Below are 142158 nucleotides of genomic sequence, written 5' to 3'. Positions count from 1 at the left end.
CCAAAGTGCCTTTAAGCATCATCTGCCTCAAACATTAACAAAGACAAGCAAATGAAGAGCTGACCCCCACAGATAGATACACAGCACTATGCAGGTTTCTTTGCATCACAAACATACTGCGGCATGTTGGGTTTTCAACTCTGAACCCTGAATTGAATCACCACTCAACTAATATTCAAGGCTTAAAGTAACACTCAAGCAAGATGTCACCTGTCACATTAAGTCAGCCAGAGGCATCCAGACTGGTGAAAGAGGCAGGGAACCTGCTGCCGGGAGATTTTCTCTGAATCTCGCCAGTAATTCCCCATGAGCTGAGGCGTTCCTGCCTCACTACCCAGTGACAGATTAACCCCCAACAACTGCGACGCTACCCCACCACTGGCACCAATGCTGCTCAGGGATTTGCCATGCTTGTTTAGTCTTTTGATGGTTGCACATTGTCTTCTCGATCCCTTCCGCGGTGTCACCTTGATTCAAAGCACCAGTGCTAGCTTATTAGCTAAAGGTTGCGTCCATAACATTGCAAAGGGTTGCCCGCAGTCCCGTATTAGGACATCATGTATATGTGGCTATACGCGTCCTCAATGTTGACTGTTAACTCTTGTAGGGCAGACAGCACTCCACATCTGGGGAAAAAGGAAGTTTGGTTAATGTGTAGTAAAGTAGAGTCAGTTTGGCAAAGGCAAACATGGATACACCTGCAAAAAGAAAAGACTGTGCAGTTCCAACAAACAATGGGAAGAAACATCGACATTGGTTAAGCCTGTCAATGGAGTCTCAGAAATTGATAAGATACACCTGCAACGCTACTCTGAGATGTGGCTGACACACAACACTAAACAAGTGCCATGGCAAAAAAAGCACTCACAGAAGTGTAGAAGAGAATAGAAAAATAAACAGGAATTGCTTCAGAGACTACAGCGGAGGCAGGATGCTCTTTCACAGTTTGTTGTCTGCCAGATACCTCCAAAGGTTGATACAGCATGTATTAATAATCATACTGAGCTTATTAAAGCTCAAATCTGGCTAGATCGGCAAGCAGTGACAGGGAAGGTGATCTGAAAACATAGTTTGGTTCATTCACGTCACATTCACTGCTCCCCACCCATAAACTGGGTGACTGATGTGATGTTATAATGTTTACAACTTTATTATCCACGGCTTGGATCTGAATATGTGCTAGGTAGCACAACATTATTGCACATTCACTCTAAATTATTTGCAAATGACTTTATTTGTTGCCGCGTGTAGACACTATAGGCCCCATTTGAGGATTAAGCTGCAAAACTGCTTACTTCTGAAATTCCAGAAGCCATTTTTAGACTGAATTTTCACCCCTCATGCACTATATAGATAAAGCAGATCACCGACTTGTTGTCCAAGGAAGTTTTGTTGGGTAGTATTACAGGAAAAATTAATCTTGGTGCTTCAAGTGCAAATGTGACTGCAGTTTTACATTAGTTGAAACTCTGAATGAGTTAATAATTAAAAGTGTCATATTATTGATAATCCAGTTTACACTACACATAGTTTATTTCAACCCACCCACCACCTTAACCTTATCAGTCTCTGTTTTGCTCTTTAACCTGAAGGAAGAGCTGCACTGCTGCGCTGGCACCTCTGGAAGCACTTGACCTCAGCCGGCTCTCAACCCTGTACCGAGCCAATCAGCATTCAGAACAATGCGTGGTGCCGGTCAGGCTCGCCATTTGGTGCTCAGTGTCTTTGCTTGCAGTGCACGCAACGTGTCAGCAAGGGTCTACCTCTGTGTGTCAGCGTTGTAGCCCAGCAGCTCAAATTACGGATTCTTTTTTCGAACCGTATGGGAAGTTTAATCCCAGTTTTATGGATTCTCTCTTCTCACAGTTAGGAAGTCTTTATTGATGCATTGTCTAACTCGACCTTTGTTGTGCGACACAGACTCGAGGGATTGTCCTCCTGTCCACCTCTTTGATTCAGGCTAGGCTCTACATTGTCTTCAGATGGTACTGATCCCCTGGCTGACTTTTCACCACCTGTTTTAAAATATGTACCATCCATCCCAGCATCCAAGTGTAAGGAATATTATTGTGAGGAAAGGATATTCCAAGAAACAGGTCAATTTGTGTAGCTAGCACTCATTTTTAAGTGCCAGTTAATGGAAATGATAGGATTTAGCTGAACCCATTGATGAACCCCTGCTTGTATGAGCATCCAAGACTAGCTTGTTTTAGTTGGGACCATTATCCAGGTAAAGCTCATGTACCAGTTAATAGGGCTCCTAATGCATTGTTCTATTCCTGCGGATGTCATAGGCATATCGATCTTTTCCTTTTTCCATGTTATATAGTAATTGCCCATCTGCAGTAGTTTTCCGAGGTCGACCATGGTGAATGATCACGCCATCGACCTTTGAAGTTGAAACTGCTACATTCTGACGTCTAATCAACCACAGATTTTGGCTGTTGGTAGACAGCAGTAGAAAGCAGTAGTGACCTGTGTGGACGTATTCATCCCGAGTGACGTCAACATCAAGAAGGTGCAGAAGCCATCCAGAAGCATCATTGCTTTGATTAGATGATTACCCGCCCACGAAGAAGTAGGCAAACATTCTGTGGATGAGCGACATGGAAAGGTTGGGGTCTAAAGTGCAATTTGATCAACACACACTGGGAACTCATCAGTATGCTGCATGCACCTACCACCCACTCCTGTGCCTCACACACTCACACACTCATGACACACAGATACCAGTTAGGTTGGACAAATGACGAGCTAATGAAATCACTCCGACCACCGAGAGATGCTCAGGTTTTATGCACTTGTGTAAATGTCTACATTTAGGTGGTTTTTAGGTTCTTAGTAGCAAATGTGATATCAGGGGATTCAAGGATGAGTCCAAGTCGCTGCGACGCGCCCCCTGTTGTGTCCTTGCAGAGTGCCCACTAGGACTCCTTTCCATGGGACTGGGTGCAGTAAAGCGTATTCTTCATGGAGCACACCCTGACCTTTAAACACCCTGCCCACTACTGTCTTCAGTCTTTTGTCACCGAAATACTGCGTTTTATTCCCAAAGCTCCGTATAGTCAGTGAATCGCACTCAGGGTTCTCTAACATCTCTGAGGATGGCACTAATTACCGCAAAAGCTTTGCATGCTTAATAATCCTTGCAAATAAGACATTTCAGACACATCGGAGGCTTACTTGTCTGTCATCTTTTACAAAGCTGCAGATCATCGTTTCAGATTACTGCAGACCACAACACTGTACTTTTTGGTTCCCACCGAGCTCAAATCCCATGGTGGAGTTTGGAAGCTGATAAACTTCTGTACAGCATAGAAGTCGGTTGTCAAAGAGCGGATCTGCTAATCTACTAAAGCACCGACTGGTTTAGAGATTACAACAGCTGATCGTTGGCCTCATTCGATGATGAAACCCAGTAGCGGCAAATGGTGATTAAGGGTTTTTGCTGAGTGTGAATAATGTTAGCACGTATTCCTGGGTTTATTTTTTCTGTTGTTATTGGAGTGTCTGTGAAAGGTTAACACGCATGAGCAAACAACATCCATTCTATTAAACTTCAAATTAGCATTCCGGTGCTGCTTACAGATTTATACAAAACGGGGATTGTTGTCAGTCGCTCTGCTGCATTCAGGGACCACTGTGTAAGGGGCTGATCAGCACTTTCAATCTCAAATTTATGCACACACCATTCCCCCGCTCCCCTCCACGCTCATATGTTTTCCTGCATAGGGCCATAACTTACCCGTCCTGCACTCTGTTCCTCGTTGTAATTTATTGTATTGTTTTTAATTAAGTGGATGGCAAAGTGCCCGGCGGCTCTAAGACGCGCGCCTCTTTATCTGAGTTTAAATTCAGCGCACACCTACTGTAAACTGGGACCATAAAGTGCAGTAGGTCCCAAACTGCTGTGACGCCATGCGAGCAGTTTGACAAATGTCACCTTTCCGAGGAGAAGAGTGGGGGATAATAAAGCAACGGAGCAACTTCCGAAGCACCAGGACGGTGCCGATTCACAGCTCCTGCAGCCTGGTTTGTGTATTCTCCAGCGAAGAGGATCAGAGAGGAAGCAGCCTTGGATTAGAGAGATGCTCGGCCGCGATAAGGCTGAAGTTTAAATTAAACGTAGCGGCAGGGTTCAGCACGCCGTGAACCAAGCCACAATTCTAATATCTTATGAAACAAGATTACACCACATTAAGGCTGAGTCATGCTCTCAAAATTGTTAAATAAAGAAAAAAAGATCACAACTAATTACTTTATTAATCTACCTGAGTATTTATTCCTACAGCACCAGAAAGCTTAGTAGGCAAAATCCAGTGCAGAGAGACGGACAGAATAAGTAAATTGGTTTAATTATCTGAAGTCCAAGCTGAGAGAAATAGTCAGAGGCTCCGCCATGAATTCTCTCTGATGATTAAATATGATTCCTCCATTCATCGGCTCACCGGAGATGTTGTCTCAAAGGGTATTTCCTGCATAGGTAACTGCTCTCAGGGCTGTTTCCATTCTGGTGGCGCTCTGCCATTCAACAAACACAGCTCGCCGACCTTCCTGACCCTTACAACATTAAATCCTCCGTATTGCAAATGCTTCGTTCAGCCAATCCCGTCTGCACTCACCACCTCTCCCCAAGGGTGCCCCTCGTCATCTTTTCACGGCAGATATTTCCCATCACGGTGACCTTTTGATGTCTCCAGATATTTAGTGTCAATCACATGGTAATTTAGCCTCACAGATGCACGTAGGGCTGTTCACCGCTGTCGTTTTCATGCTCAAATTTAGAGTGACAGTCTTTAGGCATGCTAACATGGATGCTATTGCTCTCGCTCTCTTAGCCTGAGAATTTTATTAAGTAAAAAGGCACCTTATTGTGATGCACTGACCCACACAATTCAGTTCTTAAGAACAAAAGAAACATCAGTGTGACGATGTATTCATTATACTTAAATCAAGACACGTAAGGTTCATGTAGAGTACGTAAATGTTGGCGGTGTAGACTGATGTGAAGCGCTGCTCCACGCTCTGACATGCGGGTTTGAGCTCACGCTGCGTGTGTGCAGGTGAACATGATGGACAGGATGGACGCAGCGGGACAATGTGTCGGTGATGCCTGCTCTCACCAGAGCTCTAACCTTTCCCTCAGCATCCGTCCTGCAGCGTGTGTGCGTGTTTCCTCTGGGCACCTTTTTATCTCACACTGTCCTATTGTTCATCTCTGTCCTCTTCTGCTGCTCATTATGAAGAACCTGTTTATGCGCAAATCTCCAGTGAGAAACACTGCGAGGCAGGGACAGAGAAAAGGAGGGGGGGCGGTGATGTAGAAGGCAGAGGAGAGAATGGAGGAAGAGGACTGAACAAGAGATTTTTATTTTCCCAGTTAGCATTATTACACTGGAAAATGAATGGCTCAATAAACAGTCATAAACAGTTTGCAGGGAAGTAATTACAGAATATTTTGAACTAAAAGTGATTGCCGGCGGGGCGGGGGGGGGAGTGTGAGGTCCACAATTACACATATATTTTTCTAAGTTTGATCGAAACCTGGTCTTAACCCACTTGAAACAGCTGAAAGATAAATGGCCAGATGTGACAATAACATTTCAATCATGTCGAAACCAGTTGAAAATGAGCTGCTGAGAATAATCAGTCTGAAAAATATTGGGCAGCGCCTTGGTCATGAGAAACATAACACCTGCACGTGTGTCAACATGTGGCAGTTATTGTTAGAGTAGATTTCCATCACTCTTGGTTTGAAAAAGTGGGTCGCTTGAGATGATGTGTGATCTGCATCTGAAAGACTGGAGCATCATCATCATCATCATCATCAGGGTAACATCCCATTCCATTTCTCCACTTATCTCTCCTCCCTCTTGACAAACATGATGGAATGATTTCTAACCTCCCGCCACCGGCATCACCTCCCCCCTTCCTTCGCCCTCCCGCTCTGGACACACTCCTCCTATTCATTTCACGCTCTTGCTCTGCTTAAGTTTTCTCGAGTTCCTTACTCATGCGGCTCACACAGGTACTGATGGCCTACATGGAAAAACTGCTCAGGTGCTGGGGGAAAATAGTAGCTAACAGTCTCAGCCGCTCTGCAGTGTCCTGTTTCCATTACCTGAACTCCCACGGAGAAGGTCCAGCTACAGCAGCTCTCCTTCACTCAACACTCGCAACACTTTCTGTCACTCATGCTGCTCGCCCACCGAGCACAGTACGCCACCTTCATCCGGGTTGGAGAGTTTGACCATCGAGGGACTAGATTCGACTCACTGATGGGTCTTGAGGCAAAGCTGTGGTGGGCGGGTACATCCAGTAAATGTTTTTCAAAGCTTCGGACATGTGGCCATACAGTACAGGTATAGTTTCAAACGCTTTTCTGTCAGGGTTTTACAGAACAAACACTTCCATTTGTTGGTAGAAAGGATACTCAAACTAACATCCTGTCTGGGTTCAAAGAGAGGCCATTTTGAAAACTAGGATATAGTTCCAGTGCTGGTGGAATGTTCATCTTCTGCAGTTGTCCTTTATTGGGAGGAGCTTTGTGCCATAACTGAGCATCAGCAGGCATTTTAGCATGTTCAGTTGTTTATAGGTGCCACAAATCTGTCTGGCAGCGTAAATTATGCTTTCACAAACAATCATTTGCTTGCATTTTTTATTCCAATTGGATCCATTAGTACCAAGAAAAAGAGCGGAAACGTGAAGGAAGAAATGCACAGCAGACGTCTCTGTGGTCTCAAGTGATGGATGTGCAAGCAAACTGTCGTGTGTAAGCTCATCTTCATCCTTCCTGGTACTGCATGTTTATGATGCCATATACAACTGAGGATAACAAATATATCAAATAAGCAAGCTTGTTTGTTCCCGTTTGAACAGACCAGGGTGTTTCCTGGAATAGTCCGCTCGTTTGGCCAGGGCTGAAAGGTCAACTGATCTCCGGTCTGCCTGAAAACACAGGCTATGGTTCACTTGCAAGCGAACCCTGGTGTGGTATGATTACGGTGTCAATGCAAATGGCCTGTCCAGTGAACCAGAGAGGCAGTGGTGTCGACCATGGTGCCATTGGGGGAAAAAACCCCAATGCAAAGCGGTCTAGCAGATATAGAAAGGCAGTGATGAGGTGCTGACGCTTTATATAGGTCCGAGGATGATGAATCCTGTTTGTTTTTACCCACAAGACAAATACATTTGGTGTTTTTCTTTTTTTTTAATCTTCTTCATGCTTGTTCCTCAGCAGTGAAACCATCCCGCAGAGTATTCTGGTGAGAAAGCACCCTGCCTGCGTGGTGACTGTCTAATAGAGCGCCAGACTAAATTTGCAGCTATGTAGAACACTGGAAGAAAGGTCCCAAGCATTTATGATGTCTGGAGAACCACTCCAGATTGTCCAGACAATGGTGAGGAATTTGCTGAAAAGTGGGCCCAGGCTGTGCATCTAACCACAGGGAGCCTCGGCAAGGAAATGGAACTGTTGGAGGGTGAAGAAACGCTTGAGAGGTGACCAGCAAGGCCTCAAGAAGCATGCCGCCGGGCTCTTTTCATTCCGTTGTGTATTTATTCCATCTGCTTCCCTTCCGACCACATTTTCATTTTCTCCGGTTCCTCTACCCTCCATTACCAGCTAAACTGCATGCTGCTGCTCGGGGATTGTCTTTCCCAGGGCTTGGTGCTGAGCCTGCTTGAGTCTCTCCACTCCTGCACCAAAGCCCCATTAGCCCAGACTTCCTGTAAATGAGCAGTGTGATGGAAGTTTTTACTCTAATATTTAACTTATAATGTTATGATGATGTAACATCTGATCAGCGAATCCAACTGTGTCTTGTTCATTCAAGATTAGGAGCAACCATAGCTATAATAGTACTAACATCTCTTTGTTGGTTTGACAACAATAATATGGTTTCACTCTATCAGTTAGGGATAGTGACCATTTTGCCCAACCCCCTTAAATGGGTACGTCAGCCCGTTTGTTAAGTTCAACTTACACATTCTTTAGAGGGGGAGATGGCAGATCCTGCACCGCAGTGCCCCTTCGCTGTCTGGGTGATGGAACAGAGAATTCTCATTCTCCTGCAGATTACTTGTAAATTAACTGTTTTCAGGAATTGCTCCACGCTGCCCAGATGACCTACCAAGTCTGGGAAACCCCCTTTCAGCATCAACAAATCACATTAGCCACTGATTTAATTCCCATCCTTCTCGGTCCAGATCAGACATCCGATGTCATTGATTGCAAGCTGCAAAGCTTCAGAACAGTCTCCTTTAATTTAGAGCCCGGACTGGTGCATTAAAGCACTGACTAGAGAGTAGGCAAATTTTGTTTCAGCTGGTAGAAAAGGGATGAAAAAGTTTCCACTAATGCAGCTCTGGTATTGCTTTGGCTTTGAGATGGCCAACATATGTGCATGGCAAAAGAAAAGAGCACATTTGTCCTTTTAGAAGTCATTTTATCTTCCAATCCATCTTCCAAACTTGGCAAAGAACCTTGAACACCTGTGTGTCACGGTGGACGGCAGCCTGGATGGGCAATAATTGTGAGCTACGCAAGAACATCTAAAGGAAAACTAATTTAACAAGCTGATTGCTGTTAATGCTACGGATGGCCCTCCTAAAATTAAAATTATAACCTCTCCTCTGAAGTATCAAGCCCTTAATTTAATGGAAGATGCATAAATTTGTGATTTGAAAAAGAAATCTGCTGCATTGTAGAGATGTGACTTGCCAAATCTTGTGCTGCAAACATTTCAGTTCTGCCAAGTTCCACTGACAATGTGGTTTGTCCATCAGTTTGCTATGAAAATGCGCTTGTTTTCTTGTGTAGTTCTGTCTCTCTCTCTCTCTGTCCCCGCACTGTTTCTATTGTTTCCCCACTCGCCCACGCCGACCGGCACATTTGACCTCTTCCACTCACGTTACCGCCTCCTCTGTCACATGCAGAGGTTGACCCCCGAGTCCCAGTCCTGTCTTTCCTTCAGTGAAGACATTCGGGGTTTTCATAGCATTGGGACTGAGGGAACTTCCTCCCAATGCTAATACAGCAATGCTGCAGAGATGAGAGGAGTTAATAATAGCTTCGTCACTCTTTGTGACCAATACCAGTGTGCAAAATCTCTGTAGCTGAATTCTACATGACCTTTTGCTTTTCTTAGCCCAAATGATCATGTTGTGTTTAATGGAACACCAGGCATCAGTGGGAGCCCTCTGGAGTCAGCGTTGCTGTCAGCCCAGCATTGCAACTGACAGAGATACAACGCAACACGCTGCTCTGGTTCTGTGGGTGAAACCTCCTGACATCAAAAATGACACACAAGGACGCTTGTTTCTTTTTACCGTTGCCTGCACCTGTCAAATGGTATGTTTTTGTTTCCTTTTTGGTTGCTTCACGTGCTCCTGTTGCGCACCTGCCCACCTGCTCTGCAGCGCCACAGAGCCCCCTGGTGGATCTTGAAAGCACAGCAAGGCATGTGTCCCCGACCCCATTATCGAGCTTTGGACAGATACAAAACCAGCCTTCAACTATGACCCTTTTTTTTTTTAACCAGTTAACATTTCTGTCATCATCTGAGATGGCACTAGAGGGGCAAATTAGAGCAGGCCTTAGTAAAAAATAAAAAATAAATCCTTATTATCTTTGAACCTGAAAGTACCCAATTATACGCCACAGTTATCTCCAATCTCACAGACTTCTGAGCCTTTGCCAAAGGCCCAATGAACGAGCAAGGAGTGCTAATGAAGTGCTGCAGAATCACCTTCTTTTTATTTTTTTTTGCCTTCCTGGACGGCACACAACCAGTGGAGCCCCCATGATCACGGGTTGCTTCTTTCCCCCATAAGAATCAGAGTCATTCTCGGGCTTTTGATGATATGGTTCTTTTATTTTCCCCCATGGTGAGCCTGTCCCAGCACAGGCCACACATTCGCAAGTGTGCCGTCGGCGGCAGAATGTGTGTGATAAGACTGAGATGTCTCTAATCCATGAGAAAGTAAGAAAACAGGGCTTAAAATGGATTTATCTGTCTCCAGTTAGAATGTGAGAAGAGCTCCTGCTGATACGAGGGTTTTTTTTTCCTGTTTTCTCTGCACTTTTTCCTGTTGATGGTTGGTTCTTATCAGCGCAGGCCTATTTGTGAATCAAACGGCCTTCTAGAAGAAAGACATGACCCCCAAATACAACACTGACATTTCATGTTGTGTTGTTGCTGTGAACATGTTTTTTCGCTCATTTTTTTTCCCCTCCCAGACATTTTGTTCAGTTTTTGAAAGTCAACCCAGTTGTCTAAGGTCAACAACTTGAAAACAGAGTTTTACTGGGAAAATTTTTGTGAGTTTAATTAGCAGTCTATAAAAGTAAATTCAACCATTAACAATGTGACCATGACTATAGACATTGAAAATAATTCTCAGAATAAAAGTATTGTGACCTGTACTATTGTTACAACGGAACCATCGTCAGCCGTATGATGATTGTCTGTTGGCAGAGGAGTTGATCTGTCCAGCTCCACATCCCATAATACTGTCAGAACCCTGCAGAAAGTCCAGCGAAACATCATCCCAGTCATTGTAACGCTCTCATTTTATGCACCCACTTTGCAAATGCTGTGGTATCTATCCAAATGTTTGGTTTTGGTTTAGTTTAAAGAGCACTTTTGCATATTTTGGTATTTCCGGAGACCAAAAGTGACCCAGAAGAAGGTTTCGCTAAAACACAGCCAACATTTTGCTCATTCCGTTGGCTCGCTGCCAACTGCAAAACTTCCAAGTGCTAATATTGTCAAATGGAAGGAACAGATTGCATTTTTCATGGTTTTCATCCACTTTAATTCTGTCAGTCAGACTGTCTCCTTACAGGTTCACTCTTAAAGCATCTTTGACAAACAAAATCTTATTTAAGTAATTTTAATAATTGCTGGTACATCCATTTAGTTCTTTAGCAGTGGTCTCTTCATCTGCAGTCCCACTTGTGTGTGTCCTTAAATCCTGAATGACTTTCAAATGCTTCACCTGACTGCACTTTTAGATGTTTTTACAGCATTTTCAGACAATTAAAGGACCCAAAATTGTTTATTCTGTGTACAGTAAAAGTAGTGTTTTTCCTCTTGTGAGAGCAGCATTCTGACATGAACATTGTTTCCTATTAAGACCTCTAATAGAGGAATTGTTGGGTTGGACTTGGCTCTAAAATTGGGTTCAAGGGAGAGATTGTTTGGAGAATGTACTGGTGGAGGATGAGAGACTGTTGAAGGAACTGATGGAATCAAGGAGGGTGTTCAGGAGAATTTGATGGCTTAAAAATGGCAAAAAAGAATAAGTGTACTGACTTAAAGCATAGTGATGAAGTGTTTGATGAGTATCCACTAGTGATGGGACGATGATACCTCAAGGAGTGTATTGACACACTACACAAACTGTGTCGGCACTGTATTGATACTGTGTTGGTCACCCACTAGTGACCCCTGCAGTAGTTATAAAATGATTGCAGGTAAAGGAATTCCTTGTTTGCTAAACTGAGTTGGTATGTAAAATATAGCAAATTTGAGTTACAATTCAGAGTTACAATTTTTTACTTATGTACACACATTCTTTGTTAACTTAACTGTTAAATCATATGAAATAATACAAAAAAGTGACTAGTTTATGAACTTTTATTGAGGAACAAAAGTTTTTGTAGTGTCTTTGCTCCAAGGCGATTTCTCCTCTTAGACACCAGCTCCCCAGCCTTAGAAAATACTCTTTCACACAGGTGCAGATGACGATGGTGAGCAGACAGTTTTAAGTGCAAGTTGATGCAGATGTTTTCTGGTTCTGTCACGAGTATCTGCCAATTCTTCATTGCCATGCCGAGCTCTATAATGCCTCAGCATTGATGAAGTGCTCTTATTGATGTAAGAGAGCTCTGTGGAGCAGAGCCGACACTTCACCTCCAATAACATAGAAAGTGACAAACAATTCAAACCTCTTACTAGAACAGAGTAAAAACTAAGGTGGCACATTGCATTCACTTGTTAAATAAAATAGACACCCTATAAAATGAATAAAGCAACTGTAAGGCTCTTGACTTGACTATCATATGTATCACAGGTCATTCACTTGATAAACTGATAATGCGCCACCGTTAAAAATTGTATACAACAGTAAACGATGCCCAAAGTAAAAAGATTTCCCTTGTTTGGAGTCACAAGATCAAAATTATTCCACACTGGGGAAAACTTCTTAGAACGATCCATAATTACGCAACTGCAAAACTCCATCCAACAAACCCACGACATGTCGATACAGTTTGTTTCCTTATAAACACACATCCAAACGATACAATTCCTGTATCGGTCACGTGATTCTTTCTTAAAGCGATACACGCACCGATACGGGGTTTCACTCTTGAGCTCTCGGCACAGTGTCGCTCGTCCCATCACTACTAATATGTTGTTCATTTTGATGGTGAAGTAGCTTGGCATGAAACTGACAACAAAAGAATATTTTTTTCCCCAAGTATTGATGCGTTCGTGGGTCAGAGGGCCCAGGAACGTTGGCTCATGGCTGACTCGTGTGATGTGTTCTTCAAATTTCATAATCACCAGAAATAAACACTGGATCCAGATGTCCTTAAGCATTTCTGCCAACATTCTACCTTGTCCTTAACGTCACATCCCTCTCATCAAATGTTAAAACAGCAGACGCCTCACATCTTGTCTCCTTGCCCCCCCCCGACAGGAAGTCCCGTCAACCTGACGTGCAGCGCCGCCTTCGGGTACAGTGGAGACGTCAGTCCGCTAATCTACTGGATGAAGGGCGACAAGTTCATCGAGGATTTGGACGAGGAGCGGGTTCAGGAGACTGAGATCAAGTAAGACTTCACATGTTGTGGGCCTCGCACATCTATTGGTGTCACATTTGAGGGTCTGGTGGTGCTGAAACAAACAAAATTGATGCCAGCGCTGTAATAGCTTATTATAACTAATTCATGAGGTGCTCAATAAAAAGGACCCTGAGATGAACAACTGAACAGCCATTTCAAGCCAATTACCACAACCGTGTGACTGCTCAACATCAACATGAAGAATAATAATGGGAGCCTTTTACTACCAAGCTACCATTTAAATGTAATCCATGCATGTTTTATGTAGTGGTTTAATAATGGAGAAAGTTATGCATTTTTTTATCATGAGTTATACCTGCACACCGTTCAGGCGTCGCTCCATCGGGGATCAATGATTTCTCTGCACAGGAATGAGCGCAGCTAATAATAGTCGTGGAATCAGAGCAAATGGAAACCACCAATTGCATGTTCATGTTAACCTCCATTTCCATTTGGATGACCTCCATTTTATATTTTGGCTCCCAGCACTCAGTGGGAAAAAGGCCTGTTTACATCCGCGGTTGACGGGCAGAGCAGTGCCAGCCGGTTAAAAACTGCTTTTTTCTGCTTTTGCAGCATGTTGGCATGTTTTACAGAGATGGTGGAACCTGCCACATTCGGAAAACCCTTTTTTCGTGTTCCTGCAAATTGTTTTACAGCTTCTCTTTCGGCTCAGAGTGTCGGGGATATTTGAGATTGGGTTCCTTTGTGATCATAATGGACGAAAAGTGAAGAAAACTAATGTGAAAACTCGCTGACCTTGTCTGGATCACCGGCAGTTCCTATATCCCCCACCGAACATTTACAATGCACAAAATTGGTGGGCGTGTTATGTAATATTTAACGTTCCAGCCTCGTCTACAGCCAACATCTAGACATCATTTTGCCATTGAAGCTTCCCACATGCGTCCTCTTGCTGGAGGAGGCCATTTTCTTAGATCTTTTTCTGCCTTTGTCCTATTCTTTATTATTATTGTCCTATTCTTTATTCTTTATTATTGATCATCCAAAAAAGAAAGAAAAACTCAAACACAATAATAGTGATCATTGAGAGTCGAAAAACACACCAGGCTGGCTATCGGGGGTCTGTAATTACATGCGCACATTCAGATGGAGATCCTCTGACAGTTCCCCGATGCAGCACCAGAAAAATCCCTGTCGTCGACAAATGCCGACTCTCCAAAGGTTAACCGTAAGCAGCGTGACAAGGCTGGGAGGGGGGTTAGCCGTACAGCCGGTGACCTGGCATTTGGAGATGTCTCCATTAGACTTCTACCACACTCAGGCCAGCTCTCAGCCCTGCTCCTCCATGTGAGGGACACCCGGCCAATTAGAGCCTACAGGAGGCTTTTTTATTTATTTCTGAAAAAGTAAATGGATGAATGAAGATAAGAAAACAGCGGAGTGTACGTGCATTTTGAGGTCCTGATGTCATATTGTAGTAGTTGTGGCATTAGTAGAGGCTTGTGAGCATGCAGGGATGCTCACCGTTGGTGTGGGCTCGACTTTCTTTTCCTGCTTTATAAAATGAATTTATTTACTTTTTTGGTTCCCATGTGAGTGCGGCCACTTCATTTCCCCATTGCCTGACATCATTTCATGTGCCTCATAGCTTTGAAATGGAAATTAATCACACAGGAGAATACCCCGAAGGGGCCTCCTGTTATACACAAAATGTAGCTTTTGGCACAGCGTTTCACCGCCAGGATACTGGGGAGATATCAAACTTTTACTGCTACAGAGCAAGACTGCACCTGTCTCTGGGGTACCGCCACAGTAAGACCGTGCTGCTGAGGTTCGGAATCAGAAGAAGTTTGGCTCCCTGGGGCACAGGCATGCAGCATCCTTTGAGCAACTGCTCAAGTGTTAAATTTCATTTCCTACCTCTAATTAACTCGGCTTCCAGTCATTTTCATGGGAAATCAGGGCATTTTCTGCAATGTTTCTACTGTGTTAACACTGCAACAAAACATGTCTTATTTTACAGCCTGACTCCGCAAAAACAAACACTCCAATCATATCAAGTTCAATCATTCGTGATTTACAGCTTTAACGAGCACATTTTGCATGACTGGAGGATGGCTGTGTCTCGCTAACTGTGCAGGTTTTGTTTCCATAAATAAGACGTTTTGGGAACGTGGCATATTTATTCTTACCCAGATGAGCAGATCAGTATTTAATGTCTGGGGAATGATATGAAGGTGCAGCACCTGGAGCATGCTAGCTTAGCATACAGATGGGAACCAGGAAACAGAACAGATTAAGCACATGTGCGTCTCAAACAGACGACAGCGGGTCTGCCAGTTGATTCTGGAGACAAACGAACAGCGCACCTTCGGGCAGGACCCAGCGTGGCGTTTCCCAGTCCTCACCAGGAGGAACTTCTACTGTTTTTCCCATTCCATGATAAGTGCATCTGCGCTGATGGAGTCTGGTGTCTGGTCTTTGTCTTACATCATTTTAGTCTTCCTTTACTTTAAGTGCTGCGCCTCACTGGCGTCACGTTCTCCAGACGATGAGGTGGTTTTAACCCCTCAGCCTGCTGATTTATCTTTTTCTCTTGTGTGACCTACTGGCTAACCTTTGGACGTGCACCTATGCACTGAATTCCCAGCGTAGCCTCTCTCCTGACGTTTTCATCTCGGTCACGGCCGGAGCAACAGTCAAATACAGTTCTTACTTTTTACTGAGAGTTATCTGGGCTCCAGAATTCTTACGTCCTTTGAGAAGTCAGAATGAGAAAATGTATATGAGAAAACAATTTCTGCAAAAATGAGCCGTTTTTTTTTTTCTTTCTTTTTTCAAAACACAAGTTTTGCACTTCCCAGAATGCACTGCACAAAAGAGCAGGCAGCAAGCTGCATTTTACCAAGTCAGGCGGTTTTTACAGCCTTTAGAAATAAAGCAAAGCATGACAACGTGGTGCAGTTCAAGAGTTCAGGTGTCACTTTGACGCCGTTTCGACAAACTAGATCACTGATGTCTAACTAAAGCTGCTTGTACCCCGAGGGGGCACATCTGATGTTGCTGCAGAGGATGTGGAGACGGGGAGAGCTCTGCTAACTTTGAAGAGATTATGTAAGAATGAATCATAACTGTACTTTTTAAAGTCATCAGTGATTCATCTTGGTTGGCAGCAGACTTGGACCAACCATCTATTAACAGTGGAAATGAACCTCCGCAAGGTCAGGAAGGGCCACCAAACCCAAAAATCACCAGCCCCCTCCTAAGAGGGTTTGTTTGTTTATCTGTTTTTTTGGTATAAGAATAGTGTGACTACCCTTGGCTTCCTAGAGAAAGTACTTGGTTTCTCCCAGGGACATTGAGCCGGATTAAACTGACCTCGGCAACACAGCTCCTGGGATCATCTGGTCCTTGCGCACCCCTCCAGCATAAGGTGGTGGCGGCTCACAGAATTACCAGTGATGGAGGGCTTTCCCTCATTCCAGATGCAAAGCCGAGCTTCGTCTCCCCTGTGAGAAGGCGGAAAACTTCAGGACGCTATTTTTTGTTGTCGGATTATCCCGTGGCGTGGGCAGGCGTGATTCCTGAAGCGTCTCCCTGAGTCACTTTCTTTCGGCACCAGTTCGCCGCTAGCCCGTCTTCTCCGCGCTTCACCTGCCGTTGTTTGCGTAGGTGAAGGTTGCGCTTATCTCAGGAACACGCGCTCTCTCCACCCCCTGTTGTCTCCCGCACACGTGAACCCTCTGTTAGGAGCGGCGATCCGAGAAGTTTGATGGATGCGAGTCTCTTCAGACGCATATTGATTTATTTTTTTCTTCACAAACACCCACAGTTTATGTTGAGTCACACATGGGTGCCACCTCTTTAAAAAGCCATCAACATGGATCCATACCGTAACCTCGGGCTCCGGGTCTCCGCATCCCTGCAATGGAGAAGGATGACTGTTAAAAATGCTCACGGGAATTAGGAGAAAAGGAAATTAAATATCTCTTCTGCACCCACTTTTACAGAAGGTAACGTCTGAGGTTTTCCCGTAGGCCAGCTTATTTTTTTCCCAAGCAGCCAGTGGGTGAAGCTGCTGCACAACCTGATTACCTCTAACAAGCTTTCCGGGTGAATGGTCAGTAGAAGAACTATCACGGCAGTACGGAGGAAACAGACACTTCTAAATGTTAATGTGTTGCCATCACAGTGTCGTGGTCGACCCCTTCCCCCGTCTCTTGATCTGATTTATGTCTATTTATCAGCTCGTACCTTTTCACACATGAGCTAACTTAGCGTCTCTCCCTGAATGATGCATTTAAGGTGTGTGTGTGTGGGGGGGGGGGGACCTGCTTTGGCTCACATAAAAGCTAATTTCAATCAATCAATCAATCTTTATTTATATAGCGTCTTATACAATCAAAATTGTTTCAAGGCGCTTTCCAGAATCCCAGAGCCTGACCCCAGACAAGCAACAGTGGCAAGGAAAAACTCCCCTTTAACAGGAAGAAACCTTGAGCAGGACCAGGCTCATGTAGGGGGACCCTCCTGCTGATGGCCGGCTGGGTAAAGAGAGAGGAGAGGTGGGAGGACAGGTAGAGGATAGGATAGGTAGGAGAGGAGAGGGGTAGAGGAGAGGAGAGGTAGAGTGAAGGGGAGGTAGAGGAGAGGAGAGGAGAAGGAGAAGGAGGGGAAAGAGGAGAGGAAAGAAGAGGAGAGGGAGAGGAAAAGGAGAAGGAGAGGAGAGGAGAGGAGAGGAGAGGAGAGGAGAGGAGAGGAGAGGAGAGGAGAGGAGAGGGAGAGGAGAGGCACAGAGCACAGAAACACAAACAAAAAATATGCACAATCACTTCAACGGGGCCGGCGGTCATTATGCAGCTCCGATGGCAGTGATACCTGCAAATAAATAGAGGGGGGGGGGGGGGAAGCAGAAAAACTACACAAGAATCAGCATAACTAGTCTGCTTGATGAGGAGAGGAAAGGAGAGGAAAGGAGAGGAAACCATGACCCAGTGGAGTGACAGAGGCCTGTCAGGTGATCATGTTTCCGGACCCCGGCAGCCTCGGCCTATAACAGCATAACTAAGATGTGACCTAACGATTAGACGACCCCCTAGGTATGATAATTTGTCTGTCTATGATAGTAGCTGGAACTACTGAATTAGTAACAGTAAGCTTTTTCAAAGAGGTAGGTTTTGAGTCTGATCTTAAAAGTAGCGATGGAGTCAGCTTCCCGTACCTGGACAGGGAGCTGGTTCCAAAGCAGGGGGGCCTGGTAGCTAAATGCTCGGCCCCCCATTCTACTCCTAGAAACTCTGGGAACCACAAGTAGACCAGCATTCTGAGAGCGGAGCGGTCTGTTGGGCTGATAGGGTATCACTAGCTCCTCCAGGTAGGATGGAGCTAGGCCTCTGAGGACCTTGTAGGTCAGAAGAAGGGTTTTAAAAGTTATTCTAAATTTAACGGGCAGCCAATGAGGCGACACCAGTACAGGAGTAATGTGATCTCTTTTGTCAATACCTGTCAGAACTCTGGCTGCAGCATTTTGGATCAACTGGAGGCTTCTTAAAGAGTTGTTTGGACACCCTGATAATAAGGAGTTACAGTAGTCCAGCCTGGAAGTAACAAATGCATGGACTAACTTTTCAGCGTCAGGCTGCATCAGTAGCTTCCTGATCTTTGAGATGTTCCTCAAGTGAAAAAAGGCACTTCTAGAGACTAATTTAATGTGTGAGTTGAAGGAGAGATTTTGATCAAAAGTTACTCCTAGATTCCTCACAGAGAGACTAGATGTTAATGAGATACCATCTAGAGTGATCATGTGATCTAATCTATCCCTGAGAGGTTCAGGACCAAACACCATGACCTCAGTTTTTCCTGGGTTAAGGAGGAGGAAATTTGAAGACATCCAGGACTTTATGTCTTTAAGACAGGTCTGGAGCTTCGCTAGCTTCTCTGTCTCCTCTGGTTTCATGGATAAATAAAGCTGAGTGTCATCAGCATAACAATGAAAATTTATCCCATGCTGCCGAATAATGTTCCCTAAGGGAAGCATGTACAATGTGAAGAGGATTGGTCCGAGTACGGAACCTTGAGGAACTCCATGGCTAACCCTACTGTATGAGGAGGGAACGCCGTGGACATGGGCAAACTGGTATCTATCAGATAAGTATGATCTAAACCAGTCTAGTGCTGTCCCTTTAATCCCAATCACATGTTCCAGTCTCTGTAACAGGATGCTATGATCAACTGTATCAAAAGCAGCACTGAGGTCCAGCAGAACCAGCATAGAAACCAGTCCATGATCGGAAGCTATGAGAAGATCATTAGTGACTTTAAGAAGTGCTGTTTCTGTGCTGTGGTGAGCTCTAAAGCCTGACTGAAACATCTCAAACAGGCTGTTCCTCTGCAGGTGCTCCAGTAACTGAGTCACCACCACCTTCTCTAGAACTTTAGAGATAAAAGGAAGGTTGGATATTGGCCTATAATTTGCCAAGACATCAGGATCCAGTGATGGTTTTTTAAGCAACGGCTTAATCACTGCCACCTTGTAGGACCGGGGTACATAACCTGACACTAAAGAACCATTGATCTGGTCCAGGATAGAACTGCCTATCAGTGGTAGAACATCCTTCAACAGGTGTGTTGGGATGGGATCTAAAAGACACGTAGTGGTCTTGGATTTCTGAATTAGCGATGACGCCTCAGAAAAATATATAGGGCTGAAGGAGCTTAAGGGCTCGTTGGAGACCCTGTATGTTCCCACAGTCGGCACATCTGGTGATGGTCCAGTTGTAGGGATGGCCTGGTTAGCTTTCTCTCTGATAGCTAGAACTTTATCAGTGAAGAAGCTCATGAAGTCTTCACCACTAAGGGAAGAAGGGATACGTGGATCTAAAACACTGTGACTCTTGGTTAATTTGGCCACAGTGCTGAAGAGAAACCTGGGGTTGTTCTTATTTTCCTCAATCAAAGAAGAAAAATAAGCTGTTCTAGCCTTGCGAAGGGCCTTTTTGTAAACTAATAGACAGTCTTTCCAGGCTACATGGTAGCTGTCTATCTTACAAGAATGCCACTTCCTTTCCCTTTCCAGTCTTCGCACTTTCTGCTTGAGGGTCCTGATATGTGAATTATACCAGGGGGCACACCTCCTCTGATTTACTATTTTCTTTTTCAGGGGGGCAACAGAATCAAGCGTGATTCTCAGTGAGGTTGCTGCACCTTCAGCAATAGAGTCAACCTCAGCAGGGCTAAGATTATAATGATTGATCCCTGGGGAAACACACGGTGGTCCTGGGATCAGCACAGGGATCACTTCCTTAAACTTAGCTACAGCATTATCTGAAAGACATCTGCTATAGTAAGACTTTGTTCTGAGCATAGAAGAATCCTTAATCATAAATGTAAAAGTGATCAAAGAGTGGTCTGACAGGACTGGGTTCTGAGGGAACACTGACACATGTTCTACCTCAACACCATAAGTCAGAACTAGATCTAGGGTGTGGTTAAAGCTGTGAGTTGGTTGGTTTATCTGCTGGAGGAAACCAACTGACTCAAGTAATGAAATGAAGCCATTTCTAAAGCTGTCGTTTATAACGTCCATATGGATGTTAAAGTCTCCAATGATAATGACTTTTTCCGTTCTAAGGACCAAGTCAGATAAGAAGTCAGAGAACTCAGATAGGAACTCTGAATGTGGCCCAGCAGGGGGCCGATATACAACTACAAACAGAAGTGGCTTTTCTGTCCTCCAGTTCAGATGAGTGATGCCAAGAGTCAGGCTTTCAAATGAACTGAAGCTATGTTTTGGTCTGGGATTAATTAATAACTTGGAGTGATAGATTGCTGCCACTCCCCCTCCTCGACCAGTAACACGTGGAATATGATAATTAAGATGGGTAGGAGGAGTAGATTCATTTAAGATCACATATTCCTCCTCCTGAAGCCAGGTCTCAGTAAGACAGAATAAATCAATGTGATGATCCGCTATCAGGTCGTGCACTAACAGGGATTTACACAAAAGAGATCTAATATTTAACAGTCCACACTTAATTGTGATATTAGTTTCTCCAACTTGTGCTTCAGTATTAATTTTAATAAGATTTTGGTGATTGACCGCTCCCCTGCTCTGTGCTTGGTGAACTTTTAACCGTGGAACAGAGACTACCTCTATAGTGTTAAATATGTTATTGTTGGTGGATGAGGGTTCTAAGGAAGCAGCAGAGAGGTGTGTAAGACCACAACTCTGCATCCTGGTCTGGACCCTGGATTGTCAGGTCACTTTGGGTCTAATAAAATTAGCCAGATTACTAGAAATGAGAGAAGCGCCATCTCGAGTGGGATGGACACCGTCTCTCCTAATCAGACCAGGTTTTCCCCAAAAGGTGCTCCAATTGTCTATAAAGGCCACCTGGTTATCGGGGCACCACCGTGACAGCCAGCGACGAAGCGATGACATGCGGCTAAACATCTCATCGCTGGCCAGATTGGGGAGGGGACCAGAGAATGCTACGGAGTCCGACATCGTTTCTGCGTAGTTACACACCGACTTCAAGTTAATTTTAGTGACCTCCGACTGACGAAGCCGGGTGTCGTTGGCTCCGACGTGAATAATAACTTTACCAAATTTACGATTACGTCTCGCCAGCAGCCGTAAATTTGCTTCTATGTCGCCCGCTCTGGCCCCCGGAATGCACCTAACTATGGTCGCTGGAGTCGGCTTCACGTAGCGCAAAACAGAGTCTCCAATTACCAGGGTCGGTTTCTCGGCGGGTGTGTCGCCGAGTGGGGAAAAGCGGTTAGCCACGGGAAGCGGTTGGTGGTGCACCGTGGGCCTTTGTTTTGGGCTACGCTTCCTACGAACCGTCACCCAACCGCCCTGGCTAGCCGGCTGCTCGGCTGCTGCCGGGGGACCGCTAGCTGAAGCTACGCTAGGCGGCTCCGCAGCAGCTAGCTTACCCTGGCTACATGACGCAACTCCAGCTAACTCCAAGCTGCGGAACCGCGTCTCAAGCTCGCTAAGTCTCGCCTCCATAGCCGTAAATAAACTACACTTTCTGCACCTATTCCCTTCACTAAGGGAGGCAGAGGAGTAACTAAACATTTCACACTCTGAACAGACAAAGACACCGGGTGAAACAGACGGTGAGGCCATGCTAACGCTAGTGATCGGCGAAGCCCTGTATTTGTTTAATATGGGTTGTTTCTTACTGTTGATATCAGGTGACTAGAAAGTCTCAAGTGTTCAAAATTTTAAGTAAAGTGAATACAACACACCAAGTGTTCAATATTAAGTGAGTACAACACACCAAGTGTTCAATATTAAGTGAATACGGCACCCCGTGCACAATGCAACCAACGAACGATAGAAGAGACAGGAAGTGACGCAATACTCACGCAATCTGGATCTCAGAAAGACTCCTGAACTGATTCTTTGTGTTGTGCACAAATCAAGACTGATTCTGGCTGAAGGCTTCTCACTGTCACACTCGGACTGATAACTTTCATACCGTCTGAGCTCAATAGTTGTCTTGGTCTCTCTTTCTCTGACTCTCTCTCTCTGTCTATGAAAAGAACTGTGCTTGGGGACCTCATTTCTGAATAGATGTACAGGAAAATCTGCTTTTAAAATTAGCATTAAGACAATATTGTTTCCCTCTTCGAGTTAAATTCCTGTTAATTTGGCACTGTTTGTCCATCTAAATTTGACTTCAGTCAAGCACTATAAACACCAAAAGTTTAACTTGTTCGTTCGTTCTGCTATTTGTAGTTAAAACCACTTTAGTTAGCTAAAGTGTCAACTGCATATTAGCCATGTGGGTGCCATCTCCTCCTGATGGCTTGGTAGTTATGTCACTTTTCCACTGAAGCCTATTAGCGTTGTGCTGCCGCGTATTGAAATGAGGAAGTCACCTACAATAAGGCTGAACCCAGTGGGGGGAGAATACACACTTTTTTGCTGATAATTACGTGCAGCACCAAGAAACAAGTGAAAAGAAATAATCAGTGTCCTTCAAGTCCAGCTCCTTTGATCAGCTGCTGAAAGGACTTTCTTCTTGCTTTTATCGTGTGTCTTTGATGCCTGATGCTCGTTTGTGCTCGCTGGTGGCAGCGCGTCAGTCTGACAGTGGCTCCGCTGTTTCGGAACCAACGCGTCACAACCAAGGGTTGTTCAAATCATCAACAAGAAAATAGTCTTGGTCAAATCCAGCCAGAAAGCCAGTCACCGTTCTTCTGCAGTGCATTTGTCTCACTGATGAAACGAGATATTTCTGTCACTGCTGATGTTCAACACCTGAGCTAGAAAGTTGGAGCAAACTGCATCAAGTCCTGGAGTTTTCTCCAAAGATGTCAGCATCCCAGTGTCGGAAACCCAAATGGAAGCTCAAGGTTGTTGCTGAGTGCCTCCAGTTCAGTCAGTTGTTTCCCTTATACACTTTTAATTTTTTCCTAATTTAGTTTGGTGTAGAGTCTCATGTGACCTTGCATTTCTCTGACATCATTAGAATCTGCAGTTTGAATGCATCCTTGTTCGGAAATTTCTCTTGACATTCTCTGAATGTTGTTTTAACCTTTTTTTATGTAATAGTCTTTTGTTTGGCCATATTTCACTCAAAAGCTTATCAATCACTGTTCCACCAACCAGTTACTCATTTAATTCACTGGTTTTAGCAAATGGCTGTTTTTTTATGCTAATTCACGAGCTGATCTTGTCTCGCCTCTTTCAGCTGTCATTGCCGTCTCTAAAGTTGTAGCTGATTCCTTTGTTTTATCGTCTCAGCTGGAACAGCAATTGCCTATAATAAGAGGGTCTGAGGGCTCTGTCATTAATAACCAAACCTTTTTCAAAAACACGTTCCAATGTCTGCTCTCTGCTGCCTCCTGTAGGACAATCAGGGAGCATCTTGGGGAACAAGAAGTTTCCATCTCCCTCACCATAGACGCTCTGGAGGAGAGCGACCTCGGCAACTACTCCTGCTACGTGGAGAACGGCAACGGACGCAGACAGGCCAACATCCAGCTCGCTAAGAAAGGTGAGAGCAGTGCAGACGAGCAAGCGTCGATTTAAAAGTTTCGGTTTTTCAGCACGAGTGCAGCCCAAGGTCACGCGGCCAAATCCTTCAATAGTGTTTGAGCTATTTTATTACCACAGACCTTCACTCTGACAGCACAGCAAACCTCTTGCAGCAGTTTATGGAGCGCAGCCAGAAAAAAAAGACATTGCATTGCATAGACTGACCAGTTCGTTTTTGCCTCAGGGGGGGAAAAAAAAAAAAAGGAGCAGCGTGATAGTGCAGAGAGCCTATTCATCCAGCTCAGCCCGAGGAGATATTCGTTTGTGGGAGAGGAAAAAGCTCTTTCGGAGGGAGGCAGCGGTCCGTGTTATGATACCAACAAGCTGTTTCACTGCCTGGCAACGATGTCGTCTTTGACACACACTCAGACACACTCGGCCTGAGCGTAGAAACCCGCTTGGATCGCCGAGACCTCCTTCATTTGATAGGTTCACATCACCGGATGCTCCCACACTCACACTCACGTGTCATGATTTTAGCTCACAGTGGAAGACTGAAAGTTGTTTTGGTTTTTTTAGGTCGAAGCCTGGTTGTGTGAGTAAAGTTTCTAGCGTGTGAGTGTCCTTAAAGTTGTCAACACTGAATAAATTTACATAGCGAGCTAGTTTCCCCTCTCCTTTAATCTCGCAGCTTTGAATCCGGCTCTGATGGCAGCCCAGTTCCACTCCATTTGCCTTATTAAAGTGGTTTACGTTGCGCAATGGAATTTCAGAATAAACCCGAGCAGAGTAGCTACAACAAGTCCACTTTCACAAACCAAAAAGAGCATCACATATATCAGTATTTCAGACCCAACAAATGCAAAAACATGTGCACGTGAGAGTGGCTTGGGTTGACTCGTCTGCATCATGTCTGACTGCATTGGGCACACAGTGAAGGTCTGGAAGTTTTTTCCTCTCCGAGTGCTTCTAATTGCCTTTCAGTTCAGGTTGAAGGGGTTTTCTTTACAGTATAATGGAACGTATTTACATTGCCAAAAGCACTATAATAATCAAAAGGAAACACTAGAAAGGTCTCTAATCACAAAAAAAGCACTGCACAGTGGTCCAAAATACGGAAAACTGTACAAGAAGTTTTCATATTCAGAAGGGACTCGTATAAAAAAACAATGAACATTGCTCAGATATTTGCAAATGGTGCAAGAAATGCACAGCCAGCACAGGGGGGAATTTAACTGATGCTCAGGGGTTCTGTTGGTGGGAGATTAGATTTCTCTTCTACCAGAAAATGCCAACGTTTTTCCTTTTACTTCCATCTCACATCCTAGAAAACAAAAAGAGAGATGAAGAAGTGCAGGGATGGAAAGAGGGTGATGAATGGCCTGATGCCTTGTGACTCCACCAAATCCAGTCTTCTCGCCGTCATGCTGCTAATTTGTCTTAATCTGTCCCACTGCAACGTCGCTCCAACATGAGAGAGAAGAATTGGCTGTAATTGCTGCCTGTGAGGAGCAGCTGGCTCCTCGCAGCCTCCAGATATGCGAGCTGTATTCACAGGGGCAGGAGGACGCCGAAGCCCGAGCTGCTTGGATCTGCTGCTTGTTACCCTCTCCAAGAAACTGGTGCGAGACGAGTTCCGAGCTAAGAGGGACGGCGCCTGACAGACCTGCGCTCATTCCTCATCTGCCCGCTTCCGCCTGTCCGCAGTCCCGGTTGAAGGTCGTCATCCCAGACGAGTGTGATGAAGCGGCGCTGAGCGTTGCTCGTTAGCTCTATTGGACATCATCCTTCATCATGGGTGATGTCAGCCCCATGGCCTCTGCAGCGCAACGGGCACCAGGCACTCCAGCGAGGTTAAACGCGAGTTAGTGATGGATGTGACGCGCACAACTCTGCGCGGTCTGGGTGTGTGTGTGTGTGAGTGTGTGTTTTACTGTTATCATTATTCAGTCGGTGAGGGCTTACCAGCAGGCGCTTTCTGAGGCACGGCCAAGAGGAACCCGTGGAAGATGGAGCGACATCCGAGGGGGAAGCAATAGGGCCTTGGACAGCAGACACGATCAGGGAGAGATAAAGGCTTTGGTTTCAAGGCTGCGTGATTAAGCATGAACTTTAAAACAACTTTGTCCTGCAGCGTAATAAATTTGTGTCCGAGGGAAGATGCTAAAACTAGCTGAAAGGGTTGAGAGGAAACGCGACACAAATGTGGAATCAATGATCAACCGTCACTTTTCAGCACCCTGGTAGGAGGCTGAACCTAACGAGCATGCTATGGAGTGTGGGAAGACACTGAAATACCCAGAGAAAACTCACACAAGGCCCTCATAGAAAGGCCCCGACACATAGTTGAAAGCAGACCCACCGCCCTGCAGCCATCGGCGGCGTCGGCCTTTTCAAAGCAAATATTTCGATTTTCGGCCACTCCTCTCGTGCTTTTGTTCAACCACATTAACGTCTTAAAATGACAAACTTTATAAAGACTGCATGTTTCTTCACATATAATTTATTAATTTTGAGTGGCAAAGACGTTCTTATTGTATAGATGAGGCTGGTCAACCTGAGGTTTTTCAAGAAATTTCCTTTTTTTGCCTCAAATAAAATGAAACTGCATTCGAATAATTAAGAGTATCTCTATCTTGTGTCCCTCATATTGGGTCACCCGTGGATAACCTCTAACCTTTTCCACCCACCCTCTTCCTCTCTGTCACATTTTGGCCACATTAGCAGAGTTGATGTACACGGTAGAGCTGGCCGGAGGTCTGGGCGCCATCCTCCTGCTGCTGATCTGCCTGGTGACGCTGTACAAGTGCTACAGGATCGAGCTCATGCTCTTCTACAGAAACCACTTTGGGAGTGAGGATATAGATGGAGGTAAGGCCTTATTTCTTTTAAACATGGGGATTCAAATTCTAAACCTTCAGCTTGCATCTCAGCCGGCTGGAAAAGCAGACGGCATCCATTTTCTGCAGAATGTTGCATAAACCTGCCTCTTAACTCGCAGCAAATGCCTCGCCGATTTTTAATTTGCTCCCCGTTGTCACATTTGCAGACACGTTGAAGCCGCGCGTCGTCTCCTGACATCACAATGCAGGACTTTTGGGTAATGAAGCAGTCGGGTCCCAAACCGCCGACAGGAAAAGTTGCTGAGTCTCAAATGTTGGGTTGAGCATATAAAGGGCTTGCTAAAGTGCTGTGGCTTTCACTTTCATTTGTTGGACGTGTTGCAATTTTAATTTTAAAGCCACAGGTAGGCGAAGGTGTGACGGGTGTTTTTAAAGCTGTGCTGCATATCGTCTGGGGGGAAATCATCTGCTCCTCAGCTTGGCAGCAGAGGATCACCACCTTTGTGTCAGTGATGGTTTCACTCCATGAAAATCCACATTTTTCCACTGACAGTTGCCACAATAGACCGTCTGCCTCATTCAAAGGGAAACACACTTTTCTTTTTACTCCAGCTTGCTTCTGTTTATTTCATTGAAGGAGGATTTTTGATGTCCGCCTGTGTTTTTTGAAAGTTCTTCAATTCGATGGAAATGGGACCAGGCAGTTAGTTTATAACTCCAACACTGCATATATTGCCTGCTGTGACAATTATAAAGTTGCGCTCTCAGTGTTGGTCTGGGCCGGAATTACAAACATCGGATTTTTGAAGATGTGGAAATGTGGGAGTTTCAGCTCCCACAGCTGGTCGTGGGGGGCAGAGCCCACACTGGCGGCGTCCTGCTGCAGTGGATGATGATGTCCTTTTGATTTTCATGTCTTATTTTCATCTTTTATAAGCGTTAGATGCTCGAAATACTAAAACCTCAACCGCTCACATTATTTACTTGAAGGGCACTCAAACATTCGTCCTCTGAGGGAAGGCTGACAGATTTCACACAGATTTCATTTTTTAACTTCATTTTTTGGCTGCATTTTTTTTTTAAAGTGGACCAAATCGCCAGAACAACGCCACGCAGTTGCAACAGTTTACCACAAACAAGCACTGACCAGGCTGAAGACGCAGATTAACACACTTTAAGGGACGGGAAATCCGTTTTGTCCATAAATGTCCATCCTGAAATATTTGCATTCAAGCCTTTTTCCCGATATGATTCAGTCTCTTACTGTTTTGTTTTAAAGCTTTTAAAATAATGTTTGTGTGGATCCTTGTAAACCGGTCCTCCACCTCGAGAGGGTGGTCGTCATCCTGCCTAGTTTTCCGACTGTGCCGATGGTTTGTGATGCTGCACAATCAAAGAAATGATGTTTTCCTCTGAACACGTCCTACAAAGCAAAGTCAAATTGCCCCCGTGCCAAAAACATTAGCTCTAAGGCCCCATCAGCAGCCGTTAAAGAGCTCCAATAAAAGCTTGATTGGACCTGGTGGATGAGTCTTGGTTTGAGAATGCATCAACTGAAATAAGAAGCAAGTTTTAATTTGATTCTCCTGTAATGAGTCTCTGAAGCAGCAGCAGATTCACGGAGAATAGGATTAGCACAGAGAAGCTGAGCGACTGCTTTGGAAAGAGAGTTATGAGCTTTAAAGCAAAAACTAGTATTTATCTGAAACCCCTCTGATAATATAGCGGCGTGCTCGGCTTCACTGTGATGTCGGCTACAGCAGACATCCCACAGAAAGCCGCTGCCTCCGGCTCTGTTGGACTTCAAGACCCTGGAAAAGGCAGAAACACGGCGTTGCTGTAATAGATGGCACCAGAGACCACTTGTGTTGTGAAAGGGAAGGAAAAATATATTTGAGTGCCTTCAATTTGATGCCAAACAGCAATTGTCTCCTTTAATTGTGCCACCCGAGTGGGCGCTTGAAGGGAGTAACTGATTTTCAATTTGTTCTCCAGTATAAGGAGATTGGGTTCAATAAGACGCAGCGGGTTGCCTGTGGTGCTCTCGGGAGAGTGCCGATACTGTTCCCAGCGCTCCACTCAGTCAGATCATCTCGCCAGCGTGCAATCAACGAACGCGCACCTGCACCACGCCAGCTGTAACAGATCCACTCTACAGTTTTAACTTTCTCCAGCATTGGGTATTTTTAAGCAGGGATAGGAGTCACCTCTAGACAGCAGGGAAGGGGTTGAATTGGGTGGCGTAAATGTCCATCGGACGTATTTCCTCAGGATCCATTGACCTGCTAAAGTCTCTCTTGGGACCTTATACTCATGGGGCCTGTGCGTTCTGTGGTCAGAAATTTGATGTACGTCCTAGAATATGCTAGTGCTGTTTCCAATTCCAAACTTAATGGATCTACAACAATTTAACAGACCTGGGAATCATTGTGGACATGGACTTTATCTACTTGCCTGCCTGCTTCCACTGGTTCTCCAACCCTATTAGATGCAGAGGGACATTCGGCTTAGGTCATTAGTTCAGACATCTGTCCTCACACCGCTAGATGGGGCCCAGTCTGACACACAAGACCTGTAAATCTTACATAATTTGAACATTTTTGTCATAGCTATTGTAATCTAAGGATAAATGTTACATTACTACAATGACGTTTCAGTAGAATTATCCCTCCCAAGAAAAGGAAAACATGCTAAGCCCTTTCAGGAGGACGGTAGGGATGGTTCTCTATAGAAGCTGGTGCACTGGGAGGGGAAGTCCCTACATGTAAGACATAGTTGCCAGCATAGACGTTTCATTAATAACGCCCTTAAGCCAGGATGCACAGAGATTTTTCTTTTCTCCCCAACATAAATCTGCACCCACCGCCAACAAAGTGCTCGTGCTTCAGGGCAGCCACTCCAGGAACTAATTGAACGGCTGCCTCCCCCCCTGTGCCAGATGTAAAATTGGAAGCCTTGCAAAACAATGGGAGGGACTGTCAGCTATTTGTCAGTGGTGCAATTTAGTTAAAGACCACTCAGTTGTCACATTGTGTGGGTGTCAGTGGAATCAATAATAGGCTTTGTGATGACAAGAGCTGAGCAAGCTTGTCAAGGAGGCGGGGGCCTCCACGTTGGGCCATAAATATGACTGTCAGCGCTGTGTGAAATTATGAGGCTCTACGTGTGTTCTGAGAAGTTTGGTGATACCAAACATTAATAGGATTCTCATCTATCTCTCTCACACAGACGCGCACACACAGTAGCTGTATTGGAGACTGTTTCATGTACATATTTCAAGGGACTTTTTACAGCTGCAGACTGACTTGTCAGTTAAATGCTTTTGCTGCTGTTCCCTCAAAACAGGGAAAATCCTGCAACAGCTGCAGTGTATCACGGCAGGAGATGGACCTCGCGTTGGCTAATGATGGGGTTGGGCTCATCCATTTTTAAATACGTGGAATCAAATTCTTGGCTCATATTTGGACTTCTTTAATGCAGCCTGTGTTTGTGAGTCTTACTGAGGACAAAAGAGGAGGCAGAAAGTCTTCCGAAGCAGCCAGGAAGGGAGGCAGCTGCAGCTAATGGCCTGGCCAAGCAAATGCAGGGAGGAAACTCCGCATTTAGTGATGGATTTAAGGCATTTATTGACTGGGATGGAGTGGGAAAGAACTAAATAGCAAATATTGCGTCAGTTTGAAACTACTTCCTTGCCTAACTGTCTAGAGAGGCAGCCAAACATAAAAGAATTGGACAATAAATCTGTCGGTACAACTGTCGAGGCGGAAACGAAAAAACAAACAAACAAACAAATGGAGACAGAAACTGAGTGCTGGCGAAATTGAGAGCAGATTAATGCTGTTTCTTTGCATAAATTACAACGTCATGATACAAAGATGGTTGAAAGCTGTCCAACTTTCCCTTTTAAGATGCAGGAAGGAAGGAAACATCTTCCTGAACAATTTGTGCAATAATGCAGCCAAGTGCCAGACTCCATTTAAACCCGAGTGAGCGTTCCTTATTTATTCTTCCATCAGAATCTTTAATCTTAGTTGTTTCCCTTCATGGCAACAGAAGTCAATTTTTTACAGAGCAGGAAGGAAATGTTCCTCTCTTTGTCTCTGACTGCACTGATAGATGATGTAAATGGTCTGGAGCCTTATATACTCCACTGGCAGGTTATTTGTTATTCGGGCTCAAACAGTTGCAGCACAACTTTAAAGCTTACAAAGTTGACTTTTTCTTAAAGGTTAACGGTCACTCTTGCAGCTCCAATTATCACCCGGTACCGAACGATGTGTCAAATATCGGACTCTGCATGGGCCGATGCGCTCCATCCTCATATGGGCTTGCATGTTTTAATTTCTCATGAGACGTTTGTGTATTTCTGTAATTTCTGGCTGACTGATAGCAGTCGGCCCTGCGTGTGTGCACCGTGCACGCTCAAGTATGTGTTTGTTACCTCCAATGGACTCCTCAGTAAGTGGAATGGAGCCTGAAGATACCCCACAGCTTACGCCTCCAGCTCTCTTGGCACTCTCCACGGCAAGTTCGAGGGTTCGCAATGTAACTGCGGGTCGTCCGTGCAGTCGGAGTGTAGGAGGGAGGAGGGCGACCTCGGAGGTGCAGCGAGCCCTCAGATGTACCTCACCGGTCTCACGTAAGGAGTGACTTCACACGATGCAAGATGAGGGTCATCCCGCCTTCGAGAGCGACATGTGAATCAGCGCCGCTCAGATAGCCCTTCATCTGCCCACACAACTCTCCCTTTGAAGCTGCCTGACACTTCTTTATGCCACCATCAAGTCAAATACAAGCCAAAGGACTTGGTTATTGTAAGTGATCAGGGGGTTACTTTTTCATTATTTTTGCTCAGCCCTGAGGAGTAAAATGAAGTCTGCGCTCCAAGAAAAGAGCAAGATTAACTGTGCGGGATCAGGTGAGGTCAGTGAGCCCTCTCCAGCGATGCCCAAAAGTGAAGGAATGTTCTCTCATAGAAGAGGGGAGGACGGGTATTACATTGGCAGCTAACTGTTAGAACTTGAAGGGACACCTCAGAGGTCGATTTCCAGTTCAGTTAATAAAAGAACCATCCCAGTCTGGCTTGATTCCTCATCTCTCGTGTTCTTTAAATCAGTCGGAGTATTCAGTAGATCGCTGTGCGGATCAGAGCGAGGCTTGTCTGTTTTTCAAGGTAAAGTCAGCCATCACTCATGGGAGGGGGGGGGGCGATAATGAAAAGCAGCAGGATGGCCGGTGGCAGCGTCCTGTCTCAACGAAGCTCTGCAGTAAATGAATAGCTCGATGCTTAGCTTCTTATAGCACATCACTCTGCTGACTATAGCAGGAAACATTATGATCAACTCATAAAACAAGGACAGTTTTAATTGAAGCAAAGTGGTTTGGGACCATTTTAATAGACGTACCCGGGGCGATGGACGCGGTCGCAGCAACACACTTGCTTTGATTCAATCTGCTGAGAGCAAGGCCTTATTTCCTCCGTCTGCAGCTGCTTGATAGCGAGCGTAATGAAACAAATGAAAGGGCCGTTAAGGTCCTGGTAACGGACCTGTGGCTTCTGCGGAACAGGAGCAATATTTCACCCGTCTTTATTCTTGTCTCCATGCAGATAACAAGGACTATGACGCTTACCTGTCCTACACCAAAGTGGACCCCGACCAGTGGAGCCAGGAAACCCGAGAGGAAGAGCACTTTGCCCTGGAGATCCTCCCTGATGTCCTCGAGAAGCATTATGGGTATAAACTCTTCATTCCAGACAGGGACTTGATCCCCACAGGAAGTAAGCTCTCTCTCTCGCGGCGATGTCACGTTGTCTTGTCGATCGGTGTTGCTCGTGCTGTCCGTGCAGCGGTGCCGTGCCTTGTTTGTGGCTCATGTTGTGCATTTGTGTTGTGGCAAAAATTGACCCCTCCTCCCGAGACCATCACTGCCCATTCTCAAATTGACTCTTTCTAACCTCTGGCTGAACTGAGGTGGATCAGTTACTTTGAAAGGTGGTGTTTAGAGGGTGGTCAGCTGCTGTTTTTCCCATAAGAAGCTCGACAACCTGAAGGGACCATTGAAAGGTTTGTAGGGGACCTGATAGGACGTCTAACCTAAAGTATTCATGAGTAGAATCTAGCTGTGAACAGACGGGCTGAAAGCTGAAACCCAGTTTACTTCTAACATATAAAAGCACAGTGGTTGTTTTCTGACAGCCCATCAGTCAACTCTTATACTCTTTGAAGGGAGGTCTCTACTTTTGTTGTTGTATCACAATCCTAACAATATTCAGCACAAGACTGTTGAAACAGACAACAGATAGTTTTAAAGCCAGCTACTTTATTCTGGCGTTAGCTGCAGCATTAGCCCCTTGGAGCTAAAGAAACCAGCTGAAGACACCGTGCATCTGGTTGAAACATTTGGGACAGAACAAGGCTCCATTTTTAATAACCCTGCTATTCTTATTTCTGTTCAATTACAAGTGTATTTTTTTTAGATCCCTGAAAAACTCCCGTGCACCAAGCTACACATGTTAAAGCATTGTTTGACTTGGTTTCACAGTATCTCCCTGCAGCACTACGCGAGTATACGAGAATTCAGAAGGAACTGATCTCCAATGCTTTATGAACTCAGCGCCGGGAAATGAAACTTTGTAGAAAATAGTGCAGAAGACAGTTGAATAATTTAATACAAACTTTATGAGGAAAACATGTAAGCATATTCTAAACAGTTTGGAGGGTTGAGATTATTTGCAGTTGTTGATCTAATAAATACAGGTGACGCTTCCTCTCCAGTTTTGAAGCCTTTCGGTCTAATTGTCTCTTTCCACATGGTGGGAAAACTTGCAAAGTTGTACGTAGTTTCAAGCTAGAAGCCACCTAATTTGCCCTTTCTGTGAATATACACAACCTGCTCAGGATTTTCTGGAAAGTTACGCTTTGCCAGAAGCAAAGTGCCATTCAAGCTTATGAGACACTTAAAAATATAGAGGTAAAAATTAAAAGGAAATCTGTAGTTTTAGAATTATTTGGTCAGTTGTGCCTTTCCGAAAGTGTCTGTTTAGCTTCAGTTCAGCAACCTGGTGGGGGATGGAAGAGTCAGTTGACTTCAGTCTCTTCAACAGTGAAGCGTATGATTCAGGTTGGGGAAAAACCCTTCAATCACCACTTAAAGCTGGTGAGAGACTCTTTGTGCATCTGTAGCACAATGAGCAGAAAATACCAACCTTATTGTTAGCAACTATGCTGCTGATCCAGCTCCGTCTGAACTTCCTCTCTGCATGCTCTTGTGTGGCGATGCTGTCTTGTCAGAAACACTCTTCACGCATGGATGTTAATGCATGTTTCGCCATCATATACTTCTAATGGCGTACTCCCCATGAGCTGTACTTATCTCTGATTAACCTGTCACAGATGAGTTTGATTATGTCATTACGCTATTAGCCTCCATTTGAGTACTTTGCATCTGCCCGTCTTCCCACCCAACCCGCCATTACTAATTACGTTCCTCTCCGATGGCGCTGTGCCAAGGTTCTAAAAGGACTCTCTTGTTGTGGTTATGTGCTCCATGCAGAGGGGGACTGTTGTAATATGGGAAAAAAAGGCATAAAAAAAAGCGCAAGGACTGAAAGGAAGTGACTCATGTCAGTCGCTATTACAGCTTGACGGTTTAGTGTGTGTTCGCTTAAACACCGTTGGGTCATTTAGGGCTTCAGAACCTTCTCCTGCTCATGAAACCCCACTATTTTGACATATTTCTTGTGTAAAAAGGATAATAATCACAGATTAAAGAGGACAAACCTGTGGCCAGCGCTTGTTCTTTTTATGCTACATGTCCCATATTAAACTGGAATAAACTGGTCAGCACGAGTGCTGTGTCATGGTTGCCAGCGCAACGCCCGTTGGAGGAACACAGTTTATGCCAGAGCCATGTCCCCACATTTACCCGACTGTTCTTTCTCATTAAAATGCTTCTCTGCAAATCTTGAATGTAAATATCTATGTTTAGGTTTCACCAATGATCATTTCCAGGATGACACAAGACTGCTTAGAGGTACTTTTCTCCAGATTTTTAACACTCGATAACGAATCCGTCCAATATTGCAGGTCTAAGTAGTTATTAGAGGATTTATTCAGGGTCATCAGAAGTGACTAATAGGTTTCTAGCTCAGTGTGTTGATAACCACTATTTATAAATCTTAGACGATTGTTTCAGGTGTTTACTGCAGGTTTCATTTGTTTTGGGGTACTTTTAAAGGAACATTTGACCCAATAACCAACCTCGGTCATTGTCTGTTGCCTCCACTTAAGTTAATGACTTTATTTACACCACCACAGAAGCGCCTGTGCTGAAGCATTTCATTGTGCAAGAGGGTGAAAATAAAGTTTCCAGATAATGACTCAATGTTCCTTTAAGCTCTTCCTGTAAGACCCTAACAGTTGAATCGGCAAATATTAAAACAGTTTTATGTCTATTTTCAAGCCCATTTGCCAGCTTCTGCCCCAGTTACCCCAGTTCTGGTCCTGCTCATTTCAGCTTCAGTGCCAAACTAGCACATCCACTTCAACAGCTACAGCGAGGTGACAAGAAAGCTTGCTGGGTTACCATCAGCGACAGGCTGAGGTGGATGCAACCGCTTCTGCCTCACCCAAACATGATGTTTGCTAATAAAAGCACAGAGAGAAGAGAATTTAAATTGGAGTGTCGTGATCATCCGTCCTCAGGTGTTAAGATTCCGGTTCTGATGAAACCATCTTTTAGCTGGTGTGAAGGATCAGATCGCACTTTTCCTTCTTAAATGAACAGGTTTGATTATTTGAAACTCAGATTTCAAAGAAAGACCCAGAGAGTTCTTCAAACGGCGTCCGTGATTACGTTGCATCACATTTCCTTCGGCCATTAGCTCGGCGTGCTTTGATGTTCTTTTAGAGTAAATACGAGTAGAAAGGAGCCAGAGATTAAGTTTCCACTTGTGTTGCTTTTGATGCAAAGTGAGCTACATTCTTTTCTGTCTGTGTGCACTCAGCCTACATCGAGGACGTAGCGCGCTGCGTGGACCAGAGCAAGCGCCTCATAATCGTCATGACGCCCAGCTATGTAGTGCGGAGGGGGTGGAGTATCTTTGAGCTGGAGACAAGGCTGCGCAACATGCTGGTGACCGGCGAGATCAAGGTCATCCTCATCGAATGTGCTGAGCTGCGTGGCATCATGAACTACCAGGAAGTGGAGGCCCTGAAGCACACCATCAAGATGCTGACGGTCATCAAGTGGCGCGGGCCCCCCAGCAACAAGCTCAACTCCAAATTCTGGAAACGGCTCCTCTACGAGATGCCCTTCAAACGCATGGAACCCCTGAGCATCTCCCACGAGCAGGTGCTGGACGTCAGCGAGCAGGGTCCGTTCGGCGAGCTTCAGACCGTCTCGGCCATCTCCATGGCAGCGGCTACCTCCACTGCCATGGCGACGGCACAGCCGGACTTGCGTTCGACCTTCCATAACTCTTGTCACACCCAGATGAGGCAGAAACATTACTACCGTAGCTATGACTACGACCTGCCGCCCGGCGGCACGCTCCCGCCGCTCTCCACGCTAGGTAGCCAGCACACTTACTGCAATATTCCCATGACGCTCATCAATGGACAGCGGCCACAGTCCAAGTCACCACGCCAGCAGAGCCTGGACGAGGCCCACGGCAACAATGCCATGCTGCCGCTGCTCCCCAGGGAAACCAGTATATCCAGCGTGATCTGGTGACGGAGACCGACTCATTCGGACTCACTGCTGGACCCTGAAGGCACCAGATGGGCTTGAAAGACATTAAGCTACCTGCTGCTGTTGAATTTGCACCAGGAACCACCAGGGAGGAGGGCAGAGACCTGATGAGCACGCGCGCGTGTTGGCAAATCCAATAAGAGCTTTTATTGAAAAGGACTGAGGAAAAAAAAAAGGAATCAAGAACTTTTTAATGCCTGTATAAACACTCACGTAACACAAGCCACCACTTATAATTTCCCCAGAAAGTCATGGAAAACAGGGTCCTGTATATAAGTTTTTTCTTAATCTTTGTAGCATCAGTGTTTGAGAATTGTTTCTCGTTGACATTTTAACATCAGTCGGGACTTTTCATTTGCGTTTGTAAAAGAAAAAAACAAAAGCTGCGGCCCGCGTGAGGTGTTTTGGTTAACCATTGTTACCTTTTATGTTCATTTGCTGGCTGGTGTAGTTTATAGAGCTTCTTCTTTGGGGGGATTGGGGGGGTGGGTGCAAGGGCGTGAGCAGCAAGTCGCTCTGGACTTTACAGGAGTTTCAGCGGGCTGCAGAGAATCTGGATTCAACCAGAATATGCAAACTACGGAGTCCGGGGGGGGGGGGTGGCGGGGTGCAGCGTTGGAGATGGGAGGTTCGGTGAATACGGTGCTAGGCTTCACGTTTCTCTCACATAACAGTTCAGTAAAAAAATAAAATAAAAAGCCTTGCTTACCTTAACAGATGAATATATCACTGAAAAGTATGTGTATTATTTTATGGAGAAAAAAAAAGTCTATTTTTGTAACCGAGGGATATTTGCTTAGAGAGGTTATACCTAATGTTTCTGATCGAAGGAAGTGGTTCATAAAATAAGTGTTTCAGTAGAAGTGCACAGCTCACTAAAAGATCCTTCACTAAATGTCTTACCCTGATATTGTAAGAGGGGATTTTTATTTTTTTTTGGTGGGGGGGGGACTCTCCTCACACCCGTTGTTTTCGCAGTCGTGTTAGCCTTTCACGGTCGACTTAAACGGATCGAGCTACGCCAGAGACGATGTCGGCCTCGACCACTGGTGTCACCTGAAGCATTTACTGTGCCCGATTTCTTCCCTGTAGGACCAAACCACACTGTCTAGGGCCACAAGCATCACCTGACCCTCAGTTCCCAGCTCTGCTGTCACCTGCCGTACCAGTCCTCATGGGTACCGCTCTGTCCATCGGGTGGGTGCCCTGGAAAACCAAGCTTTCACTTCTGCGTTCAGACTCTGGCGGGAATTTTGTCCCGTAATGTAAAACACCTTGCTTACTTTGAATGAATATTTAGTCACTAATATCAAAACAGTAATATTTAAGACGATGTAATCACTTATATGTTTGGCAGTGGGTGGTTGCAACTCTTCCGACTGAGGCGAATTCATGCTTACAAGGGACAGGGAGGATATTTAAGACCGCAGAAGAAAGGCTGAAGTGAATTGAGACTCGACATTAGACATTAGTTAGACCAAAGGAAGCCACAGTCAGCTAGCCTGCACTTGTATCGATCCATCGGAATCAATAGGTTTTCATCAAATCATGCAAAATAAGAGCTATTGTCATAAATCCATCGAGATCTAAAGGCCTGTTAAACTTTACTGATGTGCCATCCCTCCCCCACCCTGGAGAACTCAGCCTAATGCTAACAAAAAAACATGCCGACTCATGTACAAGCGTTTCATTTAGTGCCATAAAATATGTCAAATTTCAGGTTTTGTTTTCCAGATTTCTGATCAATCCCCTTTAGGGAACAAGGAGAATTGCCCAAGAGCACCAAGGAATATGTCGTGCTGTCGTATGGCGTCGTGTAAATATTACCCAGACAATAAGGTGATAAGGATGAAGACAATCGAGCCATATTCATGAAAATAAAACGGTCGTCACTCAAACGTCCTCAGAGCAGAAGAGGGCATGTGGAATCGTGGGATTGAGATTGTAGTTTAGCTCCTGCGTGGATTACAATGCTTTCCAAGTGAGGAGAATCACATTGTTTCATGATGAATTGAACATTTCTTAGTTGTGATGATGAAGATGACGAAGAGTACTACATAGCACAGAATAAGTCCAGGCACTTTCACGACTCTGAAGACGACGTGTCTTCTGTTTCTTGATTTATTTTGTATTATGTATCGACAATGTTCATTAAAAGAGATACTCTTGTTATTAATAAAACCACATTTAAGATAACATGATGATGATGATGTGTGTGTTTTACAGGAATTTAAAGAAAAGCCACCAGCTCATTTGGTTTCCAGAGCCTCTGACACCACCAGGATCCTTTTCCTGGTGCCCCAATGTTATTGTTCCAACACCCTCCCTTAAAACTTCAGTTCTAGTCAGACTGTGAATCAGACCGGGGTCTTTTCAGAATAAAGCAGGAAGGTCAATGCTTTAGGTCGGCCCGATCACTGCCACAGGAGTAGAGTTGTTTGCATTCACAGAACTCAAAAAACGAATAACGGCATCACCCGCATTAAAGAATATGAAGTTTTGGGTGTTTATGGTGTTACCTGGTTTGGGTTTGAGTCTGATATTCATATCTGACTGCCAGTGTACAGTCTGATATTATATTTACATACGTTACATCTCAATATTTTCTACATTCCTCCAACTCTTAAGGTGGTCAACGTGCTGATTTTTGGTTTATTTTTCAGACAGGCTCCAGCCAAAAAAGGTGGGACCAGCGTTGATGATTATTGAGGAGCCCTTGGCTCCATACACTCGCTTAAAAACGTATCTTTCCCTCTGTCCCTTTTGGGGTCACAGGGAGGGTGCTGGAGCCTAGCCCAGCGCTTAGAAACATATACTGAAGAATAGGAGCATTAATATGTGCAAATGTTTGGCATTGATGTGCCAAACATTTTACAGGAGCCCACTGCAGCTGCATGTTGACCAACGTCTCCACATGCCCGATTTGCAGCATCATCAGTTGATGTTTGTGTTTCTGAACGCAGCTTAAGATGTGCCGGACTAAAAAACCACAGGTGAGTTTGCTCACCTAAACTGTCAGTAAACTCTCTTGAGAAACCTGCCTCACTTCTCCTCCTGCTAATGATGCTGCCGTGATCAAGGCAACAGCAGAGGTAAAGAAGTATAAAGTCCCTGCAAGGTGGCCGAATTTACCCTCCATGTTCTCGGCTCCAGTTTTGAGATATTAGCCGGTAAGAAAATGGTATTACAAGTGAATCTATATAGATACTGTGGACAGCAGAGACACAATATGACATAATGAATTGATGTTTTCGTAGATAAAAGTTCAAAGTCCCCCGATAATCTAGAACATCACCAAACTTAGCTCTTCCTTGGCCTGTTATCACCATTTCCTGAAAATGTAATTAAAATCCCTTCAAACCTTTCTAAGTTATTTTGCTAAATGGCAAACAACGGCTGTCCCAACCTTCCTGGCAAACCTATTGTTCATTCCTGTCATGTCAGCATCAGATCGCCCCTGCCCACTGGGTTTGAAAACCATATATCATGAACAAGGACATGTTCATGTCTAAAAAAAGACAAACTTGGAACTATTTAATGTGTTCAATTACATTTGATCACTTGATGCACAGGAATGCCATTTCCTGTTAAATAGTGAGTTGGAGGATTTACCCCCCCCCCCCCCCGTCCAAACTGCCACACAATCTAATTTAAGTTGTGCTGCATCCAGCTGTGTCATATCATCACAGCCAGAGAAACGTTCTGTTCTGCGGAGGCAGAAATACCCGCAGATGTTTTCATCTGAACCGACGTTCTGCCATATGGCCGACGTGTCTGCAAGAAGAAAAAGGGAGTTCCGGCACCGCTGAACCACCAAAAGGAAATAATTTCCACTTGATTACAGTGTCGGTGTATAATAGGCTCCCTGAACAAATGTTTCTGACGTCTGGGACTCATTTGCTTCAGTCAGAGCAGATTAGACTGTTTGTACATGTAGGAAAGCGCGTGCAGGCAGAGGATCTCGTCCCCACATACACGTACGCGCAGCGTTGAGGAATATTAGTCACTCTGGCAGGTATAGCATGGCCCTCCACGTCTCACGGGGCCTTGTTAGGTGGAGCTCAGTGCCCTGTGTCACATGTCTTCCACTTGAAGAAGCAGGCCGTGTGTGTGTGTGTGAGAGAGAGAGAGAGACATTTGGAGACTGGTCACAGGCAGCTGTTAACCCAATTTTGGAGTAATTCTGAACTTGCCATGGTTCAGCACAGTATAATTACCTGTGCACACATTCAGTGTGTGTGTGTGTGTGTGTGTGATCACAGAATACTTCCCGACACCCTCCAGAATGTTCTTGGTTCAAGAGCAACCAGGATCTGATGTGAGGTTGGAGCTCATTAAAATCGGAGCGGTCCCACGACACTGTCCGTCCTCCGATTTGAAGACGTCGGGAGAAAGCTGAACAAAATGGAAAGAGTAATGCTGCCATCTGCTGGACGCATCCCACCCTGCAGCTGCACACAACCAAGAAAGCAATTTGATCCATTATGGCGAAAGTGGGGTGATGTGTGGATCATTCTGGGTATGATGAGAATCACGGCTCCTCTAAATTGCCCCAGCTGAAGTCTTCACGCCATCTGAAAACTATAATTGTGATGAATGAACGCGTGTGCATTTCCCCAAGCAGAGCACTGCCATTAGATACGCTGCTACTAGTGGTCGCATCTCTCTGTTTATTGCTCCCAAATGAGCAATGGTTCAGCCCAAGTGCAGCAAAAATAACAATAAACCTTGTAGAAAAAACCTTCTATAAGGCTAACACCGCTCTCATCTGTGAAGGTTACTGCTACAAGTGATTATACTGTTTGGCAGAGATCTATTAACTATTAAGCTGATTAAACTCATTTCCATTTTGGGGCATAAGGCAAGTGGTTTTTTTCCAAGGCAAGTAAAATAAGGGAGAAATCAAAAATCATGACCCACACTGGACAGGAAAGGACAAAATTAATGTTAATATATAAATGAGAAAAAAAAAGCATTCAGATTAGATTAGATTAGATTCAACTTTATTGTTATTGCACATGTACAGGTACAGAGCAACAAAATGCAGTTTAGCATCTAACCAGAAGTGCAAAAGAAGCAGCAAGTGAGGATAATAACTTAATAAATACAGTATGGCGGTTATTTGGCGAGCTCAGACCTCTTCCAAGCGGGTCATTTCCTCAAATATTCTGAATTAAGTCGTATGGTAAATATAATGTATATAGGCAGTAGAAACAAGGTTACAGAACACAAAGCCCCTTAGCTTTTTAAGATCAAAGGTCAAAGTCCCTCCAGAATCTGAAAACCACTTAAATTTAATGAGTCCTTTATCAACATGATTGGAAAATGTATTAGAATCTGTTGACACCATTTTGAGTCATTTTGCTAACAAATAAACTCACATAACCTTGGTAAGGTCACTAGGAAAGAAGGTTGCCATTAGCCTCGCGATGACCTCAAGAAATATGGACGGAGACTTTCTATACACAAACTATATTGATAGAAGATTTCTGGAGCGACAGCCTCACTCTCGCCCACGCTTGAGCATCTGTGGTACACGGAGTCACTCCGAGAGGTTGCGCCTTTTTCCTCCTTTTGAAGGAAATGTGTAACGACTGACACAATTTCCTAAATAACTAATTAGCTATACTTAAATTAAATTAACCAGACCAGTCGAAAACATATAAATAAATAATCAGCAACTTAATTGTACTTTTCCAGAGTAACTTGCTAGACCCTGACAACAGATATATTATATCATATATTATCTAAAATAATAGCATTTGAATCAGAATCAGGTTTATTGGCCAAAGTGTGTTAACATACATAACTGGTCTTGGTCCCATGGTGCTGCAGTCCTGCTGTACTCTAAGATAATGCCTAAGACAAGTCTAGACTCTAGCCATTTATGATGTGCAGCTGATTATCAAAGATGACAGAATTCCAAGGCTCCTTTTTCACTCCACCAGACTGTTGAAGTTGTTTAACCTTGTTGAGCTGTGAGACAGGCGTGGTCCAGATTAGATGGGGAGGGGCCCCCTGACGTCGCGGTTCCACCACCCACTGGGCGTGAGCCCAACCTTTACCTGCCCCCTCCTCCGAGGTGAGTGTCTGATCAACACCATTCACAAGAAAGGAAGTCGCCAGGCTCCCTCCCTGTCTGTCCACATTCCATCGGAGGGAGATATGGACAGACTTGGACTCCAAAGCGGATGTTTTACAGTAGGTGCAACCCTTCACCTGCACTATTCTAAAAAATGCGTAGCGTAATTCCCGGGTTATAGAGCGCGCCTGGTTAGAGACCACATAGTCTAAATATAGAAATAAAATCAAATTTGTATTTATACATGACGCACCTGTCTATAAGCCGCATTGTAATATAGGTTACAGAAGAACACACATAACCTGTCTTATGGTGTGCAGGTGCAAACAGTAATTAAAACAGTAATTAAATACATCAACAACCAGAACTCAATAAATAGAACACTAACATTGAAAGTTGCAAAAGATAACATTTACAACGAACAAAAACAGGGTTAACACCAACCTGAACCCACAGACACACTGCCACAAAGCATGCTGGGAAATTCCCACACTGACCCTCTCCAACACGCTACACTACCTTTGCTTTTCTTTTTAAACAGTGCCTGTGACGCGGCAGTAACACTAACAGGGCTGGTTAAAAAAACATACCGGTAAAATTTCTTCTTGCATTTTCCATGATGAGGGTCTGTTTATGCTAATTTTATTCATACACAAAGCGCGAAGTTACGCTAAACTTGCGTCTTCCTCGACACATATATTCCACCGGTCTCTCTTACCTTTTCTGATCGAGCGCCCCTAGCGGCCGATAGAAAAAATACACAATTAAGAAAAAAGTAGCGGCTTATAGTCCGGAAATTACGGTACTTATGTTTTGCTTATTGCTGGGTTTGTAATTGTTTTTTGTATGACCGGGACTTCGGCTGAAATCAAGCATTTTAGTTAGTCTGGTGCGTTTGCGTTATTCCTGCAGCAGCTCCCCTTGGTTGGTTCGGATCGGCACACTTTGGGCGTTAAACTACGCCGTTGATTATAAATTCACAATATTGCTTTCATTCAAAAACCAAACACGCAGACTGGGTGAGTCTGAGTCAGCCTGAGTCTGGCTCGGATCAATGAGGATCGATGAAAACACTGCCCCCTGCTGGCTCGGTAGGACGCTCAAATAAAATCAAATACAGCGTCTCCAACACGCCTGGGAAAAGGTGCTCGGAATCTGGTCCATGGCAAACAGCAAGGAGAGGAAGGAGATGGTGGTGGCAGAGGTGAGGAAGGAGGAGCACTATGAGATCAAGGCCATGTCCCAGGGCCAACAGGGAAGCTGGACAGCTGGAGGGAGTTTAGAATCGGATATCAGATCAGTCGGACCTGTGGGGGACTCCACAGGCAAGGCTTAGCTTCCCTGTCCTTGTTCCTGCCACCAATGGTCGGGGAATGAGGAGGTTTGCTCATTCTGTGGCGCTCCAACACAAGCCTCCCACACACCTCGCCAGGCCGGCAGGCTGCACTGTCTCAGGGATGCTACAGATGGCGCCATGATCAGGTCCTGAGGAAGCTGCTTGAGGAGCTCCACGGTTGTCAACAGGGCAGCGAAGAACCACCATCACCAGCAAACCACACCAACTTCATGATAATTAACCTTGTCTAATAGGAAGACAAGTTATTTTAAACAGATTGAATTTTTTTTTTTTTTTTGTCTGTCTTAAGTCCTGCGTCCTTGTCTTTACAGGATATGAGCGTCTCTCTGGATGAGCTACAGCATCCTGTGTCTACACTCCTGTTTCTGTTGCTTTGCTGATTGTTTCTGAAGATGGAACAGGTGGGTTTATAATGGCTGCCATTGGTCTCCGTGACTGCTGCTACTGGTGATGATGATGATGATGATGATACAGTGATGATGCTGATGGCAACGGTGAAGAGGAAGATGCTGATGATGATACAGTGATGATGCTGATGGCAACGGTGAAGAGGAAGATGATGATGATGATACAGTGATGATGCTGATGGCAACGGTGAAGAGGAAGATGCTTGTGATGATGATGCTGATGATGATACAGTGATGATGATGCTGATGATGATACAGTGATGATGATGATGATGCTGATGATGATACAGTGATGATGATGATGGCAACGGTGAAGAGGAAGATGGTGATGATGATACAGTGATGATGATGCTGATGATGATACAGTGATGATGATGATGGCAACGGTGCAGAGGAAGATGCTTGTGATGGCATGATGACCACGCTGATGATGATGATGATGCTGGTGCATTCACCCATTCCTAAAGCTTTTTAGTTGAAGAGTGACTTTGAGCAGAGGACACATGTAGATCGTTCCTGCGAGTTGTTATTTTGACACTACATCCGCACAGCAACATGCACAAACTTTATTATCCACACAACAGTTCAGGGAAGACATGGCCATAACGCTGATGTACACATTCCATGTTTATATGGGATGTTTAGACTATTTCTACGGTCACAACAGAAGGGAGGGGTAAGTATTCTGCCACTGCTGTAGGAGCTACAGATGAGTGGTGACCATGATGCAGCATGTGCAGAGTAATCTGATCAGATGGCTTCAGGAATATGTCATTGATTAAACAAACTGTTCTTTATCCACAAAATATGTTTGACATGTGTTCGCCAACGTAGTTATTACAACTTTCAGAATATCAATTGGGGACATTTGTCAATTGTAAAAGATATCTTGCATTGTGTAATTTCCCCACGTTGGCGTTTTGAAGGCTGGTTGTTGCCTTAATTAAACCCAACTGCATTAATCATGTGAGAAGTTCATGTTAGATGTTTCTGAGTTGTGAATTCATTAAAATGAAACGATAGACATCTAGTAAGACCATATCAAGCCCTTATTTTCACTGTTGATCGAACAAGGCAAGCACGTGTTCGTCTACATCGATGCTTCCTGTCACCGGTCTGAAGAAGAGTCTGGACACGGCCTCTGGGTCCACAGAGCGCAGCGCCTGGAGAAGCGCTTGCAGTCGGCACATGCGGCTGGTTTTATCTCTGACGTGATCATAAAGTGCACGTTGAGCCTCCCTGTGAAGTGTCTGGATGTAGTCTCCACACTCCAGCTTCTTCAGTTCTGCAGGACACACACACATTCACATTGCTGTATTTCTATCTTTGTGAGGACTCCTTAGCCCTCCCAGTCCTCGCTTTGCTATTAAAGTACAAGGTGGACAAGAACACATGTACGCCGAGTTTAGATCCGTCAGATTCAGACTGTTTCCTCTTGTGAAATGGCATAAATTTTGAGGGTGTGTTCTTGTACTGTAGCAAAGTAGTAGTTCTAGTTTGACTTCGTTGGAACTTTTTTTTATAGTTTAGTATTTGTCGGAAAACCTTAAATGATTAACCTTTATTTTTACCATTCAAAATGAGACAGTAGATGGATCACTTCGGGTTAAAAGTGAAGCATTAAGGTGATGATAAGGCTGCGGGTGCGCTGGTTCCTACCTGCAGAGAAGAGTAGGGCTCCTTTGACTAACGCGAACTCGTTGGCGCTCATCCCAAGTCCTCTGCACCTCACCAGAAACGCTTGAATCCCCTCCGCGACGCCGACGGGCACCCCTGGATCTCCAGCCCCAGCCGATGTGTCCTTTTTGTGGCGCGTTAAAATTGTGTGCAGCAGACTCGGCCGCCGTGTCTCGACCGTGTCGAAATGCACCGAGTCCTGGACCAGACCCACAACCAGCAGCGGCGCCCACCTGTGGCGCACCAGCAGCCGCTGGTCTCCTGCTGGCAAACCCCGAAAGCAGGCCACATTTTTAAGGAATCGGAAAGTTTTCGCCAGCACTTGTGACGCTGCTGTGAACATTAGGACCGGAGCTCGAATCGTAACCAGTTTGCAGGCTGACGCGCAGGTGCACCAGGGCCGGCGCGCAGCGGCTGCTTCCAGCTGTCGCCCCCGACGCGGAGCTCCTCTCTTCAGGATACTGTAGAGGATGCTGCCCCGTGCCGCGTCCCCCCCCTCTCTGCGTTTACAACACGGCATGACTCGACCCAAATCCGAAGTGTGAGAGAAAATAACGGTTTTATAGTCTGTGCTTGAATCGATTCAAGGCATCCGTCCCTTTTCAAAATAAAAGCCCGCGAGCGTGCCAAAATCAATTTCAGTGCAATTACTTTCATGTTTGGCATGTTTATAGTTATTTGCCTCTACAAAAAGATAGATTTTCGTTTCCCTATTCGCTTCCTTTGTTTTGCAAGATGAAACAGTGGTTTTAAGAGTTCGCCAGGTGACAGCTGGCTTTTGGTTTGTTTTTCTGACTTTTAACATTATAACTCCAAAAGTTCTGAACGGATTTTAATGAAATTTTTAGAAAAGGTTGATGTGGGGAAATGGATTTCGTGATGGAGGGCTGCCGCCCCCCCCAAGTTTATTGTACATTTCCATCATTATGGGATTTGTCCGCAGGCCTTATATGGACACATAAGTTATTTGAGTAATTAATAGCTATAAATTTTACGCTATTAACAAAATGCTGATTTTTTTTTTATTTTAGTCTGTTTTTGCTTTCATTTTTAATCACATGTTTATTTTTATTATATTTTGCCTGTACTTGCAACCAGAATTTTTAAGCTAAATTTAGAACATCTCTTTAAAAGCTCTCTGTAGAGATCTCACAGATACGGCATAGTCCAGATTCTAAAGGCCACACCTGGACATATTTAATTATCACATAATATAACTATAATAGAGTAATGTCTGCTTATGTCTTCTGATGGTTACAAGTGTAAATACTCCACCCAGAGCTCATAAGGTAACGATGGGATGTGAGAAAATAAAAGTTTAGGGTTCGTGCCGTTATGCAGTCTGGTATTTCTCAAGTGGGATAATGGGTGCAAAGAAGGGGCAAAGTATTGAGTGACAGAAAATAATAACCCTTTGAGGCTGCAGGCACTGTTGTAATGTAAGCGGAATGGGCATATCTCTGTGGCTTTTTGCATTCAGCAGATCTCAGGGAGTCATCTGCTAATAAAGCAGATCTATGAGGACGAGCTAGAGATCAGGGGCCATGAGCAGGATTTTGTGAGGGCTCTAACTCTCATTATTAAGATGCCCGAAGGCTCGGTTGTCATGTTTTGGACTTGGTGGGAACAAAATGTTTGCGGAGTGGAGTGGTAATATTCAGCCTGCTGAAGCTCAAAGGCCTCCCCTCGGATGGTTGGACACGGCAGCGTGCTTGGAGAGATAGTGACATGGTCGTCCTCTGGGTGAATTCAAAGATGTATTGTGCTGGACAACCAAAATATATTTCCTTATAATTTCACACAGGGTTGGCCTGGATACGTGGGCACCATTTCTCGTTTCTCCGATGCCTCAGTTGTTGGTGTTTACCTGTCTGCTTGTTACCTGAAGTCTTGTTCCTTGGCTTGACAGGAGTGTTTTAGCTTGGAGTGAGCACTGAGTCACTGGTGTTGCGTAGGCAGAGTTAAGATTCAAACATCCGTGGGTGCAAACATGAATGGGTATAAACAACAGGTGGTTGTGAATTTAAGCCCCAAGGTGAGCCAGCAGGAGTTCTTCCATCAGACTGTCTGTGAAACTGCCTCTGCCTTGAACACAAGGGCAGCAGGTAAGTGGACAGAAAAAAAAGGTGAACGCCTTTTTTTCTGCACATAAGTGGAGACAATCCCATTGAACACATCTGCCTTCTTCTGATTTATGTAAAATCTATTATGGAGTCTTTTGTTGTTTTCTGGCGCATCAGTGATAATTCCCTGAATTGTATTTGCTGCCAGAGCCTGGAAATCCTTGATTTAACCCCAAAGGCCCAAGGTAACAGAGTGAATTTGTACTTTGTATATAACTGTTAATGTTCAATAAAAACTCCTGGAGAAAATTAGAGCATAACCTTTCTACTTGCTAAAGTTTTCTCATTACATTTAGAGAACAGGGAGAATGATCCAGAAGTGTGATTGCTATTAAATCCACCAACATTCCGTTGTTTGAGATCTGGACTCATTGGTTGGATCATTCCAGAACCTTTTTAGAGGATTTAGTTTCTGTGGAACAATTCATTAATGTTCACTTCAGAAGAAAAGCCTCCAGGTTTCCACAGGTTACACAGTGAACCTTGTTGAAGAGGTGTATATTCAATGGAGAAAAGGTTGTGGTTTAATTCTGCAGTTCAGTGTAACACCCTTGAACTTTGTTACTGGCTGAGGCTTCACAATGTCTACAAAACACACAACGGACAGTACCAAAGCTATCTATTGTCATCGATGATGCAGATTTTGGCTTGAGCCATAACCCGATGAAACATCCACCCACACGTGAGCCATCAAACCTCCAGTTGATTCTTAGCCGTCGTGTGTTAAGCGCTCGGATATTATCAGCCTCTAGATGTGTTAATGGCCGAGTCAGAATTATTAGTTATGTGTCTTTGTGTTGAATAAAAAGCATGGAATTAAAGAGGAATTATCGGATTCTGAAACAGAAACGTCTGGGCTGTAGACGCTTGTGCATTTCAGGTGGTTTGTTGAGGTTGAAGCGTCAAGTTTTGCAGCCTTAGAGGTCTGACAAGTAGTTTGTTTTCAGCCTCTTGTCCAAAAACAGGCACATCACGGTAATTGCATGTTGAGTGGGAGTGTGTGCTGTATTCCTGCCTGCTGAGGGAAAATAGGAGTTGCAGATTGTGGTGATTAATAATTCATTTGTGCAATCATTAGATATAGAACTCCTTTATAAGATCGTATAGATGATTATGCCGTACTTATGGGCGTGACATTGGATATAGATCAGACTTGCGCACCCATGTCTGTTGCAGTGCCTCGTTAAAAGCCGGTCATTTTATCTTTAATAGTCAGAACAGAATTACAGCTCTCAGACATTTGTTAGCAATTTAAAAACCATTCTCCTGTTGGATGGACTGCAAAATCATTTCAGCCATACACAGACTTGCACGTGCACACAGACAAGAAAGGATCGAGGCCGTTTACTTTAAACACATGAAAGGAAATATATATTTTTAAAAATAACAAAACAGAACGACATTTCATACAGAAGAGCTGCTGCCATTTGCAGAGGGAATTTACACAGGACTCCAAATGAAAACACTTTATCTGAAGTGGGACAAGAGCGACCACGCAGCTGAAATTGACTTTTTTTTCTTTTTTAATTCAGAGCCCCATATTGATGTGCCTGAGTTTTTCAGCCGGCGAGACCTTCGTGCCACCTCTGGTAAAGCATGAAGATGTTCCGTCACATACTGAGCTTCTTTTAAGGGTTTAATATACACTGGCTCTTGGTAATTCACTCGTAATGACATACGAACTACTGAAACATTTACACACAAAATTTAGAATTATTTTCTCCCCTGCTAAACAAGAATACTCTTATTTTTAAAGACAACATTTAAATGTTCCAAAAGTCCAGCGGAGATCGAGGCCTTTCCCATGAACACTTAAAAGCGCAGTGTGAGGAGAGATTAACGTTGCCGCAGTTGTCTCCATGGCAGACGCCAGGGGTGTGCGTTGGCAGTTGGGACTACCTCCCCGAGGCTCCGATGAGGCGTAGTTTCACCTTTCTTTTGATTAATGATGGCGCTTTTTCATCGCTGAGCATGGAACATATGCAAGGTCCACTAGTTGCTTAGCAGTCCATGTTTGGAGGGAGATGGTGAGAAATGAAAAGACATCTTGTCCATTTTGTGCAAACTGAGATGTAAACAAAGACTGTCCAGAGGTTGAAAAGGAAAGCGTAGGATAGCGACAAAGACAGCGTAGAAGGAAGATGCAGTGTGCTCCTTCAACAGACTGACAGGCACAGAGGGCCAATGGGATCGAGGGTGGGGAACAGACACAGAATCTGCCCAGATTCATGTGCTTCTTGTTCTGGTTAAACTCGGGGTGTCGCTGCTACAACAGCTTCTGATGTGCTTCAAAGGTCGGCTCGTTTGTCACGGTGGCCGAGGAGATTAAGGAGGGAGAACACATAGTACCACGAGTGGTCTCTTTAAAAGGTCACCATACGCACACATACACAGGCATCCACATAAGACTGCTTTATGGTCATGCTTGCTATTGCCTTTCCATTGTTCCCACCCATCCATCCATTACAAAAGAAAAAGTACAAAATATCTACTACACTGCCCCTCCGCTCCCCACCCTTCAACTATGCAAGGACAGAACCATATTGACTTAGATTTTTATATGTATATATTTACACAACAGTATGCCTTTGAGGCTGTTGAATAAGGGGCAGGGTGAAGTCTCTGCACTGAGTTATCAGTCATTGGTTTCTTCTTCTTCTCCATGGACAGATTATCTACACACAAATGTATGATTCTGAAGAGAAAGAGGGAGGTGGGAGGTTTCCCCCATCTCTATCCAAAGTTTTAGCATCCATGTTGGAGTAGAGGTCGAGCTGTAGGGGCGGTAACTGTATGTCAGTAGACCCAGGAGACGGGGACCCACTGAGGAGTGGTTGACACCAGGTCTACGGCTTCCTCCAGCAGGCGGATGGTGTCATCGATCTCATTATTGATGATGGTCTGATCAAAGTAGTGAGCGTAGGTCCGCTGAAGCATCTCCGATTCCTTCTGGAGCCGCTGGAGAGACTCGTCCTGTGGGGGGGGGGGGGGTGCGGTAAGTGATTAAACCAATCATTAAATCACAATTTCTTAATGAACGTTTCCTGTCTTCTCCCTTCCTACAAGCCTGGCAGTGCTAAATGGAACTAATCGATCAGATCAAACTCTAATGTCTTGTAATTAAATACGCCCTTTTATGTTTTTCATCATAATGCTGTTGCCACGTATACGTGCAATCCATTCGGACAGTAGTGCTCAGATTGATTTGCTTGTGCAAGATACTACAGTCCAGGGCATCTATTGCCGTTTAACTTCTGTAAACTGTGAGAAACCTTTTGACAATGCATCGAATCCATCTTCCTTTTTGTGTTCCGTTGATATAATATATATATATAAAACAGAATATAACTGAAATGATGGAACTGCTCAGAAAGAATGACATCTCTCCCTGAAATATTTTGACAGGATGGAATGATGAGGCCAAAGCAGACACGAGACGGTATCAAAATGAAGATGCACCACAAGGATGAGAACACAATTAAGAAGATTATTAGAGGGATTACAGGATTTAGAGGAAATTGGGAGGAATAAGGATGGACAAATCTACTGAAGCTACACAAACACAGAGCCCAGAAATGTTCTACATTCTCCTCACACCAGTACTTACTGGAAGCTTTCTGCACCACTTTGGAACCTTGGATGCAAATGTAAATATGCATGCAATAGAACACACAAACATGCTTAAAACACGTGAGGGCAGAGGCAGAAAAGGCAAGGATGAGAGATCTGCAGTTAGTTTGTCTGAATTCAGTGTCATTTCTATGGCTGTCAAATTTAAAGACGAAATAGACATCAAATCTATGGTGAGATATGGGCTTCATACCTGAATTCAGACTCAATGTCAGTGGGATTAAGTTAGTACATGCAGATACCGAGACAGCTCAGATAGGAAGTGTCTGTATCTACCTCAGTCATGCCTGGGGTGATGGTGGGCGCTGCGATGAAGACGACATAGGGAGCAAACTCAGCTGTCCTGAGGATCTTTAGCGCCTGAGAAGAGACAAAGTGTCTTTTACTGATGGCAGCAGTCGTGAGATCACACCATTGAAGTTGTAGTTTAAAAAAAAAAAGACTGAAGGTATCTGTCAGAAGCGCCTGCACTGAACCTGACAGTTGAGGAGAGGAAGAGGGGAACAACACTACAAAGGGATCTGAACGTCACAATCCTGCCTGCAGACCAAGGCAGGTGCTCTGTGATCCTAAACACTGCTGATTACAACAAGGGAGTGTCTTCTCAGTGACTCGGCCACCTGGAAGACACTGAAGCAAAACCCCACTAAAACCAAGAAAATAAAGAGCCTTAAATGCCTGGAGGAGGACCGAGCCATTGACAGAAATCTCTAGCAAGGTCAAGACTATCCATGGAAGGGCACCCCCCTCGGACCAACTATCGGCAACGTTAATTCTGTTACTGACAACATCGGCAAACGCCTGGCCCCCACCTTCACTCTGCGAGTCGGGAGAACCGATTGCCCCGTTAAAAACGTCCAGGATTTTGCTGACAAGATACGGACCGTCAAATTAGGCACGGAAGAAACCTTTCCCCTGCCGTCACCTCAGTGTTCACCTGCATCCCAACTCCAGACGCACTTGCCACAGTGAGGAGATGATTCAACTAGGACAACAGACTCTGGGAGAACTCCACTATCTTCAGACCACATTTGCCCTCTGCTCAGCCTCTGACTTAAAACCGCCTTTGTCCAGTTCAGAGAAAGCTTCTACAGACAGAACCACAGCTGTGCCGTGGGTCACTGGTGTCTCCAATCGTGGGGACCTCTTTCTCTAAACTCTCCCCAGCCATTGGTTTCGGTGTGTGGGTGACACTTGGGTTAAAATCAAGACAAAAGTTGTACAATTGTTCCCAGCCTTTAAACAGTCAGTAAACCAGGACAGTTAATATCCCTGGGATTCCCACAAGCTAATTAAGCACTAAAGAAGCCTCCAGGATAAAAGGTAAAAACCCAATTGAATTTCCTTAAAACAGATTCAATAACATGTCCCATAAATGTTGTCATCACTTAGTTCTGTTTAAAAAATATATCTCAATATTAAAAGGGGAATAAGAGTCCCTTGAATGTTTTGATGAAGCCTTTCCATGAGGCAAAATCTGTCCTTTGACCCTATGCCATCCCAAGAGTAATGTTCAAAGGAAGCTTTGTTCAGGCTACCTGGGGTTCCACATCCAGTATAGAGATCATGCCCTGTGCATGGATCTGCCTTATGGTCTCCAATCTAGTTCCATACATGGCATCCTCATGGCTTCCATACTCCAGATAGTCATTGTTGCTGATGTCCTGCATCATTTGGTCATGAGACACAAAGTAATAGTTCTTTCCATTCTCCTCATCCTTCTTTGGAGGCCGAGTTGTGTCTGAGGAAACATTGAAGAGGCGAATGACTGTCAGAGACAAGCGCAGCACAAACTTCTTTAGTTATTCATTGCTTGTCCTTGAATCTATGACTCATTTCTGCCTCCTCAGTTAAATTAGAACTTCAGTCAGAATGGTTGCATGGTTATATTAGCCATCTAGTTTTCAGTTTGTCTCCTGTCCTGTTTGCAAGAGTGCTTTAAACATGTATTGGTCCTTACGAGGGATGGGATAGGCGAAGCGATCAGGGTGCTTGGCAATGAGTGTGTTCTTAATGTGTCTCCGACCAACTCCATGTGCTCCTGAAAGAGAAAGAGGATGAAAAGCTGGTCCTACTATAACAAACATTTACACTGTTCCTTCCATTAAAATGTGGAGCAGAATAAGAATTTGTTGCATTTTCAGGTGCTGTTAGGTAGTTGTGGGTGACCTGATGGACAAAGAGTGCCATCTGTAATGGTGAGTGATGGTTGTTTTGATTTTAAAATCCTCAGGATGTTATACAGCTACCAGATAACATTCTTGATTAACAGTTTTTTTCTACTGTAGTTGTGGAAAGACAACCTGCTGCCACATAATTAAAGGTAAGAGATCAGGCTTTCCTGTCCTTTAGTACATAGTGACATTAGTTCAGCAAAGACCTGTTTGACTGCAATGATAGTAAAACAGTACTGATGTTCAGGCGATAGTCTTTACTCCAGCCATTGAGATTGCATTGTTCTGCAGTTTTCATAACATGTTTTGTCTTTGTCTAAATAGGGCTCAGAAGGACATGAAGCAATTCAACTTTAGGTCTCGTCTCCTCGTCCCTGCGCTCTCTGCTCCCCTAATCTGCACTCTCCTGCTGTCTTCTCGCCTCCTCCTCTGCTGTCTTCCCTCTCCACTCCTGCTCTCATCTTCTCTCCACCCTTCTTCTGCTCTCCCTTCTCCCCTCCTGCCCTGCCCTCCTGTCCTGCCCTGCCCTCCCCTCCTGTCCTGTCCTGCCCTCCTGTCCTGCCCTCTCCTCCTATTGCTTGTTGGGGGTCAGGCCCTGTGATTCTGTAAAGCGTCTAGAAAATTTGGATTCTAACGCTATATAAATAAAGATTGATTGGAAGAAAAACATTTGACTGGTGCAACACCTTGATATAAGAGACTAAGCAAACCTACATATATACAGACAGAACCGTTGTCAAAATCGTACAATATTGACTTACCAAGTAAGACCAATGTTTTTCTCTTAAATGATGGGAGTTTGACCACCTCCTCATATGTCACCAGATCTAGTTGGTCAAACACTGTGGAACAATAAACAGCATATCAGCAGAGAACCAATGTGATCACTGGAATGTTCATTAAATTAAGAAATTATTTAAAACTGATGGTCAACTAACATTAGTCCTGCACAAAATCCTACATTGTGTAAAACAAACAGATGCTTTTTTTTTAGAGTTTAAACAGTTAAATCAACTGCTAAAGAATATTTAAAAAGTGAAAATCAGCCCTAAAACTATTAAATTATATTAAAGGACTGAAAGTACAAGTGGGAAAACATTGGATCTGAATAAATGTAAGAACAGAGTGTAACATTGAGATTTACATTTCAGTGTCTGATCCCTGTAGCTTAAACTGAACCTGCTCAATGAGATGATTACACACATGGTGCAACTGCTAGTTCTGAATACCTTGGGATAGCATTAAAAGTTGCTATTTCACAATAACCTTGGTTAGAGATAAAAACAGAGCTGAGCAGAGCAACATCATCTCAATTTGAATTACATTTCCACTAAACAAAGAAAGCAGCTGTCATTCATAAGTCAAGGTGACAATAGGGAGGGGGGATGAACTTTAAAAGCAGAGAGGAGGAAGAAAACACAGAAGCTGTGCACCAGCTGTCTGGAGTTACTTACATGCAGCCATTTCATTGGGTAAGAGACAGCATGGAATATGGACAAAGGGTGGGAGCGGAAGGGTTAATAAAGACACCATAAAAGAAAACATTGAACTGAATAAAAAAAACAAAAAACACAAGAACATAAACTAGAAACACCGAGTTAATTGCAACACTGTTAGTGAGAATTGTGGGAAATTAAGTGCGTTTACATGCACGCAAGAAAACCAAATTCCTGGCTTTAGTGGATTGCACAAAATGCACGTGGACGCTTCAGCGCGACTAAAATCAACCCAAAGAAGTCTGAATATAGCCAGACTAATACGCACTGATAGCTTAGTTGTGATTTATGAGAGGTGCTGGACAGCAAACTGACCTATGAGATCTGCACGTGCCCTATATTTCACCGACCTAGAACCAGAAATGTCCCACCGAGTTGATTAGGGTCTGCTGTGTAGCCGTCACTGATCGGAACTAGCGCACCGCGACAAAGTATTTTTTGGGCTGCAGCAATACTGCTCCAAGCACAACTTTACTGACGCATAAACTCACCCATCGCTGCTGTTGATTGAGCTGTAGCTGCTACCTCGTAAGAGGTTAAGAGCTGTGGCCCAACAACATCAACGTAACAAAGTGCAAATCTCGACCGGGAGAGGCGACTTAACGCCACCGTTAATCCAGCTACCGCAAAGTCCTTCGTGGACAGAAAGTCCCGTTGCATAAATTCTGCACGTCGATCAAGCGAGAAGTGATTGAGAGGCGCATGTAAAGGCACTTATTGAGACAGCTGGTAAGGTCTGTCAGAAGGAAAAGGCAACAAGCGTGCAGCAGTGACACACCGATGCTTCAAAGCTGGAACACCGTGATTAACATCTTTTGTAGCATTACACAATCACAGATGTTTTCTGTTATTAAAAGAATTTTACAGATCAAATTAAGCTCGACTGTATAGCCATTTGTTTTCTTACATGTTGTGTGAGTTTACCTGCATTGTGCTTGGCCAGATACTTGTCTTTGTATTGCTTCTTCTTCTTGCCAAACCAGGTACAACTGGCCTGCTGTTCCTGTTTGGTCTTCTCCATTGCTATGCATGCAACCCGCCTAGAGAGGACCAAGTAGAACTCCAGTTAAGATTACATTTACCCCTGATACAGTCATGCAATGAAAGCAGACCAGACACATTGATCCTACACAACAGATTCGCTTCCTTTTATAATCTGCAATCATTTTACTCTTGATATAAAAATTTGTACACAACACACTGTCCAATCATCTAAAAACAACACTAACATAAGCTAGACAAGCCAAATAAAAGACTAACAGTGTGTGTGTTCAGATGAACTGGGAAAAAACCCTGACAGGACAGTCAAACATGATATTTATGCAACTCCATATAAAAACAGAAATTCATTACCGTCATGTCATTTACGCAAGTAGAAAAGGAAAAAAAGGCTAATGGTGCTATATTTCTTCTCACAGCTCTTGATAACTGAATCCTGGTTTCCTTCATAACAATTACAAACAACTTATTTTCACACATACTAGTGGGAACCAAAGACCAGCACTGAAGGAAAGAAATGATTCCTTGTATTTTCCAGCTACTACAGTCTGTGTTTACCCATTTCTTTCACTCAAATGCTGTGGTGGCGATACAAAACTCAAAACCTCCGACGACCGACAATTAAAAACAAACTACCACATGACTCCCAAAAGATGAAGGTTATGGCGATACGCAAGTACCAGTAGGTGTTACTTGCCACGCTGGTCACCAACATAACTCTCTGCAATTAAAGTTTTCAATTCCTGCAGAGCCGCAGATTAACTGTAATGACTTCAGCAGTTGCAGATACAAATGAACGATGTATAATGTAAAACCTGTGGTGTCGGTGCACGCTGCTTTGATGCAACACGCGGAACACTGAGTTTACTTCAGTCGTACCACGACCATTTTTCATGGCGTTTTGGTGTGCACCAGAGTGTGTCTCTTGTGTTCACACCGTCCCACTTACGTCCCGCTAGGAACTGGCTCAACCTAATCCTGCCGGTGTTAAAGCACCCAAAGATGTAGAATAATCCCACACCTATATTTGCATGTTTCCATCAGGTCATATACAGATGCAAGAAAAAGTATGTGAACCCTTTGGGATTACTTGGACTCTCCTTTGGCAGCAATAACCTCAGCCAAACGTTTCTTGTAGTTGCAGATGAGACCTGCACAACGGTCCGGAGGGATTTTGGACCATTCCTCTATACAAAACCGAATCGGTTCAGCAATATTCTTGGGATGCCTGGTGTGAATCGCTCTCTTGAGGTCACGAAACAGCATCTCAATCGAGTTGTTTTCTGTCGATAACAGCAATCTGTCCAGGCCTTTAGGCAGTCCCAAACCACGATGCCCCCTCCACTATATTTCACAGTTGGGATTAGGATTTGACGGTGGTCTGCTGTGCCTCTTTTCTCTACACATAGTGTTGTGTGTTCCTTCCAAACAACTCTATTTTGGTTTCATCTGTCCACAGAATATTTTGCCAGTAGTATTGTTGAACATCCAGGTGCTCTTTTGCAAACTTCTAAAGTGCAGCAATGTATTTTTTGGACAGTAATGGCTCCCCCCGTGGTGACCTCCCATGAACTCCATTCTTGTTTGATGTTTTACTTATTGTAGATTTGGCAACAATAATGTTAGCATGTCCCAGAGAAGTTTTTCGCTGACACTCAAGGATTCTTCTTCACCACACTGAGCATTGTGCGCTGTGCTCTCAGTCATCTCTTACAGGACGACCACACCTCGGGAGAGTAGCAACAGTGCTGAACTTTCTCCATTTGTAGACCGTGTGTCTGACTGCAGACACATGGAGGTCAGGGCTTTTAGAGATACTTCTGTAACCCTCTTGAGAATAGCAAACTCACCACTGTTTTGTAGGGGGCAGGTCAGTTTTAACCAACACCTGAATTCTCTTCACATTAAGTGGACTCCAGGTTGGCTGGCTGCAATTACGCTAGCTCTTGGAGCAGTGATTTGCATGGGGCTCACATAATTTTTCCACCCTGCACGGTGAATGTTTACACGTGTTCAATAAAAACACAAAAACCTGTCATTTTTTGTCCGGTATAAGTTTAAGCAGTCTGTGTTTGTCTAGTGATGTGACTTAGATGAAGATCAGAACCGATTTATGCCAAAATCCAAGTAATCCCAAAGGGTGTAAATACCTTTTCTTGCAACTGTATGCAACCACTGTCAGGCCTATCACAATAGGTTCTGAACGGTTAAATTCTTTCAGAAACTATACTATGATGGACAACAATTTAACTCAAACATACATTTTTGGCTATAAAACAGAAACAAGAAAGGCTGATAGGCCAAATCTGACAACAACCAAAACCAAACCAACACCAAACCTACATAATTTAAGTAAGCTAGTCTTAGGACAACGTTCCTAATGAGCAGCAAACGAGATTCAAGCAAAGAACACAATTATGCTGATTTTTCCTCACCATTCCTGTAGCTCTGGTGATGGAATGAGGCCTGCCGTCCCATTCTTAGTGTTCTCTAGCTTCCCCTGCCACCAGTTGTGGTCATCCTTGGAGATGATCTGAATGATGTCGCCCACTCTAAAGCGAATGCCTGCCTCCTTACAGGGAATGAGGTCATCTTTGGCCGGGTCATACTCAAACTGGGCACGAACATAAATCTGGAAGGGAGGGACAGTCAAACATTACTGTTTGTGTTGAAGCGATAATCAATATATATGGGAAATATGACGCCCATGTGAGCATGAACTGGCTGTGAATATTTTAGAGCATGTTCCTATTTAATAAAAGCAAAAAGAATAAAATCAGGCTGAGGAAGAAAACAATGAAGAGTGACACAAAATGGTGAAACATCTCTGTGGGTGTACTCAGGTTATCTACTGCTTGTGCACCTACACGCAGGTTATTTTACTGCCTTTAATGTCCACTGACATCTGTGGCCCGAAGACAGCCTTGATGGGAAGCATGACATCTAGACATAACTATGACGTGGAACAGAACTTTACGATGGGGGAGGACAGATTGGGATCTACTTCTACGGAGGGTCCACTTTGAGGCATCTTACCTTGATGGACAATTTGTCCTTGATAGCAGGTCTGGCGATCTATGGGGTTGAGAGCATCACATACACTTACACATAGATCATGCACTAGTAAACTTTGAGGAAGGGCAAACAGACGTGGTGCAAGAAGGGACCCACAGTCAGCCGCTGGATCTAAGATCTCAATCTACAAAGTCTTAGAACTACACTTGGTTATGCACCTGATATTAAAATGGGCAAATGCTTGAAATCAACAGGGAAGAAAAATAATTTGTGACTACAATAAATTTCAATAAGCATCTTACTACATATTTTTGTTTTATCTTGCAGGAGGGGCAAAAACCTTCAACGGAAACAAAATGGATGTAAAAACTGAGTACACACATGCGGGATGTGGGCATGAGAGTATGTTTAATCCTTTGGTGCACTGTGCAGCAAAGGAGGAGAACAATGTGAGTGAGGCAGTGCGGCCATGTTGCAAGGAAATAGAAAAGCATACCTGTCGACCTTTAGGCTGGATTGTGGATGGCAGATCCTAGATGGAATGACAAGTTTAAGTCATTACATGTGGGAAAGAATATATATATATATATATATACACACTCTGGGAAAAGGCTCATTTTTCAGATTTAAATCTGTACTGATAAGTCAAAGGTTTTTGTCATTTAGATTTAGACTTATCCCCCAATGTAGTGAGCAGAAGAAGCAACTTACCAGGATGGAGCTCGTGACGCTGGCATGACCGTTTGCTGGCGACTGTCCAGACAGATCTGGTGACTCCTTCTGCAGAAGGTAGGGGAATGAGGTCCAAATGGTATCCAGGTATGCAAACATTTAACATTGATTGCTTTATTTCCTACCTCACAAGACATGGACTGGGAGCGGTAACTGGGTACAATCTTGAAAGTGATGCTTCCCCTCATCTCCCTCTGAGCATAGGGAGGGAGTTAACAATATTATCGTAGATGGATAGATAAATAGACAGAAATGATTGCCAATACTGTAGAGTAATTACCCAAAATAAAACATTAAAATGTTGATGCACAAACAGTCGGAGTATTCTCTGACTCACCAGCATCTTTTGGAGCTGCTCCACTGTCTGATTGGCAACACTGATGCCATTAATCTCACGGATCTCATCTCCTACATGCAGAGTACCTGATGGCAACAAATAACGATTTACCACAGTAAAACTACAATCAAATCCCCAGCTGCCGACACGTCAGTGTGCAACTCGGCAGCAAAAACCTGTGAGCCCCCTGAGATGGCTCCCCAGGGAGGCCAGTTAAGGTCAGTTTTTTCAATTAAAGTTACTTCATTGAAAGAGAAATATTATCTGAAATGGAACGATATATGTGCGAGCACCTTGTCGGTGAATCATTCCTCCGTGCATAATTCGGGCTACGATGCAGTGGTTAAGGTCATTCATTTTCAGAGTGATGCCCTAGAAGATATGATCAGAGGTGGAATTTACTGATAAAACATAGTTTAGTCCTTTCCCCCCCCCCCAATTAAAACAAAATGTAAATTACATTTTTATACATCACTAAAACAGCATTACTAGTGTCCACTCACCATGGGCTCATCAGTGTTCTTCTGAAACTGAACCAGGCGGACCCTGGTGACATTCTCCAGGTCCATGTCTCCGTTAGTGCTGTCTGGCGAGTCTCCGTTCAGGTAAGGTGAAGTTGGCGGGGGAGTCACCCTCAGCGCCTCGTCACTGTAGACCTCGTGAGCCACCACATCGTGAGTCTGGAGCAGAGCCTGGAAAACAGGCACAGTGTTGAAAGAAGATTCCCGCTCACGGCCCCTCAGTGTGGACAAATTCCTCAAGTTCTAATAAGGACACGGATGCGTGAATAATGAATGAATCAAGCGAATCCATTGTAGTCAAGCTAGTCAGAAAGAAAGGTATACATGGCCTAGCTTTGAATAGGTGCACTGACAGCTCCCCTGACGGTGTGGAAGTTCACTCTAATCCTCTTTGCACACTAAACACGTTAGTGACACAGTTTCTAGTTTGTGTGTTTAATTCTACTGCTGTACACGCCAAATGATCTGATCTGCTCAGCAGTGAAAACAGGTTCACCGATGCTGCACAAGAGTCTTGAAAATACAAAGCAGCTGCTTTTTGGTAACAGCAGACTCATAAACGACAGATGCCTCTGCATTAAGTGTGACTCTCAAATCAATCGAACCAGATGCAAAGTTACATTTTAATAAGATAAAGTGCATTCCACTTTATACCTCAAAAAATGAAGCTATATTTAACTCAGAGAGAGGTTTGAAGTGGAAGAATAAGCGGCTGTTTTTTTTAAAGGCTTTAACAATCGTTCTGTGGCAGTGTGGTGTTAAAGTCAGGTCAGAGAGCAGCATGAGCTAATAGGATTGAAGCAAGTCTAAAGCATGACAACTCCAGGAAGTGTTACAGCCTGAATTAGCCTACACCACAGCTTCTTCTGTTTCTATTTCTAACATCTAAAACCATTCTACATTCATCTGCAGTGACATCCAAAGTGACAAATCAGACCACCACCAAAACAGGAACACTGAAGTTGTAGTACAACAAGCACCGCACTGGGCTACTCCTATCAGATGTTGTGGTACCCTTGCAAGACATCCAGGAGACAGTTTTCAGTTTCTATATCCATCAATGCATTCCTGTTAAAGACATTTAACGCACAAAATTTGCTGTAAGTCCACTCAGAAGAATCTGACACTTTTTCCTCTTCTCACTACTGCTTCTGCAGTTTGCAGGCTAACCAAGCTCAGCTCAGGTGCTAAGCAGCTTTGTGTTGCAGGGACTTGGTTTATGAGACTCTGTAAGCACAGATCTGACTGAAGGATAAACATGTGCTGCATTTATGCTTCATCATCGTACCATAAAATGAGGCTGCGTGAGGATCCTCCTGAGCTCCTTGGCTTCCATGTTCTCCGGATAACAAGCAATGGTTTCCAGTACCTGATGAAGTGCTAATGTTAATTATGCTAATACATGTTGATTTATACCCACAACTGCTTCAGTATTAATTGCCCCCTTACCTCTTTGGCCCTCTGCACTCCATCACTTGGGGGATTCCTGATCTGAGGGGATGACCTGGTGTTGATTTTGTCATAAAGCTAAAATAAAGAACAGTACATTTTTATTTGTAGCTCAAAAATTAAAAATAAATAGAGGTACGTTATTGTCACTGACTGAATTCTCGTTACTTCTAAACTTTTTTCAGGGTACAGCAGAAGCCAGATCCATACAAGGTGACCTCAAGCAGTTTGTGCACACATTTTTGTCCAAAATGTTACTAGACATGATTTAAAGAATGGTCTGGTGCCTGCTACAACTTCCAACTTTATATATATGTGTCACATTAAATTGTTGAATTTGTTGAGAACACACTAATCAATAAAAGATTTTTAACTCTTATTTTCATTCATTCAATGACATCTGGTATGTGTGAGTCAAGTCTTAGCCTAATCTCTTGCACAAGACAGGTAAAAAGCCATTTGATTTTTGTGACTCCTGCTGAACATTTGGGTAATGACACGGGAGGCGGGTTTGCTGCTGCGCTTTACTCACATCTAAGAGAGTGTGGAGGTGCTGATCCTGGAAGACGCTGTGAAGGAAGTCCATGTCTTTCTCACTGCAGTCTGTCAGTGCATGAATTTCCTCTAGACTGTCCAAAACTTGCGATACTGCTCCTGTACACACACGGGTGTATTCATAGTTACACACAAATACAGACCAAACTACAAGTACACCAAGCACTTCCTGAAAATGTTTGATGCAAACACTTAACATGACAGACCACAAACACAACATTACACAAGCACAAACAGGCAAAGGAAGACAACAAACTGAAAAGAAAAAACAAACACCACACAACAGAAGACGGACACTACGAATAACAACTCACAAACACATACACATACAAACTATTGAACCCCAAGTACCTGCTGCATCGCCCACACATGCAGCAAAACCAGAGAAACAGCAGTATATGGTATCAATACAGCGTCAGAAGAAAGATTACTTTACAAGTAAGTCAGTGTCGATGATTGTACGATTAGCCATACAGCCAAGGAAGATGGAGAGAATGTGCAGAAATATGGAAGAAAAAAAATCCAATATTATGTACCTAAAACATGTTTTGGCATAATGGATGTGTACCATAAAAATTAAAGAGTCCAAAATTAGCTCAGGTTCCAAACATATCGTACTCCTATCTGACAAATGTATTAAAAGTACACACTGTGTCTTTAAAACTCAATAAACCTGCAGTGAACCACATTTCAGAGACAAGAGCCAAGCAGAATTCAACTTTCAAATGCAGTTTTGATTGAAAGTAATATCCCGTTGGTAATAACTCCTAACACTTCTGGTAGACTGAGGTAAACTAATTTCCTATCATTTGGTTTAGATGTTGGCCCTTGTTCTGCAGCATATCATGAGGTGCCTTGAGATTCTACAGATGACAGATACAGGGGAAAAAAAATCTCTTCAAGGTTTGTTTACATGCATCTCATTAATCAAAAAAAAAAAAAAAAAGAACAATTTTCATTGATATATAAAAATGGTAAAATTCAGTTATTGTCCAATGGTTAATAGCTGCATAGTGAAAACCATTTCATTGTCTTTTTAGACACTTTACATGCATGTAAACTAAATTGTACAGGTCTAGTGGTAGATTTTACTTAAATGAAACTGAAAGGAAAGACACAGGGAGGAGTGGGAGCCACATTATCAAACAGGGAAAAATAATGCACGTGATGATGTCATGATGGTATCACACATGAACATTCTACTGGGGGATACATACTTTCAGCAGCTAGCAGTCCTAGGGACAGCACAGCAGAACAACAATAAAACCAAAGGAAGAAAGGCTGAGATTAGAGAAGTAGAGTTTTTGTATTTTACAATTTTAAAAAGGTTAGAAGGCAGAAGACAATGAGCTTAAGCAGCGTGGGGAAGCCGAGTGCGGGCGGGAAAAGGAAGAGAAAACAGAGGTCAAGCATATTCAGCAAAAGCATGTGCCACTTACTGCCAACATCTGTGGAGCACAATTGTCTGGTTTATTTTTGCCATTTGAGGAAGTGTGAATGCAGCAGACTGCCAACCTCAGCACAAATATGCATGTGCACGTCAGGCTGCAGCAGCTGATTGTGAACTTTAAATACAAGAGCGACTCTGCTGATGTTACTCATCCATTCGATGGTTATGTAACACGCTACTGCAATCATACCGCTTATTACAGGGAAACAATTGGTGCCACCGGGCTGAGATGCAGCCCACAGATATTTTAGCAATAGGAAGTGAAAGCGCAGGGCTGAGACGAGGAAGTGAGGCATTTGAGAAACATCTGTCTCTATACTACAGAGGAAAGTTGCCTCAGTCAGCTGGAATGCGCATCAACAAACCGTCAAAAAACCTCTACCCCAACCCTCATGAGGTTTAATATGATGAAAGCTTATGGACTTACAAATATTTTACGTCTATAACTTCTACATAATGTATCCAAAAAACAAATAATTGGTATTGGAACGTGAATTAGAAGAGTAACTTTAATTGGCCAGCTGAACTTTTATGACCAAAAGAGGGTAAAACAATCTGTAAATGTGTACAATATTGCAAAAATATAGAGGATCTGCTGAACAAACTTATTTTTTTATTTTTTTTTAAGCGTTTTGGAGAATAAATTACCTGATGAGGTGGGGTCATCCGAGAAGTCATGTAGCTCCTCTGGGGGGTCACCATAATAAGAATTAAACTTGTGGCTGGAGACAGCAGCCAGTACTGCCCCCTGGAGCAGAGAGACAACAGTCATTTCTGGTATATGGTGTGGTGGATGACACAGAGATAAACATCTGAACAAGACTTCAACTCAGCCCTGCAAAAGCCTACTGCAGAGGAGGTACCGTTTCCTCTACTTTCAGAATCAACCACAGAGGATGTGTGGTTTCAGGCAAGCGATGACTCTGCTAACCTTCAGCTTCCTCCTTGCATTGAACTTCCTCAGCTGCTCCACCGTTTCAGGCAGGTGGATCTTGTATGCGTATCTGTCCCTTTCCTGCACACACACGGGCAAAGAAGATGGGAAGCCTGAGCACACACATATTAGATGTAATGATGAAAGTAACAGCAGAGCCAAGTCGCCAAGCAGACGAGAGGGGAAGCTGCAGTACAAGGAGAGTTTGAGATGTTTGGGTTTTAACATAGGACACACTAGCAAATGTTCATTATCATGGTTAGATTTAAGGTCACTTCACAATTGGAAGAGGTTTTAATTGTATGTGCGTGAAGCTTTCTAGTAGAAATATAAAAATCTTTATATTAGATAGAGACAACTCAGACACGTGCCCACCTTCAGCCAGGGGTGGTTGAGCGCCTCATAGACGGTGATCCTCTCAGCAGGGTCCAGCATCAGCATGCGTCTCACCAGGTCCTTGGCACTCTCTGAGATATGGGCCCATTGACGTGGGTTCATCTAAACACAGGTTACAGTTTCACCATCCATAACACTGCTGTACAACCACACATCCCAAGATATAAATATCGTATTGTACGTTACATTTAAGCACATTAAAAAAGACAAAAACATTATCAGCTAAAAATGAAGACTGGAGCCCAGCATTTTCAATAATGAAATATTGAACTACAAATTTAATGACTGACAGTTTTTATATTAAATCAGCACAACAGTGATTCAACCTTAATTTGTGAGACAATTTATTGCATAAACAAAAAGACATTTGTCAGAGAGACAGCAGCAAGACGCATGCAGAGATGTGAGAGCAGTGATGGTATCAGCAGAAACACGAAGTAAAAAAGGTTTTTCCAAGATGCGGTATTTGGGGGGAAAAAAACTTTAAGATATGAACTAAAAAGTTCCTCAAAACAGTGCATTTTCAGAGTAATTAATTTTCAATGATTTATTATGCTGCAGCCTTGGGCTACCATAAAAAAAATAAACAAAACAATCTGACAATTGAAAAAATATCTGTTTATTCAAGTGAAAATGGGATTTTGTATTCTTTGTTGTAAATTTTCAAATAAACAAATAAATCGTATGGACATAAGTAGTCAATAACTCTTAGCTGTCTAAATCTGTGTATGTCAGAGATCAAGCCATCAGGTCAAAAAGAGACACAATTGAAGGAAAGCTGAGTGGAGTAAAGCACAGAGGTATACTGACATATAAAAAAGTGATGGCTATATTAAAAGGTTCACCTCCTATCAAGAAAAAGACCCAGAAAATGTGGCCCAGCGAGTCCCGATTGGACCAAATTGCACACAACCTCATGGATAAAAGGCTCAGCTATAATGTAAAACTGGCCATTACCTTGTATTTTCCCTTGATGATAGCCTCAAACAAGCGTTCCTTGGTGCCATAGAACGGAAGGCATCCAGAGAGCAGGATGAAGAGGATGACTCCACATCCCCACACATCCACTGGTTTACCGTACGGCTCCCTCTTCACAACCTCAGGTGCCATGAAGTGAGGTGTACCGACTCGGCCTGAGAACATTACACAGCAATTAGCTGAAGACTGAAATATACTCAGGGTGGTGTTTGGTTCAGTGCAGGCTGCTTAGCTTCCCAGGATTCTTTGTCATGTCTAAAACTGGCTTGTTAGTTAATACTTTAAATGTCAGATAACATGCATGAGTGTCTTCAGTACTGTACCTCCAGCTACTAGGCCAGACTCTCCCAGCTGAATGGCCACTCCAAACCCTCCCAGCTTGACAGGAGCAGAGTTCTCCTTCGAGGCCAACAGCACACAGTGAGGCTGCAGAGGAAGCAATCAAATGAGTTTGTTAGAATGAGAAGTCCAAAGATTAAATATGTTAGTATTTTATTATAATAAAAAGTTTCCTTTTGTGAAACTTAAAAGCTGATGAAGAATTAACTTGAGACATTAAAGTAATGAATTTGCCAAGATCAAAATAACAGATTTCTGATTGCTGAGCAGACCAGCTGGCAGGCAATAGCACCAAATACCATGAAATGTTGGTGAGCACAATCCATTTCCTGCCCCATCACAAAGGTTAAATTATACTGTACATTTATCAACCTACTGATAAAAATCCCCATGACAAGTTTTCATCACATTTACCACTAAATGAAAACCTTCACATTATAATGTGGGCAGAGTGTGACCTTAACAGTATTCTAGCACGTGAGCCTATTTAGTGAAAAGCGGAACAATACTGTAATTCAATTCTTCTTAAAAAGAACAGAAGTTCACCAAATATAATAGTTTTCCAAACAAAACCATTTAAGAAAAATACAACTTCTCCAGCAACATTCATACATGTCTTTATATCTTAATCTGTGATGCTATTTTTTTTTTTTTAAATGTTAACTACCGGTACTATAATGCCAAAGAATTTATGCATGTCCACAGTGTTACCAAAAGCAAGTGCACTCTAAATATGTTCAGAAACCACTTCCTGCATACAGCTCTCATAAAAGAGGAACCTAAAAAGCATGAAGGACGTTGGGTGAAAGGTGAGAGATAAAACAGTGAGAGAAAGCATGAGGCTAAAGAGTGGAAAGGGTAGAAATATACAAGAACTGAAAACTGAGAACCGATACAGGCAAAAGACTAAACACTGTCAGAGCTGCAAGGAGGAGGGGATTCTTTGAAGAGGACGTAAAAAGGATGACGAGTCGCCAGACTTGATGACTCATTCAGGGACTGAGGGGAAGGCAAAGACAGCAACAGAGAAAAGGACCTGCTGTACGACCCAAAAGTTGATGCTTCTGTGTTTCAGTTTGATGGATGATAAAACAGGTTAACCTGCAGAGCAAACACGCTTGTGACCACTTAACTCTCAGCTGTCCTGGATCTGCTCTGGAACCATGTTTAATGGTGAGTGAATCAAACCTCAGTGCAGACCAGAAAGACTTTACATGTGTAGCCACAGTGCATGTAAAACAATTCCTATTTCATTTACGCATTAAACATTCACAACAGAACTTTTCCCCCCCCAGAGATCGCCAGGATTTTTTTTTGGTATGCAACAGCTAAAATGCTTGATTTTAGCCATTTAAAGTATGCAAAAACCTAAACTGGTGTCAAAACATAGATGGCATGTTTAAAGTTTTCTTGTGAGAAATGTAAAAGCTGATTAAGAATTAACTTGAGACAATGTGGTAATGAATTTAGTTTTGTATTAATGGAAAAATGTTATGTACATTATGTATGTGAACCAAACATAGTGCATAAAACAGGTTGAATAGCACTGAACCTGTGATATGATAGGATATTTTCTCTATCCTAAACTGTCATCAGTTTAAGTCTGATTTTTATCTACTTAAATTTGCTAGCTGTGAGTTAGTGCAGCAAGTCAATGACACTATGAGCGGACAAGACAAAATTTTAACCTCATCAGAATTCGTTTTTAAACTTTAAAAGACAAAGTAAAATGTAGATTTTCACAAAAGAAACAGAATTATTCTTTGGTTGGTTGCTGCCCTGGTAGCACCAATAAATTCATGCAATGGAGTCAGAGTAGCAAAACAAATACGTGTAAAAACTGTGGTACAATGTTTAATTCCTGCTACAATTCAGCACTGGCTGCTCATTTGTTTGCATTTTGAAGTGAGAATGTTTTCTTGTTTTCCCTCAGACAGTCACTGACAATCTTCACTGCAGCATCTGTCTCCGACACCCTGTTGCCCTCTGCATCGTCTAACTTCCCCAACGATGTCTTCCTCCTCCTCCTCTGCCACCAGTCTCCCTCCTCCCTCCACACCCTCCCATACCAATCACAGCCATCAGTGTATGGAGGATCCGAATCTCCGCCTGCCGCTGGCAGCAATGTATTCTCTGTTCTTCGTCTTTGGACTTGTGGGCAACCTTGCTGCCCTGTGGGTGTTTCTCTTTCAACGTTCCAGCAATAATTCATTGCGCCTCTTCCTCATCAACTGTGCTGTGGCCGATCTGGTTCTTCTAGGATGTCTGCCCTTCAGGATTTCCTACCATCTGAATGGAGACCAGTGGCATCTGGGACCACTGGCCTGTAAGATGGTGGGGAACCTGTTTTACATGAACATGTACATCAGTATTATGCTGCTGGGCTTTATCAGTTTACACCGCTACTTGAGGATAAAGGGGAAAGGCAGAGCTCGACAAGGCATAACGGTGAAGCTGTTGGGACACAGGTGTCCATGGAGCTGGGTGGCCTGTGGCACCCTATGGAGTCTGTCACTGGTAGGACTGGTGCCCATGATCGTCATGGCAGAGGATGAAGAACATAGCAACAAATGCTTTCAGTTCAAAATGCGTAGCGGCAACGGCAAAGGAAAAGCAATCTTCAACGTTTTAGTGGTTGTCTTCTTCTGGCTAGTCTTCATCATGCTGGTCGTCTCCTATGTAAAGATTGCATCGAAGCTACTAAGAGTTTCATGGGACAAGCCAGACCTTCCTAACGCACACAGATATCAACGAAGTGCCAAAAAGTCTTTTTTTGTCCTCTTCTTGTTTATCGTCTGCTTCGGGCCCTACCACGCCTTCCGCCCCGTCTACATATTCTACCAGATCAAGAACAATCAACCTTGTGAAATCCTGCAAACGGTGGCCCGAACAAACGAGATAATGCTCCTACTGTCGGCCTTTAACAGTTGTTTGGATCCCGTCATGTACTTCATATTGTCTGGCTCGGTGCGCAAGAGCACCCTCCGAGCAGTTGGACACCGACTCGGCAACCACCTCCTCTTCCTGCAGGATGCCAGTTCAACAACAGAGAGCAGAAGACCGTCCGGTCCTGTGGTTTTACCCAACACCCCTTCTGTCACCCACAGAACAAGCATGATCAACAACGCCACCCTTCGCCGCAACTAAAAATACATCCACCTCTGTACTAGTGATTAAATGAATATATGTAACGCTTTTACCATACAGATTTTGTTTATGTGTGTGTGTGTGTTGCTCCGTCTTAATGTTGCCAGAGAGCAATATGTGAGAAACCTCTGAGTCTGTGGCTTTTTCAATTGCTGTTCGGCTGAAAGGGAAAACAACAAAATGTGCATATTGGCGATTTCTGCATAAATGGAACTTGTATCTAAACCCTGTCGACTCCACTTGATCCAGTCTCACTGCATCATACCAACAGTCAAAACAAACATTGGCTTTACTGTGTCACAGTAGTTCTCTGAGGTGTGACCCACTAACACACACACAAAGAGACACACACATCTATTCATTTAACATGGGAAACAAAGCTGAGTTGATCCCTTTGGGGGTCTGTTGTCAAATGCTTGTGTGTGGATCAGCAGCCTGGTTCAGATCTGCTCCATCTGGTCTGTTGGTGTTTGTCGTCTGTTGGGTGGCTAATCCTCTTGGAATCAATGGTTGACATTAATCTGACTATAAGAACTCTTAAAGGGACAGCCAAGCATGACACACTGGTTGACAGAGCAGAAGTGCTTCAGGTGCTGAAAATAGTGCGACGGTAAGAAGCAGTGCACGCACTGCTGCATGCATGTCACCAATAGCAACGTCTGTGACCTTTATCTCCAAGCAGGAAATGCAGATATCTATGCAGATCTGATTGCAGCAAAAACCACTAGCATCCCTGATCAGCATCAACGTCAGCGGCTTCAGTGGTTGAATGTGCAATGGAACTTACCTTCACGTCACGATGAATCACATTGTTGTCATGACAATAGCGGAGCGCCTCCAAAATCTGCCGCATGTAATGGCTGCGCAAACAGGAAGCAGAAAAATGATTACAGCTGCTAATTAGGGTTCAGTTTGAATGAAATGTTCCCAGAGTGAGTGTCGTACCTGGCTACAGCTTCGCTGTACACAAACCCAGCGTCGGCTCGCTTCACTATTTCAAAACACAGATCTGCCCCATCCATACTAACAGGAAACGATAGAAAAGATAGGCTTCAAAGAAAAGATCTCCACCCAGCAGAATCAACTTTTAACCCTAACCCTAACTGCTACTGACATTAAGAGTGCCACAATGTCATCAAATATTCTAGTTTTATTTTTATGTTGGATTTATGTAAAGATGTATTTTCAAAAGTATCCATATTTTCTTGTGTTTGGCATTATCAGAAAAAAAAAATGTCATAGAAATTCAATACTTTCCAGAATAACTGCTTCAAATTCTTTGATTTTTTTTCCCTCAAAGTGATGAGTTATAGAAGGAATTATCTTTTTTTTGGTCTTCAATATATAAGCATCAGCCTTAACACAGATACAGATCTAGCTGATTTAGCTCACTGCAATCTCCAGTTTCTGCTGTTTTTAACACCACTGAGGTGAGGAGGCTGGTAATATTAGCAATAAAGTCTAATCTCCACAGCATCTGCTACCGAGTGTCAAATTTGCTCATTAGCTGTTTTGCAGTTTTTATGTTTCCTGCGGCGTAGTTGAAGACCCACAGGCTGTGTATACGTTATTATTATCCTCCTGAAATTAGGAAAACTCTTAAAAAAATAAATAAAAATAAGGTACATCTAGTTTCATGATGTTATCAGAAACTTACAATTCAAAGACCATGTAGAGCATGCCATCAGAGCTGTAGGTCTCCAGCAGCTCCACAATGTGGGGGTGCTTCAGCATGTGACAGATGCTGGCCTCACGCTTCAGGTCTGGAAGGGGAAAGTTTTGACCCATTTAACAATCAGTACTTCATTATGATTGTAGCTGATTTTTATGACATCACCCAAGACCAAACAATGCAATTTAGAAAAGCACATTTCAAACATAAAATAGCATTTAAGGCATAAAATCTTCATATAAAAATAAACGCAATATCCTGTTCTGAATTTGGTGCTGTTAAACACATGTACTGTAATTACCGGACTATAAGCCGCTACTTATTTTTTATGGTAGCCTACGTAATTTGTGTGTAGCTAATACAAACGTATATTTCAAGGTAGCTGCATTACAGACACCGTTAGAAAAAAAGCATTTACCGGTACAATATATTTATGTTGCTAAGCGGATTAAATTAAAAGAAAAGTTTAAAAATCCTGACGTGATAAAATTTGGATTTAAGGTCTCTGTATAAACATACAAGTGGGTGGCTGTTGTTTCTTACCTGTCTGTTTGTCACTCGTCAGTGACTCGTCTCTTACGGTAATAAAAACATATACCGGTACTGAATGTTTTCGACCTAATTTTTCATATTACTAGGTGGGATACCTGCAGCTTAAAATCCGGTGCGGCTTGTATAAGTACAAAATTGATTTTCTTTCTAAAATTAGATTATGCGGCTTATAATCAGGTGCGCTCTGTAGTCGAGAAATTACGCTAGTTTGGTGTCATCTTCCCAAACGGGCACACAGAGAATAACAGAAGGTCATTGAGTCTTTGGCCTATGACACTCCATTGTACCTCAGGTCCACCACGAGAGGGCGCCACAGTGTGCCTCATGTTGAGGAACTGTCGCTCAGCAAGACCACTTTCACATGTGACTGCTGCATTAACTGGACTGTTAAATTAACATCTGGCCGGTACTCATCCCCATCAGCCCACGTTCCACCATGTCTAGGCCACTGCTGCACATGGGAATTGCATGTCAACCTTTTGTATATGGAGACCATCTTTTTAGAAGTTAATGATGTTGGGGAAAACCCTACAAAGAGTGGGCACTCATTACAGAAACAACAGTACTGAAGAGAATAGATGACAACTGGTGGGATGAGTAATAAGACACAGACTGCTGTGGAAGGCTGATAGAGATAATGTGACGTTGTTCTACTCCTCGCTCCATAAAAACCTCATTTACATACTCTGCTCCCCATGTGCAAGAGTACTGATCTTTATACAAGCATGTATGTTTTGTTGTGTCGTGACAGACCAGCACAATTATGCAACAGAGAGAAATGGCACTGTGTCTCCATCACAGAGCCCCCTTTCTGCTCTCTGTTTGTCTTCATTCCCTTTCCACTGGAGCTCAGCTCATTTCAACCACCAACAATGCTGCCCAGTGTTGAGACAGTGCCCAGGAGAACCAGAGGAAACTGGACTTAAAAGAATAGATTCTTCCTACAGCAAATCATTTCCAGCAATATTTTTACTCCATTGGAAGTATGCTTATATGTTTTTATGAAAATCTTATTTTCAATAATTAACACCATTTATTTTTTTACTAGTGTTAAAAATACATTATATATGCCTCTTGCAACTCAATGCTTATAAACATTAATGTTCAAAGTGTTCACTCTATATTCATTATAAATAGATTTAGCAATAAAAACCGTAATTCCCTCTGCCATGTTTGGTAGACACAAAGTAATAATTAGACCATAAATAATTGATGGATAGATACATGATTCAGAAATGTCTTTATGTTCCACCCGTTTGTTGAAATAATCCAATAATTAAAAAGTACTTATTTCTAACCTTGAAATGAACCTGAATTATGCTCACCTATAGTTTTCCAAGCTTTACATTTTCAATTTTAATTAGTATTTGTTATAAAGAACACAAGCTAAGATTAAAGTGTTTGAAAATTGAATTTTTCATTTTAAATATAAAACCATATTTTTGGAAATTTTTCATTGCAACAAAGCAGTATTAGACCAACACTCTTCATTTAAAAAAAAAAAAAAAAAAAAAACTAAATTCAATGTAATAAAAAAAATAAGATCCGCTACACTGCACGATCAGCTACACAGTACGATCCGCTACACTGCACGATCAGCTACACAGTACGATCCGCTACACTGCACGATCCGCTACACAGTACGACCCGCTACACAGTACGATCCGCTACACTGCACGATCCGCTACACAGTACGACCCGCTACACAGTACGATCCGCTACACTGCACGATCCGCTACACAGTACGATCCGCTACACTGCACGATCAGCTACACAGTACGATCAGCTACACAGTACGATCCGCTACACTGCACGATCCGCTACACAGTACGATCCGCTACACTGCACGATCAGCTACACAGTACGATCAGCTACACAGTACGATCAGCTACACTGCACGATCAGCTACACTGCACGATCCGCTACACAGTACGATCAGCTACACTGCACGATCAGCTACACAGCACGATCCGCTACACTGCACGATCCGCTACACAGTACGATCCGCTACACAGTACGATCTGCTACTGTAGCTGATCGTACAGACACTGTGGCTTCCTAAAGCTTCCCTGCTTCTGATCAAAGGCAGCAAGGTCAATCAAGTGAAGTGGTCTAACGTTTTAAGCGCTTCTGTAAAACCGACGAATATCTGCAGTCAGTAACAGAATGCCATTGTCAGAAATAAGGTGGGAACCTGATCTTGGGTTTGGAAACCAGACTTAACTCTCCTCCACCTGGGGCCATCTCTGTGTCTTGCTGTTATTGGCTACCAGGCTAATCTCAGACTGGGGCCTCGCAGATGGCATTTGTGAACACCGACACTAGCACCAACATACACACAACCACTGTCTCACACACAAATAGACACGCACGCACCATATCATCACCAAGCACAAAAGCATATGACATGTTTCAAAATGTAAGTACAAAAGCAGTCTAATAAACACAGATACACAACAGCATTTATGATTCATGTTAATATTTAAGTTACACAGTGTATGACATCCGAACCAGCATTTGTTTTACCCATCACAGGGCGAATGGCTTTGCATGAAATGACTCAAGTTAATTTAACTATTTCAATGTGTAAATAAGTATTTAAAAGAGTAATTCTCTTTGAGTGACAACTATGGTCTCCACCACAGCACAAGCAGGTCTCCCGCCTGCTTCATCCACCTCACCTTCTGTGCTCAAGCCGGGGCTCGAGGTGAAACTCGCCACATCCACGATCTTTACGGCAAACTGCTGGCCTGTGTCCCTGTTGATGCAACGCCTCACCACGCTGAAGGGACCCCTGGAACACACACACACACACACACACACACACACACACACAGTTAGTTGCAGATGCTGAAGCATCAAACAAGAATAGCCCTGGGTTGTGCAGGCACTTTCCAGAAACACGTGTCCCAAACCACACACACCAGCCTTGTGCAGATTTAGAGCCATTTTTAAGAAAATACATTATAGCCTTTGTGCCCATGCCAATGGCAATTATAGAGCAGTGGTGTGCAGCACAGCTGTAAAAGCTAAAATAAAAGCTTTATTATAGAGACCTGAACAAGGGTGGCCTATACAGTGGGGCATGTTTCAGACCACCACCTTGCTGCAAGGGTCAGGTTTTTAAGAAATATAAGAATGCAGAGGAGTGTTTTTTGGCTAACTCACTGGAATAATGTAGACATTTTAAGGCCACACCATTCGGCCCTGATCTGCCATATACTTGAATAAGCAGGTTAAGAAAATCCAACCCAATAAACCCTGCCCTTAAAACTAGAAAGAGCCATCCTTTAGCTTCTGTTAATTCCAACAATTATTTAGAATTCCTATAAAGCTCCAATTAGCAAAATAATGCACCACGGTCTACGAACAGCAGTGAAACTAGCGGTGCACTATTTTGCTCCGTCCACCTCTGCTCTCCGCCCCCACCACACCTCTCCTCTGCCAACAAAGACCTTCCAAGCGCAAACACAATGTCCCAATTTGGTGGAACAGGTCAAGTACTGACTAAGTAACTTATCATGTTATTTTGTAAAAGGCAATGTTGGATCCTGGTTGTATTCTGGTGAACCCTTGAAAATACACCCACTGGCAGTAGCCGTTTTTAGGGAGGGAGGGCCGAGGGCTCCTAGAGGAGGCGGCGATTCACATGGACGTACACGAACTTGCGGCCGGTCCGGCTTGGGAAAAAAAAAAAAAAGGAACTGGAGATCCGCACGAATTGGTGTGTGACATCGTGATACTCCAGATAAAATTATAGCTTCAGATCTTGACATAACAAATTCTTAATTCCTTCATCAATCTAAAAATGATGAACTTCACTTATTGCCCCTTTGACTAAGGGAACAACTGTGAGGCAGGAGTACAGAAAAGCTGAGAGATCAGACCCCAGAATGAGCCAACCACTGTCCTATATTCTTATGTAATGTGTATGTGTGACATGGCACAGAGCCCCACTTGTTCATTATGCTGCAGTAAAAAGGAACAAATGAGATTAAATCAGCGACAAAGTGATGGGAGAAGACGCTGAAAGCGGAGATATTTGCACATTTACTGTCTCCTCGCCCCACTGAGGATTACAGAGGCAAGCACAAACAAGCCTGCTGTGTTACAGCTGCCTTCACATCTCTGTTCGACAACTCTGAGGCAGTACCAACACTCCCAGAGACACATGCACAGCCAACCTGCTCAAAGTTGCAACCATTAATCCCAGCGGGTTTCACTGAATCAGCAGCAATATGTGGAATGGTCAGTGAATGCCATCTAGCTGAGACAGATATGCAGGGTGGGACCTGCAGGTGATCAACGATCTTATCTGACTCTCACACATCTGCTGTAATGATTAACCCATGAAAATAAAACGTGGTCACCCTGTGTGCGCTCTGGGCCCAAAGAATCATAAAAAAGGCACTTTTCTCTTCAGTCTACAGTGCTGCTGGTGTTTATCTGACAACCGTCTGCCCTGCTGCAGCAGCTGTGTTTCCTATTAGGCTGCTTTGTGGCTGCAGACAAATTTGCAAACTTCTACATGCCTGCATGCTAGAGGTTCGAAGGAGCCAGCAGCTACAGTGATGCATTTCGCTATTTTGGTGCTGATCCAAATGATGTCAATATAATTCATTAAGCAATGAGGTAAGGTTGGATAAACCCGCCACATCATATGCGTCAACCCCATTTGTAATGCTGGACGTCTGTGAGAAGAGAAATCAATTCCAGACTGGGTTGATGCTGCACCATGGATGTGTGCGGCAAATTTAGGGGCTGGTTTTAATTGATCAAATTAGAATATAATTCATCCTGTCATCTAGCAGTCTGGAAAAAAATCTTTAATAATCATTCAGCCATGTATTGTATCATATTATGGGGGGAGGGGGAGAAAGAAGTGAGATGGAGAGATGCTGACATCACTGCAGCTGTGTGGAGGGCTCATGCAAAACGCCCACACATGGCTCACATCCGATGGCGGCGGCCATCAAACATTAGCCCTAAAGTGGCAATCTTTGCAGGCTGCTCCTCAGCTCATTTCAGCTCCCTTTTCTATGGAAATCAAAAGACTGTAAGGGTCCTTACTGTGTTCCCCCCCTCCCCCAACATCTGTGGTGAGTTAGACAGATTCTCACCACAGTTGACTCCCCCACACCAGCCCGGGACACATCTGCAGCTGAATGGTCGCCACCACCAGTATATCCTCTCCAAGAGACAGGAGATTCTTGCTTAAAAACAGCATTTTTAGGTCATAAAACTGCATCATTTTGTGAGTATTAACATCATTATTTATCTACTTTTATGAAACCTAGTTTAAGAGCAATAATGCCACTTTTTTCCAGCTGCTGAGTATGATCTTGGGGGTCAAATCAAAGTCAAATCACCACTGAATTCCATGTGTATTGCATCCGCTATGAAGAGCTTCCTTTTGTAAATCAAAGAAGAATCCCTTTGAATAAGGGCTGCCAGAGTGTGTATTCTGCTGGATATTTCGAGCAGAGACACCCTCGCCGCTCTACAAATCCTACACAAGAGAATCCAGGTTTGTTTTACGACACAAGAGACTGGAAGAAAGCTTCAAATGTCCAAATACTATCCAGACTGTTACCTACAGTGGGTGGGCAGCTCACCGTATGGAGGTAAAAATCTCATGAGGAAGACAATGAGGGTCACTAAAGCAGCACCAGAGACATCCCACCAAATAAAGGCAAAGTAACCCAGAGATAGCGTAGAAACAACCTGGCTCACTGTTTACGGCAAAGACAAAACTGTACAAAACAGATGGGAAAATGCCACGTTCACTAATGTCAGACTTTGGTGATCCCAGCAGGGGTCTAGTGTTCAGTGCTGCAGGAATCTGGAGCCTAGTGGATGTTTGCCAGTTTGGAGGAATGAACCTTTGTTTTTCCAGCTGCATGTCGCTCTCAAATCTCATTTCCATAGATGAGGTGACAGAATGCTGAAATCCTTTCACAAGTCATCAAAACTGGTGCAAACTACGGCCATATCACGTGAGGAAAAAATGTATAGGGCCCCGTAACAATGAACGCAGTGTCTAATATGACACTAATGCAGATGTGCCATAAGTCTATATGCAAGGCCAGCCATCACATGGCAGCATTAGAGACTGACGTGGTGTTTTGGAAGGACAGAAAAACTCCTCTCTGTTGCCCTCACATCTCAACGCCAAATGTCAAATCCCCGTCTCACCGTTCTATCTCGCTGGCTCACTCCTGCACAGACGTCTCCGCAGCCCTATTAGCACCCCCGCTGCAGTCTGAGAAGTTGAATACTTTTGACCCCTCTATAAACGTTTGTACAGATGGTGCGGCTCAGAGGAGGCCCTGCATAGACTGGCCTGTGTAAATGAAGCTGATGGCTCACAAAAGGCAGAATGTAACGCCTGCTACTGCTAAACCGTTTACAGGTGCGCACCATTAACAGCCGGCCTGCTGGACAGTCCGCCTTGTGGGCTGTTACGAGTCCGCTGCTTTGAACCATAAATGAATCATTTTCTTTCAAACAGAAATAAAAAAGGCGTCTTGCTACAGCAATCTTCATTAGAGCCATTAACAATCGATGTAAACTGCATGTTTAATGCTGCGATACGCTCACGTCCCAACGATTGAATTGCTCAAACCAGAATAAGCCAGAGGACTGATCACTTCATTGGGTTTATGGTGAGCTCTTCTTATCAAAATTCGTGGCTGTAATTAGGGATGGGCTGGAATAAGAAGCACTGGAAATCCAATATTGCTACTCAACAACCTGGAATCATTACCCGAAATTAAGAAATTAATTAAACTGCTTTACTGCTTTGTTCACCTCAACTTGAGGTAAAAATCCAAAAAAACATGCAAGCAATGAATACTTTGCTAATATTATCATAACTTTGAACATGGAAACTTGCAACAAGGAAACGACACAGAAAGTGTTATCTTTCACTGAAGTTAATCAAACGAGAATCAAACTGACAACTGACCTCTCTGAGCTTCATTTATTGAAAGACAGATCACATGACCACGGGAGAATTGATTGAACATTTACAGACGTGCGTCTTTACAGCAGGGTTCCACACGCAGTCAGCTCCATCTGCTGCCACCAGCACAGCAATGAACAGCAGTGAAAATTCGGAACGTGTCAATGAAATGGCCGGAGTGGGTGAACTACAACAGCTTCAGCAGGAGATGGAGTTAGCGGCCAAATTAGCCCTGACAAAAATAGGAGGAGGAAAGGTTTCTGGAACCATAATCAAAGATGCTGGCCGTGTGCACGGCTACCAGGAGACAAGGAGGTAGATGCAGGGAAAAGTTGTGCACGTGGGAAGACAGCAGCAGTCGAAATGCAAGTCCTCATCAGGGCAAGAAAGTAAGGGAAGGAAATCCAGGTTTGGCCAGCTGAATGTGATAATGAAAGGGGAATATAATTCCAAAGATAAAGTGGAGTTAACTTTGGGTGATTTAGCAACTTTAGTTGAAATCCCATGAAATAGAAGTCTTTCCAGTCCCACATTAGAAGAGATTTTGACTCAACACGATGAGTCCGCGGTGCTCTCAATCCCACCAGGCAGGCTACTATTCATCCTCCCAAGCTGATCAGTGGCAATAATAGATGGCTTCCCAGCACAGCAGTAGCAGGCTGAAGCAGGGGCTGGACTGGACAATGGGGTTTATGGTAAACTTTGAAGGGAGCCCAGGTCCAAAAGGAACACTTGACAATTTGACAGCAACAAGCTCGTCGTCTAATGTTCACCCCAACCCTCACAAACAAGACACATTTAGCCAAACTGTCTTTGGAATCCCTCATTACTTCCTCACCTTTTTTAAAAATATCACTATTGTGCTGCCCACTGTACATGCTGCATCATGGCGTGCCAACGCTGTGGTTATTTTAGCACCACTTTCAGAATACAGGCTGGACACGAAGCCTCGATTGCTATACAGTTTAAGTGGTTTGTCCTCAGTTTGTGATGCAAACTGATATTTTGAAACCATTTTCCTCTTTGGCTTCAGCAACATAAATCTCTGAAAATGCCACACGAGCGCCACCCTCACTAATAGTAAAAAGATGAGGTTAAACACAAACCACACGCTGGTGCAGTCAGTGTCTGCAGGCATTATTTATATCCTCAGGCTCAGGCCATCACATTCTCGACTCGACTTGTCTCCATTGATCTGCCCCCTGCTCTCTCCCCCAGTCTCAGGAAAAATGATCCTTTGCCTCTTCCTGCAATACATCCCAAGACACCAGGACTCAACACACTTGATCCATCAACTGTAGTTTCACCACAGCGCTTGTAGGATTAAAATCATTTCTCTGGTCTCTTCTGCGACATAAATGTACAATTTTACCTCTTTACAGATGCTCCAGATGAGCGTTAGAATTCTATTCACTCATGCATTACTCTTCTATCGACCTGCTCCAGACGGGGCGACTGCGGGATGTGCTCTCCTCTATAAATGTAAATCATTTATTACCATGTGGATTGGGGGTTGAAGAAAAGCCATAAAATGCAAGATACAATATCACAGTGGGCAGAATTGTGTTTTTATATGTAAATATAAATCATTTAATTAGCAGGGAAATAACACTGTTGCTTATTTATCCTGGACAAGTGGTCAGCAATTACACTTCTCTTCAAGAAAGACGCATTTTAGTGTTCCGCTCCATCAATTGGCAATGAAAATGATTGTTATCGTGAAGACGGGGTTGATTGATCAAGAAAATAAATGACATCCGTGTGATGTAAGCAGTCACTTGAAGAGAGGTGGGACAACACGGAGGGTGTATAGGCTGCAAAAAATGTAATTAAGTAATTCCAGGAAACACATCTGCAGGTGTTTCAATTAAAATGCCCCATTCTGATGATCTACAATGGATAACACAAACCAACGAAACTCAAACCTGCTGAAACAAGCGACTCGGTGATTCTGCCTCTGTGTGCTTACTGCACTTTACTGTTAAGCACTTTCTCCGTTTCTGTGAAGTAAAAAAACAACACCACCCCTCACCAGTGTCTCACCAAATCATCCTCCAATGTGTTCCTGGACCAACAATCAATTGGTAATTGAGACAACAGGAAGTCTTAGCATAAAGGAATGGGCCTGGGGGTCTGCAGAGACTGTGCCTATTTCCCGTACTAGAAACTTAATGGACCCTCAGAACTCCAATGAGTGAGTGCAGCTCACAAAGGGGGGAGGGGGCTGCCTGGTAGACTAGGCCTGAGAAGGGCCTGCAAGACTCAGATCCACCAGAAAGCTTCACCAACCATTTTGCAGATGATTTTCAGATTTCCCGACACACACACGATTGTCTCAGCCGTTCTCCTGGTGTGACCGGAGGATGCAGCGATGTGCGGGGGACGCTATCATCTGACATCTTCGCTAAATGCTTAATCAGCTTGAGAATTTGGCTCCGATTTCTGTGTGTGTGTATAAGAATGTCAGCTGCCAAACAGGGGGATTAGGCGAAGCAGAATCCTGTCTGGAGATACCCTGAATGTGCATCAAGATGACTCTCCCGCGTCCCAAATTTCCAACTCTGAATGTCATCTTAGATTGGAAACACAGGAAGTTTCAGTTCATCCAGCTCTGTCCTGCTCAGTCTGTATTCGGGGGAGGTTGACGACAGATTCCCAACACAAAAACAGCCCCTTGTGGCGTTCAACATGACAGATATTAGGGGATTAAGTGCAAGATCTTAAACATCCTCACCTCTTCCACTGAACTTTCCCTTTTCCAAACGTGCAGCATTAGCGGTGACCATAGCAAATTAAATACTTTTTTTTTTTTTTTTTTTAAAACAGACTCTTGCAGACGGGTCACAGACAAGAGACGTGGGCAATACTTACTTGCCAATCACCTCGCACAGCTCGTAGACATCCTCGAACAGCACGTCGTCGTCCGCCATGGTCATACAGGTAAAATGGGGATGCTCCCCTCGAGATTTCTCACTCACACGGGGTTTGCTGGTCAAAACGAAAACGTCCCTTTGTCGCTAAACGTATTTAGCAAGGTGAAAGGAAGCCAGTCTCGGTGGTTCAAAGCTTCGAACGTCAGAAACGGGGGAAACCAGCGGCCACTTACGAGACCGAGCTAGCCGGCTAGCTACATTAGCTGGCGTCCAAGGCTGTCACTCCCGCGGCCCCACCTTCGCTCGAGCTCCGCTCCCGGTAGGGTGGCTAGCCAGTGAGCTAGCTAAACAGTAACCACAGACCAGAGCCCAGGGCGTGGAGATTTCCTCGCTCCTCGTTTGCAGAAAAGCCCCCCTCTTTACATGCCTCGGTTTCTGAATCTTATCTATTTGCAGATACGGGAGTTTGGTTCCGCTGCATCCACAGATTCTTCCCGAACCAAAGATGTCCCCTCACAACGATCTAATGTTGCTCTGAGAAGAATTCGATAACCTGGCTGGCCGATTTGAGATTGGTGTCGTTGGAATAACCGGTTGGGTCGCACCGTTATTGCGCCGCGCACACCCAGTATCACAGATGGCTTATCCCAGGGAAAACGTAATATGACCAGGTTGCAATGTGCTTCAACTACCCGAGCCCAGAGGAAAGACGTTCGCTGTCATCTCGACGACTACCTCGCTACATACACCGTCAATGCGTCGGAAAATTGAAATTATGTCGTATTCCACCGCGTTAAAATCCTTCTTCTATGGTTGCTCCAGTTTCTTCACTGGCTTAGATGCTGGCTGGCTTTGACTGGCTGCTCCTCCGACTTCCAGAAATGCCAGACTCCTCCCTCTATGGTTCAGCAAACTATCCCGATTAAGAGCCAAAATGGCACCGGAATGAGCCAGTCCTGCGTCCGTCCTCCGCCGTCCACTGAGCCAAGATGGCGGCCAACACGGGCGTCCTGCTGGAGCGCAGTTTCTTAATCTCCTCCAACGGGTTTGCGTGCAGCCTGTCCCGCGCAAGCGTCAACCGCCGACACCTCAGAACCTTACGTCAGCTTTTCCTCTTACCTCCATCCTTTCAACATACAGGTTATTCATCTGTCACTCTCCTGAGACTGGAGCTGCGAATTTACTCAGATTCGACTGTCATGGCTGAACTGATGTATTTCCCCACACAGGCTATCAAAAGGGGGGGAGACTGAGAATTCCAGTCATTCCCAAATTCCCATGGGCCTTTAGGGAGGTTCCGCAGCAGGGCGAATGATATCTTGCAATACACAGAAAAGGCGTTACGGATGTTTGTGATTTTATCAGAAGCTTTTCCCCCTGATCAATGACAATGTTTCGATCAGCGCCAAAGGTGATTGAGAAACGATCCAATAATTGCAATCTTTTTGCAGGTGCGTCAAATTGTAAACCCTGGGCTGCAGGTGGAATTTACTCAGGTGTGAAGAGGCGAACAACCCAGGAGGCGTGTTTCTGACGCCCCCTATTGGTCGCGACGAGAATCGGGTCCAACCCGCTGCTCCATTTTGACTACGTTTCAACAAAGCATGAGAAAATGTGGAAAAGACAAAAACGCAGACTGTTTAAAAATCCTACATGCATAGATCCCATATTTTTGCAGCACGTGCGTGGAGAGATAGACCCTTCATTCTGCTACATTCACATAATTCACTATGTTTGAGATCATTAGCTGTTCTTTTGTTTCTTTATACTTTTCACTTTCATTATCGATGACAGGTAACCTTGACAGGTATTTCTCCTTCCCCCAACAACACCGATTTCAAAATTTGAAGACTTCTTAATTATTTCCAGTCTAATCCGAGCTGCCCCAGAGCATTCATCTAGATCATATACATGTTCTTCTACTGATGCCTGCACGTGCTTGCACTGATATTTATATTATGTTGAGAGTTATACTCGAACAGTCACATTTAACGGCTCTTCATCTCATTGGCTCATTTGCTTTGAAATAACAAGGCATGTGTTTAATCCCAACTTTCAGCTAAATATATTGTTGTGTGTTGCAGGGAGAAGGATTAAAAATGTGACAAAAATCTTATAGAAGTGGCAATAAAATCACATTAAACATTCAGATATTATCTACACTTTTACAGGGGGGAAAAAGTTCTTCTAGACCCTGATAGGATACAACTCGAGACTCAAGGATCTTTCAGAAAAAAGATGAAATCATAGCAATCAGGATAAAACAGAAATCAATGCCACTAGAGGGCGTCATTATTGTATGACGGCCTCTGCAGTTTCCATGGCGCTGCATCCCTTCTGCTCACACGTCTTGTATGCGTTTCACCTATTGGTGGAAACCTACCAGCAGCTACTAATAAGACGATTGGCTGTCGATGTGGTCATCATAATGTGTGGATTGCAGCATGTGTTATTGAATAGTAAATTCTTCACACAAATGCTGCAATGTCATACACAAACACACACAAAGGTTTCATAAAACAAACTAATATGGAGGGAAGGTGGAGGTGGCGTAAAAATGAATAAGCATGTAGGGGGAAATATAGGAACGCAAATTTAGGGTGTGTGGGGGGAAACCACAGTTTCCATGGTAACAAGGAGGGGTCCTCCTGACACTGGCAGGGAGTGAACACACTGCTACGAATGTGAGCACTTTCTTTTGTCACCGAGCAGTGACTCTAAGCACATTCCCTCCTTATTCGCGAGATACACTTCATAACCTACATATTAAATACATATTGTTTAAACTTTGACAACTATTTATTGGAAAACTGAGGCAGCAATTCAAATTACTACATATTTGATTGATTGTAAAGATTGTAAATGTAAAGAAAGGGATTTAATATAACAGGAAAAACATGTAGAAACCAACAGTGTTCCAGTGGTGAATTGTGTTAATTTGCAATACAACAAATAAGTGTTATATAGTTCTCTGTGTTGCACACAAATAAACTATTTTCAGCTTATTTACTCTTTACTTTTTCTTATTCCCTTGTGTTTCTTTGTTTCCACCTAATTTATATATATATAGTTTAGGTTCTCTCCTTTCGTTCCTCTCGCTACCGCCCTCCAAGTTACTCTTCATTGCCCTTCTTTAATGTCCATTTATTTTACTCTACAGATTCACATATTTCATTCATTGTAGCTTCTTTAACATACTCACCATTAATATTACTGTAGAACCTATACTCGGTGATGACGTAGGAAAGCAGTTATTAACATGCCAACATGTCACACAAAATATCGGAGAAGAATGATCGAGAATTCAAGATATTTACTCTCTTGTATTTGAACACAAAGGCAACTGCAAATAATTTGAATGTCTGTAGTCGTCCACTCAATAACAACAGGACTGAGGTTGAACTTTTAACGATTTGTATCATTTTTCTTTCTGCAAAAGGTCAATGCTTTTGCCAAATAACAGCTTTCACTTATAATTGGAAATGCAAAAGCAATTAAAGGCAATTTATTTACCAGTCTTGAGTTATGTTTTTTAAAATTATATACAGTTATTAATGTTGATTGTTAATTTTATTTTGAACATGCAAGTGAAAATAAAGACAATTAAATAATAATGTGAGAGATAATAAGAATAATTAGTAAGAACAAACTGCTCCACATGCATTTTTTTTGTATATAATATACAGGTACATGTTAAAAAGGAGTAGGATGTAGCAAATACTTATAGGGTCCTACCCCTGCACCTGCCGGCCACCGTATCAAACCCTCAAAAAGCATCAAGAAAAACTTTCAAAAATGTTAATGACGATATAAATATAGATAATTAATTCAAGACAGAGTTGCCATATCCAACATACATTACATGCCAATGTCTTATGTGAATACGCCTCTTTATGGTATAGATTTGCACATTCATGAAGCTTACAAGTGTATTGCTCTGTAATCCATCTATCATAGCAATAAATCATGCATATTATGGTCTGGTAACTTAAAGAGCAACGTCAATGTCGAGTAATACTTTTAAAGTAAATTCATTTAAGGTAGGTTATTCTGAACCAAACATAAAGTTCCTGTCAAAACGCTAATTTCGGCATTCATCATCTAAAAATCAATTTTATTTATTTTACATTCTTAAATATATTTTTACTAATATAGCTTCTCAGATCAAATTTTACTCATTATCCTAAATGAATCGAGACTGGAATAATTTTATTTGGCTATGGATTTAACGCTTACTGCCGCACTACACTTCCGGTTAGGATAGCTGTGATTGGCTGCTTATTGCCGCACAGAACCCTGGGAAACCGCGATGTTCAAACTTGTTTCCGTTTTTCTGCCTACTGCTTCGGTCGGAGGGGCACACATGGATGGAAAACAAAGCAGGTAGGGATGCGCATATTACTTTATGAAAGACATCTTTTAAAAATGTGACTGTTTCCGCGTCAACAATGACATCCCGTTCGTCTTAACGTTTTGTTGTGGCTCATTTTCCGTAAATAGGCGCCGTTCTTGGTGGCGTCGAGCTGCTGTCAGGCAAAATAGAATTGAAATATGAGTTTTGAGTAGTTTCCGCAATTCTGTGCAACACAGTTTAAAAAAAAATATCAATGGAATCTATTTTCAATCTTGCAAATAGATTATGTAACCAAGATAAGTCTCTGTTCTGTCAACTATAACCTTTTAAACTCGTTATTATCAATTTCATCATCTTAATCTTAATAACGATTCATTCGAGGCTGGATTAACTAACTGGAAGCCCGGTGCACTTCAGGAAAAGCCACAAATTCTTACAAATACTGCTTCATCCTCAGGACTGAAGAATTGATTGTGATTTGACTTATTGCTGCTGAAATCATTGCTGTTGGACACGGGCAATGCCAGAACAATGCAGTGAGGGGTCCTCTGATTTATGTAGATGAGAGCTCAGGAACCCACTGGAGCCACTACATTAAACAAAGGTTAATCGGTCAGCTATAAAGCAGTCTTCAGGTCACTTCAGCCATTCCCTCACCCAAGCAAATCAGCTTCTAGCTTTGTCCACAAGTTTCTGAATCACCTCCAAGATGGCAACTCCAGTAGAGATGAATAAATTCACAAAAGCAGAATTTTAGACCTGAAATGAGTTAATGTACAGAGATATATTCTTCACTGGTTAATATAACTTTTACAGGGAAGTTAATGGTTTATGCACTACCATAACATACTGTACCGTCTTTGTACTTCTGTCATAGTTTATTTCTACAAAGAATGCTGTTATAGCTGCACATTTAAGGAGTGTAACAGTGATGTGATGATTTTATTTCCAGCGTCACCATGACTCCTGCTGACAGTGCTGTAGTTCAGCGGAGAAACAAAAGCAAGTACCGGCTGTCGTATCGAAGTGGCTTAGGAGCTGCTTCAAGACTCTGCCTGACCCCAGCACTGACAACCAGGCGCCTGAGCACCAGCAGAAAGGCTCCAAAGATAAATATCACTGTGAGTGGGAAGGAGCCATATTTCTTGCACCATGTCAATATCCGAAGGAAAACTTTCAACGCTTCTTATTGTCATAGGAGAATGTGAGTCCGGAGCATGTGGCGTTGCTGATGAAAACAGAATGGCAGCTGTCTTACGTGACTCCCCTCTATCAGTTCCGACACACTCAACTGAAGAACTACTCCAGGCAGCTTGCTGCGTTTCTTGCTGCAGAGAAGCAGCAGGGCTTGGCGGTAGAAGTGGAGGGAATGCAGAGCAGTTTCACAGTCTGTTTCTCCGTGCTGCAGGGAATGGTCATGACAGACGACGATCCTGAAACTGTCCTCATACAGGTAAACCTTAGATTCCTCAGTGCCAGGGGGCTGCCTCTCAGTCTGATAGTGTACATGTGGAGAGCAATCATGAGTTGCATTGTGTAAATCGGTTGCTGTTTTCTATCAATATATTATTTATTTATAAAATATCCAATTGCAGTTAAAGGCAAAGCTTTACATACAAGCTGAAAGTAGCAAATCATGGACCCGATTATTAACTTGAGTTGTCTTATACCCTTCTGCACACTGTGTCACAATTTTGCTACCAAATATCCCTTTTAATTATTAAAATTGCATTTTTAGCTTGTTAGATTACATTTTCCAGTCTTAACCCTTTAAAGCCGTTTGTATCATATTTGATACGCGAGATTCTGAGACGTCTCTTTTTTTCTAAACCAAAATCAAGTGTGGCAGACCACTGTCCTCTCCAGAACCAACTCCAACACCACCCCGTAAAAGAGGCTGCAGTGTGCCTCTTGTGCTAAAAAGTGCTATGCAAAAAAACCAAAGAGAAAAATGTTGTTGTTCATGTTCTATATTGTCAAAATGTTATGGGCAAACTTTGTTTTTGTGTCTAAAGTTAACATAGTTGTGAGCTAAAAGTTGCCAAAATCGCCTAATGTATCATATTTGATACAAAAAAAGTCATAAACAAAATAAAAATTTTTTAGGATTTTGTTAAAAGGTTCAATAAACATCTCATTTCCAAAAAATTTGAATTTTCTGGCTATTTTTTGATGTGTCAGGCTTTATAGGGTTAAAATGCTACACTCTTAAACTATTGAATGAATAGATTTTTTTAATAGAAAGTATTACATTTGGAGAAGCCATTAGGTTTGTGCTTTCGGTTTTACATAGAGGTCATTTGTTGGCAATAATGCTACCACAAGAGAGTAACACTTAAAAAGGAGAGAATGGATATGCTCAATATATGTTTTCTCTTTTTCCTACCACAGATTCAGTCAAAGCCAGTTTTTCCCAAAAAGAATGAGCCTCAGAAGCCGGTATGGAGTGGTTGGCTGACCTGCATCAATGGCAATGTCGAATACCTGCGCTCTCTCCCTAAGGACTTCACCTGCCTCCCCCTTTTCTGCAGCAGTGGGCCGGAGGCTTTCACCTCAGTTATCAAATCTTGGCTACAGCAGAACTTTGACTGCTGTTTTGGCCAGCTGGAGATCAGCCACACGAGTCTCCAGTGGTTGATGGCATTATGGACTAATTGCCATGCCGAGTCTGGCATCCAGCACCTCAAGATGATCTGGACTCTCCCGGCAGAGCCGCCGCTGCAGGTTACCTACATGGTGGAACCACAGGATGCCTGGGTGTTGTGGAACAGTCTGAGAAATTCTCAGAAGCATCCAGAAAATACAGGAGACGACCCGGAGGAGGATAACATTGATATCGGGGAAGTGAAGAGGTTCGTCCAGGCGCTGAAAAGCCACTTCTACAGACATTTCCGACTGGATCTCTCAGCAGGAAGGCTGAGTCAGGTCTCCACAGCGCTAGGATCAGCCAAATGTAATGGCAGGATCAAGGTACCGTCAGAAATGCATCGAAAAATGTTGTTTATTGGTTGCTGTCATTTCAATTCAGGATCAAAGTTTCATCGGGAAAGATTTTTACATTTAAAAAAAAATGTCATTTTCTTTTTCACCAATCTTGGTATTTTTTTGCCCTTTCTCTGCAGATGTCCAACAGCAGATACATGATCACCACCTTGATGCTGCTGACAGAGTGTGCTCTATTCAAAATGCCCATCTGAGAGCCACATCTTGGACTGTTTTCTTTTTTTTTTTTTTATGCCAAGAACTTTTTTATTCTCCTTTAACGGCAAGGATTTTCTAATATCTTTTCGAGTGCCGTGAGTCACATTCTGGATCTTCATCTTATTTTTCAGCCTCTGACCACAGGAAACAACATTCTACTTATACATGGTCACAGTCCTCCCTGACTTGTAAATACTGTATTATTTTATGTAATTATATTGTCATCAGGTCTAAATAAAAACTATAACACATGTGTTGTCATGGTGATAAACTGAAAAAGATGCCAATGGGAAAATGAAGTTTCTCGAACAGCATGTGGGCCATTTGGACCTATTTAGTTTGAGATTTATGATAGCCTAAACCAAATGTATCAGTGATCTGAATGTTTTTAACCAAGAGGGAAAAAAAGAATGTTAGCGGGAATTAAAATAATTAGCTCCACCACTGCTTCAATGGAAACTTCTAATGTTAAGTCATTATAATGACAGATCTTGTTGAAATATTTTTGTTTCTTTCTGACCTATCATAATCTCATAAATACTGAACAACTATTGCATAAATGCATTAAAGGATAATCAAATTTAACCATTTAAATACCGGTAATCCTCTTTGTGCTCCTGGATGTCAATTTGTGACTGTGTCCTTGTGGCACTTCATTAGCGCTTCAGAGAACTTTAGTATGACAGCTGCAAATAAGGATTTGCTATAATTAATTCCAGCTTAGGATAAACACGAACTTTTAAACGCATAATTAGAAGAATCATTGTGGTTAAGCTCAACAATTTCTTTTACTCTATAAATGTTTTATCATAGGCCTTTCTGATCTCATTCAGTTCATGTTATTCATCTTACTCAATTCAAAGCAAACAGGAAATATGTCATGCCACCAAAAACTCAAGGTCAGACTGAGTCACTGATAAAATTTTACTTGTCTGTAAAATAAAATCCAACAGCAGTAATTTTAAGTCAAATCACAATCAATATTCATTCAGTTAGAGACCAAAATGAATACAACCAAGGGAATTCAAGCATATAAAAGAAAATGAATAGTCACAACCATAAAGAATGAAACACTATATAACACTGGTAGAAAAGGCAAAAAAAAAATAAAAATAGGCAGACTGGGATGAGCCTCTTTATGTCCTAATAATACACAGTAAACACTGCTGTATGAAACATAACTATAGTGTTCTAGAATGACAGGACTGATGCTCTTTTGGTATCTAGCTTGTTGATGGTAACAGAAGCTCATCCTGTATTTGAAGCTCTCTATTAAAATACAGTTAACCGCAATGATATGTGTTGTATATCAACTCCAGTGCTACTGAATATAGCCTTACCGCCCCCCACCGCCCATGTAAGAAGAAGCTTTTGAACAGACCTACACTGGGGAAGGTTGCGTTGCTGTCTCACTCTGCTGCCTTCCTTTGTTTCACATCGTTTGATTTGTCAGTACTTTGGCAGCCGTAACTACCGATTACAAAGATCCAAGGTCAGCACTGGTCACGCAAACTTATTCAGATCTGTGCAAAATTGTGGCAATTTAACAACTTCAGCAATTTAAGGAAAGTCTTCACATTATCTTCTGAATGTTTTAGTCTGTCCACTCCCAGAAAGAATTTAATTGTGAGGACTGCTTAAAAATAAAAAGGTATTTACACAGTTGACAGCATTGTCACAACAGCTCATGCTTTAAATGTTAAATATACACCTTTTGCCCCCACTCGGCTTGTTGCGTTGTTTAAATTTGAATCGGTGCACAGATGTCAGGTGGTACAGGACAATGATGTAATGGAGATGGTGCATTGCAAATCAACATCTTTAGGAGGCCAAACCCAACAAGAAACCGCCGACAAACCCACTGGATAAGACAATGTTCCTTTTGATAAAGTCCGTGGCCTGTGCAGGAGAGATGAACACATAAATGAGACACTGAGACCGCTGCATGCTGCGTCATACTGAAATCTATGCACTAGAGGGCACTGCTGTCTTGCACATCAAGAACCCTTCAGTATAGAACATGAAGAACATTATTATATTATGGAAAATAGGGAGAAAAAAGAGTGAATTTCGCAACAGGTACCTTTACCTCCTCAATCAATGTGTTTATTTCAGGGGCTGCTTTGTTGGCTTTCTTCTTCAGACGCTTCTTGGCTTTATTCACATCCTTCTCCACTTTCTTCCAGTCCACCTGTACGTACCCACTATGATTGGCAATCTGGTGAAAGACACACAATAAAAAGGCAGCCAGGGCTGAATATGTTTTAATCATTATCTATTTGACTAAAAGAAATAATCACAATGGAAATAACCTAAAAGGCTCTTCTGCAAATCACTTCGGTGGTCTACTCTTCACATGTGGCACGTGGCCAAAATTAGCGCGAGTGTTCGGAAACGCGTGGCTTGAGGCATTAGTGGGGATCTGAGTGGACTGGAGCATGCTCTCATAGGTGCTTGGTCTGTCTGGACTTTTCTACTCTTTGTATTCCCATCATCACACAACTGTCTGTCTGCGCTCGAGGCTCTCTTGCTCAATTAAAACTATAAGCACATTCAGAGGACAAGTGACCAAGCAGAATTAAATCCAGGGCAAACGCTGTATAGATCTGTGTTAACACATACAGATTTTCTGAATAGGATATATTTGAAGTTAGGAATTTAAGGCATAGATGAAAAATACATTGTTGTACCACTCTCTAGTAAAAAGATGTTTAATAACTGAATCCATCGAGGCCAGTCTGTACTTTCAATTCCACCCGTGCAACAAAGACACTAATATTACGATATTTTAATACTGTATCGCTATGACCCAAACATGTAAAAGCTCAAGAGCATAAATTCATCCAACCAAATAGCTTACAGTGGACAAACTGTTTTATACATGAAATAGCAGCAACTCAGCAACACGTTTGACACTTCTGCACACCGAGATCAAATATGCAATTGGTGCAGTCTGAGGACGGGCATCAAGAAAAGCATTCAAAAATATGAAGTGTGGTCAAAACTTGCCCTTATATTATTTAATAACGGTAATAAATGTGGTCGAATAAAAAGTATCTTCTCCTTTTTTTTACATTTCATATCAATGACATGAAAATCTAGTTCCTCTGGTCTCCAATATGCCTTTAGCAAGAAAAACTGTATTTAATGATAAGGACGCTGTGAGATGAAAGCAAGACTTGACAAAGTTAAGTGGTTAGTAATAACTTTACACGGTATAATCCAACCTGCCCAGCTTTTGAATCAGATTAAAACCAAATTCTTACAAGATGGCCCACTTCCATTTATGGACACACGCTGTTAGTCTTTTTGCAGTCTAATAGAGCCGGCATCTTCAGCAGTAGGCAAATAAATGTGATTTTACATTGCATTTACTCTATTGCATCGATACAACCATTTCCAGGTGGTACATAAACTTGCCTGCAAAAGAAGAAATCCTCCTCCAACAGCAGTGGCAGCAATCTTCCCAACTCTTTGAAAGAGATAACCAGCACACCTACACGTTGAGAAAGGGTTAGGTATTACAATTTGCTTGCTAAAGTCAGACCACACAGAAATTTCATGTAAAAGGAGAAGTATTTCAACTCTTCTGTCTACTCATTGGGACTCATTCTTAGGCCGTTCTCTCATGCTTTACCATCCCGTCAGCCCTCCCATCATGAGCTGTGTGGTCACAGAATACTTCTCAGCAATTGGACCAGAGTTGCTCCCAAACACCCTGCTCCACCACTGGTGCCTCCGGGCATATTCTGTCAGATCAACGACCTCATAAACCTCATCTTCACTCTCTGGATCGTCCTGGCCTGCTATTGTGCAAAGGAGAAAAATGAAAGCACTCAAGAGTCCAGTCATTTGCAATCATGTAGAATATATGCACCTTAATTTACATTTTGTCTAACTTTACGATAGTAACAGCTGTAAACATTGTGAGCTTCACCCTTTAAATATATTACGTCAATCACTGATATCGTGTCACACAAACTGATGGCAGCTTGTTCTCTGCAAAGCACTGGTGTGCTAATAGTAGCAACCTAGCGTCAAATGGCTACCAATGAAAGAAAACGAATGATTTACAGCTCTGTGTTGGTGGCTTACAAGCGGCAACCTGAATATAACGTTACCATTTCATTGTCTTCGGTTAAAATGTCTCAAATTGTTCAGACTGCACATGAAACCAGCGTCACACCACAACCAAAACCACCACTAACCTTCTCTGTGATCCACCGTCGCCATTTTGAAGAAGCAGGTTATGTCATCAGGATGTTGACATGGATGTTGACAATGCGAAACCGCGCCCACAATTATGATACTTTGCCACGTCAGATAAAATGCTTTGATTATGCTTAGTAAATTTTGCAAAAATTTAATTTAAGTACACCAATTTTATCTTCCCATGGAGAGGATAATAGAGTGTCGAGATTCAACTTTGAAAATTGCGAACTTCGATAATACAGAAATAAATGGTGCGTCTTTGTGATGTTTCGTGCATTAAAACTAGTTTATATCCAGTGGTTAAAATATTGGCATCACGGAATATGCGACTCTTTGATCAATGGTGATTAATGACGAAAAGTGTTCCGTGACTGTAATGATCAAGGATGTCGGACACACATAAAGAGCCTACACAGACCTATACATTAAGCTATAGTACGCATTCAGAATGTGTAGAATGTGACTATATTGCAGCTATACTATAAAATTTTGTGATAAAATGAATGTTATAGCAAGGAAATCACGTGGGCTTCAGGTAGATGCCTCTATTGGTTGGGTAACGTAAAGAGGGCGTGGCCAGAGCGGCGCGTGGGTTCGCTTGGGTGACACAATTATAACAACTTTATCTTCGCGGCTGAATCGCATTTTTTGGTCAAATACTCACAATTTGGATTTTACAAACAGTTATTGGCATTCACTAAGCGGAATGGTGTCACTTTGTGATGAAAAATGTGACGTTTGAGGAGCTAATCGTAGAGCGCTTCTGTCCCCCGAAAGGATTTACTCTATCGAATCGCATCTTTTCACCCTGGAAAAAAAGTTTTTGGCAATTTTGTTTTCTTCGCTTTTTCTTTTTCGATTCTGTGGAGCAAGCCGCTTGTCCCCGTGACGCGATTTTCCATGCAATCGTGCGGTGTGTCTGTCGCCGTTGCTGCTTGCGCTGCCGCTCGGAGTCTCGGCTCGGCTTCTTCTGGTGGTGATGAGGGAAAGAAAATGGCGGCGGGAAAAGCGAGTGAAACAGAGGAGGACTTTCCGACACTGACAACCCAGGAGAGAGACAGTTTGGTTGGGATCGACAGGTCGGAATAGCACACCAATGCGCTTAGATAAACGCACAGCTCGAAAAAATACATTCAAATTCTGTGCTTGCATATCGAAATTGTTTTCCGAGTCTGCAAGAGATTCTGAACCGCCTATGTTGTCTTCTTGCTTGCAGCTCACTGTTTGGATTTCAGAAGCTTCATGAAGATGGCGCCAGAACGAAGGCCCTGTTGATAAAGGTACCAAAACCAAAGATATCTGTTCTGTGGCCAGACAGAAACTCGACCCATCGCGTATATTAAATGCTTTTAACTAACAGTGGATTGACTCTCAAAGTACTAGGCAGAACGTAAGCGGCCCTCTTAATGAAGCCATTAAGGCCAGCTAGCTGCAGCTCAGCTAGCTTGCAAGTTGGCTAACTACTCTCATCCGATGAACAGCGACTCTGCACCTGCGGCTACGCGGAGTCGCTAGCCACGATAACCGCTAGCCCGTTGCTAGTTGCTCTGCATTTAACTAGCTCGTTAACGCTAACATATCTTAATATTTACCAGGTAGCCGCCCTTCCCTGTTAGCGGATAGCTAGCGTTCTTACATATCCTTCACAGTGTGCAGTTGCTGAAACCAACACTTCCGTCGCCACGGTTTCGGTGTCGATTAATTTTCGGATACACCTCACTTTAATGAGTTTAGTTTTAAATCGTTGTGTGCTTTGTTGCAGACTGTAGCCACACCTGTTCACCAGCGCAGCTTTCCTCTTGCTGCTAAATGTTACGTCGTTGGGAGTAACGCCGTAGCCCCAAAGCAGCTCCAAACACGCTATTCGCCGTGGTCTGCTAACGTTAGGACCACCCTGTTTGCATATATGAAGCGTAACGTTGTAACGCGAAGTCAATGTGAAGGGCATTGCATATTAACTCAGAAGCAACTTAAGGACACGTTCTGCTCCTTCTCCATTCGAGGTGATCGAGTTGACAAACGTTACAAGTAACGTTAATGGCTGGTTGTCCGTCCAAGATGGCGGGACCTGGCGGAGCGATACTGATAACCAGTTTGATTTGAATATGTCGTGCCGAATAGCGCATGTGTTTCTTGGCCGTTTCCCACGTTTTTAGCCGCGTCTTGGCCATTTGTATCCCCGCGTTGCTCTCACAGACCGAGGTGATGTCCGTGCCCTTTGTTTACAGTCCTAATTCCTCCAGTGTGGCTCTCCATGTGCAAAGCTACGTGCAAAAAATGTTCTGCACGGACGAAGCACGCCTGCTTGCTAACGGTAAAGGAAAAGCCCCCTACGGTACAATTATCGTGACCCATGGGTGATGGAGGATGATAGCGCTGTTGACAGCTTTTTACAGGGACCCATCTTCGAATGTGCTCGCTAGGTGGTGCGGGATACCTGGGAAGCTCCTCCTGTAGCTTTAGCTGCACATGCAGCCCCGGTGTGCTAAGAATAAGGACAACATGCAGTGCAGCCTTGTCATCGACACCAGTCAATCCTTTAAAAAGGCCAATTATTTACATAAACCAACACCATCCCAACTCTAGATTGAGATATCATTTACCTTTTGATGTGAAAGAAATGTTTTTTAATCACTCTTTGCTGGGGTGACCTGAATGGTGTCCAATGAAAACGTGTATTTTATGCTTTCACTGAACTCTTACGTGATCGGTTTCATGTTGAGTCGTTTCTGGCGTCATTCCTGGTTGTGGTGAAAGTTGATGTTTCATATAGTTAGTTGCATAATTGTCGATGAAATTGGGAGGGTGTGTTATTATTTTGAGTAAGGAGAATTGCGTCATTTGATTTTTAAGGTATGCAGTTGTTGAAGAACTGTGGAATTGGAAAAAATCTTCAAGTATCAGGTGTCAAAAATATGCTGATCGGATGTTGGATTACATTTGTCGCTCAATTGGTGTGCCCGATTTATGCAATTGGACTTTCTGTCCACAAATGAGTTTGCGCTAGCTGGATTAAGGGTGGGGTCAGCTCCCCCAGGTGGAGATTTGCACTGTTTTATTTGTTGTTGTTGCTGTTGGGCTGCAAAGGTTGACTTTTTACGTCACACCACCATGATCCATAAACAAGCTAGCCAGCTAGGTAGCAGCCACAGCTAAACCAACAGCAGCGATGGACCCGTTTATGCGTCAATACTTGGCATACTGTTTGGATGTTCTGCTTTAGGAGCACCCAAAGGGCGCCATGTTATTGGCAATACATGCGTCGAAGGTATATTGCAGCAGGCGTGCAGAGGATACGGCCAGTACCTTATCAACTTTAAAAAAAAAAAGATCCCCAGTTCGGGGGGTTTGTGCGCGCACATAAAGTTTGAAATATTGAGCTCTTTCAGATCCATAAGCGTCAGGGGAGTCCTCCCACTGTTCCAATAATAATAATAATACTTGACCATACTAGGTCACTACTAGTTGCTTTTGGAACGGTTCTACTTCCAGGTCAGCAAAATATAAGCCAATTGTTGCACAGTTTGCACAGGCCAGCCCGCCATCCACATGCTCTTGTAAGTTGACTCGTGACCAAGCTATCTGGACGTAGTCTGGTTACATTTGGACTCCTTTAGTTTCAAACTAAAAGAGTCCATATGCATTTTATGGAAATTAGCTACCACAGGAATTTGGCTTCTTTGTGTGCATGTAAACACACTCACTCCTGGTGGATACATCTGGCCCTTTGCTAATTCAAACAAAGTCATTAGTAGCCACTAACACACTGGATTGAAGTTCTACGAACAGTTTACCTACAAATATAATATATACACGTTGAACTATTTACCTGAGGAAATTTGCATGGCTTGCAATGTCAATGCTAGGTCTTAAAATGATACAGGGCAGATTTAGGAAATTGGGAATTCTAAAAGGGAAGATAAAGGGATCGGCTACAGGATGGTGGGCATGCAACAGATCTTTCAGATTACCAGAAAGGTGCCGTGAAAATGACATTTGTGACAGAACCAGGTCACTGTATCACGGCAATAATTAGGTGTATTGATACAAACTTGGATTCAATTAAGCTCTGGACTTGTTTTGTTTTCAATGCCTCGCTGGCTTGAAGAAGGCATCTTCTGCATCACTGTCATTTCCAGCTTCCATGTGCATGTTCTCTTGGTGTTGACATAAGTTTCTCTAACGAGGCCGCACAGAGACGGGTTTCTTGGCTGTTACTGCTCTTAGATTCGCCCCTGACTAATGCTGTTGGGGAATTTGCTGACTTCAGTAGAAGAGCTACTATATATATATATAAATACTTGAAGAGCATATATATATAAAATATAAGTCACAAAGATTGCACCCAGCATTGCAAGTAAAAATAACCAAAGGGTAAGAAAAAGCAAAGTATCATTGAGAGCTAAATAAAATGGCAAATACTGTGTAGGTCACATCAACATGGATTTGTGATAATATCTGGTCCCCCAACCACTGGCCAGGCTGACTAATACACACCATCTATGAGTGATGACATGGTTTGACGTGCAGTTGTGATCTCCGACTATAGATGCTCAAAGCTAACATGGCATCCTCATTAATTCTCCTTGTCTGAACACAAATGTTCCTAACACATCTAAGGTCTCCCCACTGTCAGTCTGTCATTAATAAGCCAACAATGTACATCTCTCCTTTTGTCACATTTAGGGACGTCCCAATCACATGGTTTTTTGGAGTCAATTGATCTTGAGTATCTCCTCAGTAGTCCCGATCCAATACTTTGGCAATGCAGTAAAAAAGAATGTATCCAAGTTGCCCCTTCAATTATGCTTGGTTCGTTATTATATATTAATTATTATTGAAACACCGAGCAGATCTACCCACAACTATCGAGTTGTACTTATAGCGCCATCTACTGGCGACCGGACGTTACCAGCTTTGACGTACTAGTACACTTGAAACTAAAAAAAACCCAATGTAATTGGATTGTTGCGCTGAAGGTGCTTTTTCCTTCCGTTCAGATATTGCATGTTGCTGTAGCACCGTGACATGGCGAAACCCTCATCTCGGCTCACCGCCACTCGTGGTGTCTAAAAGGTTCTCACGAGACGACCGCGACTCAACTATAGTGTTCTATGCCCCAACCAGGTTTGCTGCAGATGTGCAGTGTTTAAAACGTGCACACAATGTTGCATTTTTGCAACACAAGTGATCCCTATTTTTCCCGCTGAATCCGATGCTTTGAAAATAATGCGATCAGTCTCTATTGTTGTTCCCCTTTCGCTCAAACAAGGTTTGGAGTGAAGATGTGTGTTTAGCCTCCTCTCCCAAAGTCAAGGGGCACTCTGCGCTTCTTCAGTAAAAGACCCCTTCTGCGCGATGTTTTTCATCACACCAAGGCACTTTTTGCGACATGAATTATGCATATCAAAATAGAAGCTATTTTCATTGAGGGATTTTCATTGATCTGCTAAGAAGGAATCAGCTTGGCACCAGCACGTTTTTTGTGTTTTATTTATTTATTTATTTTTGCAAACTGCAACACAACCTTTCATTGTTTTGTACAGGCTGTCCGCTGCTATGATTCGCTCATCCTTAAGGCTGAAGGCAAAGTGGAGCCGGAGTTATTTTGCCAGCTTGGCCACTTCAATCTCCTCTTGGAGGATTATCCGAAAGGTGAGCAAAACGCCCTTCCCGGGTGCTCTTCAGAATATTTCAGAGATGCTTTATTGGTGTCCAATTAATACTTTAGCTGTGAAATTTGGATCATATGCATTGCATTTTCCCTAGATAGGACTGATACACAGTGGAATGCAGAAAATGCTGACTACCTTTCACTATGAGATAGTGACACACTTTGCTTTGCACTGCTTTTTAATTACAGCATTATCAGCATACCAGAGGTACTACAGTTTACAGTCAGATTACTGGAAGGTAAGAAATGTCAAACACACACCTCTGCGCTCTTGTCCTCATGTACTTGTCAATCGACCTGTCAATTAGACCTGTATTTTTCTAAAATATATTATGATTAGGGATGGGCAAGTACCAGGTATCAGTATTGGGCCGATACCGATACAACCTTTTTTAAAGTATCGGTACCCACATGGTTGTCAATACCCAATGCAAAAAAACCAACAACTTTATGTCGAGTAGTACACTTTGCCAGAAGATGGTGGTGCTGTGGCAATCATGTGCTTCACGTCCTGTTCAGACAATCACAGTCACGAAAACGGTTTTGGTTTGAGAATTCAAATGAAAACTGCAAAATGAAAGTTGCAAGAGGTGATCGGCTGTATCGGGTCGGCCGATACATCGCATGATTGTCTTATACGATTGGCTGTTTTGAAACTTTTTACAGACGCTCCCATTGCATAAATTGCAGATGGTTTGTGTGTTATGAGTCTCATTTACTCCAAAGGAGTGTAACTGCACTGGCATTTTTCTTTGCTCCTGAGACTATGGCTAGCTAATAATTCAAAACATCCATATAGTGACAGGCTGAAAATATAAATGCAACAAAGACAAAAAACTTGCATTTAAACCAATAAGATGTGTTTGTTTTTGCTTTAAAAAGACAAATATTTGTTTAAATGTGTTTTTAATGTCTTTGTGGCGTTTGTTTTGGGCTCTTTTTAATCTTGAAATAAGTCAGATACAAACAATCATGATGGCAATATGGATTGTGCCATATATTTGTGACGGAAAAGTCATTTAACATTAAGGTAATTTTATTGCATTACTCATCTCTGGTCAGTCCTCAATGCCATCTAGAGGTCACACGGTTTAAACTTTTCTTTTCAGTCAGTTTGGAAGAGTCAAACATTGGCTAAAAAAGAAAAAATAATATTTTTGAAACTTGGTAAACAGTACATGGAAGTGTACAATAAATCAACAAATTATTTAAACAGACATATTGCTCCCCCACGTGAACATTATTGGGTACGATTAATTGGTCATTGGCCCAAGAAAGTGCATCTTGTCAAGCCTTGTTTAATAGTAGCAATTTACTAAAAAACCTCAAAGTTTATTTTTTTTAAATTTGTGTGTATAAAAAGTACTAGTATTGATACTCACTATTGGAAACCACCATATTTTCGCAACCATAAGGTGCACCATATTAAAAGGTGCAGTCTCAGTTACAGGTGCTATTTCTGTATTTAACATGCATAAGGCGCTCCGCATCACAGGGCGCTGGCATGGTAAAACCTACTGGTACGCTAGCTCAAAACATGCATGCTAGCGTGTATTTAGCAATGTACTCAGGTTATTTCTGTGATTAATCCTCATCCACAAATCCATCAAAGTCATTTTCTTCTGTATCCGAATTGAACCAAATGGCTCCGAAATGGCTTTTGTGAAATCTGGCCAAAAAGCATTTACAGATTTTGGAACTCGGTGCACACATAAGGTGCCCCGTCCATTTTGGAGAAAATGTAAGACTTTTAAGTGCACCTTATAGTCGCGAAAATACTGTAGTCGTTCTAGCTGTTCAGATCTATAATCACCACCATTTGAATGTAAACTGAGTATACAAAAAACAAGAACAAAGTACAGTGACTCTCAAAGGTTTCACATTTCAGGGGATCGAGATGAATTTTATTGAAAAACCTTTGAGTGCTATTATACTTTTTCAGATTTATTGTTAACTGGGTTATCAAAATGTCGAAGGATGCCATGCAAAATGCTGATTGTCAGTTAAACCACTGTAATAAATCATGTTCTATGTGATCGTGTTTTTGATAACCCGTTTACCAAAAAAAACTCAAAGGTTTTTTTTTTTTTTTTAAATAAAATTGATGTTTTTCCTCCCTATAACATTTTTCATTTGAAACCTTTGAGAGCTGTGTTACTGTACTTTGTATACGCGGTTTAAATTCAAATGGTCAGAATTATAGATCTGAGGAGCAAGCTGGTCATGTGATTTAAACTTTCCCACTTCAAAGAGCATATGGAGAAACTGATGAATGATTACTGCTCCTGGTCTCACCCCTCAGGCTTTTCATTTACACGTGGGCTTGCAGCCTTTTTCAAATGAAATGGCAATTTCAAATTTTCTGTTGGCCTGGCCAACAATTTTAAATTTGAAATGTGAACCCTATAAACTGCTGTGCTCGTGCTCAGATTTCATATTTGCTTCGAAATACTTTTTTTTAAAAAACCTCAGACAATACTTCTTTTGTGCCTTGACCTCAAGATATCTGTTGAGGCTGGCAGGCAGGGAAGAATACTATAATTAAAAAAGTTGAGGCTGAATATGAAAATATCTTCAAAGTTCAGTGAAAATGTCAAGAGACAAAAACATTTTTAAAAAATTGGTTGGATACATAAAAAAAGCACCCTCATGAAATACTTTTCCGATTCAACTTTAACAGACATTGTTCAGAGTTCCGTACCAATACTTACAAGTGCCTTGTAAGAACTTCTCAACCATGTCCTGCGTCTCTCTGCTTTCATCTTCTGTAGGTTCAAGGTGGTGTTTTATGTTGGGACACATCTGGTGGAGAAACCTCCACAAAAGTAGTCACTCGGGGTACATAAGCTCAGTTGGATGCATTTCTGTGTCGTGTCAGAGTTAATATCAAGTTATTCAGGACAATGCCGGGCTGTTCGGAGCAGCCATATGGCTGGTGATGTGTTTAACAGGCAAAGTTTAAATTTGCTGAAAATGCGCCGTGTTCCTGCCTGTCAAGGAACTTAACTGATTCTTTGGTTCAGACTTTCTTCTTGTCTCTTTCCACCCAGAATGCAGCCTTTCTGTATGGCCTTGGAATGGTGTACTTCCACTATAATGCATTTCAGTGGTAAGTACAACTCGGTTTCATCTAGTAATGTCGGCTCACATACACGCACATCAGCTAGGATCACACATCACTTTATAATATTCTTATATTATTTCATTTGTTTTACCAGTGACAAAATGGTCAATTGAGGCTGTCATTGTGTTTCCATGGCAACTCCACAACCAGAGAGCATCAGTTGTGGCTAAATTTAAAAAAAGTCTCAACCTGCAAGCATCAGCAAATGCAGCTTTTGTTCTTGATGACTGCTGTAGGGCTGTCACTCATTATTTTATTCATCAATTCGTCAGGTTATTGTTTTCACGATAAGCCGGCTAGTCAAATGATTATTTTTATTGTGTGTTTGTGCTGACATGGCCTTGAGTTTCTACGCTTTTTACTCCATCTCTAAAATCTCACTGGGATTCAGTATAGTACATCTAAGGATGAATTGAAACAAACCCCATTAAAAATGACTGGTATGAACAACTGAACTTTACAAATGAAATGTGTATTCAAAATGCATAATATGAATAATCTAAAATAAAATGCAACTATAAACATGTCATTCAAAGTGAATGAACCATTTCATCCCATTTGCTTTGCTTGTAATTAGGACATTAGCATGTGCATGGCCCTTTTTTGCTCTGTTTGCTTGAGGCTGTGTTGTAAAAAGGGGGAAAAATGGTCTACGTACATGTTTTTGCAATATCTATGCTACTTAAGTTTTTTTTTTTTTTATACCTGCAATTAATAAATAGATAAGCTTTAATATAAGCTTAAGAACATCAGCAATATTGACAACACCAGAATTTACTGTGTTCTCTGCAAAACAGTGGATTTGGCAGAACTTAACACTTACCTGTGTGGATGGGGAGGAGGCGTAGACAAGGCACTTGAATCAGTCCAGACAGCAAAATAGTGCACTTGCTAAATCCTGCTGCACTTAGTTTCATCTTTTTGTATCACAATCAGTGTGTCTGTGAAAACTATTACATTAAAAGGACACACCAACCATAAAGAAAACATTTTTTTTTTTAAATATACAAAGTCATTGACTTTGTCGACTACGGTAATCATTGCAACCTTATACTGCAGGCAGATTGTTCAAGAGGTTCCTGTTTCATCTCCCACAAAACCTATTTAGAGTTGAGCATCTGCTCTCCCTATGGTGACATTAGTACACATCTTTTTTTGATTTCAGTGCTTCCCTCAGGTTGGTGTTTTTGTAGATGTTTTGGTGTGAAGAGATTTATTACAGGACCCAGTCCAACAGTCTGCCCCTGATATAGGATTGAACAGTCTGCCTCCCCCACTGCTTTATTCACCTTTCTTCACATTATTTTAATGCTGCTTTCACAGCTTGTCATCTCTTTCTCCATCTGTCGTCACAGGGCAATCAAAGCATTCCAGGAGGTACTGTACATTGACCCCGGGTTCTCCCGGGCAAAGGAGATCCACTTACGCCTGGGTCTCATGTTCAAGGTCAACACCGACTACGAGTCGAGTTTGAAGGTAATCCCTGATTGGATTTATTTTAAATAGGCAAGATACATGTGTTATTGTCGTCTTTATAAAGGTTCTACGGTGTCTGGTCATACTGACCTGGTCTTGTGTTCTCTGCCAGCATTTTCAGCTGGCTTTGATTGACTCGAACCCCTGCACTTTGTCCAAAGCTGAAAGTGAGTACATATCTCAGACATTTTATTGAAACAAGTGACAGATTTTTAATTATTTTTTTTAAAGAAACAAACACCGTAATTCAAAGTAGAAGGGGAAAAAAATAAGCAAAATAGAGCACTCAGTGTAACCCTGGAGTGGGAAACTCTTATCATCAGAGGAGCACAAGCCTCCTATTGTGTTCTTCTCAGACAGTTCTGATTATGTTGGGCTGCCAGAGTTCAGCCTGGGTAGAGCGCTGGCATTATTTGATATGCTGCTGCCATCTCATCTCTCCTGTTCTTGTACCTGTTACCTTGGCGACAGCAATATCTTTTTTTTGCCTAGAGCCCCACTGTTTGCCTCCCCCATTTCTTTTCTCTCTCTCTCGCAAGGGCAGCCCCCATCTTTCTTCCCCCTCCTCTTTTCTCTCTCTCTCTCTCTCTCTCTCTGTCTCCCTCCCTCTCTCCCTCCCTCTCTCTCTCCCTCTCTCCATCTGCTGAGAGTCACTCAGGCAGCTTAGATCAGACACTGCAGCGCTCCAGACAAAGGAAGGTGCCTCCAGGAGCACATCTACCTATCTACTCTTTTACACTTGATGTAAACGAGCAACCTTGTCCTCTCTTTTGATTGCTGCACTACTTTCTTTTTCATAGATTTCTATTTGTTGGGGGAAAAAGTTCAGTCTGGGTGGAAAAGTCTTTTCTTAAATGTTAAATAAAAATACTAATCATGTTTTCCTCTCTACCCTTACAGTTCAGTTCCACATTGCTCATTTATATGAGATTCAGGTAAGTCTATTTTCTCTCCTTTTTACACACTTTAATTCCAATGACATAAATATTTCTATCATTTGCAGTTCAGATTGATTTGACACTTTTTAGACCTACAACAGCCCATCTGAAATCATCAGGAAGAGCCCTGCTTTTCTGTTGCTCTTCATTTTGAACCAGGTGCAGACAAAATTTAGAAGGGAGCAGGGAGCGTGAGTGGGTGGGTGGGGATAGGCGATTACTCTGAGCTGATCATCGGGGTTGCCACGGAAACAAGAAAGTCTGGTCTCCCCCCTCTTTTGTATTCTGGTGGTCTCTTTTTCCTCTTCATGTCAGTTCCAGTTAGCGGTGTGCATCTTCACTGGCCTTGCGATGCGATTTGATTACGATTTAGGAGTCTACGATACGAGATGATTGGATTACACGGTGCATCTCGATACATAACAGATGCATCATATCCTCACTTTTCTAGCATGCACTGCATGGCTTTTCATAAATGAACAAAATAGTCATTTTGATAACTTTTTATTAACACAAAATGAAAACAATTGGACTCCAACAAGACAACAGATTCTTTGAAACCCGAACAAAAAGAAAATCGTTTTTGTCGTTTTTTGGGGTTGCCCCTGAGAAGCATCCCATTAAAAATCTCAATGCAAATTAAAACCGATTATTTTCGGCACCCCCAGATTCAGTGGAGAAATATTGTACCTCTTTCATTCTCAGGGATTCCTCATACTTTACAGTTGATGTGTTTATTTTAGGACATATCACTGCAGGAAAAACCATAGACTTATCTATTGAGCATTGCATTAAGATGCCACATTCTTCCTACTCTTTCTTGTGTGCATTGTCTTATGTTACTAAATAATTCATTTCTAAATATCCAGAAGAGATATCGGGCTGCCAAAGAGGCCTATGAGAGCCTCCTGCAGACGGAGGATCTTCCTGCACAGGTGAAGGCCACTACCCTGCAGCAGCTAGGTGAGCCTTCAAGAAGACCATGTCACTCACACTGTTTCAGGAGTGACGTTTTGAGATGGATGATTTCCCCATTTTGATTCCAGGCTGGATGCATCACACAGTTGAACAGCTTGGGGACAGAGCCAGCCGAGAGAGCTATGCTATCCAGTGTCTACAGAAATCTCTGGAGGCTGATCCCAACTCTGGACAGTCCTGGTACTTCCTTGGCAGGTATGCGTACATTTAATTTAACTGCACAATTTAGTCAGTTCTAATTATTTTTATATATATTTTCATATATAATATATTTTTCCCCTAGTGGCCAGTTAGGGAAACTTGAATCCCTTTGCTCAATGTGTTAAATTGCTTCCAACTACAAAGTTTTTAATTAAAACTTATAGTGTGACATTTGAAGTTTTCCTACATTTCTCTCTTAACGAATTTTATAATATTTGCTTAGAAAAACAAAATAACCCATCAAATTGTAATATAAGTCATTTTGTGGAAGTTACTGTTTAGCTCTTAACTGTTCTGTTGGTTGCACAGTGAACAAACCAGCAAGTCCATTTATATTTGTTGAATTCATTAGGTTTCCAGTCCAACTCTAGCTTATGTCTCCTGCAGGTGCTACTCCAGTATTGGGAAGGTCCAGGATGCCTTCATCTCCTACCGGCAGTCCATAGACAAATCAGAGGCCAGTGCCGATACCTGGTGCTCTATCGGGTGAGAGTCAAATTTTTCAATTGCTCAATCATTTTCTATTAAGAAAATCTAAGCCTAAAGTGTTGACGACAGTTTTACAGGTTTTTGAATATATCTTGTTTCAACAACAAAACTAATCGGATTCCTATTGCCCACTCATGCTCCGAACTGTTAAAACAGGGTGTTGTACCAGCAGCAGAACCAGCCCATGGATGCTTTGCAGGCATACATCTGTGCCGTTCAGCTGGATCACAGCCATGCTGCTGCCTGGATGGACCTGGGGACACTGTATGAGTCATGCAACCAGCCACACGATGCCATCAAGTGTTACATTAATGCCACACGCAGCAAGGGCTGCACCAACACCACCGCATTAGCACACCGCATCAAATGCCTGCAGGTAGGTGCAATTAATTGCCTGTCAGCACATGTGTTTGAACTACAGACCTGTACATCTAGCATCAAAACACTTATTTGTTACTTGAGAGTTTTCCGGAAAGCTGATGGCTGTGACACTTATTGCTCATTGTTGATACTTTGTTGAAGCTATTTTCAATCAGAAATTCTGGATTAGTTTAGCTTCTAGTTTAACTTAATAAAGACACTGCACAATACATCTAATATAAATGCAATATTATTGTACCAGCAGTTTCTTCAAACAGATATATATCCAAACATTCACCTATTGATACCAGTTCCTAAAATCTGATTTATTGTGAGTATTATAATGTCCATGTTGCATAGTTATATGTATTTTTTTCTGTGCAAGGTGCTACAAAAAGAAGCCTTTAATCATAATTTACCAAGTCGATTTGTAGGGCACTGCTGATTGCCTAATGAAGCTGATGTTATAAGTGAGAATTTAACCAATGGTGACACCATTGTGCCACTATTTTGCTAGAGCACAATCGTATGAGATTCTAATGTTAAAAATACACAAACGTGTACACAAACGCACCGACGGATGCACATAGGTAGACTAAAGTCCACGAAGTGCATGCATGGATTGTGCCACTAATCACATTGCAGTTAATGTGCAAGGTTACAGCCAATGTCAAACATCCGAAGCTTCTCAGCAGAGAATAATAGGTGTAGTAGCTGGGGTTCGAACAGTGCCTATATCACATTTGTCATTTATATTTTTGTCCAAGCAATGTCATTTTTCCTTTACACATGCATGAAGGAATGTTACATTTCCACTAGTCATGTTAGCATAAAATCATGGCATTAAGACAAGCTCAGTGGCTTGTTTTAATGGACCTGTGGGACTGTGTGTTTGAGACTACTGTTGCTGAATGTCAGACAGGTAGTAATGCTTTCTTGTGTGGGTTGATGCTGTTTATTATGTAGGTGTGCTGTCCAGCCAAGACACAAGTTTTACATCAGCAACGTCCAACTCACTTGTGTTTTAACCTCTACTTATTTATCATTGCTGACAATTCTCCTTGTTTTGAACTCATCCTTTATTCAGCAACAACCAACCAACCAAAAAAGCCTTGTGTTTTATTTTTTTTTATTTTTTTGTTTTTCACATCGTTTTCCATTCCCCTAGGCTCAGTTGAGTAACCCCCAGCTCAGTAGCCTACAGGGTAAAAGTAAAATGCTCCCTCTTATTGAGGAGGCATGGAGTCTTCCTATCCCAGCTGAGCTAACCTCCAGGCAGGGAGGCCTGAGCAGTGCACAACAGCAGGTGAGAGACTAGATAGATAAACTTATCCCCCCACTCACTTTTACCACCCCTCTCTCCCTCTCTCCCTTTGACTGAGTGCCATAATACCTGTACAGGCACTCGCATATTTAATTGTCAACTGCATACATACAAAGTAACATACACGCATGCACTGTTGTAAACACTGATGGGTAACACTTGAGCTTAGTGTCACCTTCTACACACAAGAACCACCATAAAACACTCCTTAAATGAGATTGTCCATGATCTCACTGGAGTAGAAATTCAATGAGTGATACATTTGTTTTAAATGCATTAGTTGGTTGCTGAATCTCTTTTGAATGAAGGGGGGTCCTGCCAAGTGTTACCCAACTATTGCACTCCCTTTCTTCATAGCCTTGTAGTTTCTCGACTTCACCCATCACGCTCTGTTGAAGTGTCTATTGGTTCTATCCATAAACACACTTGGGCAATGAAGCTATTATGAGTATACAAAAGGCTGTGATTTTTTTAATAATGTAAATGGACATTCATGACTGCTAAACATTCAAACCCCATATTTAATTTGAAAATGGCACAGATCTAACTCTTAACATTTTTTTTTTTTTTTTTTTGCTAGTAAATTATGTTTGCTGAGGCAGAGGCAATTTTACCACTCTGGCTCCAACGCTTGAGGTTTTTTATCAGGTGGGGGGCTCAGTTAAAATCTCTGGTATTTGAGTCAGTGGGAAAATATGTTTAGGTGTTATCCTCTCCCCTTTAGTATGGCCTACTTTTTGCTGAAATAGGTGCCCCCCCCCCAAAGGATGTGTACTTAGCTGCGAAAAGGATGCGTTTATCATTCAGAATGACTAATGCCCACCATAGCACAGATGTTGGATAATAAACTATGAACACACTTATTTTGAATGAGTTTGGATTTGGAGGGGGCTTTTCTGGATTAATTATATACAATTTCTTTGAAAGGTTCAACAGTCTGTTTTTGTAGGGATGAGCTGTGCTAACAGCCAAGTGTTTTTGAAGTGTTCCCTCACCCAGGCATTGATATCAGTACAAAATTGTCTGGTGTCACTGTGATGCTGAATGCCTAAGATCATAGTCGACCAATAATATAAATAATTTATTTCAAATTGAATCATAAACAGAGTGGTGAAAACTCTCATTAATTAGGAAAGTCATTGTATCTCTTGTGTTAGTCCCTAATTAAGTACAAATTCATTGTGAAATTTTTTGATCGATTTAATTTGCATTTAATTTTTTTTCTTGCTGAAAGGCGTTTATCTAAAATTTAGCTCATGCTATTGCTGTGCTACTTTCAAAAAATGTGGGGTTTCCAAATACATTACATTTTATTTAAATTAAAATATCACTCGGTGTATTTTGACTGCATCGAAAAATGCTGGCAAATCGGCAAAATGTTAAGCTGCCATTTTTGCATTTTGCAAATACCCTTATTCAGAAGCAAGTTGTAATCTAGTTAATGATCTCCCTTTTTAATGATCACTCAAAGACATTTGGCCTTTTGCTGCAGTGTGATTGGTGAAGTTGTGCTAGCAGAGTATCCCTAGGCTTTTCATCAGCTCTCCTCCCTCCTCAGTAGTTGACCTTAGATGTCCTGCAGCTGCTCAAGGAAAGCCTCAGTGACGCCCCCTAATGTTCAATCATTACCTGTCATCATTCATGACCATCTTGCCCTAGATTCCTATTGTGTCCATCACTGTATGTGTGAGAATGTTGTTTCGCTGTCTGTACAGGAGGGGAATGTCATCACTAAGCAAATTTGACTTGTTGACATATTTCATGAATTCTTTCTCCAGCTTATTTTGAAATGGGGATATGTTCAGTGTGACATTCTGTATTGAATCAATATTTACAAGACTTGAAGCAAAGTAATATCTGTAAGATCTTTTATTTTACCTGAGGAATCTTCATTTTCTCGATCAGACAAAAATGAATGTGACTATTCACAAACATACGAATAGTTGTGCTACATGACGTTATTTTAGGTTTGGAAACGTTTTCTTTGAACTTTCAGTTGAGGTAATATAAGACCACAGTGTGTGGTAAAACATTTTCAAATTGAGGTTTACTATTATTTTGTAAAATGCATATTTTATTAATTTTTACTTGAGTAAAAAAATCTTTTTATTTTAGCTTTTAAGATGTCTTTTCTAATATATTTGTTTCCTTAAAAAGACTACAAATATCCTGAAAAGTAGCCAATGAAGCAGTGTCTTAATATTTATATTCTTCCTTGTTTTCTGTGATGTTTTGTTTGTGATGTTACACAATGTTCATGACCTAGAAATTAAAAAAAACAATAGACGAGGCATAAGCACGAATATATAGCTGTGTAGATCTAAGGTTTGATGTTGCTTAAAGTCAGGAACCCACTGACATGCAGCAAAGAGATTGTGGGTGAGTTCAGAAGTGCTGAATTTCCGCTAGCCTTCCCTTAAGAACAGCCCCATGGCCATTTTGCCGTGTGAAATGTCTGCCTCAGAAAATCAGGGACATTTTGCTCTACATGTCCTGCCTGTTTGTTCAAGTTCCAGCACCCAAATCACAGTATCACTCTTTTTCTCTTTTCCTTATTCTGCATCTCTTGCTTTGCTTTGACCCTCTTAATTTCATTCTCCTATTTGCTTTTGTTTTGCTTCTTTACAAACTCCTGTTTGTCCCTCATTTTCTCCCAATTCTTATTATACCCATTCTTTATTTCATGACATTTTTTATGTCGTTCCATTTTCATCTCTGGCCTTTTTCCTCTCCCAATCCGCCTGCGCTCACCGCCACTTCCCCTCCCCACTCCTCCAGGCTTGTAAGCCCAATCAAAGCACAGAGGGTGGGAGCTCAGGTCAGTCTTTGCCCCCTCATGTGGGCACATTGGGCCAAGCAGAGGACCAATCCTGCCCAACCAAGAGGAGGCGCGCTTCCAGTCCTTCCAAGGTGATTATGACCTTGACCATTATAAATTTGTTTCATGCCTGTGTTTTGTACTTTGTCCACCTTCATCTCTTTATTTGCTCAATTTTTAGAGTGATTCCTGGGCCGGTAACACGGCACCACAGCCAGTTCCCAGCTGGTACCTCTCCCCACAGAAACTGCAGGTTAGTGTGGATGATGTTTCCCTTTTCTGTTTGGTATTTTATTCATATTCTCAATTTCTCCATTTTACCGAGTTTATTGCTCATTATTTGCAGTTGCTGGAACAGTTGCGGAGTAACCGAGCCAGCTTGAAGCCTCCACAGCTTCAGATGTTAGGACAACTTGAGGCTCAGCTCGCCATGATGCACCAGCACCAGGTAAAGCAAAATTCCTTTGCCCTCAGATAGCTGGCTGAATAACCTCCCCTCTTGACCTATAGTGGAGTAATTTCCACTTCAGAAGCTTTTTTTGTGAACTCGATGAGTGCGGCTCTTAACTCTTTAATCACTTTCTCGTCGGCCATCATTTACCATGTACAGTGATCCCTCGTTTATCGCGGGAGTTACGTTCCAAAATTAACACGCGAAAAGTGAAATCCGCGAAGTAGCAACTTTATTTTTTTTAATTATTTTACAATGCAATACTGAACAGTAGAATGAAACCAAACATCAAAACCTGTTTTAAAGACCAAACTTTGTTTAAAACAATCATTTTAATCTAGTAATACAAGGTTGGAAACATTGTCACTGGCGTATTTCACGGTCCCAGCTGTGCCTCTGCGTCCTGACTCTGCTCCGCTGTAGCGTCTGTTTCTACTGAAGGCGCAGGAGTCTTTCTCCGAGAGAAGAACATTGTTATGGGTAGTTGTTGGCGCTCTTTCTTTTTCTGAGCAAGAAGATTTTTATAAACGGATATGCCACCTTCGATTATATTTGAGAACTGCAATGAACGACTCGCAAAAAAAATCCGCGAAGCAACGAAGCCGCGAAAGATGAACCGCGATATAGCGAGGGATCACTGTATACAAAAGGCTGTTTCCTCGTCACAGTTCCAATATGGATCTTGGTAATATTATAAGGAAAGCGATTTCAATGCTCTTAGATTCAATTGTGCATGATCGCTCTGTCAAAATACAAAATTGAACGTAACCAGGGTGTATACATACTGTCCCCTAGTGGCTGCTGCAAATGTGAATTCATAAAATATTAGAGTGCAATAGTGGGCTCTTTGAGTGAAACTAGATTATTGGGAAATCGGACTGTCAGATGTGGTAAAAAGCTGTTGGTATTAAATAACACTTTAATATCAACACTTTAATGACAATGTTTGTCTTTTTAAAGTAAGCATTCTCAATACGCTGCTTAAAGGCTGTTAAAACCTTTTGTGCTCTTCTCCTGGAGTAAAGGGTAAAGTGCTGTCTTAAGAAGCACAAATGATAGAGTTCAACTTATAAGTAAATATTTCTTGCTATTGCATATGAACTGACATCATCTTTTCTTTTCCAGATGAGACAGAACTCCTCAGGAGTTCAGGTGAGGCCCTCGCTCTCCAATGGCCCCACGGTCAACTCACTTCCCTCTCCCAACCCCAGCCTCCAGCCGACACGGCCCCACATGGGACCCCACCGACCCGTGGGCCCTCAGCCTCAGCTGCTGGCCAATGGGCCTGTAGGACACGCTGAGTCCCTTCCTGTGGGTAATAACAGTAGTAATCAGCCAGGGCCCACAGCCACAGGGCCCAATGGAGACGTGCCTTACCTGCAACCTGCTGGCAGCGGCGATGCAGCAACGCTACCTCACACCTGCACACGCACGCAAACACAGGACTCCGCGCCACGCCAGGCCCTGCACCTAAACTCCTCTCAGGTGAGAAATGCTTGGCTATTCAATTTCTTCCCCCAATTGGAAAATCAGCTTTTCAGCAGATTTCGAGTGACTGTGTCTAAGGGGACACATGACAATAGTGGTAAATAAGGATCTCTTTTCTTCCCTTTTAGGGGCTTCAGAAGGAGTCTACTCCACCTGGAACTGACTCCACCAGTGAGGGAACCATTTCTCTCACCCAGACACCCAACACCACCACCCCTACCCCTACACATCCCAGCAACCAGGTTGGACATTCCACAGATGTCCCGTCACCGCCGCAGCAAGCTCACAACCACCTCTCGTCCCCACCCTCTCTGCCCCACACCTCTACCTCAGGTGGAGCAGCACCTGGTGCTACCAAAGATAGTAACACTGCAGCCACATCCCCTGGTAACGGGGGCTCCGAAGGCAAGGCGCCTTCGCCGCTGCCATCTGCAGAAAGCAAAACAGCTCAGGCAGACGGGCTTGGCAATCACTTACACTCGGTGGATGCCGGCAAGGTGGCAGAAGGTGGTGAGAAGTCAAGCCTTAGCGCAGACAATCCTAGACTATCTGCCCTGCTGGCAGGGGGAAAGGGCTCCGAGGAGACTGAGGGGCCATCGGAAGGAGCAACGTCCACAGCATCTGCCATGCCCGAGACCCATAAGAAAATTAACAATATCCACCCCGCTGCCCTCCCTTCCACACCTCACGCGCAGGGCAGCTCGGCTGCGTCCTCGCCTATCTCTGCCATATCCACCGCCACACCGTCGCCTAAATCAACAGAACATACCCAAACAGGAGCTCATAGTCCTGCCACAACCAGCACATCTGCTGCGCCCGCTGTCAACGGAAATGGCAAAGGAGGCATCTCTGAGGACTCCCAAAGTCCACTCAAGGCTGAGCCACCTACTGTTTCCAGCCTCAAAGCAACACCTCCACATGGACACAGCAGCTCCTCTTCATCTTCGATATCCATCTACCCCAGCTCCACGGATGTATTGAAGGCTTGCAGGTGAGAATTTCTCCTTGAAGATTTACCTGATTTATTTATTTTTAATGTGCGTATGACTCTATTTTTAATATCTGCATGATTGGTTAATAAGGGTCACGTTAGTTGTGCATTCATGAAAGTAACATTTCTGCAGATGTTTTGGAAGCTTTCTTGTACAGGCCAGAGAGAAAATGAATGAAATCTCATCGATGTTGCTTGTTTTGACAATGTCTCCTCCTGGTGGAATTTTTATGTAGCCGCAGACCCAGAAACAAATGATTGCATAACTGTAAACAACACTGAAGGTTACTGGATAGGCTTGTTTTTAAAGATGTGGCCTTTCTGGTTATCACAGAAACTTGGGGAGGAATGGCCTTTCCAACAGCAGCATCCTCCTTGACAAGTGCCCCCCACCACGACCTCCCCCGCCACCTTCACCAGCCCTGCCCAAAGACAAGCTCAACCCACCTACACCGAGCATTTATGTGAGAAATATTCAGTCTATATTTTGTTGTGCTGCCACAAGTTTATAAATGTCTAAAAGTGCCTGCTTTTAACTTCCTGTTTTGTGTCCAGCTTGAGAACAAGAGGGATGCTTTCTTTCCCCCACTTCACCAGTTCTGCACAAACCCCTCCAACCCAGTCACTGTCATCAGAGGCCTGGCAGGTGCTCTCAAACTGGGTAAATGCTTTGTTTCACCTGAGCAATGGCGTTTATAATATCCACGTTAACTCAAATTAATTGGCACTGCTTGTGTTTTCTCTGTAGACTTGGGTCTGTTCTCCACAAAGACGCTTGTTGAAGCTAACCCAGAACACCTGGTGGAGGTCTGGACTCAGCTATCTCAGCCTGCTGATGAGAACTGGGACCCAGCAGGCACGAAGAAAATGTGGCGTTGCGAAAGCGCACGCTCCCACACCACCATTGCCAAATATGCCCAGTATCAGGCTGCGTCCTTCCAGGAGTCCTTACGGGTCAGTGAACTTTTTATTTGTGCTGTTACCCAAAGCTCACCCTGAATATAGTTTTACATCTCAGCAGGTAGTCTTAGACTTTAAGACTGTAAGCCCATCAAAGAAAAACCCATTTTGAATAAAACATGAAACATCCCGAAGCACAAACACTGAGAAATACCGAATAGTTCATCTGAAGCTTGGCAACACTCCTCAGCACAGACTGTGGAGGTTAGCAAGTGTCATGCATCTTTAGCTGCAACTGATGTCGTTACCAAGTCTAATGAAACGTGATGATTCTGAGCAATTTCTTTCATGAGGGTTAGTTCCCCAAACATTTCTGTACAGCCCATATAATCTTGGTAGGCTTATTTCATTTTACCAGTTTTGTATGCGACATTGGCAATATTATGAGCTGATTGTAGCAAAGGGATGTGTCATTTAATTTTGGTTCAAAAGCAGCAAATGTTTTAGTTCAAAATAAATTCAGAGATATATTATTCCATTAAGTTTTGAGTTTTTTGTTTTAAAGAAAATGGCACCAGGTCTGAGTTGAAAACAATCATTATTGGTTGCTTGTTTAATATGCTTCCTATGTGTTTTTAGGAGGAAAATGAGAAGAAAGCATTAAAGGAGCCTTCAGACGTAGAGCCTGCATCATCAGAGAGGTGCTCTTAGTTTGTTTTTTTGTTTCTGTTCTTATTTCTCTCTGCTCTTCTAGAAAGTTCTTTGTCAGTGTTGCAGAACTTTACATTAACTTTTATGCACGTAGAACTGGTAAAGCTCATTTAAATATTTAACATAAGTTTGACATGAATTTAGTGTGTGTAGTCACAGAAGAGGTACTAGTTTGTCCTCTAACCACCTCAGCAAAAGCGGCCTTTTGACCCTCGAGTAAGAGGTCAGCTATTCATCTGGTGAGTGTGTGGGTTCTTGATCGCACGGATCGAGTGTGGCTTATCGATTCTGATCTGTGGATCCTCCCTGCACATCTACAGAATAACACCCGAGCCCCATCGTCAGAAATGGGGCTTGAACCTCAGGCTGTTCAGGCTTTTCTTCTGTAACAGTGGTCTCCTCTGTGGGAGGCTGTGTAGAAGAGTAAACATTGAAATGTGTGCATGTACACACTAAAAACCTAATATGCATTTAAACATAGAAATTATGCACACACAGAAAGCATAGGCAATATTGAAAATGGACTGAATATGCATACATTACACTTACACTTTCAGGTATTTATTTACATAAAATAATGTTGATATTATGTGAATTAAAGTTGAGTCAAAACACAGATCATATATTTAAATTGAAATATTTTAATGACTTTGATTACACTCTGAATAGTTTCTTTCTTGTGAAGTATAAATTTGGGAGAAAAAAGTACAAGTTTAAGAACATGTTCAACCAAAATCAAGGTTTTAAAATTGTTTGTCATCTTAAAGATTTCTAAAAGGTGTACATTCAGGCAGTGCAAATATAAACAAAGGAATAAAAGATGCTATTGAACGTTCAGAACATTCAATAGTTTTTAGACCACAGAAACAATTTAGCTTAGTCCTTCTGTGCCATCAGCCATTTACTGAGGCGGACCAGGTTCTTGACATTATTAGGGGACAGCAAAGCTTGGTTGTTTTGAACGGTGTGTCCTGAGAGTGAAACAACCTCTTACAAGACACTGTGATTGCAGGGGTTGACGGGTATCTGTGTGCACAGGACCAGCACGGCATGTGCTCTGTCTCTTAAGGAGCACATGCCGTGCTAGTCAGAGGAGATTTGTTGCTCTTGACCATCTCTAGCAAAGAATTCCATTTTAGCGGAACATCCTGAACAAGTGATTATTGATTAAGTCCATGTGTAATTTGCTGTTCCTTTCCGGAGCATCAGATGGACGATGCTTAAAGTGCCGATCGTCTTGCGACATTTGGCCAGCACACTTTCAAATCCACTGTCGTTATGGGAAACTGTGACCGTTCTTGGCAGACAGGGGTGGACAGGCAGGGGTTCAAGTGGAAGTAGCCTTGCAGCTGCAACCATGTTATGAGTACTGTCAGTGCAATATGCGGTTAGGCAACATCCAAAAATGCTCAACCCGTGCACCAGTATTTCGTCGCTCCTCTGTTTTGCTCACAGTTGATGTGAACAATTGCAGAGTCCAGTCCTTATCAACCAAAGGCTCTGTGAGGGGCGGTTATCGTTGCTCACAGTGGTCCCCCGTGAGAGCGATGTCCTTTGTGGTGTTTTTGACCCGATGATCCTCTTGAAGGTAGATTATAAGGGGTATCTCCTGCTACAAAGTGAATGACAGTTTTTAAACTATCCAAGTAACCAAGGAATTGGTTAACGTGTGCTAAGCTTGTAGACTGGTGAGGCCCCATGGAGGTATTTTCAGCAGGGTGTTTTGTGTTGGCGTGAAGGTGCTAAAGAGAAATACTTCTGTGGTAATTAAATTCATTAACAGTGCAAATTACTAGTTTTTTTTTTTAATAACGCACCAGGCCATTTTTTTTCACCTAGAAGTTTATCCAGAATGGCTTGATTTGCCTGATTAACTTACACATGTGTCCAAAGGTTATGCCTCCAGAAGTAAACAAACAGTTAATTACTTTGCTTGGGAGTGAAATGCTTTCAATTAGTCACCACAATTAACATCAATTTTGATAGGACTAATTAAAATGCTGGCAAGTACATTGACAATGTGCAGAAACACACCTGCAAACAGCACATTGGGACAAATAGCCCTGGTTTTGGTGTTGAGTGGTTTATGGTGTTATTTTTACCTTTTTTTTAAATTGTCACATCGGTCTGTTTCTATCTCAAAGCAGTTTGGGGAGAAAACCGCTCATTAATTTCTCTGTGCACCGATTTAGTTTTATTTTTTTTACCACAAAACAATTTGCAAAAAGTGCACGTGTTCTCAATTATTTTCCATTTAAAACATTTTAAACTACTGTCGATGTGTTTTTCTGAGCAGTAGCTGTAGCAGGACATTAGATGAATGTTTTATAACCAGAAACGTGCACGTTTCTGAACCCACGGTTCAGAATTTAAAAACAATATCTTTTTTTGTGCTGCACATGATTGTTTTCTAATAATTGAGCTGCAACACTGTCTTTCTTGTACGTTTCACATTCAATTTTTCAACAGTGTTAATCATTTATGAAAACGACCATTTGCGTATGTGTGTCTGCAGCATTGTACACAAACGGAGAGGCCCATTAAAGCACATCAAATTTGGCACCAACATTGACGTATCGGATGAAAGGAAGTGAGTATTGCTGTCAACTGTCCCGCCTTGAAGCTGATGGCAGGCTAATGCGAAGCTTTGCCCGCTCTCTCCACCAGGTGGAAGCAGCAGCTGCAGGAGCTGAGTAAACTGCCGGCCTTCGCTCGAGTCGTGTCTGCTGGAAACCTGCTCAGCCATGTGGGCCACACCATCCTGGGGATGAACACGGTCCAGCTGTACATGAAAGTCCCCGGCAGCAGAATACCAGGTGATTGCACCCTCCAACACAAAGTAAAAGTCATTTGTGTGGTGGTGTTTGTTTTTAATATTTTAAAGGGTTGAAACTATGACAGGGTTTAAACCAGGGGTGCTCACATTTTTTCAGCATGCGAGCTACTTAGAAAATGACCAAGTCAAAATGATCTACCCACCACAAAAATGCAAAACATCTCATTTTCAAATGTATTGAGGATTCTTTGTTTGTACAATGTATGTTGCTGTACCTTGCATAACCGAATGAGCCAATTTTGCAAAACACACATAATTAACTTAACATTTTTTTTGTAATTACCTAAGTTTACTTTGATGACTTGCACTGAATTGAATCAGCCAGGGATGCAGTCCGGACAGCAGCTGCTGACAGCCAGTCTAAAGCACACCTCCAAATGTTCATCAGTCATGGTGGAACGTATTTGGACTTAATTATCTTCATGTACTTAATAATCTTCAACGCACTTCGAAAATGACATCGTGAAAAAAAGTCCACCTCTCATTCCGTATGAAAGTGATATGTTTTTGTCTTCTTACTTGGTCCCGCCTCCCTCATTCATTTTTCTGACCATAAGCTTTAGCGATGGCTTAAAATCAGAGGTAATTCGCTGAATAGCTGAGCGCCGTTGTTTGCGCATGAGCGGACCTAAAGGTCAAAATTCAGTTGTCATCTGACTGGTTGCCCTGTATATCAATCAAGTGACGGGATGAATGATAGGCTGATATTTTTTAATGCCACGCCGATCGACTTAATGAGCACCTGGTTTAAACCCTTACACATGTATGGGTGAAAAGTAATGAAGGAAGAATCAAAGTAGATTTTTATGGTGTGGTGTGTGCGAAGTAAACTAATCAATTCCTCAGGCAATTACAAATCCCAAATTTGCATTTGTCTCTCAGGTCACCAGGAACACAACAACTTCTGTGCTGTCAACATCAACATCGGACCAGGAGACTGCGAATGGTTCGCAGTCCCTGAACCCTACTGGGGCGTGATGAGTAACTTCTGTGAAAAGTAAGAATAAGTAAGAATTAATCTGTAAACATGCACATGAAGCCAGTCTCTGGATCAGTGTATTTTTCCCTCACATTCAGGAATAACATCAACTTCCTGATGGGCTCATGGTGGCCCAACCTGGAGGACTTGTATGAGGCCGACGTGCCCGTCTATCGCTTCATCCAGCGTCCAGGAGACCTGGTGTGGCTCAACGCCGGCACGGTGCACTGGGTGCAGGCCATCGGCTGGTGCAACAATATTGCATGGAATGTAGGGCCTCTCACCGGTGAGCAAAGGATTGTGGGATGCCTGTCATAGAGTTTTTAAATTTAAGGTTGAAACACAAAGTGCAAATGAAACATAATCTAAATACATAGTGTTTTTTTTTATGTTACTAACCACCAAAAAATGTGTTTTATGAATGATGCCATCCTCTTCAGTGTCCTGGCAGTGATTCTTAAATACTCATTGTGAAACAATGGAGTTATAAATGCAGGGAAGATTTAGTTTGATCAATGTTTAAGTTAAAAATAGGAAATCATTTTTAAATGTATCTAGAAAAATGTTAAATATCAGCTCCCCTCATTCTGTACTAAAGTCTTCATTTTCTAAAAGTCTTCCAGGTGTCAAAAGTCATCTTATTGTGGGTATAAGATGTTGACATTTATTATGATGATTAGAAATGTTTTTAGCTGATTACTGACCTTTTTAGCTGATTTAGCTGAAGTGATTGCAGCAGGGTTTTATTTTTCACCTCTGACGGATGAATCTGTCAGGAAAGTTGTACGTTTACAGATACTTCCTGTTATGGATGCGTCATCATTGCGTGCTTTACTTTTTACCCTCCCAGCCCACCAGTACAAGCTGGCCGTCGAGCGTTACGAGTGGAACAAGCTCCAAAGCGTCAAGTCGATGGTTCCCATGGTGCACCTCTCCTGGAACATGGCACGCAACATCAAAGTGTCGGATCATAAGCTGTTTGAGATGATCAAGTGAGCCCAATAACCCTTCACTTTAAAATGTTTCTGCATCAGACGTTTTCCTTCTGACACCCGTCTCGCCGCCTTAGGTACTGTCTCCTGCGGACGTTAAAGCAGTGCCAGTCAGTGAAGGAAGCTTTGGTGTCCGCCGGCAAGGAAACGGCGCTCAGGCCGAGGACGAGGGAGGAGCCAGCCCACTACTGCACCATCTGCGAGGTCAGTAGACGCAATGGGAACATTGCAGCAGGAGAGGTGTGAAATCTAACAAGATTTCACTTTTCTGGGTTAGCGGTTCACAGTAATTCCAAGTATTGAAGATAAAAAAAAAAAAGTCTTGTTATTAACGGCCGGTGTGGAAAATGGCGGTCGTGCTTCTGTTGGTGTTGGTTTGAAACCAATTATATTTGAGCTTTATTTTTATTGGTCCAGAATTTTGTCTTCATTTCTGCCTTATTTAGCTAGTCATTGGATATGCGAATAGATTAGGTGAAGCGTGGTGTGTTCATGCACACGTCAGCAGTCGCTGCAGATGGGTGCGTAGCGCAGCGCTGAGACGTCTCCGTCACCTCTCCGCTGTCGTCTGAATGAACTGCGTCATCCACAGGTGGAGGTGTTCAACCTGCTGTTTGTGCGGCGCGAGCTGCTCTCCAAGAAGCAGCACGTCATTCACTGTTTGGACTGCGCCCGGAAAGGCAGCGCCACCCTGGATGACTTTGTGGTGCTAGAGCAGCACAGGATGGAGGACCTGATGCAGGTCTACGACCAGTTCTCATTAGTAAGTCACAGAGGAGGGATGGCTATGGAACACGTGGTCTGAATTCTAACTGAATCTTAAATGATGCCTTTGAGTGTTCTCACTCAGCCTTTAGGTTAACGCTTCATGACGCTGCTCCCATCTACAGAAACAATCAGTTAATGTGTGTCAGCGGCGTGATTGAAAATAAGAATAAACCTCAGAGCAGTAACAGATTGTCACATTACTGATTCCAACATTTTTCAACACTACCAAACCAACGCATCAGTGTCATAGTTTTGAATATGGTCATATTTTGAGTAACGTTTAATGTTTACCCTGAATTTAGGTAAACGCGTCTTCTGCTTTTGGCGGCTGTGCTGCATTTGTAAGTTGCCTAAAACAGCCACCTTCCACGCCTTGACTAATTCCTCTGTGTGGTCGTACTCCCCAGGCCCCTCCTCTTCATTCATCTTCATCTTGACATTAGGCGACGTCTCTTTCTCTTCTGTTGTGGAGCCATGAACTCACATTCACACACGGAACTATTGCGATTGAGCGACAAAAAAGGACAAACCTTGTACGTACATGGACCATTTCTGATAATTCAGGAAAGCCAAGGCCGTCGCCAACCCTCCCTCTCCTTCCCAAATCTCCACCACCCACCATCCTCCCACCACATTGGCTTGTCTCCATAGCGATGGCTGGAGGCTGAGGTGGCTGAGTGTCTGTCTATGCAACCTGTTTTGAAGCACTGGAGCCCCGCCCTCCTGCGGGTAGGAGGTGCCAGCAAGCTCACAACAGGACTCTCTTCCTTTCAACTCCCTCTTGTGACAATGGTTCTGACCCGTTTCAGTGGAGGTTAATCAGAAAACAGTTGGAGGATTCTTACTGGTGATAAAAATGTTTTGTAGATATTTGTTAACTGTCACAACTGGCATCACAACCTGTAAGACTACTGACTTGACTCTCTCCTCGCTTTCTGTCTCCTATTCTGTCTCTTTTGTTGTTCTACTCTGGTAAGAAGATGAAAATTTTGTTTGATTTCTAGAATTCCCCACAGTCTTGTTTTTCTTTCTATGGAGCACTAGCTTAACTAGTCTTTTTCTATGATAGATGGTAATTTTAAAACTATTTCCACAGCAAAATCTCCCCAAAAAAATGTAATGTGAAGAGTTTAGGTGGTTTTCTTGTTTTTTGTTTTTTTTAAAAACAGCTTTTGTTTTATCTTTGTGTTTCATAACTATATTTTGTTTGTTTCTTAGGTATAAAAAAATTAAAATGGAAAAAAAAAATTACTAGCCAAGTCACAAAGAGAATGGGTTGCACATAGACGAAAGTTTAATTTGTGATTTTCCTTTTTTTGTTTCATTATGTTTCTAATCTTGATGTAAATTTACACTATTTATAAATACATATTTATTGCTTGAAAATATTTGTTGATGGAATGCTGTTATTTTTTCCAGAGTACCTGCCATTAAATTTGAAGGAGGTTTGTCATTTTAACAACTCCTCTTACATTTTCTATATATAAATAAAATTGCTTAGCAAGCATTGTACAGGAACAGACATTTAAATTGTTTTATTGTTTGAAGAATGTTTTATGATGACTCAATAAACACAAAATTGTCAAATAATCCACACTTCTGTCGATCCAATAGAAAAGAGCACAAAGGGACCATTTTGACAGGTCTGTAGTCGGCTAAAAAGCCTTTTTCATCTGGGGGGGCGGAAACGATGCCAGGATTACACAATTTTTCCTGATTTTAACACATTGTTAGTTTATTTGAAGTTGAGCACGGTATTGAGGTGAGGTCTTTAGTCTTTGGGCTTTTCCGAAGGTCTTCTCAAGCTCGCCAGGTTAGCTCACTTCTCCATTTCTTTGCATCATCCCGAGCTGCTCCTTCGCTTTAATTTGCTCGTCCCCATCTGTGCTGTGAAGCTCCGCCGTCATGTTCGTGTAGCTTTAATCTAAATATGATCCGTGACAACGTCAGAAAGCACGGCTGAGGCTGTCTTATGGACGATTGATCAAAAACTTCACTCTTCAATCAACCTTGTTTCATTTGTCTGGAATAGCTGGGAAGTCTAGATGTTATTAAGCATGAATTGTTTCTGACCCTTATCGTTTCCATTTATATTCATGTACAGGCTTCACCGCTACGATAGTTTTACTGTCCTTTTCAGCTTGATGACTATTAGTTTCACTTGTTTTGACAAATTCAGGGCTTCATGTTGATTATTCAATTGAAACTTCTATCACACGCTAAATGGACACAAAATGAATGCTACGCTCGATCTGTTTAATTTCTCTCACGATAATCAAGTGAAATTGTGAGCTCTGATGAATCAGAAGGTTTCAATTTCTGTCACATCTTAAATCTGGTGTGTGTTTGGAATAAAGGGGTATAAAAGTGTCAAAATCATTCCAGACGGTAACATACACGGAACAGTATAATATGCATACAGAAAAATAAGTCTTTATTGACAGGAAATGTAATAACAGGAGCATATCATATCGTTTACAAGTATGAGTCGGGGAGACTGGGATGGGAATGTGCAGAGGCCTGAAACCCAGCAGACAATGTAGCTGTAGACTGACACACAGAATCCTACACTATATGCCAGGTCCAGAACTGACCACACGTCAACAGGAGCGAGTCAAAATCCTCTTCGCAGATGGAAAGCGTCTTTGAGATTTCCTCAACATTCACAAGGAGAAGATACAGACAGGATAATCATATTGGGGAGCTAAGAAATTCAAAGACTTTCAGTAGTTACAAAACAGCAAAAGCATAGTTGGATCATGAAATCAAGCTTGTGTCGTCATCGTATCCTGTTTAATAATGGCCGCCAGCGGAGACCCAGTAGCCAGATGTAGCTGCTGACAGCCCCACAGGATCTACACTGACTACTGAGCAACTGCCGGGCGCCCTCTCTGCAGAGCCAAAATGGCCGCCCAGATGCCCGAGTACAGCAGAGCCTTGGGAAATTCGGACGAGCGGAGCTTGACAATAAAAATGTCGCGTTACAAATATGGCAGAATAAACTACATCCTTGGAAAACATCTGAATGCCTTTTGATCAAAACAAAGGGAAGCGAGCTTATTTCCCCAGGTGCACGTTTACGTACGTGTGCCACATACGTAACGACATTGTTCTTTTCATAGCTGGCATTTATGTGCAGATATTGAATTCTGGGGTATACCTTTGACCAGATTGGGTATTTGTCTTACGAGTGCCCTTACTAATTAACCTGGGCAGCCCTGAGCTTGGCTAATAGCATGCTTTAATTACACATTAAAAGTACAAGGTTAGCCATACCTTTAGCTTTATGGGCAACATTTCTTGAAATTTGAATGAATCGAAGCTATTAATGCATCAGTAGACTCAATCAAGGTAAGCCGTTAACATAATAGCAAGCTACCGCCAGCATTTGAGTTCCCTTCACTGCTCTCTTTTTTTAATCATCTGGAATTTGATTCTCTTTCTGTAACACTATAGAAAATGTGGTGCCTGTGGAGACGGTGCCATTTCCTCCTACGCGCTTGTCAGCATCGCACCAGACAATTGGTTCTAACAAGTAAAGAAAACACAGCAAGATGGCCGACTGATCCTGGCTGTTGCTGCATCCATTTTGACTGTCGCAGATGGGCACTGGAGGCCTTCCCGATGACTCCCCGATTGTGGCAATGGCGGTGGCGTTTGGGGGGAGGGGGGGTCCCATCTGCCATTTGAAGTCTGGCATGAGTCCTGTGACAGAAATGAGAGAAAAGATTAGCTGTAGTCACGAGAGATTTTTGCAGCAGTTGTACGACTATTTGATTTTTAAGAAGCACCGACTGAACTGTCTTGCTGTCGCATAGCTGTCGTGGATAGTGGCCTATATTTGTTAGCCGGTGCTGCCTCTCGATGACACTGCGCCCCCAAAATTTTAGCAGAGGCGCACGGGAACAAAACCAAATGTGGGCTGAAAAGTCATGATTCGAGGAAACGAGATACTAGTTTTAGAACAGGAAGTCTTGATCAGTTAAGAAGATGAACACTTCCCGTTGGTTGTCTGAAATTACAAAGGCAGGAAACCAAAACGTTTGTGATACAGTGGTGTAAGCAAAGACAAAGGCGGTGGTGTTGGAAATGGTGAACATGTACTCTTACGTGGACACTGTATGCTGAGGCAGAACCAGGAGGGCAGCCATTTTGTCCCAGCATCACATACCCTCATAAAAATGTGTCAGATCTACATACTTCAGCAATCAGAACTCTCCATACGATCCGGAAAACTCTATTTAGTAACCAAATAGCTAACAGCCGCTTTCACTTAGACTTGAATACGGTGTCATTGTGGTGCGACATTGAGGTATGGTTGTGATTTAGCTTAGTTAGCTTGCAAATAAGGGCGGGGCATTTCCAGATGAAATATCCACTGGATAAAATGTTGGCAAAGGAGGATTTTTTTTTTACTGCGAGCATCATATTTGTATTTACATTTAAATAAGGGGGAACGTTTTAGCTTGTCTTTTTACTTAACGAGGAAACTGTCCGGTTAAAAGAGCTCCCCACTCCCCCAGCATGAGGTCAGAGGAAAATTGCTGCCATTTCAGTAAGTTTGGTATAATCCTTTAACTCTGCTCTCCCTATATCATCCACCTATATCCTTTGTAAAATCTGGCAGTGATCCAGCAAGGAGGTATGTGAACTCTGCTTGGCCTGGAACACTAACCCCCCTCCCCAGTCCAGACCGCCAAACAATGTCTCCCTGTGTTGCAGCGTGGAAGGAGGGGGGAAGTAGAGAAAGAGCAATGAGCTAAACCAGCAGTTTGATCAATGCCTTCCCTCCTCTGTCCTCACCCCTCCTCCCACTCCTCCACCCTCTCCTTCCTTCCTGTTCCCTCCATCTCTCCATTTCCGGCTTTGTAAGAGGTAGACAGGTGGCCCAGACTGCTAATTTTAACTGAGCCGATTGTCTGTATGCGTTTCCCACAGCTATGTATAGACACTAGCATTTAACACGCGCGCGCACACACAGGCCCACACACACACACACACACACACACACACACAGACAAGAGCCTGACCTCTAAAATGTGTGATCCGTCCATTCATCCTCTCCCGCCCCGTTGTAAATGATCTTCCCTGATTGGTTCTCCCTCTCAGCCAATCACAGGCTCTTCTGCTGCCCATTCATAAAATCATTAATGTAGAGGAAAGGTGGATCATAAATTCTAATCCAACAACTACAATTTATTTATCTATTTTTTACATCATTTAATATGTTGTGTTAAACAACCAAATATATGGACAAGTGATTATAATAATAAGTTGAAGAATGATAGATTCTCTGCCATGAGTACCTTGAGTTTCTTTATTAAATCTGACACAATTTGTTAACTTTTGCTCTCTCCATTAGTGAAAGCTACAAAACCCGATGTTTCAAACTATTTTTTAAAACTCCTATTATTATTATTATTCCTGTGTTTGATGAGCAATGAAACGAGTGCTGCCCAGACCACCATAACCCTCCCTGCCTCCCCAGTTTTTCCAGACTACCGCCTTATTTATGCAGATTCGTCGCAGACGCCAACACACTCGGGTGTTGCTGTTTTCCCCTCCATGTACCGGTAGCTGCCATGACTGGGAAGTCTCGGACCTGTTGAGTTACACATTTATATATAGCAAGGTGTGACTGTGTCAACGTGACTCATTTATGTGTGCAATCCAGAGCACAGATGAATGACTGAGGGCGGCCACGGGCTAATTTAGACAAAATGGTTCTTTTCTGATCGCCTAAATGTCCCAAATGAAGATTTTGAATTTGAAGATTCGATATGTAGTTATTAAAATATATGGTTGATGGGAAATATTGTGTGTGTTGGGAACTTTAGCTTAAAGGTCCAGAGAGTAGCATTTTAATACCAGAGTTGTTTACTTTAGTAAATATTGATAAATATTGATGTGGGTCTCATGGTTTCTAATATGTTTGCTACAGTAATCCGAAAAATGCGAATTTGGTTAGCCTACTTGGCTAAAATCGTTGAAATGGCAGCTCTAATTCTGGCGCTGATTTCTAAATGTATCTACAACAATAAACTGGGAATCATTTTTTTGTCATGTTTTTGTCAACGCTATGCTATAGTCTGTCTTCTCACCAGTAGGTGCCACCAAAACTTTAATCCTAGCTCGAGTTGGCTTATTCGGATAAACGTATTTGAATTTTTTTCTGAATTTAATTGTTATTTAAAAATTAAATGGGAGTTTAAATTTGTATGAACTAAATACTGATTAACTGTGCAGCAATTGGACATCGCGACACAGAGCCCCGCCCACAGGAAACCTGTGCTTGAAGTGGGACAAAGACTGTGTGTGTGTGTGTGTGTGTGCGCTCTTGTGGGTGGTTGCATGTGGGGGTGTGTGAGGTGCGGAAATTTTTCAGGAAGTTGCATGATGATCCTGTGTTCTGGGTCTGTTTTAGGTGACTTTTAATTTCAGTTAAAGCTTTTTTTGAAGGCAGTGCAATCTTTTTTTTTTTTTTTTAAATTAGATTTAAGAGAAAAATGCTGCATTTAAATAAGAAAAGGAAGACTTTTTCTTAACCTCGAGATGTCAGGGCATTCTGGGAAATGTGGAAAATGCATGAAAACATTTTTCTTCAAAGGTCAGCTGACATAAATGTCTGTTTCTTCTTTAGCAAATGGCGGATTTCGAGAACGCTGCCCCTGCCGTGCGATTAAACCCCCCATCCGCTCATCCAAACACCTCAGCAGAACGATGCCATCCCTGTTTGCGATGGGCTATCCAAGATAACAAAAAAGGGCTACCCATTGCTATGGCAACAGAGAGTAATTAGCAAAGAGAGGCAGCATCGTTTTGTGTGTGGTATGTGTTGGCCCGCTTTCAAGAGAGCTCTGGGAGGAGGAAGAATAGAAGATGAAGTTAAGAGCAGCTCCCAAGCAGATCTCAGGTAGTCTGGTATAATCGGTCAGCACCCCCACGGTTCTGTTTTCAAAAATCACGCCTCAGCCCTCTGCTGCTTGGTCCAGCTCCGTGTTAAAAATGGGCTTTTTTAAGCTGCTGGTCTGGCTCACGCAGCTCCAGTCCCTCCATCTGGAAGTCATGTGACCCGTTTTCACCGACACCGTCCGTTTCAGAACGTCTCCACGTTTTAGGAGGCAGAAAATGTAGATCTGGGCGGGTGCTAACGACTGGGCTTTGGGGCGACGCAGATGCTGCTTGGGCTTTAGGTTGCTTTGTTTTTATCATTTTGATTTTTAAAGAGAATACAGTGACGCGCCAGTGGGTCACTGGTCGGCGTTCCTACTGTAACAGTTTGTAGCTGGTGCATTTTTGGGGGAGATTGTTTCCCATGTCTTCGCAGGGATCTGATCTAATGTAAAAGCAATCTTGGAATCGGCTGAGCTCTGTGTATTTAGATGCCTCCAGACAAATGCGCACATACATAAAACACCCACACAGGTGCAACACAATTTTCTGCTGTTCTTCAGGCATCGAGTCCTCCATCAGTCACTCACTTCTCCGCAGCAGCTAATGGCAGCCCCGCAGCCCACAGGCATATAGATGCTAAGAACAATTATGCAGATGCAGGCTAAAACCACTTTGTGGTATAATCCAGCAAGCAGTCCATTATTGTGATTGTCATTAGTGAGTGGGTGATTATGGTTTTTGACAAAGACGCAGGAGAACGAGCGGAGTGCCGCTGGTTTTATGCAAATCTGGCAAGCCTCAATTTAATATGTCAGATATAATGTCACTGTATTTCTTAAGGTTAAGGGCAGTGCGGAGGTGTGTGACACGCCACAGGAGGGCAAGCAGACAGGTGGGAAGCTGAGGCGCTGTCTCCAAAAAGCCCTGACCAGGTTGGGTTCATCCCTCTTTTAGGTTGGGACTCATGGGAAAGCAACTGGCGTCGCTGAAGGACGCACGTCGGTGATGGATTGAGAAGCAACAAGCGGGCCAAAATGGCGGAGCTCCGAGAGCACCTACACAGAAGATGGTGTCGGGTGAATTTGAATAACGTGTTGGGAAACTTTTCACTGGGAAGTAAATCGGTAAAAACGGATGCAATAAAGACAAATTTCCTTTAAAATTAAGGGGGGGGGGGGAAAACTAATCTAACTCGATAGTCTAGACGTCGTTTTTGGAGTCACCTGTAAACTATGACATAAAATGAGTGAAACGACAGACAGACAGGCAGGCAGGCAGGCAGGCAGGCAGGCAGGCAGACAGACAGACAGACAGACAGACAGACAGACAGACAGACAGATAGATAGACAGATAGATAGATAGATAGATAGATAGATAGATAGATAGATGGGTCAACTGAGCACTTTCCCCCCTGAGCTGGGATCTGATGGGTGTCATGTGAGGAGACAAACATGTCAGCGGCACCAATAATGTGGTTAACTTAAAGAGGAAGGCGAGGAATGTATCCTAAATTCAACTCCACTCCTCCGCCCCCCTCTCCTCCTCCTCCTCCCCCTCCCTTCAGTCATGGGTTCTCCGCTGGGTAATCGCATACCAAAAACACAAGAATTCCCCCTTCTCTCCTCTCCAAGCAGAGCCACCGCCACCCTCCCAGCCGCCCCCACCCCACCCGCACGCCTTGCAGCATCAAGTTGGACGGAATTGAGCAGGAGCAAACCGGATGATTAACGAATCTAAAAGCACAACAAAACAAAAGTAAATCACTGCGCTGCATTGGAAGTTGACAGAGAGGGGATCTGCTAAAGAACCGCTTTATTCAACACAACAGTCGGGATGATAAAACTTAAAGCTTCTGGAGAACCACACAAAAAAGCTGTGTGGAATCCAGCTGCTACAATATATATCTGTTCATGATTTTCGGAAGAAGGACTGCTATTTATTTTATTGGAAAAAAAATCATGACTACTTATTTTCTAATTGTGATGGGAAAACTGTATAAATAACCAAAACAATCACAAGGAGAATTCGCTGTTATGTAAATTTGAGTTTGTTTTTTTTGGGTTTTTTTTTTGCTACTTTACGTATAGATGAAAGAAACAAACATTGAAAGAAAACGCCAATCACGTTGCGGCCATATGACGCCCATTAAGCGTGTCATTTTATAGACCTTTATTATGAAGGAAGTAACCGGAAGTGCGTAATTGCCGCCGCCGATGTGCGGCATGCTTCGGCTTCGCGAGCGGTTCCCGAACGGCTCCTAATGTGAAAAATACAGAGAAAACGCCGGGCGCATTCCTGAGACCCAGGGACTTCCAAGCCCGACCGTGACAGTCTGTGTGTGTGTGCGCGCGCGCGCGCGCGTTCGCGCAAACCATGAGTCTCTGCGGGGGTGGAGAGAGCTTTGGAGACCACACACTTTGCGCATTGCCCCCACGCACACACATACTGGGCACTAAACAGCAATTTTTACCTTTAAAGTAATGAAACGCTTAAGTAAAGCTCCACGAATTCGACTTTTGGGTTTGGAAGCACGGCCATTTAGCGCGTAAAAACCCAAAAGTTGATCCAAAACTCCCCCCGAAAGCCCACATGGCCAGGCGAAAGCTGACGCGATGAATTGGCGATTAATCTTAATCGAGAAACTTTCATAAAGGCGATACCATCAACATGATTTCACCTTTTTTCGCTGCGATCACATGCCGCGTTGCGCAACCCGAGCGGAGCGAGCCTGCGATCGGTGAGGAGGACCGAGGGGGGAAAAGTGCTAAACCAAACTTACCCTTTCACCAAATAACGTCAACAACATAAACAACGACGCGGTCGCACGGAGTAGCTCGACCCTCCGGAGAGATAAAAGCGCCGTAAGAAAACTGGCTCCACTTACCGTGGCTGCGTCTGCTGGCCGCATGTCCCCATGAGAGTGTTGTGCGCCAGTGTGTGTGCGTGTGTGTGCGCGCTGAAGTTCATACCGATACTATAGGTCGGAAGCGCAGCGCGACACGTCAACGCGTGTTGCCTCCATATCATAAAGGATTCTTCTACCGCCGCCTGCCTCAATTGGTGCACAGAGTAGGGGCCGGGGACCTCTGTGGCCACCCCCCCGGTGTGTTGTAAAATAATTATTATGAAATTTGGAAAATGAAAAATGAAAAAGAGCGAGTTGAAAGGCGTTTGAGAGAGATGCGCGCTGATGGTGCGTCAATACTAATTTGAATATTGATTTTCCGTTTCTGATTTAAGGGGGGCAGATTACAAAAAGGATTTACAAGTAAATAAGACACATAATCAATTTGATTTTTTTCCCTTCTCCCGCAAACACACACACACACACACACACACACACACACACACACACACACACACACACACACACGCACACACACACACAGGCAATTTTAGGGTACTACTTTGTCTCAGTCATTTCCCAATTGAATTCAACTTTATCGCCATTTTAACCAGCCAGGATTGTTTTTTCACAGCCGCTGTAGCTCAGCACATGAGACTTTAGTGTGCAGAGTCCCCCCGCTAATTCAGATGAAATACTGATTTATTGTGGTCTGTTTTGACCACCGCCTGCAGCTGCAGTTGTGTTAAACGTTCTCATTATACCACAGGAAGTACAAACCCGCCACACTGTTGCGGAACATAACCTACATATGGAGACAGTATAGTATTATCTAAATTTTCTTTCTTTTAGAAGAGAATTGCCTGCAGCGCGCACAGCGCGTCTGTCTCACATATGCGCGGATGTGATGGAGCAGTGCAGCTGTCAATCACTCCGACATCTGACACAAGCACACGGAACAAGCGCAGCCGTCCTCGGCCACATGCTGAATGAAATGCTGCGGCGCGATGCTGCTTTGTCTCCTTCATAAAGAGTGTGATGTCTGCAGTGGGGAACGTGTCCGTCTCGGTCCCCTGCAGCGGAGCAGACATGCAGGCGCAAATGTTGGCTGGTTGCAGGCATGCAAAACACAGAAAGCTTACCACCAGGCTCCCTCCAGGTCTGTAAAAGCTTCCCAGAGCAACCCCGGCCGCCGTCATCTGCCTCTTTATTTCTCCCTGTGTCTCCTATCCCTCCACACTTCGCTTTGCCTGGTTTTCTATCCTCCTCTCCATCTCTCTCTCTCTCTCTCTCGCTGCTCTCCACACTGATCTTTTAAGTCTGCCAACCTCTCCTGATCAATGGACAGCCGGCAAAAGCAGGCAAGCAAGGCGAGCGAGCCTCCACCTCCTCCAGCTTTGTGTGCATGCGTGTGCACGTTTCACTGTGAGGAGGCTTCCAACCCACACAGCACTCTCTAGAGCTCTCAGCCTCCACAGTGCCTCATCAGTTGACCACTCCACACCCCTACGCATCAATCGTGTGCATGCGGGTGCACACCCACGCGCACTAAAAGCAAAAACCTACATTTCCGAGTCACCTGAAGTTGATTCTTTCTCCCCCCGTTTTTTTTGTGTTTTCAGCAGAGCTGCGGACACTTATCTCAATTCTTACAGCCTGTAAGGACACTTGTGTCATTTATCTCTTCAGGTGAAGTAAGTAGCAGCAGCAGGCCATCAAACTTGACAGAACAGGTTAACCTATATATGTAACATAGTTTAGGACACATATATCTCAATATATCAACGTTAGAGATGTCATAGGTTACTTGTTAGATGATAGTATATAAAAAACGCAACATAAAACCAGCCTGTGCGCGTATATTTTAAACATCTTGGGTTATTATGAGGACATTCATTTATTTTAATGTATACATTTGTTGTATATTTGACTATGAAAAGGGAATGTGCGCTGCATATATCACAACGGGTGATATATCACGACTGCTGGGACAAGTTCAAGCCCTTCCTCTGATGCTTGTTCAGATGATGGTAATCCATAAATACGTCTTACATGGAATTGATTGAAATACAGAGAGTAGTGCCTGGTTCATACATGCGGTGGGTCGAGTTTGCTGAATTAAATGATTTACAGCTTCCTTTGACTACATATATTTCAATATGTAACTATTTGTACAGGTGAGTTTTGTCTGTATGGCAATAAACATGTGAAACTGTAGCAGTTTCCAACAGTTCGCAGTATTAATGTGATTGTCTTTTAGATTTAGATGCATCCAAACGCATCCCATTTCTATACCACAGCACTCGACCAGGGTCACCATATCTCACGTCTGACGAGAAGCTTCATCGGGCTTAGATATGTCAAAGAATGTGCGTGACCTGTTCTCAACAAAGGTTATAAATAGGTGATAAATAAATTATAAATGCTTATAAATGATTAAATCCATCCATGAGACCTTGCTGTGTGAGATACCATCAGATGAGAAAGAAACACACACACACACACACCCACACACACACACACACACACACACGCACATGCATGTAATTCAAACAGCAGCATCAGGAGGGTTTGAATCTAATAACAGCAAAGATTTTACCGGTCTGGGGTCCTGGTGGTGCCCTGCTTCAGCTGGATGACAGCAGGAGGAAGGAGCAGCCTCAACACCGCTAACGTGGCTCTCAACCGACTGAGCAGATACTTTTCAAACAACCCCAAGAACTGGAAGCGATTTGCTTCATGCAGCCGCAGAAACACGGTGGGGAGTGATTGGCACCGTGGCTGAAGAGGCAAGCGTGCGTTGATTGACAGATGACAGATGCCAGAAAGCACAATTATCGTGGGTGAGTTTTAATTCCTCTTCATCCTCCCTGCCTCTCGCCTCCTGCTCTTCATCCAAGCTCTTAACTACTGTGAATTACAATTGTATCAGGGTCTAATTGTGCACAGTGGCTGCAGATAAATTGTTGGCATGGTGGCTGCAGGCAGAGTGTTACCGCAGTGGCCTGAACTCACTCTTAAAAAGTCATAAATGTGACTTCCCTCTGTCCTTGTCATGCCATGCTTCCCTGACTTGGACAATAAATTGCTATTAAAATACCTTAGGTGAAAGAAAACTTGATTATATTGACCCCCCCCAGGAGAATTGCCCTGACACATGGAATTCCTATGGAATAAACACAAAGCTGTATTTAAAGACAACACCTGGCTCATATAAGAACATCAATCATAAATTTACATATTGAAAAAGGAGCCTATAAAGTTTCCAGTTCTGCTTTTTGGTCCCATAATAATGAAAATCTACTTTTTAAGGCATCAGCACTCCACACGTGCTGGTTTAATCCCTCTTGAGATGTGACAGATATTACATTTCCTTATTCTATCTGTATGTTTTTTTCTATCTGTATGCCAAATGTAATGTCATGCAATACAGATTTAAACAAACAAAACAAAAATACATTTAAATAAAGCAGCAGAGGCAGCACTAATTACTTTTAGGGGATGTGCAGTTTATTGCAAATCACACCCAGAGAACTCCCTCAGCTCTGTTGCGATGTTCTGAGGGGGCGTGGCTTTAAACCCACATGACAGAGTTTCAGGAAGTAACCCAGTCTTAGAACCATGCTTGGAGCTGTGTGTCATCTCGGAGTAATGTTGTCAATTCTCAGGTTTTTTCTTTGTTCTAGTGTTTAGCTGTCAGTCTCGTTAACCCATTTGCAAGCTTTTTTTTTCTTGGTCACCATTGTGAAGGAAAACACAGGTTCCTTTATTATCTCTTTCAAAGCCGACCTTAAAAGTGACTGAAAGATTCCTGAGTGATTCACAGCACCTGAAACTTCACATGGGCCCTTTAATTGAGCCGGAAAAGTCAATTAGGAGGAGGAGTGTTTAGTGAATCAGTGCCCTGATATGAGTCAGCGTTCGTGAGCTTTTTGGTGTGTGTGAAGTAAATATAAGGTGCTTGATGTCCATCCTGACGAGTGCTTTAAATTCACTCTGAAGACTTTAAAAAACTGACCGCTGCTAAAATATTCCCAGCAAATGTTCAAAATAAATAAACCCAAAACAAAACAGGTAGAAGACTGTTGCACAACACTGGTTACCTTTCATAAGTGGTAATCAGGACAGCTGCATAGCAACAGAAGCTCTCCAACCTGAAGCCTTTGGTGTGCAGGTTATCTGCAGCTCTCTTCGTTTATATGAAGCAGCTGATTAAGTCCAATTTCACAGAGCAGTTGAATAATTCCACCATCTTGTTTGGTGTCAATTAACTTTAATTAGCACGCATTCGTCCTCAACTCGTAATTAAATATTCAGCCAACAGGGCGGCGAATGCAGCAGCAGAACTGAAGACGTGCACTCCATCACTTTGTTCCCTCACGAGGCGAGCGAATGTAAACAAGTGTCAATAAAAGGCAAGGACAGTCTGAAAAGCCTGTAGTCCGCAGGTAGTTGTTGGTGCGTGGGCAGCTTTTCAGGCTGAAAACAATTTCAACCCACCGGAGCTCATGGATGAAAAAACACTCATGTGGATTTTGTGCTCTGGTGTGTCACCAGGTGTTGGTGTGAAGAACAGAATACAACCAAAAAACGACTGCCGCAAGAGGAGCACTGATGAGAAAGCAACATTTTCACTGCATTCGACTCCGACCTGGAGGCAGAGCTGCAACCAAATCATTATATAACTCTTGTCATTACTCTTCTTTCAAGTATTTATTTTCCCTCAAAAGTTATTCAACTATTTACATAAAAAATAAAAATCCATAAATAAATGATTCAAAGGAACCCTCGTTTCACAGAATTGGACCTGATTTCTTGCTAACGTCCTTTAGCAAGAATTGGAATTTCTTTATTTTTATAGCATCTGTGACAACCAAATTATGGAGTTTGCCTCGTCTCATCCGCTCCTCTCACTCATTTTTAATGACTCAATGTCAGTGTGTCTGTACAGTTGTGTTTTGATCCTCAACTACAGGTTGAGGAGAAGAAAGATTCAAAGGTAATAGGTTGACTTAAATAGACACAAAGCAGCATTTGTGCTCCAAACTCAAGGCTTTCTTTGTACAGTGTATGTGTCTGCGCCCCGTTTGTGTGTTTTTTCACTCATCCTTGACTATGGAATGACATTTGCCAACAGGAAGTATTTATTCTGTGAATGTCAGTGTGATTAAATACATAAACGTGTATTTTACATTCATCATAGACACCAACCAGTAGGGGTACTAATGTCGAATACTGCATTATTTGATTTAAAAATTTTGGAAACATCAGTTTCCAAAGGATTCCAGAATCCTGGTTAACCCAGTGCGTAGAGACAATGTCCAAATTTCATGATGGGGTATTCTGTATTCCTGAAAGATTGAGTTAAGTCTGATGCTAAAGTTAGCATAGCTGGTTACCAAAAAGCTCTGTGAAGGAGGTTTAAGATTTAGGTTTTAGCGTGAGCATCCAGAACAGAATAGGATATCCGTGTTCTTTTGAACATGCCAGGAAAATCCCCGTACTTCTTTTGCTCCGTCCTGATCGCATGCTTTGGTCCATGTTTCTTCTCAAGGCTCAAAATCTGCCAAAAATGAATAAAAATGCAAATGTTTCTCTGACCAGAGGTGGAAGTCGAAATGATTGGATTGCATTCATCCTCACAGCTAGGAAGCTGATACTTTATCTTCTGCCGCAAAGCAGATCACAGCCAGGCAATTAGTACATCAATACAAGGGCCCAAAATAAGCACAGAAGAATCCACTTCTCCTATTTTGCAGCGTGGATGCTGTATGACACCAGTAATAACACTGGTCTCTACCTGCGTTGTCTTGGAAGCTTCATTATTAAAGCAGCAGACTCTGGAAATACTCACTGGACACGTTCCAGACTAATATTATTCATCTCGAAACAAGAGTTTGCAGGTTCGAGGTTGTTGTGCATGCCAGGGATTAATGCCTAAAAAAAATGTGCTGTACACTTAAAAACAGGTGTTGGCAGAACAAAAAGGGATCGGTCACCTGCGCCGACACAAAAGCTGGAGCCGTGCCAACTCTGCAAAATTTGAACACTGTCAAGGTTTCACATGAGGTGGTGGAAGGTGAGGTGGAGGATTGCCACAGTTTATCTGGCGCTGTGGCAGAGCCCCAATACACATATCTTTATTCTTTCTCAGCTGTGTAATCTTGGTGTCCTGTTCTCTTTCGCTTCAGACAAAGTTCTGAATCGTGTACAGCTCCTTTTCTTGTTGTTACAGTTGAATACTTTCAATCGTGCCTATTAATTTCAAAAATGTGCTGCATTTTACCTCCCAAATCTTGGAAATCGAAAGCAAAACTGGCTCTGGCTATAAAAGGTGTGGTGTTTGGGTTCCTTTCACACTATTCCCGATATTTAAAAAACATTGAATCCATAAATAATATATGTATTTTAGTATATTTTTTGGAGGATTTTTTGAATAACATTAGGCTACTTTTTTTGGTGTGAAGGTGTAGGTTTGGGAGACCAAAACATCTTTACCGCACAAGTGCTAATGTGATCTTGTGACTTCCTCCAGCCGTGCGCCCTAACGCGTCGTCTGGAAACACCTGAAATCTCCCACGCCGCTCTCCAAGAGCTAAAGCGGCATGTGTAAACCGTCTTTCCTCTCGATAAACTCCGTGATCATCCAGATCCTCTGTGCAGGGAGAAGCTCTCTTTTAGCCCAGGTGTAGGAGAACTGGTTCTGTAAACCGCCTGTCTGAGCCTGAGTCATTTACATAGGTAATGGTAGGGGTAGTGCTTAAAAAATGTGTGTGGGTGGAAAATATACAATCCTCCACCAGCATAGGAAAACAGCCAGCGAGGGAGAGAGAGGCAGAGAAGGAGACGTAGGTGTCAGGCTCCTGAAACACTCTAAAATGATGGGTAATTACATTTCAAATTACCAATGGGAACAAGAGCGAACTCCCAGTCTTTGGTGCTCAGGGAAACGCATTAAGTGCTCTGAAATCAGCGAGCAATAGGTAATTTGTAGAATTCCTGTGTTTAGGCAGCACTCATTTGCATAGCTGAAAATACCAGGATAAAGGGCCGCTACATCCAACAACAAATCAGGTTTAGGCCTTATCTCATTGGTTAATTAAAAGCAGGGGCGGTGTGGTGGTGATAAAACCACAGTGCAGGACATTTCCAACACATCTGAAATAAGATTTTTAGTTTTATTTTGGCCACTATTTGTGCAGAACTAGCATCTTTCTGCTACATTTCACTGGTTCTTGCTGCCGGAGCTTCAAAATAAAGGTGTTTTATAGTCGGGATTTCTTCGCAGAAATGAGTGAGATAACATCGATTGCAGATAAGAAGCTCTGGTTATCTCACATTAGAGTGGGGTTTTAAAGCAGGTATTTCTGGCCACATTCCTGTGCTAACTAATCAGCAGCAATGCGGCTGCAGGCAGGAAGAACTCGGAGTGTGTCCTAAGCCTCCGCCCTTCTGACGAAGGCTGCGTTGAAATGTAGGAGAAAAAAAAAAAACCCCACTGCAATTTGATGCAATTTTAGTGTTTTAATCCCGCTGTGATGCAGCCCAGCACCAGTGACACTATCTGTAGCCCGTCCTCATCACACGTTGGAGCTCTTCTGTCAGCTCTATCCGTCCATCCTCATTTGTTCAGGAAAAGGAGCTGTAATCTCTCTCCCTTTAATAATGATAAAAACAAGAAATACTTGATGAGACGAAGGAACCTCTTTACCTCTTTAATGCTGTTCAACCTGAACTTATTAAATCAAAATGTTATCGTTGTTGAAAATTCCCATCATTTTTTATATCAAGCTAAGTTTTTCCTTTATTGCAATTAAAATATATATTTGTACTACAAACAGTGTCATAAATAATAAAGACAGATCAAATGGATATAATAAGTATGAGCTTTTGTTTCGTTTGGCCTGTCTGGGGTGAACAGACACTAAAAGGATGCTAAGATGCTGGTAGTTTCACACTCCAATCTTAATCCTTTTCTCTGTGTTTTGAATTTCAAATCAGGGCCTTGGACGGAGATTGTATGAGTTCTGACATATTTTACGGCACAAAAGACAACAATATAAGGTAAGAGCGGACCTTCCTTTTTCTGCCCTAAATATAACACGTCTGTCCACCCTAGATTGAGTAATGTCTTAAAGATTCAGTGGTTCAGGGCTCTGAGTTAAATAAAAATGCCATCTGTCATCTGCGTGTCATTATTGCCATCGTTGCAGACAAAAGCTAAAGCAAAAAACAAACTGTGGTTCCTTTCACAACCACTGGGACCAGTTAAAAACCTCCAGTCTAAGGAGAAGGAACGCGTTTGTACTACATTTGGTGAAAGAGTCACAAAAGCCACTCAGATGCATCCTCTGTGGAAGGCTCTGGTTCAGATTATATTTCACAGGAATTTAATAGTTTATCGTCTGCTTCAGTCTTTCAGTCAATACCAAAATAATTGACTCCGTGTGGGCCTGATATTGAAAGGAACAGACAGCAAAAGATGACATAGAATAAAATCACTCGGTGGGTTCAAGGTTGCGTCTCTTTCACTGGAGTCAAAGGGTCAGACAAATATAAAAAAATATAAGTATAAAGATGTCCACCGAAGCCTTAGTCTCCTGCCGCTGATTTCCACATTATATGTTGGTTATTGTCCATCCTCTCAGCCTAATTAGGGCTCCTCGCATCAGCAACTGGCCACCAGGTGGTGATTATCTTTATAGGGAAATTAATGTCTTCCGCCACGTCTCCATGATAGCGGTAACAAACCCAAATGCTAATCAATTGAGAGATGCTATACATCGTATGCCATGCAGCTTGGCAGGTTTTTGATGATATATATTGTTGTGGCAACTGAGTAGGTCTGCATTTATGGGTTCTGTGCTCTGATGAGCCGGCCCTGCTGTGTGCACGGCTCAGGACACGCGAGCTAAACTGTTGGAGGTGCAGCATCACGCTTGGTTTTTCTCGTCGAAGGGGGCGAAAGCCACGGTCAGCTGGGGTCTTTGCCAAAAATGATACAAGATTTTAAAAAAAATAAGAGAGGTTCTTGAAATATGTGAAGCCACCATACGTATCTTATGTTGATCGTGCACACACTAAAACACAGCTTGTTAGCATGGTCGTAGCATGTTGATATGATAGTTATTGATGCTGGGTGGAAGCTGTGTTGCGTCGGAAGTAAACTAACATGAACAAGTCTTCATTTTTTTTGTGTTTTAAACTCTGCTTTTCAGAGTTTGTCATCCTGTGATGACATCCAGTTTTTTTTTTTCAGGCTTCAGACACAAACTTGACGCGAAACCTAAGCGGAAATCTAAATGCCAACAGCATCTGTTTGTTTTGCAGATCTGATGTTAAACCCAAATCTATCCCTCAGATGAACTTCTTTCTGTTTTTTTAAACCAGATTAGAGGTGGGCAAAAGTCCCTGTCCCCCTTCCCGCCATATTTCTCTTCATTTTTGCGGCTCCCTGGCTGACTGGTCAGATTGTTGCTATGGAATGTGCTGTGGGACAAAAGGAGCGGAGATCCAGAAACTCAGTGACCTCCTGGAGAGGCCTCACTCTCTTTCTCCCTCCTCTCACACTATTTGTCCACCCCACTGCCGCCTCCCCCAGCTCCTATCTTATTCTCTCTCTTTCTCCATCTGATGCCTGATTTTAGCTGTGCTCTCTCACTCTTTTCTCTCTGTCAGCCTTGTTGTTTGATGCAGACCCAGGTACTCTTGCTTGGCCTTATATCTATATTCTTAGCCTGCAACAACACACACACACACACACACACACACACACACACACACACACACACACACACACACACACACACACACACACACAGACAAACAGGAATGTGTGGGAATCTCCCTCTGGCTACCTCTGTAACCTGCATCTGAAGCTGGTGAGGGGCCAAGGAGCCAACAGACCCAGGAGAGAACATGCAAATGGGAGAAGCGGGTTAGCTGCTTGGCTCAGATCAAAGATCCTCTCCGCATAGCTCAGCTCCACTAGACATGCATGAACAACTTCCACACACAGTCTGCACGCATGTGTTTGTGTAGGCGTGTAGGCTTGAGTGTACGCGCATGTGCGTGCACGCCTGGTGCTTCCATGTATGTGTGGGCAGCAGAGAAGCAGCAGGACTGGCGGTGGGGGTGGGGTGGGGGTAGGAGTGGGGGGGGGGGGGGGGTGGAAGTGTGAAGGCAGCACCGTTTATTTTAACATGAGTTCATGCTTTCAAGGAATTTATGCTTTAGGCAAATGACTCATGCTGAATAAATGATCGGTGACCTTGGAGAAACTGGTTCGAAACATGTGCTCTGGGGCAAAGAGTGATCAGTCACATGTGTTTGTTCCCCGCTCGGAGGCATGTCGCCGTCACGTGGGCCGCCGCGCCGAACTTTGGGAGTCGGCGACACGTTGCAGATTTCGCATGCTGCCGTTTGTGTCTCAGGGTGGAACATGTGAGACTGTTATTTCTCCTCAGCGAGGGTGTTGTCGGTGTGCCGTAACATGTTTGAATATGCATCTCTGATTCACCGCGACCTGAATCATCACAAAGCCTAATTAATTACACACCTGTTGTTACTATGTGGTCTTTCCTGGCTGCCTTTGTTGACTCCACTCCTCCGTATTTGTACTTAGAAGAAGTGTTGCTCTGGTGTCGGTGAACCACGGTGGGACCGATCGTGATGCTGGCTGAGCTGATGAGCTCCAGGAGGTGGCCAGGGATGGCCTGGGACCACATTAAAAACAAGCAGGAGTGCAAAACCGGCTTCAGAATAAGGCAGAAGAGGAAGGAGATGAGCAGTAACTTGCACATCAGTGGGGCTAAACGGTATTTTAGGTGTGAAAGGTTGAATGTTCAGAGAAAGAGGGGATGTTGTTAATGTTACCTGTAACA

The 142158-nt window shown here is 43.0% G+C and overlaps 7 protein-coding genes and 3 long non-coding RNA genes across 27 annotated transcripts in view; 6 read left to right on the top strand and 4 right to left on the bottom strand.

Moving 5' to 3' along the window:
* The window catches only part of LOC101068376 (interleukin-1 receptor accessory protein-like 1), a 197424-nt gene extending 158816 nt beyond the window's left edge, over positions 1-38608 (top strand). The window contains exons 7-12 of one of the 2 annotated variants that reach the window (XM_029840706.1): positions 12712-12844; positions 23690-23835; positions 26541-26687; positions 32268-32438; positions 34649-34693; positions 35667-38608. In XM_029840706.1, the coding sequence (XP_029696566.1) occupies positions 12712-12844; positions 23690-23835; positions 26541-26687; positions 32268-32438; positions 34649-34693; positions 35667-36394 (1370 nt within the window). In that variant the 3' untranslated portion in view covers positions 36395-38608. The remainder of the gene's footprint in view (positions 1-12711; positions 12845-23689; positions 23836-26540; positions 26688-32267; positions 32439-34648; positions 34694-35666) is intronic. The other variant, XM_029840707.1, reaches the window with a different exon arrangement.
* Positions 38609-44823: 6215 nt separating this feature from the next.
* LOC101061639 (nuclear receptor subfamily 0 group B member 1-like) lies at positions 44824-46482 on the bottom strand. Its single transcript, XM_003966421.3, has 2 exons — positions 45918-46482; positions 44824-45543 (listed from the first exon to the last, which is right to left on the bottom strand). Exons 1-2 carry the CDS (start codon positions 46453-46455, stop codon positions 45314-45316), a joined length of 768 nt encoding a protein of 255 aa, XP_003966470.2. The 5' UTR covers positions 46456-46482; the 3' UTR covers positions 44824-45313.
* A 2742-nt stretch (positions 46483-49224) lies between these two features.
* Positions 49225-83615, bottom strand: LOC101061413 (peripheral plasma membrane protein CASK). 11 transcript variants are annotated; one of them, XM_029839897.1, is made up of 29 exons: positions 82270-83615; positions 75116-75228; positions 71868-71973; positions 71156-71233; positions 70998-71070; positions 67048-67150; positions 66704-66879; positions 65726-65848; positions 65348-65431; positions 65065-65164; positions 64184-64201; positions 63318-63335; positions 62944-63065; positions 62412-62489; positions 62251-62331; positions 60945-61133; positions 60735-60813; positions 60442-60527; positions 60230-60298; positions 60084-60152; positions 59869-59904; positions 59394-59432; positions 58793-58989; positions 56283-56398; positions 54624-54689; positions 53649-53729; positions 53227-53429; positions 51965-52048; positions 49225-51031 (listed from the first exon to the last, which is right to left on the bottom strand). In XM_029839897.1, exons 1-29 carry the CDS (start codon positions 82332-82334, stop codon positions 50855-50857), a joined length of 2829 nt encoding a protein of 942 aa, XP_029695757.1. In that variant the 5' UTR covers positions 82335-83615; the 3' UTR covers positions 49225-50854. The 11 variants fall into 11 exon arrangements, with proteins under 11 accessions (XP_029695757.1, XP_029695753.1, XP_029695754.1 ...); XM_029839893.1 differs by having other exon boundaries at positions 54624-54704; positions 82270-83614; XM_029839894.1 differs by having other exon boundaries at positions 54624-54704; positions 63318-63329; positions 82270-83614.
* LOC115250641 (uncharacterized) lies at positions 53749-54356 on the top strand. Its single transcript, XR_003889216.1, has 3 exons — positions 53749-53886; positions 53977-54011; positions 54187-54356. It is a non-coding gene; the product is annotated as an uncharacterized lncRNA (long non-coding RNA).
* On the top strand, positions 67851-70368 carry LOC105416758 (probable G-protein coupled receptor 34). 2 transcript variants are annotated; one of them, XM_011606119.2, is made up of 2 exons: positions 67851-68236; positions 69001-70368. In XM_011606119.2, exon 2 carries the CDS (start codon positions 69074-69076, stop codon positions 70208-70210), a length of 1137 nt encoding a protein of 378 aa, XP_011604421.2. In that variant the 5' UTR covers positions 67851-68236; positions 69001-69073; the 3' UTR covers positions 70211-70368. The 2 variants fall into 2 exon arrangements, with proteins under 2 accessions (XP_011604421.2, XP_011604420.2); XM_011606118.2 differs by having other exon boundaries at positions 68997-70368.
* On the top strand, positions 83339-84437 carry LOC105416759 (uncharacterized). The gene is made up of 2 exons (XR_964694.2): positions 83339-83411; positions 83723-84437. It is a non-coding gene; the product is annotated as an uncharacterized lncRNA (long non-coding RNA).
* A 2063-nt stretch (positions 84438-86500) lies between these two features.
* cenpl (centromere protein L) lies at positions 86501-90078 on the top strand. The gene is made up of 5 exons (XM_003966448.3): positions 86501-86654; positions 87578-87746; positions 87824-88078; positions 89017-89595; positions 89748-90078. The coding sequence occupies exons 1-5, from the start codon at positions 86581-86583 to the stop codon at positions 89820-89822; spliced, it is 1152 nt and encodes a 383-aa protein (XP_003966497.3). The 5' UTR covers positions 86501-86580; the 3' UTR covers positions 89823-90078.
* Positions 90079-90731: 653 nt separating this feature from the next.
* On the bottom strand, positions 90732-94596 carry LOC101067918 (FUN14 domain-containing protein 1). 2 transcript variants are annotated; one of them, XM_011606113.2, is made up of 5 exons: positions 94035-94596; positions 93464-93632; positions 93247-93322; positions 91910-92044; positions 90732-91725 (listed from the first exon to the last, which is right to left on the bottom strand). In XM_011606113.2, exons 1-5 carry the CDS (start codon positions 94057-94059, stop codon positions 91648-91650), a joined length of 483 nt encoding a protein of 160 aa, XP_011604415.1. In that variant the 5' UTR covers positions 94060-94596; the 3' UTR covers positions 90732-91647. The 2 variants fall into 2 exon arrangements, with proteins under 2 accessions (XP_011604415.1, XP_003966496.1); XM_003966447.3 differs by having other exon boundaries at positions 91916-92044.
* Positions 94597-94625: 29 nt separating this feature from the next.
* On the top strand, positions 94626-123130 carry LOC101067688 (lysine-specific demethylase 6A). 5 transcript variants are annotated; one of them, XM_003966446.3, is made up of 30 exons: positions 94627-95117; positions 95255-95318; positions 99585-99693; positions 99902-99951; positions 102763-102821; positions 104192-104312; positions 104425-104479; positions 105213-105247; positions 106120-106213; positions 106297-106423; positions 106817-106915; positions 107075-107294; positions 108447-108584; positions 111381-111512; positions 111602-111673; positions 111767-111868; positions 112997-113356; positions 113488-114350; positions 114685-114814; positions 114906-115011; positions 115099-115304; positions 115890-115951; positions 118477-118551; positions 118629-118777; positions 119680-119794; positions 119875-120062; positions 120627-120768; positions 120846-120972; positions 121361-121531; positions 121944-123130. In XM_003966446.3, the coding sequence occupies exons 1-30, from the start codon at positions 94939-94941 to the stop codon at positions 121971-121973; spliced, it is 4380 nt and encodes a 1459-aa protein (XP_003966495.1). In that variant the 5' UTR covers positions 94627-94938; the 3' UTR covers positions 121974-123130. The 5 variants fall into 5 exon arrangements, with proteins under 5 accessions (XP_011604417.1, XP_003966495.1, XP_011604419.1 ...); XM_011606115.2 differs by having other exon boundaries at positions 94626-95117; positions 121361-123130; XM_011606117.2 differs by lacking the exon at positions 108447-108584.
* Positions 123131-123949: 819 nt separating this feature from the next.
* Positions 123950-131786, bottom strand: LOC105416757 (uncharacterized). Its single transcript, XR_964693.2, has 2 exons — positions 131315-131786; positions 123950-125241 (listed from the first exon to the last, which is right to left on the bottom strand). It is a non-coding gene; the product is annotated as an uncharacterized lncRNA (long non-coding RNA).
* Positions 131787-142158: the final 10372 nt, after the last annotated feature.

Source organism: Takifugu rubripes, chromosome 8 (genome assembly GCF_901000725.2).
Source record: "Takifugu rubripes chromosome 8, fTakRub1.2, whole genome shotgun sequence".
NCBI lineage: Eukaryota > Metazoa > Chordata > Actinopteri > Tetraodontiformes > Tetraodontidae > Takifugu > Takifugu rubripes.
Note: the sequence above shows the minus strand (reverse complement) of the source record. Positions and strands in the feature narration are given on the sequence as shown.

What these genes read in the sequence shown, in the direction of transcription:
- LOC101067918 (XM_011606113.2), bottom strand. Translation starts at nt 94,059, where the DNA reads ATGGCGACGGTGGATCACAGAGAAG. An exon ending in GACGGTGGATCACAGAGAAG is followed by an intron (nt 93,633 to 94,034) that starts GTTAGTGGTGGT and finishes TTTGCACAATAG; the next exon opens with CAGGCCAGGACGATCCAGAG. An exon ending in GAGGATTTCTTCTTTTGCAG is followed by an intron (nt 92,045 to 93,246) that starts GCAAGTTTATGT and finishes GTCTTTCACCAG; the next exon opens with ATTGCCAATCATAGTGGGTA.
- LOC101061413 (XM_029839893.1), bottom strand. Translation starts at nt 82,334, where the DNA reads ATGACCATGGCGGACGACGACGTGCTGTTCGAGGATGTCTACGAGCTG. An exon ending in CCCCGGCTTGAGCACAGAAG is followed by an intron (nt 71,974 to 75,115) that starts GTGAGGTGGATG and finishes TTCCCCTTCCAG; the next exon opens with ACCTGAAGCGTGAGGCCAGC. An exon ending in TCACCCCAGGCATGACTGAG is followed by an intron (nt 51,032 to 51,964) that starts GTAGATACAGAC and finishes CCCCCCCCACAG; the next exon opens with GACGAGTCTCTCCAGCGGCT.
- LOC105416758 (XM_011606119.2), top strand. Translation starts at nt 69,074, where the DNA reads ATGTCTTCCTCCTCCTCCTCTGCCACCAGTCTCCCTCCTCCCTCCACA.
- cenpl (XM_003966448.3), top strand. Translation starts at nt 86,581, where the DNA reads ATGTTCAAACTTGTTTCCGTTTTTCTGCCTACTGCTTCGGTCGGAGGG. An exon ending in CTCCAAAGATAAATATCACT is followed by an intron (nt 87,747 to 87,823) that starts GTGAGTGGGAAG and finishes TTATTGTCATAG; the next exon opens with GAGAATGTGAGTCCGGAGCA. An exon ending in AATGTAATGGCAGGATCAAG is followed by an intron (nt 89,596 to 89,747) that starts GTACCGTCAGAA and finishes CTTTCTCTGCAG; the next exon opens with ATGTCCAACAGCAGATACAT.
- LOC101067688 (XM_011606115.2), top strand. Translation starts at nt 94,939, where the DNA reads ATGCAATCGTGCGGTGTGTCTGTCGCCGTTGCTGCTTGCGCTGCCGCT. An exon ending in CACTTTGTCCAAAGCTGAAA is followed by an intron (nt 104,480 to 105,212) that starts GTGAGTACATAT and finishes CTACCCTTACAG; the next exon opens with TTCAGTTCCACATTGCTCAT. An exon ending in CCCCGGCAGCAGAATACCAG is followed by an intron (nt 118,778 to 119,679) that starts GTGATTGCACCC and finishes TTTGTCTCTCAG; the next exon opens with GTCACCAGGAACACAACAAC.
- LOC101061639 (XM_003966421.3), bottom strand. Translation starts at nt 46,455, where the DNA reads ATGCCGTGTTGTAAACGCAGAGAGGGGGGGGACGCGGCACGGGGCAGC. An exon ending in AGCCCTACTCTTCTCTGCAG is followed by an intron (nt 45,544 to 45,917) that starts GTAGGAACCAGC and finishes TGTGTCCTGCAG; the next exon opens with AACTGAAGAAGCTGGAGTGT.